Source organism: Trichosurus vulpecula (assembly GCF_011100635.1).
Source record: "Trichosurus vulpecula isolate mTriVul1 chromosome X unlocalized genomic scaffold, mTriVul1.pri SUPER_X_unloc_1, whole genome shotgun sequence".
Lineage (NCBI taxonomy): Eukaryota > Metazoa > Chordata > Mammalia > Diprotodontia > Phalangeridae > Trichosurus > Trichosurus vulpecula.
The window spans coordinates 1,584,565-1,726,811 of record NW_023494377.1 but is presented as its reverse complement, the minus strand read 5'-3'; the positions used below and the strand labels follow the sequence as shown (position 1 = coordinate 1,726,811).

General features: G+C 42.2%; 1 protein-coding gene across 4 annotated transcripts; it reads left to right on the top strand.

The window, feature by feature from the left end:
* Positions 1-41,512: 41,512 nt before the first annotated feature.
* Positions 41,513-122,879, top strand: ACSL4 (acyl-CoA synthetase long chain family member 4). Of its 4 annotated transcripts, none has more exons than XM_036740396.1 (17): positions 41,589-41,662; positions 50,109-50,191; positions 68,768-68,814; positions 84,548-85,073; positions 85,537-85,714; positions 90,516-90,625; positions 91,417-91,555; positions 97,374-97,524; positions 97,853-97,976; positions 104,157-104,228; positions 109,041-109,180; positions 110,176-110,348; positions 113,265-113,339; positions 116,006-116,197; positions 117,363-117,477; positions 118,433-118,590; positions 119,935-122,879. In XM_036740396.1, exons 4-17 carry the CDS (start codon positions 84,723-84,725, stop codon positions 120,090-120,092), a joined length of 2,136 nt encoding a protein of 711 aa, XP_036596291.1. In that variant the 5' UTR covers positions 41,589-41,662; positions 50,109-50,191; positions 68,768-68,814; positions 84,548-84,722; the 3' UTR covers positions 120,093-122,879. The 4 variants fall into 4 exon arrangements, with proteins under 4 accessions (XP_036596293.1, XP_036596291.1, XP_036596294.1 ...); XM_036740399.1 differs by having other exon boundaries at positions 84,837-85,073; positions 119,935-122,777; XM_036740397.1 differs by having other exon boundaries at positions 84,834-85,073; positions 119,935-122,777.
* Positions 122,880-142,247: the final 19,368 nt, after the last annotated feature.

Here is a 142,247-nt window from a genome sequence, read left to right as displayed (position 1 = left end):
TATATCTACCTACCTATCCATCCATCTATTTATCTATCTCTGTATCTATCTATCCATCTATTGATCCATCTACGTATCTATCTATCCATCTATCCATCCACCTATCCATCTATGTATATATGTATATATGTATCTATCTATCTATCTATCTACCTCCCTATCCATCCATCTATCTCTATATCGATCTATCTATCCATCTATTTATCTATCTATCTATCCATCTATCGATCCATCTATGTATCTATCTATCCATCTATCTAATCATTCATCTATCCATCTATGTATCTATGTATGTATGTATGTATGTATGTATCTATCTATCTATCTATCTATCTATCTATCTATCTATCTATCTACCTCCCTATCCATCCATCTATCTCTGTATCTATCTACCTATCCATCTATTTATCTATCTATCCATCCATCTATCAATCTATGTATGTATGTATACACGTATCTATCTATCTATCTATCTATCTATCTATCTATCTATCTATCTATCTATCTATCTACCTATCATCTATCATCTATGTTTTGTTGCTCTCCTGGTGGTGTTTTTCATATTGAAAGCATGCATAAAAGTACAAGCTGATTCAGCATGCCTTCACTTCACCCTTCGTGCTCGGGGTAGAGCCAAATAAAAGGTGCCAGGCCACAGGTGCTGCTGTCACTCAATTGGACAGTGTGTTTACGGTCATCTGAGGATTTAAATTGCCCCAGAAAGCCAGAAAGTGATTAGTGCAGGGTTTAGAAACAGCCGCAACTGAACCAAGAGCTGTACAACTGGACGTGTTCTGTTGATTTGCTGTGTACTGTCCTAGGAAGAAACTCTGAAATGAGGTCAAGGTTATAGGGTCTGAGGGAGGGATTTGGCAGCAGAAGGAAGGAACCACAAGGACTTTTTAGGTTCTTCTTGTTTTCTGGGCATGCCTAGAGCTTTAGCTTTCCTGTGTCCCCTCCAGGTTTTTCTCCAGCAGGGGTTTCAAAACACATGGTCTATCCCCACAGGGCCAAAAAAAATGCTGTAAATGCAGATCTGGCCATGTTACTCTCCTACTCAATAAACTTCAGTGGCTACCTATTGCTTCTAGAATCAACTATCATTTTCTCTGCTTGATTTTAAGAGCCCTTCACAACCTGGCTCCAACCTATCTTTCCAGTCTCATTGGACATTCCCCCCTCCCCCGGCCAAGCACCACTTCATGGTTATTTTTTGGGTACTCTTGGCTCAGAGTGAATGTAAATAGTAACTGTTTCTTTTTGCCAGCAACCCTGAGGGTCTTCCCATCCCAGATTGATTTTTTTTATTAAAGGGGCCATCCCTTGACTCAGTGAGGCAACACCTATTCACTGAATGGGTGTTGCCTCACTCAAAGTGAGAACCTGAAAAGACCTTAGCTTAAAAGGGCAAGGTCTCCCACTGCATCCTGGGCCATCTCCAGTCATCCTGATCAACATCTGGCCACTGGACCCAGATGGCTCTAGGGGAGAAAGTGAGGCTAGAGACATTGCACAGCCCTCCCTCACTCAAATCAAAGTCAATTGCAAGTCGTGTCATCATGTCTCTAATGTCATGGTCCTCTTCAAGAATGAAGGACAAACCACACAGGTACCAAGAAGGCTGAACTGGCCTCCTCAAACATGGCACTCTGTCTCCCATCTCTGTACCTTTCCACTAGCTATCTCCCATGCCTGGAATGTATTCTCTTCTCGCCTCCACTTCCCAGCACCCTTCTCTTTCTTTAAGATTAAGCTGAAGCCCAGCTGCATTAGTTTCAGGAAATAGTCTCAGAGAGCACTATTTCTCGCCTTCCTAGGGGAGACTAAGGGACTTAGTGTTAGATTTGGACTTCTCTTTTGAGAAAATGTACATGGGGTTACAAGGTTGGGAACTTTTGCCTTGCTGAGTCCATGTTCAGCTCTCCATCTGCTCTCCCTCTAGGCTCCACTGTCTTTCATCAATACCAAGTAAGGCATAAAATGAAGAGAAAGTCAAAAGTGTGCACCAAAGGGGCAGCTAGGTGGCGCAGTGAGTAGAGCACCAGTCCTGGAGTCAGGAGGACCTGAGTTCAAATCTGACCTCAGACACTTGCACACTTACTAGCTGTATGACCTTGGCCAAGTCACTTAACTCCAATTGCCCTGCCTTCCCTCCTCCAAAAAAAAATAAAAGAATCTAAAAAAAAGTGTTCACCATTGTCCTGGAGAATGTTCCATGTGGATTATAAATAGAAGAAAAGATTTCTCACTGATAGAGAGTATCCTGTAGATGCTCCTATTTGTATATAATATTGTGCTCATTATATGAAACTACAGAACATCACAGAACCTCTTCAATGAAATCTGTGATTACTTAAAAGAGTAAGTATGGTTTAACAATCCATAAAGGAAAAAGCAAGGGGATTAAGAATGTATGTTGTCATCTTGCTCTCATCAGATTTGACCTGAGGAGGGAATACCATACATACTCAATTCGGTATCTTACCCCACAGGAAAGAAGGAGGAAGAAGATAAAGAAGGGGGGATGATAGAAGGGAGGGCAGGTGGGGGAGGAGGTAATCAAAAACAAACACTTTTGAAAAGGGACAGGGTCAAGGGAGAAAATTCGATAAAGGGGGATACGTTAGGAAGGAGCAAAATATAGTGAGTCTTTCACAACGTGAGTATTGTGGAAGGGTTATACATGATGATACACATGTGGCCTATGTTGAATTGCTTGACTTCTTAGGGAGGGTGGGTGGGAAGGGAAGAGTGGAGAGAATTTGGAACTCAAAGTTTTAAAAACAGATGTTCAAAAACAAAAAAAAAGTTTTTGCATGCAACTAGAAAATAAGATACACAGGCAATGGGGCATAGAAATTTATCTTGCCCTACAAGAAAGGAAGGGAAAAGGGGATGGGAGGGGAGTGGGATGACAGAAGGGAGGGCTGACTGGGGAACAGGGCAACCAGAATATATGCCATCTTGGAGTGGGGAGGAGGGTAGAAATGGGGAGAAAATTTGTAATTCAAACTCTTGTGAAAATCAATGCTGAAAACTAAATATATTAAATTAAAAAGTGCTATTTAGTCTATAAAAAAAAAGAATGTGTGTTGTCAAGACTATGACATACACAGAAAAACCTGGAAAGACTTACATGAACTGATGCTGAGTGAAGTGAGCAGAACCAGGAGAACAATGTACACAGTAACAGCAGCTATGATAGACCTAGCTCTTCTCAGCATTGCAAGGATCTAAGACAACTCCATAAAACTCACAATGGGAAATGCTATCCACATCCAGAAAAAGAACTATGGAGTCTGAATGCAGATCAAAGCAGACTATCTGCTCTCTCTCTTTTTTTGTTTTGTTTTGTACCTTCTTTCTCATGGTTCCTCCCATTGGTTCTAATTCTTCTTTACCACATGACTAATGTGGAAATATGTTTAATTTGAATGTATATGTAGAGCCTGTGTCAGATTATACACCATCTTGGGGAGGGGGAGAAAATTTAGAACTCAGAATATTATGGAAGCTGTAATAGCAATTTAGATTAAGTAAATGTTGAAAACTAAAAATTAATTAATTAATTTCAAAAGGGGGAAAAAGACTGTGACATACAGTTGGATGGGGAGTCCAAGTGTATATACATACTTGGTACACACACACATATATGTGTTATGTTTTTTTTTTTACATTTTGGGGGGACAGGGAAATTGGGGTTAAGTGACTTGCCCAAGGTCACACAACTAGTACATGTGTCAAGTGTCTGAGGTCGGATTTGAACTCAGGTCCTCCTGACTCCAGGGCTGGTACTCTACTCACTGTGCCATCTAGCTGCCCCAATATGTTATGTTTTGTGTGTGTGTGTGTGTGTGTGTGTGTGTGTGTGTGTGAAGCCATTGCAAATGCATAGTGATCTGTGCTCACAATCAAAGAAGAGGAAAAGAGAAGGTTAGATTGCCTTCAGGAAATAGCCCAGTGCTCTCAATGATCCCAAATTGCTCCCTGAAAAAAAACCATCTTTAACACTCATATCGTCCTAGCTGTGCTGTTACGGTTGCAAATCTTGAAACAGTAACAGTCACATTGTATAAGGGTCGATTGTGGATGGCTTAGCTCTCCTCCGCAATGCAACGATCCAAGATAATTCCCAAAGACTCATGATGGAAAATGCTATCCACCTCCAGAGAGAGAACTGATGAAGTCTGAAAGCAGATCAAAGCAGACTATTTTCACTTTATTTTTGTGTGTGTGTTTTTTATTTTGGTCTGTTTCTTCTTTCACAACATGACTAATGTGGAAATATGTTTTACACGATTGTATATATATAACCTGCATCAAATTGCTTTACCGTCTTAGGGAGGGGGAAGTTGAGAGTGGGAAGGAGATAATTTGGAATTCAAAATTTTTAAATGAATGTTAAAATTTGTCTTTGCGTGTGATAGGAAAAAATAAAGTGCTATCTTAAAAAAAAGACTCAGCTCTAATCTCATTTTCTGCAGGAGGCCTTTCTTGGTCTCATCCTCTCTATCCTCCATTGTCCCCTCTTCCCTAGTGCCTTCCTTTCTGAGATGACCTTCCATTTCCACTGTATACATCTTGCATATACATAGTTATTTGTGTGTCTCCTCCATTAAAATACGAGTTCCTTGAAGGCAAGGACTATGTTTCAGCCTTTCTTTGTATCCCCAGCATTTAGTATAGTGAGGGCTCAAGAAATGCTAGTTGAGGGGCGGCTAGGTGGCGCAGTGAGTGGAGTACCAGCCCTGGAGTCAGGAGGACCTGAGTTCAAATATGGCCTCAGACACTTGACACACTTACTAGCTGTGTGACCTTGGCCAAGCCACTTAACCCCAATTGCCCTGCCTTCCCCCCTCCAAAAAAAAAAAAGAAAGAAATGCTAGTTGACTGACTTGTGCATGGGAAATTATATAAATATAAATCCAGAAAATATAAAATTGGAAAAAGTTGTAGGCTGGCCATATGGCAACAATACAAGAAATCAGATGGTTAGCTTGCGGATTATACTGGTGCTCACAAAATATTGAAAAGAACTGGCAAAAAAGCATCCAGTCTGTTGGAGAATTTATTGGGAGGACATGAACAAAGATCTCACCAGTTGAGAAAGCACAGTAGGGATGCATTTTGTATATGAGATGGAGTACCCACATCAGTGACGTCTCATGTATGTGGAAATATTGATGTAAAGTAATGAAATTTAAATTATGAATACTTGGATCCCAAAAAATCACTTCCTCAGTTACAGGATAGGGGAATTATGGTCAGAAAACAGTCTTGTAAAAGAGACCTGAGGAATTTAATGGACTTCAAGTCCATGGTGTTAGATGGCAGTTAAAAAAAAGTGATCCTAACCTGTATCCCTAAATGAGGGATAGCATCTGAAATGAATTCAAAGTTGGCCTCAGACACTTAATAGCTGTGTGACCCTGGGAAAGTCACTTCACCCTGTTTGCCTCAGTTTCCTCATCTGTAAAATGAGCTGGAGAAGGAAATGGCAAACCATTGCAGTATCTCAGCCAAGAAAACACCAAATGAAGTGACAGTCAGACGCGACTGAAAAAGGACTGAATGACAAATCCAAAATGAGGATGATGATGATCTTGCCGTCCTCTGTTCTGGTTTGAGCTCCTATGGCATGTTGTATTCTGTTCTAGGTGCCACATTTTGGTGGCAGGGAAGCAGATTTTGAATTTATTGGAAGGATAAACATCCTAATAATTAGAGCTGCCCAAAAGCAGAATTGGCTGCCTCAAGAGGTCAGGGGTTCATCCTACAGAAAGTCCTCAGGTGAAAGCTAGATGGTTATCTGTTGGGGCTGTTGTAAGAGGGATTTGTTCTTCAGGTGATGATTAAACTAGATGGCGCCTGCTGTCCCATCCTCGTCAGAGTCCATTTATTGGCTCCCTTGGGGATTCTACGGTTCCAAGATTCTGTATTCTCTTCTGTACATGCTGTCTTTGCCAGGGCCTGCCCTCACTTCAGATGCCTCCCTGAGGCACTTCTATGCCTTTCCTGAGTATACATAGTACTTACTCACTTCCTGGTTTTGACTTTTTTTTGCTTGCTGTCTCTAACTCCACTCTATAATGGTTCCAGGCTCTATGGTCACCAGCCCTCTCCCAGCCTTGCCTCTCAAGAATTGTTATACAAGCGGTCAGCACTACTGCTTGGGATAGCAACTCTTCTAATGAGCAAGAAGATTGGGAGGGAACCCGGAAGCCACTACAGAAGACTGCATCCCCCAGGATACTGATGAAGAAGGAAGGGCTGTTATCAGCGCTGATAGGTTTAAATATGTTGGTCTTAGGGCAGCTAGGTGGTGCAGTAAATAGAGCACAGGCCCTGAAGTCAGGAGGACCTGAGTTAAAATTTGAGCCTCAGGCACTTAATACTTACTAGCTGTGTGACCTTGGGCAAGTCACTTAACTCTGATTGCCCCTGCTCTCCCTTCCAAAAAAAAAAGTTTAAAAAAGTATGTTTGTCTTTTGTTATTTTGCACCTTCGGGGTGGTGCAGACTAAAGGAGTCTTGGAATCAGGACTACCTCAGATACTTGCTAGCTTTGAGACCCTGGGCAAGGCTTCCTGCCTCAGTTTCCTCATCTGTAAAGTGGGAACACCTCCAGGGATGTTGATAATATTTATAAAGTGTCTTTATATAGTGCTTAAGGCACTACATCGATGCTATTATTATTATTATTAGATTCAATGGTTCCAAGGCCTATCACCGTGCCTGGCATACAGTAGGCACTTAATAAATGCTGGTTGTTGATCAATGATTCATGCAGAAAAATAAAATCCAGGTCAAGCTTCTGGTGCATGGTACTCCTGCATGGCTGGGTTTCCCGCAAAGAAGTGTCCAGGAATGGGTGTGCCCTTGTGTAGAGTATACTGACCTGCAGAGAACAAGGTAAGAGGGAACTGTGCATCTGTGAGTTCCTTCTCCAGGGGTCTGGTGCGTCGTAGTAAGTAGTATTTGGTTTTGTTGTGGTTCAGTTGTTTTTCAGTTGTGTCTGACTCTCCGTGACCCTGTTTGGGGTTTTCTTGGCAAAGATACTGTAGTGCTTCGCCATTTCCTTCTCCAGCTCATTTGACCAATGAGGAAACTGAGGCAAACAGGGGTAAGTGACTTGCAGCTAGGAAGTGTCTGAGGCCAGATTTGAACTCAAGAAGATGAGTCTTCCTGACTCCAGGCCCAGGGCTCTATCCATTGCACCACCTAACTGCCTAGTAGTATTTGGTACCATCCCCAAATATTAAGGTGCCTAGTCCTGGCAAGAGCAGATTCTGTGATCATGTGGTCTGTTAGGCAGTTTCAGCTGCATTTCTGAGGAGCCGCTCCATCACCCATGGGCATGTTTAACACCCTAGAGTGATGGCATCCTGCCCTGTACTTGTGCCTCTTTCCTAACCTGATCTTCTGGAGGATTTCCTCAGTCTTCAAGCAAAGGCCAGATGATTGATTGCTCATTGTGAAAGTTTTCCAGGGTAGTCTTGGTCAGGTTCAGATTGGACTAGACATCTAAGCTGGCTTCCAGCACTTAGCACAGTGCCTGACACATAGTAGGTACTTAATAAATACTTATTGACTGGCTGACTCTGAGGTCCCTTCCAAGTCAGGAAATTCTGTGATTCTCTAATTTACTGCAGATCTTTGCCCTGACCAGTGTAACAACAACTACTACTCCTACTCCTACTCCTCTTCTTCCTACTACTACTACCACCACCACCACTACCACCACTACTATTACTATACTACTACTACTACTACCACCACCACCACTACCACCACTACTATTACTATGCTACTACTACTACCACCACCACTGCTGCTCCTACTACTGCTACCACTACTACTACTACTACTAGCATTTATATAGTGCTTTAAGGTTTGCAAAATGCTTTACATATTATCTCACCCTACCCTCACAATAACCCTGTGAGGCAGATGGTATTATTATTCTCATTTTACAGATAAGGAAACTGAGGCAGAGAGCTAAGTGACTTGCTTGGGGTCAAACAGCTAGTAAGTGTCTGACGGCTGGGTTTAAGGTCCTACAGACTCTGGGTTTAAGGTCCTGCTACCTCCAGGCCAAGTACTTTATTTACTATATTCCTGGTGTTAGCACAGGACTAGTCCCAGACAAAACTGTGAAGTAGAAAATGTTTTTGTTTGGTATCACCCCTGGGTGATGTCAGTAATTTATGCTCCAGAAATTTCCAGATTATCTTCTATTAAACTTTACTAGCCTATGATCTTATATCTCACCTAACTGAATACATAATATTATAAATAACAATAAATTTAATAATTCATGTTAATGGTATTCCCAGTTCTCTCCTTTCCCAGGTAACCAAAGGACAGTTTAACATGGGCCTTCTGGAAATAGTATCTTAACTCAGAGAAATGATCCTTATGGTGGAAATTTCCAGAACTCTGGCAGGACTTTTGAGGAGATCTCTTTGGGCAGATAAGGTTGTGATTCCCTTCAAATTTTGCTGTGTTGAGGGATGAGGTTCCTGGATCAGGTCCAGGAACCCCAGGACTAGAGTTCCCAGATGGGGTCATTGAGAGGGAGTGCCCCTCAAAGACCTGAGTACAGGAGAGGGTCAGGGACATCTGGAATGAATTCACGATCTCAAACATTCTTTAAGTCAAGGTGGCAAAGATTTATTATGCTTTACAGCAGGCAAGAGTTCTTAGGGAACCTGCAACCTTACAGAGCTACAGGAAAAGTTTAAATACGAGATTTGGGGGTGAAACCTGTCAATTAGGTGTTTTGGGGCAGGATTAGGGAGTGGTTAAGGGGTGGTCAGTTCTTAAAGGAACATGCACTTTTTGTATCTTCTGCGCAGGTATCTTACCCAGAGTTCACTGGGAAATAGCCCAAGGGGGGGGCTACCTGGGGGTGTGGTTTTGACTGTGAAATGTCACTAAGTCAGCCAAAGGTCAGGGCTGGCTGGAGATATCCAGGTTGCTTCCATCAAATGTCTTGTTAAACAAGATGAAGGTAAGGGATCGACTATGTCTAGGATACATATCAGAAAGGTCAGTATGTAGTAAATATGGTTATGTCCCAGTACGCAGCCAATTGGTAATACACAAGGAGTCCAAACTAATAAATTCTATAGGTTCAGCTTGCTGCAGTATCAGGAGGAGAGATAACTGTTCTTCTAAGGCATGTTGCCCTTGAACTAGAGAGAAACTACTAGGGCCAATGCTTTGAAGCTAGGGAGAGATGTGATTTTAGAACTGGGGTTCAGGCACAGGCACCCAAGCACAGGCTAAGGAGAAATGTTAGAATTAGGGCCCAAGCACAAGCGCGCAAGCACCCAAGCACCCCATCAGCTGCACAGTCAGCCATCTAAAAGAGGTAGCTAAGACAAAGTCCCAATCTCATGGAACTCAGAGTTCAGTAAGAATGAATGAATATATGAGGGGTGGGAATTAACTCCAAATTCCCTGTGGACTACATCCTCCACAAGGCTGTGTGTGGGTTCTGCAGAAACCAGCTAGGCTAGCCCCATGAGAATGGGGTTTTGGATATAGCCAGTGTTGTCAAAGACACAACAATACCATTGGTAAAGAAAGGGAAAGCCTGTTGGCTGAAAAGAGGTGTCACAGCTGGAGGAATCACAAAAGCTAATGCAATTGTCTATAGTGTATGCCAAGAAGCTGGACACATCCAAGAAATGCAGAGCTACTTGCCTACCATTTACCAGGAGAGATTGATGTGCATGGAAGATAGATGGGTTATGGTTAGTTGGCTCTCAGGAGACATTCTCAGATTGCAGCTTTGGGGTAATGGGTGCGGAAAATGATTACTGATTAGTTTTGGTTGTCTTATATTGATCAAATGCCACATTTTGAAGTTATATTTCATCCTAGCTTGGATGAAATTGTGAGATTTGATAGCAATGTGACCTTGTAAAGGACGGGTTTGAGTAGATGGTGCACCTAAACAACTTCGGTAAAGCTTTCAGAGGGTCACACCAAGAGCATCCCAGGTGCTACTGGTATGTGGTAGAGTTGGAGGAAATTATTCCAATTCACTTTTCCTCATCTCGAGACCTTCTCACAACAGAGAGAAACAAGACCAGATGTCTCTTCTCAATTAACCCTAGACTTGAACTTTGATGAAACAGAACTAAATGGTTTCTATGGAAGATTTCTTTCTTTTCATGACCCATAAGAACTCAAGAAGTTTATTTTGAACATAGACTATCTTGAAAGACTGGTTTCTTCCTCCCAAGCTTACTTGAAAGGGCAAGGATTTGATTATAATAATTCCCAGATAGCTAGAGTCTATGGTTTGTTCTGAGATCTAGAAGGCTGACTTGAGGCAGATTGCCTCTGTTCTAGACAATGGGCATGCCCCTTCTTCCTGCCCAGCTTCCTCTGTTTCTGCCTTCTTCTGGATATTTTTGTACTCCATGCTCATTCCCCTTATTTGGTTCAGTTTGACCCTTTGCATTAGCCAATATCTAAGCACTGAAACAGGAAACCAATGGGGTTGACCTCAGCAAGTTCCCTCCCTCTGAAAGTCATGACCTTCAGTGGCCTTTGAAAACTATCTTTGACAGGCTGATTGGAGAGCTCTGGAGAGCTAGATGTGCTGAGCCTGAGGGTGACCTCTCTCAAGGCTCTTTGCCAACCACCATCACTCCTCCTTCTTCCTCCTGCCCCTTCCTCTAGGACCAGCTCACCCAACCTGGTTGTACTTTGTTTCTTTGTGGTCCTCCTCCCTCAAGCTCCTGCCCCCTCCCCCAAGCAGGTGCTTTTCATTCCATTCAAATTCAAATGCCAAGCATCTATTAAGTGCCAGACCCTCTTACACTAAGTGTTCAGGATACACAGACAAAAAGCAGGACCTGCCCTTAAGGAGCTTACAATCTAAGGGGCAGCTAGGTGGCGCAGTGAGCACGGAATCAGGAGGACCTGAGTTCAAATCTAGCCTCAGGCACTTGACACACTTACTAGCTGTGTGACCTTGGGCAAGTCACTTAACCCCAATTGCCCTGCCTTCCCCCCTCCAAAAAAAAAAGAGCTTACAATCTATTATAATTTGTCCATATACATATGTATTATTACCTGTACATATGTAGCACCCCCTTGGGGTACCTCTATGCACTTGCCTGGAGTGTTAGCTGAGTATGCCCTAAGTGTGTATATTGGGGAGGGAGCATTTATGGTGGATTATACAAAGCCCACGCAGATATTCTCTCTACCTGTGGCCAACCCAACAAACTAGTTCTGGCCCATGGAGATTCAGAGTAAACACTATATGTTGATAGGGGAAGGCCTCTTGATCACACATACTAGGAAGCTGCCCCACTCCATGCTTCCATTTGCTTGCCTGTAATGCCCAGGGTGCAACCAAAGGGGGTGCTACACACAGACGAGTGAAGAGAAGTGGAGAGAGTGCACACCCTTGCATGTGACTGGGATCCAGGATGGGTTGATAGAAAGTGGCACCTGAGCTGAGCCCAGAAAGGTGCTAAGGATTCCAAGAGGTGGAAATGAGGTGGGAGTATGTTCCAGGTGAGTGAGCGCTTGGGCAAAAAGACTGGGAGAGACCAGTTTGGCTAGAATGTGTCTGGGAAGGCAAATGGTGAAGGCAGGATTTTACAAGGCAAGCAGAGAAGGTTGTTTCTATTTTATCCTGAGGCAATGGGGGGCTCCTGAAGATTCAGTGTCCTCCTTAGGTCCTGAGCCTTGCCTTGTGAAAAATGCTCAGTAATAAAGGCCTATTGTTTTAGGCGCTACTAGTCAAAAAAGAGAAAAATCAAATCCTGCCTCTGATGCCAACTACCTGTGTGACCTAGACAAGTCTCTTCCCCTTCCTGGCCTTAGGAACAGGAGGGAGTTATATATGTGTGTGTGTGTGTGTGTGTGTGTGTGTGTGTGTGGTTGTTGTGTTTGTCCTTCATTTTCAATGTGACATGACTTGCAGTTGACTTTGATTTGAGTGAGGGGGTGCTGTGCAAGGTCAGCAGCCTTTCTCCTCCAGAGCCATCTGGGTCCAGTGACCTGATATTCATCAGGATGACTGGAGATGACCCAGGATGCAATGGGAGACTCTGGCCCTTTCAGGCTAAGGGTTTTTCAGGTTCTCACTTTAAGTGAGGTAACCCATTCAGTGAATAGGCCTCTTTAAGAAGTTAATCAAGGGATGGTCCCTTTAATAAAAAAAAAAAAATCAAACTGGGAGGGGAAGACCCTCAGGGTTACTGGCCAAAAGAGAAACTGTTACTATTTGGTATTTACATTGACTCTGTGCTAGGAGGCCAGGGACCTATTGTTCAATCTATGAGCTCCAGAGTGAAGTGGGTTTGAGGCTTGGTTTTTGAGAGAGAAATCTAGCCAGGAAACCCAGAAGTTAAGGAGGCAGTCTTTGACTCTCTCTCTCTCTCTCTCTCTCTCTCTCTCTCTCTCTCTCTATACACACACACACACACACACACACACACACACACACACACACATATACATACATATACATGCACATACACATAAACATATAGATACATACCCATATACATATGCATACATATATACGTATGTGTGTATGGCCTATAGAGCCTGCCTCTAGGGGCCCATAACTTCTGTTAAGGCCTGGGATACTTGCTTTACGGTGTGCTTTTCATCACTGAGTTTTTAATGGACTTTTGGAGTCTTTTTTTAAAACATAGAATTAGGCCTATTTGAACACTCTAAAACAATCAGAAGTATTTTTGAATACTTTATGCTAAGCATATAAGCATAGGCTGGATCAGACCTGGAAGTCTGATTTGAAAGGCTGTGGAGGAGTGGGGGCAGGGATTGGGAAAGGAGCCAGATCGTTTGGCTTCCATGTTCTCATCCCTAAGATGAGGGGCTTAATATAGATGACTTCAAGCTTAACTAGTCTCCAGCAAAGAGTTAAATATTTCCAAATGAGTAGAGGCAAAGTACTGTAAGAACAATGGCTTACACAAAACTAGTTTCTAGGAGACAGGAAATTTTCCGGGCCCTGGAGCTGTAGACTTTGGCTTTGGAATCACAAATAGCTGAAGGTAGAACTGAGTCACAGCATCACACCCAGCCAGAGAGATAAACAGATTCCTAGAGTCAAGTCCTGTAAACTTCATGCTGCTGGTATCCTCTGTATGAGCACCAGATGCAGAAGGGAACAGCCAGCTGTCCTTGGGGATGAAATCTTTGGGACTGAAGTGAGTGATTCCTCCAAAACTCTTAGTCCTTGAGAATTACCCCGGAGAGATTAAGTGACTTGCCCAGGGTCACACAGTTAGTATGTATCTGTGGTGGGGCTCAGAGTTAGGTCTTTCTGGCTATAAGGCCAGCCATCTATTCACTCTGTCTTGTTGGAACATAGAGTGGAAGGGAATAAGAAAAAAAAGGCTTGAAAGTCAGCTTATAGAAGGCCTTAAATGCCAGTCTAAGGACTTTATCTCTTTCAATGTTGTAATAGGATATCTTCACAGGCAGGCTCCTACCCTGTGCCTGGTAACCCCACCTCTTTTCAACTTCTTTTGGGTATTGTCTTCCCACATTCGATTGTAAGCATGTCTTATTTGTACCCCCAGCTGCTTAGCACAATACACAACAGGCACCTAATAAATGCTTATTGACAATTAACTAATTACACTTCAATTTTTTAAAATAAACCGATGTGGGGCAGCTAGGTGGCACTGTGAATAGGGTCACTGGCTCTTTAGTCAGGAGGACCTGAGTTCAAATCCAGCCTCAGACACTTGACATGTACTAGCTGTGTGACCTTGGGCAAGTCACTTAACCCCAATTGCCCTGCCTTCTCCCCTCCAAAAAATAAATGAATGAATGAATAAATAAGTAGATAAATAAATAAATAGATAAATAAAGTGATGGGTCTCCCTTATCAACTGAACATCCAGTCCAACCCTTTTGTTTTACGGATGAAGTTGAGACCCAAGGAGGTGAAGTCATTTGTTCAAGGTTACACAGATGTGTCAGAAGTGAGACTTGAAAGGATGTACCAAACACTTTGCCAAGTGCTAGAGATACCAATAATAAAAAGAAAGACAGTCCCTTCCCTCAAGGAGCTTATAATCTAATGGAGGGGGGGAGACAACACACTAAAGGGGGCAGGAATGGGGAGGAGACACCAGGGGGTATCTGGTTCCATAAAGGCAGAACAACAGATGCAGAATGGAGTGAGCTGAGTCCAACTTCTGCCCTCTACAAATGATGGCTACGTGGCACCATAGTGCACAGGGTGCCTGACCTACAGTCAGGAAGACTCATCTCCATAAGTTCAAATCTAGCCTCACACACTTACTAGCTGTGCGGCCCTGCAAGGCACTTTACCCCGTTTGCCTCAGTTCCCTCATTTGTAAAATGAGCTGGAGAAGGAAATGGCAAAGCACTCTAGTATCTTGGCCAAGAAAACCCCAAATGGGGTCTCGGAGAGTCAGACTACTCAACACAAAACATTGGGAGGAGTTTGGTACTCCACCCTCCAAACAGAAGGAAGGGAAGGCTGAGAGAGGTGGGGTCAATCAAGGTTTAAATTGGTGGGGAGGGGAAGTGACGAAATTACAGATGATAAACTTAATCTGGAAGGAGCTTCTAGTTGGAAAATAGGGGTGGAGTTGAAACCAGGCAAGGCAGTAGTAGGTCCAGAGTAGCAAAAATCAAAGAAAAGCTCTTATATTAGCTTAGCTTATGGAATGGCCTAAAGTACAGTTTATCCCTTCTACATCACGGGGGTTAGGGGCACAGCACCCTCACAATCTGGAAAATCCACGTAAAATTTTTTGGTCCTTCCTTCATACCAGAGAAGAAGTCTGAATTACTATGGTATTAAAAGATAAAATATGTTGACATTATATGACACTATGCATACATTGTGTGCATTTCTGAGTTTCTAAACTTTTTCTGTGTTGTCTTGCTGGCCTTCATGTGTCATCTTTGGCTTCTGTAAAACTCCCCCAAAATTCCCATTCAATTTCTTATGCCAAGCTGCAATATATGTTGAAACCGCACGGGGAAAGTCACAATGGAAAAGAGATAACTGCATTCAATTATACAAAACAGGCCGAAAGCTGCCTCAATATGGTGATTTTCTGTACTTGCTGAATGGACGACTGTAGATTTTTTGTGTCAACAAGTCAGTCAATAAGCATTTATTAAGCATCAACTATGGTCTGTGCTAAGCACTGGTCAATAGAGAATTAATGACAATGTGGGAAAAGCCCTGAAAATAGGAGTCAGATATCCTGGGATGCCCAGTCTGGGTCGAACTCTGTCGCTTACTAGTTGTGTGTTCATAGGTAAGTCTTTTCACCCTTTCTGCCTTCCTTAGTTTCTTCCTCTGTAAAGTAAAAAGGTTGGACCAGATGCTCCCTGGGATTCCTTCCCACTCAAATGTTTTTATGATTATTTAAGCGAAACATCCATGGCAGACTTTGAGCTTTCTATTGTCCCAGTTTCTTTTCTAGTATTCACTAGATTTAAGACGTAACCAGTCACAGAGGGGGGTAGTTTTTAAGCCTTGCTCATGACATATTACTGGCTCTCTTCGCAAGTATTAGGCACCTTGTGTCCCCGGGCATGTTGTCTCTGCTGGACAGTGCTCCGTCCTGGTGGTAAATACCTGGCACATAACTCTGCTGGGCATTGCTCCCAGCTATCACCTTCAAGGCTCACCTAGAGGTAGCTAGGTGACACTCTGGATAGTGCACCGAGCCTGAAGTCAGGAAGACTCAAATTCAAATCCAGCCTCAGACACTTACTAGCTATGCGACCCTGGGCAAGTCATTTAAACGCTGTCTGCCTCAGTTTCCTCATCTGTAAAATGGAGATTATAATAGGATCTGCCTTCCAGGGTTGTTGTGAGGCTAAAATGAGACAATATAAGGTGGGTTTGGGGTGGGGGTTGTAGGGTTTTTTTGGAGAGGGGAAGGCAGGGCAATTTGGGTTAAGTGACTTGCCCAAGGTCACACAGCTAGAGATAATATAAGCAAAGTATAAACCAGTACAGAGACTAGCACATAGTTTAATAAATGCTTGGTCTTTGCTCTACCCCCACCTCATCTTTTTAGGGCTACTTTGTGCCGTTCCACTAAGGTGTAGTGCCTAGTAACTCTCACACAGGAAAGCAGGAAGACAATTTTTCAGCTCTAGTTGCTACACCCAGGCCACAGAAACCATACTGAGTGCCCCTGGCTAAGATTGAATCATCCCATAAGGTAGAAAGCAAAGCACCTTTCCCTATCCATTTTAGATATAGATAACCCTCAAGATTGGGCACCAGGCCTGGAGTCAGGAAGACTCATCTTCCTGAGTTCAAATCCAGACTCAGACACTTACTAGCTGTCTGGCCCTGGGCAAGTCACTTCACCCTGCCTGCCTCAGCTTCCCCATCTGTAAAATGAGCTGGAGAAGGAAATGGCAAACTACTTCAGTATCTTTGCCAAGAAAACCCCAAATGGGGTCATGGAGAGTCAGTCACAACTGAAAAATGACTCAAGAATAAGATTTTCCAGGGACAGCTGTGACTTTTCATTGCCTTTCTTTGTATCTCCAGTTCTTTGCACAGAGCCTGGCATGTGTTGTTGTTCAGTCATTCATTCATTTCCAACTCTTCATGACCATAACGTCTTTGAGGTTTTCTTGGCAAAGATACTGGGGTGGCTTGCCACTTCCTTCTTCAATGGATTAAGGCAAACAGAGGTTAAGTGACTTGTCCAGGATCATTAAACTACTAAGTGTCTGAGTCTGGTTTTGAACTCAGGTCTTCCTGATTCCAGGCCCAACTTCAAACTCTGCCTCAGAGAGCCCAACTCCGATGGGCTGGCCATATTGTTCAAATGCAAAATGTACGCTTGCCAAAAAGACCATTTATGGAGAACTCACACAGGGCAAGTGTTCATATGGTGGTCAGAAGAAGCCATACAAGGACACTCTCAAGACCTCTCTTAAGAACTTTGGAATTGATTGTGTGACCTGGGAGACGCTGGCACAGGACCACTCCGCACAGGGTTCCCACATCAGAGAAGGTGCTGTGCTCTATGAGCAAAGCAGAATCGAAACAGCTCAGAGGAAACGCAGGATGCGCAAATTTAGAGAATCCACCCCAAATGTTCACTCAGACTATTTGTGCCTGACCTGTGGTAGAGCATTCCAAGCTCGATTCCGACAAATTGAATCTTGACTCTAACATAGTGATGTCATTTTAACATAGCGATGTCATTTTAGTGTTCTTCGAGAATGAAGGACAACAACCAACCAACCAATTAACTGACTGGCCTCTGAGGCCCTTTCCAGCTCTAAATCTCTGATATGAGTTCCAAGTTGTTTGGGAGACTGTCAGTTCTGGGTGACTGTTTGTTACAATCCTAACAATCTGATTATCATTCAGATTAAATGTAAGAATTGGAAGAGACCTTGGAAGGAATGGGAACCAGAACAAAAAGAAAGATAAGGAAGCCTGATCTTTGTTCTGTATCATTCCCCTTCCCAGGTCCTCACCTTGGTTGTAAGTATCTGTTGGTGGAAACTGAGACCTGAAGAGAAGGGGTTTGCCCAAGATCACAGCACTAGTAAGTTGCAGAAAAGGGACAAGGCCCCAGTTCTGATTGCAAAGTTGGGTTTTGTCCACTACAGCCTCTACAACTACCTTTCCTTCCCAGTCTTCCTGCCAAAGTCAGCAGCACTAGAGAAAATTCATGGGAGCGAGGTGAGCGTGGATAATCCAACTCTTCAAACAGAAACTATGGTTGCTATGTGAGAAGGGAAAGGAGGTTTATTGCTCTTATAATAAGCAGTCTGTACACACATTTGCTGGGGAAACTGGATCCATACATTCAAGCAGATGAGCATTTGGCTCAGCTTTCAAGATAATTAAATGCTTATAGAGGGTAATCTAAGCATATAAGGGTGGCCTTATGAGTAGGAGGCAGCCACCTGTGTGGTGTTAGGGGAAGGGCACCAAAAGCCTGCCTGCACCCAAATGACTCCTTTATCAGCTGGCCACAGTGCCTAACATTCCCACTATTAAGGCTACGCCTAACACCACACAGCTGTTATCCCCAAAGCGTCTGTGAAAATGTAAATGTCAGTGAGTAAACTCATAGTAGCCAGCAACTGATACAAGGTATCCCAAAAGCCTAAGCACAGTCTTAAGTTTTAGAAGCTTAAGACTGCACTAAGATTTTAGAGACACTTTATGGAGTGCCTTAAGTCAGCTGCAGTGGATAACTGGGGTTAGATCCAGGAAGACTTATTTTCCTGAGTTCAAATCTGGCCTCAGACACTTACTAGCCGTGTGACCCTGGGCAAGTCAATTTACCCTGTTTGCCTCAGTTTCTTCATCTGTAAAATGAGCTGGAGAACAAAATGGCAAACCAGTCCAGACTCTTTGCCAAGAACACCCTAAATGGGTCAGACAGAGGGTCAGACAGGATTGAATCGACTCAACAATGCACTTTATATACATTATCTCATTAGATCTCATTAGATCCTCCCATCCTGGGAAGTAGTTGTTATTGTTATGTCCACTGTACAGAAGAGAAAACTAAGGCTTCAAGAGGTTAAGCAACATGTCCAGGGTCATAGAACTAGGAAATGTCTGAGGCAGGATTTGAACTCGGGTCTTCCAGCTTCAAGTCCTGCACTCAGTGAGCATCCTAGAGGAGGTTTGTCATTCTGAAGCTTATGAAGGATGGATAGAGTTTAAAGGGGGACAGAAAGAGGAATAGAGGCCTAGAATGTGATACAACCAGAATAGGGTACCTCACTGGGCATGGGGGTAAGTTATTGGCAACAAGGAGGTATATAGGACCTCATAGGGAGAGGAGAGCCAGGAACGGAGTGGAGTAATCTATTACTCCATTATTATATCAGTAATAGGGGCAGCTAGGTGGAGCAGTGAGTAGAGCACCGGCCCTGGAGTTAGGAGGACCTGAGTTCAAATCTGGCCTCAGACACTTGACACACTGACTAGCTGTGTGACCTTGGGCAAGTCACTTAACCCCAATTGCCCTGCCAAAAAAAGAGAAGCTCTTTCCAATGTGCCACACTGCCCCAAAGCAGTTATTCCCAAATAATCAGAGTAACAAGAAAGTGTTACACTGGCTTTCCCAGTCCCTAATAAGCTTGAAAGCTAGGACAATGGGGACGACTGGCAAATCATGTGTGGTTCCTGAGGGCCACTCTAGCTAACATCACAGGTGATGAATTTTTCAGCCACAGGAACATATAAGGACATTTACTAAATATACCACAGGAATCCTTGTTGTCTATATTGGTAGAAGAAAGTGGTGATCCCTGAAGTACAAAGTGTTCAGAGACCATTGCTCCTTAGAGCCCTGAAAGTCGCTCAACAAACGGAAACTGGACCATACCAGGGCAAGACTTGAACTGCCTCTGAGGTCTAAGGTCGGCCTTCTCTGATCAAACTAAGCAATTTTCCTAAACAGGGATTGAAGGATTTTTCTAAACAATCCAGTCAGCCCCACCCCTTTCCAAAGCAGGCTGGTCCCACTCTGAATCAAGGAAGAAGACCAATCCTGGGGTAAGAAGCTAGCTAAAAGCTCCTTCCCTTTGTTCTACTGGGATTGAGGGAATTTCTGGGATTGCAAGATGCCCCACCCTTGCCCCCATTCTGCAACAGTGAGCAGAGTCTAGTAATAATGTGTATAATATATATGTATATGTGTATATACAGTAATCATGATTTTATATATATATACATATACATATAATATATGTCAATTAGTCCTGTCCAACTCTTTGCGACTCTATTTGTGGTTTTCTTGGCAAAAATACTGGAGTGGTTTGCCATTTTCTTCTCTAGCTCATTTGACAGATGAGGAAACTGAGGCACCAGGGGGAAGTGACTTGCCCAGGATCACACAGCTAGTAAGTGTCTGAGGTCAGATTTGAACTCAGATCCTCTTGACTCAAAGCCTAGCATTCTATCCACTTCACCACCTAGCTGCCCCAATAATAATAATACTAATAATTGATAACATTCTTATCCATTATTATATTATATAATATGATATGATGGTGTGTTATGATATGTTATATTGTGTTGTGCTGTGCTATGCTATATTGTATTGTACTGCATTGTATTATATCATAGCATATCATATTATAGCATAGCATATTACAGCATAGCATATTATAGCATACTATAGCATAGCATAGCATATTATATATCATATCACATCATATCATATCATATCACATCATATCATCATATCACATCACATCGTATCGTATCATATCTTATCATATTATATTATAGCATAGTATATCACAGCATATCACATTATATCATATTATATCATATTATATTATATTACAGCTAGCATTTGTATAGTACCTTCTATGTGCCAGGCACTGTGCTAAGTGCTTTACAAATATTGTCTCATTTAATCCTCACAACAGTCCTGGCAGGTAGGTCCTGTTATCATTCCTATTTTATAGTCAAGGAAACCGAGGCAGACAGGTGAAGTGACTTATGCAGGGTCACACAGCCAATGTCCAAGGCATATTTGTACTCGGATATTCTTGACTCCAGGCCCAGCATTCTGTCCACACTACCGAGCCGCCCTATAGTTATCCAGAGGAGTCGAATCTGGCACCTGGATCTGGGATCCCGCTCAGCACGTGGCAAACACCAGAGCTGAGCTTCCTGTTGGCCTTGGGGTGAGGCCTCTGATGCTCCAGAAAGGCACATACCCTAGAGGAGGATGTCAGCTGAGTCTGCCTTGACTCATTTTGACCTGGAAGGACTTAGGTCTTTTTCATAAGAACTCTTATCCAGCCATGCCTCCCTGACCTTCTACCTTTAAAGTTTATTTTGTTAATTCAAGTTTAGGAATTTGGGGAGGGGCAGGGGAGGGAGAGGCAACCTGGCATAATGGGAAGAGTATTGGCCTTAGAATGAGCTAACTTGGGCCCAAGTCCCAAATCTGTGTGTGGCCTTGGCCAAGTCACCCAACCTATTTGGGCCTCTTACCTGTTTTCTCACCTGAAAAACTGAAGGGTTTGGATTTATATGATCTCTGAATCCCTTCTAGGTCTGTATGTTATATCTCTTTTAATCATTTTCTTGGAGCAGATAGGTGGTGAGGCCAATAGAGCACTGGACCTAAGAAGACATGAGTTCAAATCCTGCCTCAGACACTGACTAGCAAGTCACTTCATTTTTGTCTGCCTCAGTTTCTTCATCTGTAAAATGAGGACCATTAATAGCACCTACCTCTCAGGGTTGCTGTAAGGCTCAAAATCAGATAATATTTATAAAGGATTTAGCACAGTGCCTGGCGCCTTATTCAGTCATGTCCGATTCTTCGTGACCCCATGAACCATAGCATGCCAGGGTCTGTCCACCACTACCTCCCAAAGTCTGTCTAAGCTCATGCTCGTTGCTATCCATCGCATCCTCTGCCATCCCCTTCTCCCTTTGCCTTCAATCTTTCCCAACATCAGGATATTTTCCCAGGAGTCCTGTCTTCCCATGATGTGGCCAAAGTATTTAAGCTTGAGCTTCAGTGTTTGTCCTTCCAATGAATTAGTCAGAATTAATTTTTTCTAAATATTGATTGGATTTCCTTGCTGTCCAAGGAATTTTGGCACCTAAAAAGCACTATATAAATGTTAGCTATTACTAATCAAGTCATTTCATTCGTGTGGTTTTCCCGATATTTAAATAGTTCTTATGCTTATATGCATTATCATACATGTAACAGAAACAAAATTTAAAAATAGATATTCAAATGGGTTTTCAGGTCTACAATGCAGAGAAATTGCCAATCTGTGTTGGGAGAGGGGGTTTCCTTACCTGGAATTTCTCTACACCAGTCAAAGGCCACATCTAGGCTCTATCTCTGATGGTATGGAAGGAAAAGATATTTGGAGATAAAAACTGAAATTTGAATAATGAAAGAAATGTTCAAATCCCAAGCAGTTCTTGCAGGAATAAATTCTTAATATAGGGACCACATTTCTCTAGTCTTAAATTTCTACCAGTTGTCACACTTCACTTGCCACTTGCCACACACTACGGAGGCAGTTGTTGGCCTTGATCCCTATTAAATTTCATGTTCTTAGATTTAGTCTACCGTTCTAACTTGTAAGATTTTTGGATCCACACTCAATCATGTAATGTGTTATCTCGCTCTCCCGGATTAATATTATTAGCAAATGTTTTAAAAAGTCTTAGTTCTGTCTTTTTTTCATATCACAGTCATTTGTTGATATAATAATAAATTGTGTAAATAGACTTGTGATGTCATCAGTATAGCCCAATGATTCTTGAAGTACGGTCTGGGAATCCCTGGTGGTCCCTGAGACTCTTTCAAGGGGTCCAAAGGATCAAAACTATTTTCATAATAATACTAAGATGTTTTCATTTTTAAGTATGTATTAATATATTATAGATTGTAAATAATATAACTATATCTAATATTTATACATTTATATAATTATATATAATATATAATAATCTAATCTATGTAAATAATATAATTATCTAAATATAATCATAAATAAAAATTAAATAATAGAATAATTAATGTAAAACACATTAATGTTTTAATATGATAAATACTAATAAATGTAACCCACAGAAACTAAAGCTTTTTGGGGTCTGCAATAATTTCTAAATGCATAAAGGAGTCTTGAGACCAACAAGTTTGAGAACTGTTAGTATAGGGAATTCTCAGTGAGGAATCTCCCTCTAAGAGTAAAGATTGACAACCGTTGTATAAAGTACAACCTTAAGGAGGTGCCTGGGGGCACTGAGAGGTTAATCAATTAGTCAAATCAGTTAGTCAATAAACATTTATGAAGAGCCTATTGTGTACCAGGTGCGGTGCTAAGAGCTGTGGCTACAAAGAGAGGCAAAAGACCTTCTCTACCTTTGAGCAGTTCAAAGTCTAATGGTGGAGGCAACGTATAAATAACTATGTACAAACAGGCCATAACCAAGTTAAATCAGAGTGAAGCTCAAGAGGAAGGCAGGAGAACTAAGTGACTTGCCCAATTCACACCCAGTTAGGCATCAGAAGTAGGATTTGGACCTTGGTTTTCCTCTGTGACTCTGTTTCTTTCTTTTTTTTTTTTGGAGGGGGGAAGGCAGGGCAATTGGGGTTAAGTGACTTGCCCAAGGTCACACAGCTAGTAAGTGTGTCGACTGTCTGAGGCCAGATTTGAACTCGGGTCCTCTCGACTCCCGGGCTGTTACTCTACTCACTGCCCCACCTAGTTGCCCCCTCTCTGTGATTCTAAAGTCAACTCTCAATCTGCTATTCCCTCCAATAATAATTATAATAATAATAATGAATAATAGTAATAAGCTTGCATTTCCTCTACTTGCTTTATGATTTGCCATTTTCTACACATGATTTCCCTTGACCCTCACAACAGACCTGTCAGTGATGATCATCTCTTGCCTTTCTCAGTACTCCCCAAACCAGTCTTTTCGTAATGTTTAACTTCTCCTCCAAGAGGTTGTCAACATGGCCACTTGACTTCTCAGAAGTCTTTTTCAAGCTTGACAGAAACAGGAAGAATCCCAGTTTTGCTGGTCCTTTGTATGTGCCTCTAGCCTTTGGTCTTCCCACCACATGACCACTTTGTCAGTGTCTCAGTTAGGAGGGGTTACAAGCACATGGAAGAGGAAAACACATTGGGAAGATCTGTATGAAGTGACGCAGAGGTAAGAAAAGCAGAAGCCAAAGGCCAGGCCCCACTGACCACAAGTCAATAATAACAAGAATCCTTCAATACTTGAAGGAGTTAGGATTCTAGCTGCATAGGTACCGTATTTCCCCATGTATAAGACATGCCTTAATTTTGGGGCCCGAAATTTGAAAAAAAATGTATTACATAAAGTTATTGAACTCAAGTTTTATTCATCTGCTCATAGCTTTCAGGCATCTTTTGGGCAAGTCTAATGCATGTATGCAAGCTTAGTCCATTCCTTTTCGTGAACCTGAAGCACCAGTTGTGTCCTCCTTTGAAATCAGTAACTTCTTTTTCATCAGCAATTCTTCTTGCCTCATGCTGAACCATCTTTGTGGACACAGGAATTCCAATTGCCCTTTGCTCTTCAATCCGTATCTTCAATTCCCTTCCTAAATCAGGCCATTTTGCTGACTTGCCTCTCATGGCCTTCTTCTGCCGTGGCGTTTTCAGTAGGGTTTCTTCTTCCCATAGCCAGTCTTAGATTGTTTTCTCAGTTGGAGGAGGACCAAACTTATGCTCAGCAGCACGATTTCCATTCACTTTTGCAAACTGGATCACTTTTAACTTGAATTCAGCACCATACAAAAATATTTTCTGAGCCATTTCTGGGCAGAACATGGCAAAATGTAACCTAATATACTGATAACAAATGCAAAACAATGAGCGCAAAGACAACAAGCGCAAAAAAAGCAGGAAGTGCAAGTAAAAAAATCTACAAACCCTGGATAAGACACACCTAATTTTTAGACCCCAAATTTTTCAAAAAGGGGTGAGTCTTACACATGGGGAAATATGGTACTCTATCCAGGGCCCTTTTTGCAACTTGGTGGATAGTCTTTGAGGATTGGCCACAATAGTAAACAACAAAAGCCAGATAAGGGCACAAAAAAGAGCCATTCTGAAGAAGAATGTGGAAACAAAGGGTACATGTTTTCTTACTATCAGATGTCAATGAATAGAAAAAGGATGAATGAATTCGTACAACCTTCACCCAAGGAAGTTGGCTTCAGATTACTCTGAGACCCTTCCAGAGTTGATCTACACAACTAGGCAGACCACTTGCCCTGGAAGTCTTCTAGAATACCCTTTGACTGGTTTGGGTCCAGATTGGAGCCTCAGGTCAAGGGGTTCTTGATTTTTTGTGTGCCATCTGGTGAACCCTCTGGACTCCTTCTCAGGATCCTTTTATTAAATGCATAAAATAAAATATGGAAGGTTACCAAGGAACCAATTTTATTGAAATACAGTTATGGAAAGATTAAAAAAAAAAAAAACCAAGTGCATAGACACCAGGTTGAGAACACCTACCTGCCCCAGGGTAACTAAAGGTTGAAGCTGGATCTTGGATGTTCCTTTTATAATAATACTAATAGTATTCATTGAACCCTAAAAAGTTAAATACTGTTTTATTTTGCGTTTCTTTATCTTGGATATCAAGTTCCTTTTGATCATTTTTATTTTCATCATTCCAGTACAGGTATTGTTCTCCTTGGTAGAGAAAAGAGTAATAAAATGAGTTGAGCAGACCCGCCTTCTCACCATCATTCACTGTCATCATCTCATGCAGCCTTCTTTGGCCCTCCACTTTTCCCCAACATAGCTAAAAAACAAAAGAAACCAAACCAAACCAAACCCCAAACAAATCCAATAGCCTTTTTTGTTGGCCAAAGCATCCATCTCCAGCCTCAGTACATTTGGGAGTTTAGCCCTCCACACACTATTTCATATACAACCATGCTATCTTGTAGTTACCCTCAGTTAGCTGCCCTTATATCCATCTTCTAGACACGTCTTTCAAAAATCTAAGCTAATGGTGGATGAGCAACCTGTGTATGCACATTGATCTTTTTAGATAGCTCCTGCTTTCCTTCCTTGGCTTCTTTCTGAAAACATTTTTTTTCTTTCTTTTTTGGGTTAAGTGACTTGCTCAGGGTCACACAGTTAGTAAGTGACTGAGGCCGGATTTGAACTCAGTTTCTCCTGACTCCAGGGCTGGTGCTCTATCCACCTAGCTGCCTGAGAATAATTATTTTTTAAAAAGTTTTATCGATGCCTCTCCACTCCCAACCCCCACCCCTTGAACTCTCCCTTGGAGAAAAGAAAAAGCAACTGAGCCAGTAAGCTGGTACATCATTCCAAAGCATGAAACTTTCAACACCCATCTGCCTTGGAGGGTTGTGGATCTCATTATCTGAATTCGGCATGGTTCAGTGGGAAGAGGGTGGACTCTGTAGGAAAAAAATTAAAAGACCAGTTCAAATCCCAGCCCTGCTATGGAGCCTCTTTCTGGGACTGAGTTTCCTCTTCTATAAAATGAGTGTTGGACTACATGAACCTTCCAGTTCTAAATAGTAATCCTTTAACCTGAGAACAGCTGCCTTTTCAGAGTCATCATCATTGCTATTACTATGTGTGTTGCCCTTCTTTGTCTCCAGTGCATCTTCAGAATTTCATTCCCCAGGAGAATTGCTCCTCCCTCCTGGGCTGACTCCCCTGAAAATATCAGGCCATAGGATCCCTTTTCTCCTTAATAAATCCTTTGAAATCCATGTGAATTTGCATGTGAGACTCCGTAGTTTTCCTCTCCACCATCTTGAATTCTAAGATAGAGTATCATTTCCCCCCCAAGGTTCCCATTATCTCAACTTCTAGCAACCAGTTCCTCCTTCTGGTTATAACAGTCCAGAATAGCAGTTCCTCTCTCTGCTTCTTCCACATTTTAAAGGAAGACATTATTAATAATAACTTCCATTTCTATAGCTGTTCTTCTTACATTATAGCTAATCTCAATGGCAGGGGTTCTTAATCTGGGGTCTCTGGACCTTCACAAGGTCCATGGATAGATTTCAGGGCATCTATGAACTTGGAGGGGAAAAGAGCTAAATCTTCATTGTCATTAATCTTTAACTTCCTTTGGGACCCTATTTACTTTATTTTATGCATTTAAAAACATGTTTCTGAGAAGGGCACCATAGGATTTCCCAGACTGAGACAGGGGTCCAGGACACAGAAAGGCTATGAACCTCTGGATTTGATAGTTTCTGGGGTCCCTTCTGGCTTTAGCTCTATTATCCAGTATGTAACCTTCTCTCCTCCTCTCTCAAGCATGAACTTGATCAGGAATTCTTAAATTGGGATATGAAAACTATTTTTTAAAAAAGATATACTTTAGTAACTATTTGGATATAATTGGTTTCCTTTATAATCCTATGTATTTTATTTTATGCATTTAAAAGCATTATTCTGAGAAGGGCTCCATAAGCTTCACTAGACTGCCATAACCCAAGGTTCAGAAACCCTAGTTTATATTATATATATATATATATATATATATATATATATATATATATATATATATATATATATATATATAACTCAGTCAGTTAATATACATGGTCAGTTCTTCTGGCCTCCCTGCCCCCCTTCTCTGTTTCAAGCCTTATTGATTAGATTTCCAAAGATATCTTTAGCATCTCCCCTTAGGTGCACTGCCTTCCTGGCTAAGAGCCCAGCAATTTTCTTTTTGAAGCCTGGTCCAAAAATGTAAATCCCTTTCCAACATCCCATCTTCTTAAATGAACTGTTCATTTCCCAAATCTGCCTTTCTCATCTGAAGCTCTTACTTGAAATCAGAGGAGGAAACTGAGGCAACGTGCCCAAGGTCACAAATTAGATCATGGCTCTAGAGCTGGAACCTCAGAGGCCATCAGGTCCAACCCTCTAGTTTTATAGAAGATGAAATTAAGAAGGGTAGAGTGACTTTCCCTAGGTCACACATAGGATCCCAACTCTAGAGCTGGACAGGATCTCAGAGACTATTCTAAGTCTAACCCCCTCATTTTACAGAAGAGGAAACTGAGGTCCAGGGAAGAAAGGGATTTGCCTAAGATCACACATTCAATCTTAGATCTAGAGCTGGAAGGGCCCTCAGAGACTGCCTAGTCCAAGAATCATTAAGCTTTTTAGTGTTCTTTCCCATCCCTTGGGCAGTCAGGTGAAGCCTATGGACCTTTTACCAAATGATGACTTTAAATACATAAAAGAAAATATGTAGGATTACCAGGGAAACTGATCACATTGAAATATAGCAATCAAAATATATATTAAAAATCAAGTTTACATACTTCAAACAGTGATGAGCAAATTCACTGAGATTTTGTCCCAGTTAAAAACATTGACTTTTACAATAGACCTTGCAGCATTGTAGATCTTTAAAATCCCTTTAAGATGTAGTATGTCCTTGGCTAATATGGAAATGTGTTTTGCATGACTTGACATGTATAATCAATATCTTATTGTTTGCCTTATCAAAGGGTAGGGGAAGGAGGGAATTTAGAACTCAAAACTTTTAAAAATGAGTGTTAAAAAATATTTTACATATAATATATTGTTTTATACATAATTTACATATAATTACATATATTGTTTTAAATGTAATTTACATATAGTTAACAAAATAAAATATATTTCAAAAAAATTTGAAAAGATGCAACATGGCTGTCTTCCTTTTGCCACAGTCACGTGTTTTACATGGTTTGGCACTGAGTTCATGAGAATGACCTTTGAGTCATTCTTCATCATGAAAACTCACTTTTATCACCTTGAATATTAAAGGGACTTTGATGAAGGTCCATTTGTCCAAGTCTAGCCTGGATTATAGCTCAAAGGTTTTCAATGGAGTTTAAATCTGGTGGATACCTAGACTATGGAAGCATGTTTATCTCTACCTCTTAAGTAAATTTCTTATTCTATGATGGTGTCTGCAATGGCGCAAGATTGTATTACAATATTTCCATCTCCATTTGTGAACTTTTGTAATTCTTGGACAATTTTCTCATCTCCAGTATACCTGAATTTTAATATTTGGCAAATGTGCTGATAAGACTATATCCATTACCTTAAAAACCTGCCTTTTTTCTTCCTTAATTAGATTGTTCACCCTTGCTTCTTCAGAATTTCATCTAAAGCTGACTTCCCTTTTAGAAGATTTTTTGAGATCTATTCTCATAAAGACTAAAGTACATATGTGTTAGACTCTATCTTCTCCTCATCTGCTATGAGTCCTAAGAAGAGGTGATCACTCATTTTGCTTTGGCAACCTTTTTGTGGGTCAGAAACCAACCCATCATGAAATGATCAATTCAACTCACCCAGAAGAGTTCTGGATAGCAACCAATCAACCAACATAGGACAATATTTTTTCTTTCTACACTGGAGAAAGAAACAACGGTGTCAAGGGCAAGGCAGTATCCTTGTTATGAAACCACTTTCAATCTCTATTCACAATCTTAATCGCCAGAAAGGTTAAGGATAGAGCCTAGCCCTGTAGTTTCATTGGGATAACACTGTAATATTCCATTGTATCACCCATCCCCCAATTGCTAGACATCTACTTTATGACCAGTTCTTTGATACAACAACAAAGGGCTGCTATAACTATTTTGGTGTACATGGAGAGAACCCTTTTGGTGGGTGTTTTTTTTAATGTTTGATTGATATTATCTTCTTTATTTATCTTCTTTTTTTTGTTTGGGGGAGGTTTTTTTGTTTGTTTTTGGTATCACTATTACTACTGTCTCTACTTCCCTTCTCCATAACTCTCTATATGTTATATGCTCCCTAGTAGAATATGAGTGCCTGGAGGGCGGATAGTGTATTGCTTTTCATTTTTATCCTCAGCACAATGTCTAGCACATAGTAGGTGCTTATTAAATGTGTGTGCTTGTCATCAAAGGATCCACCTAGTTAAGCAGAGAGCCTCGTCATGGGAAAGCAGAACAGTAGGTGATGCTGAGCCTTGAAAGAAACTGATGGTTCTAAGATACTAAGGGGAGAAGGAAATGCATTCCAGGTATAGGCATAGAGGTAGGAGAATTCCAGGAACAGTTAATTAGCTAATTTAGCTGGAACATAGAGTATGTGAAAGGGAGTCATATAATAAATCTGGAAAAGTAAGCTGGAGCTAGTTTGTGAAGGGCTTCAGAAGCCAAACAGAAGGAGCTTGTATTTCATCCTAGATTAGGGGTCTGTGAACTTATTTTAAAAAATATTTTGATAATTGAATTTCAATATAATTGGCTTTCTTTGTAATCCTCTATTTTATGTATTTGTAAACAGGAATCTACGAAGGGGTCCATAGGCTGCCCCAGGCTGCCAAAAGGGTATAGAACACAAAAAATGGTCAAGAAACTTGTTCTGGAGGCAATGTGGAGCCTGTAGCCAGAATGGCCTTTGTTTTCTTTGAATGACTCAGCTTACTTCATTGAGCCTCTGGACACTGTGGCTTGCTCTTCCGGGGCAGGAAGCCCAAAGAGCATTCCAGGAAGCAGACAACTTCCTGTGTGATGAGTCATGGGGCTGGCTGAGGGGAGGTGTTAACGGCTACGCTAGGGGGAGGGGCCAAGTCAAGAACCAATCGGCCCTGGTCATTCAGGCGGTGCTTGATGATGTCAAAAACTCTATAAGAGGGGAGAGGACAGCTTGAAGATCCTCTTTTCCTTTTCCGGTTGGAGCCAGCGACAGTTACAGCGACAGTTACAGCGACAGTTACAGCGACAGTTACAGCGACAGTTACAGCGACAGTTACAGTTGCAGTCACAGCCACAGCCACAGACACAGCAGAAGCAGGAGCTGCCAGTAGCAGAGCTGACCTACGGGAGGAAGCTGAACAAAGACTTCAGTCCAGTGGGTAATCTTATTACCATAGAGGGGGAAACATGATTTTGCTTTACGCAATCATGCTTCTCTGTAGCCTCCTGGTTACTCTTTCAAGGCGTACTTATTGGGCCTGGAAGCTTTTGATCAATATATCAAAATGGGGTTGCTGGTTCATGGGTTGGTTACTGTGGAGCCTAAATAAATGTTTTGATTCTTCTGCCTTCTACTTTGAGAGTTTCTTATATCCGGCGGTTCCGAACGTTTCAGACATGTTTATGATCCTCTTTGAGATTATAAACTCTGCCCTCCTAATACAGGAGCCACCCAAGATTTTTAAGTAAGGAGCAACATGGTCTAACCTGGGCTTTAGGACTATCTATTTGCCATCTATTTGGAGGATAGATTAAAGGAAGGAGAAATTGGAAGTGGCAACATCAGTAGTAGTGGTGGAAGTAATGGTAGTAATGAACTACAGTTATCCCACATCTTAACTTTCCTCATTGATGTTTCAATATATCTCAGGTCAGTATAAGAACTTATAAATGGGAATTGTTTGGAAGTTTTGTGGAAGCTATAGATGGCACGTGAAGGCCAGCAGATGACACAGAAAAAGTTTAGAAACTCAGAAATGCTTAACCCAAATTTTACAATAAGGTAAATATTCCCCATAAAAGAAAAAGAAACATTTCAGACTTCTTCTCTGGTACAAAGGGAGGGCCAAAAAGTTTTATGCAAATTTTCCAGATCTCGGGAGTGCTGCACCCCTAGCCACCCAAGATATGGAAGGGAGAGTTGTGGCCGGGGCAATGGAGAGAAGATCCAAGGGATGCAGAGGCAGAATCATCAAGATTAGACAACTGATAGAAGGTGAGAGGTAAGGGTTAAGAAAGAGCCAAGGATTAATCCAAGGTTAAAAACCTGGGTGCTTAGAAAGATGACAGTGCCCTCAGCATAAATAAGTATTGACATTACCTGCACCTACAAAATCACAGATCCTTGAATTATTTAAACAGTGTGTGAAATTTACAAAGACTGAATGGACCCAAATTCAACCTCATGGCAGCTTTTCCAAAATTCCCAGAAACAAGGTCTGAGAAATCAAAGAGAACAACTAGAGAGTAGTAGGGGAGAGCAGTGTTGATATGGAACCGGGAAGGCATTTAAGTCCAGGGAATAGTATTCAACTAAATTGCTGGGGTTTTGTGCCAAACATCCAAACAACCCTCACTGCTTTGTGTCCAGTGACTTATTTGGAATGCCATTATTTTAAAAATATTTCATTGACATATTTTGGTTTTTTATAATACCTTCACTTCCTGATATAATCCTACCTACTCCTCTACACAGAGAGCTGTCCCTCATAACAAGAATAAAGAAAGAGGGAAATAGCAGTTCAGCAAATCCAACTGCTACATCAACCAAGTCTGATAGTACGTGGAGTGTTTTACATTCAGAGTCCTCCACCTCTGCAGAAAAGAGAGGGAGACACATTGTCATGTCTTTGGGACCAACCTTAACAAAATTTAATTTTTTAATTTAAAAATTTTAATTTTTTTGCCTTTGTTCTTCCCATTTACACTGCTTTAGTTAAAACTGTGTGTTGTTTTCCTGATTCTGCTAACTTCACTTTACAACAGTTTAACTTTTCCAGGCTTCTCTGTAACCTTTGCAGTCATCATTTCTTCTAGCATTATAGTAACCCATTAGGTTCATCTGCAACAATGTGTTTTGCTATTCTTCAGTCCACGGACATCTACTTTGTTTCCAATTCTTTGCTACCATAACAAGGAGATATTTTTCTATCTTCACCCTCCTTAGGGAGTATGCCTAACCAGAGGGATTTGGGGATCAGAGGGTATGAATAATTTAACTACTTTATTAGCACAATTCTAAATTGCTTTCTAGAATGGTTGAAGTGGCTGTCTTTTCATATTCCTCCTATATTGACTTTTTGATGACTTTTGTCATCTTTGCCAGTTTGTTGCTCCTGAGGCGAAGCCTCTGAGTTGCTTTGATTTGTATTTCTAGTTATTGGTGACTTGGACCGGTCTTTCATATGGTTGCTAATAGTTTGCAATTCTTTTGAAAGCTGTTCCTCTTCTTTGACCACTTTCCCACTGGGGAATGGCTTTTGATGTTTCATGTTTGTGTTACTTCCTAAATATCTTTGATATTGGGCCCTTATCAGATATGTTGGATACAGGCTTCCCCTAGCCCATTCTCTTACTCCCTCCCCCCAACACCTGCTTTTCTTCTTATCCTAATTTTATTAATTTTGTTAGTGCAAAGCCTTTTCAGTTTCCTGAAATCAAAATGATTGATTTTGTCTTGTGTGATGGTTTCTATTGCTTTTTTGATGAAGAATTCTCTTTCTAGCCAGAGCTATGAAAGGTACCTGCCTTGTTCTCTTCTCCATTTCTTGGGGCATGATTGTTAGTATTCAGCTCCTGTATCTATTCCGAGCTTATCATGGCATATGGTGTAAGATGTTGGTCTAAATTGAATTTCCGCCAAATTGCTTTCTCATTTTCCCAGCAGTTTTTATCAAATAGGGATTCCTTACCCCCAAGTAGTTTGTTTTCTGTCAAAGTACTTTCCCATTTTCCTAGTAGTTTTTGTCAAACAGGGAGTCCTTACCTTATATTCTCTGGCTTATCAAACACTGGGTTGTTGAATTTAGCTGTTCCTGAGTCATCTTTATCTATTTCCTTCCTCTGGTTCACTTTTTAATTTTTAAACCAGTATCAAATAGTTGTGATGGTAACTCCTTTATAATAGAATTTGAGGCCTGAAAGTGCTATTCCCTCTTCACTCCCACTTTATTTTCACCATTTCTCTTGAGATTCTAGACATTTTGCTCCTCCAAGTGAATTCTGTTATTATTTTGCCAAGCACTATAACGTATCTCCTTGGTGGTTTGGTAAAGCAGTAGATACCGAGTATCATCATTAATAATTTTCCATAAACCTATCCTTATGCCTCCATTATTTTAAAGAGATCAGTATATTCTTACATGTATGATGTGATTAATTTAACAAACAGGTCTTAAATTCCTTATTTTTGCCCTGTGCTTGTAAAGATCAACCTTTTCCCTGGCCCTCAATGAGCTAATGATATCTTGGGCTCAATGGTTCTTTTCTAGAAGAAAAGAATTCTACTCTAATTTTTTCTTTGAATTCCCACTGAAGGGCAATACGCAAATAAAATTCTATATGCAGAAATCTATCGACACTGGAACCTGTCCATCTGCTTCTACTATATCCACCCTTCAGAAAATGGCCTAATTTCCCCCCACGGACAACTGCAGAAGATGATAAAGCCAGAAATAGAATTTGATCTGTAACCTGATGTGCTTCTACCTCTCCTTTTGCTCAGGGGTAACAAAAGCAGTCGTATAGAACATTTAATTTGGAACAGTAGACTACATATTGAAGACCTGCCAAATTCAAAAACCACACAAAGAAATTACCTTCCAATAGATTGGGGTTAGTGGCCTTTTATAGATGTCTACCAACAGAAGGACAACAGCAGCAGATATAATTTCTTATGAAAACATTTCCTTTTTTTTTTTTTTTTGCTAAAGACCAATGTATAGTTCTAAAATGTGGCTTTGTCACAATTTCACAACAACCTGTATAATCGTAGGGTCAATGGGTGGGATTAAACTGCTTAGTAAACTGCAAATATTCCTCCAAATATGGAACTATGGGTTTGCACATTTACTTTATGATATCCTATCCATTAATTTGTGAGATCCTTGAGGGTAGGGGCTTTCTTTTGCCTCTTTTTTGTATCTCCAGTGCTTGGCCAAGTGCCTGGCATATAGTAGGTTATTAATAAATGCTCATTGACTGATTGACTGCTAGGTGCCATACATGGTATAAGGGAGAAGGCATTATCTTAGCATCTCTTAGATCAAAGAGGAAAAGGAGTGTTCTGGGTTAACGGGGGCAAAGACTAAGGAGAATGAATCCATAGGTGTGTTGGGGGAGGTGTTAATCCATGGTGGAGACCTAAAAGACATTTGTAAGAATTGTTTTAGGGTAGTATGAATGAATGAAAAAGCATTTACCATTTACTATGTGCCAGGCACTGTTCTAAGTGGTGTGGATACAATTGTTTTTTTTAGAGAAAGTCTCTGCCATCAGGGAGCTTATATTCTAATAGAGAAAGACAATATGTGAATGAAAGAATGAAAAATAATTTAATTTGTAAAATAAATTTTATTTTTTCAATTAACAAAACATTTTTTTTCTCTCTCACCTACTCCTCCACTGGAAAAAAGAAAAAGAAAAACCAAGCCCTGGTAACAAATATGCATAGTCAAATAAAACAAATTACCTCACTATCCATGTCCAAAATATTTAGGTCTCATTTTGTACCCCAAAACTATTCCCCCTCTGTCAGGAGGTGGGTAATGTGCTTCATCATTGGCCCTCTGGAATCACGATTGGTCATTGTGTTGATCAGTGTTAAATCTTTCAATGCTGTTAGTTGTTAGAATGTTGCTATCTTTGTATAGGCTTCTCCTGGTTCTGCTCATTTCATTCTGCATCAGTTCATATAAGTCTTCCCAGGTTTCACTGACACCATCCTTGAAAACACATTTATAGTTATCCCTTCCACGTTGCGACTTTCCCCATTATGGCTTGATATATCACAGGTCAGCATAAGAAATTAAATAGGAATTTCCAGGGAGTTTTGTGGAAGCCTCAGATGACACAGAAAAAGTATTTTTACTTAACATTGACGTACGTATAGCCTATGACCAAATATTTAACCCAAATTTTACAGTAAGGTACAGTAAACACCCCATAAAAGAAAAAGAAAAAATTCAAACCTTCTCCAGTATGAAGGGAGGGCCAAAAAGTTATACACAGATTTTCCAGATTGCAGGGGTGCTATGCCCCTAAACCCGAGTCGTGGAAGGGATAATTATATTAAGTACTCTGTGCAAAGGGGTTGATTTGGAAGTTTAAAGATGATGAAAGCATGAGTTTATTGAGAGAAAATGGACTCAGTCAAAGGGTGTTGACTACATTCTCACTTGGAACTCAGACCTTAGGTTTGAAAGCAGAGTAAGATAATAAAGATGAACCGAGTAAAAGAAAAATTAGTTTTTACGAATCGGAAAAACACGGATATTCTTGTCTGTGAAAGAGAAAGAAACAGTGAGAGAAACATGTCTAGCCAGAGATAGGGTAAGGGGCTTGCCGAACCCCCACCCCTGAAACAGGGCTGGACTTGAGCAAAGAACCTTAGGGGAGAATCTCGCATGGGCAATGTTCTTTCCCCAGCTTGGCTGACTTAATGGAAAGCAGAGGTTAAAGCTTCTTCCAGTGGCCTCCTGGCCTGAAGGGGGTAACAAGTACTTTCTGTCCTGTCCTTTCTTTCTGGCCTTTTCTTTTTTTGGTCTGGAAGGGGGCCCAAGGCCCCAGGCCCAAGGCCCAAGGCAAGGTAGCTTGAGAATGTGCCAGATTTAATTTGGGCATGAAACTCTGCTGTCCATTAGAAATTATATCAATCTCAGTGTTTGTTATTCCTTACTTATTTGGGTGGCGAAGTTCTAAAACAGTTGTGAAAAGACGCCATTAATTTCTAATTCTTCATTGTTTTTCCCTGTCATCCTTAAAAAAAAATCAAAGGATGGCTATTAGAAAAGAAGTAGAAATCTAATCAGGATGTCATAATAGCTGACATTTATATAGCACCTTAATATCTGATTTGATTTATTAACAACCTTGTGAGGTTAGGTACTTTGTTTCTCATTTTATATATGAAGAAACTGAGGCTAAGTTATTTGTCCATGATCATGCAGCTAGTAAGTGTCAGAGACAGGCCTTGAACTCAGGTCCCTCCCAACTCCAAATCCAGCCCTTTGTACTCTCCCAGTCATCTTTGATGTTAGGGAATGGACCAGGTATTTTACTGGAGGTAAGACCTGGTCTTTTGATGGTGGCTACACACCATAAGGGACAACTAGGTGGTGCAGTGGATAAAGTGCCAGGTCTGGAGTCAGGAAGACTCCCCTTCCTGAGTTCAAATCCAGCTTCAGACACTTACTAGCTATGTGACACTGGATAAGTCACTTCACCCTGTTTGCCTCAGTTTCCTCATCTGTAAAATGAGCTGAAGAAGGAAATAACAAATCACTCCAGTATCTCTGCCAAGAAAACCCCAAATGAGGTTACTGAGAGTTGTACGTAATTGAAAACAACTAAAACAACAACACACCATAAAGTTTAAATGATCAGAAACCCAAGGGAAAACTTGACAAAAGTAGTTTTATCCCTGATAAACTGGGAAGAGTTTGTAATATGGAAGGACGTGTCAGAGACGTGGTGCTATAGTGTGGGGTATTACTGCCTTAGTGTCAAGAAGGTACCCAGGCTACCTGTTTCAGAAAATGGACAAAAATGTAGCTAGTAGCTACTGAAAATTGATTCATTTCATATGACCTTGATCATGCCAGTATCTTTCATCTGGTCCCTCAGTACTTGTAAATGAAGTTTGTACCATGTGGTGCTTGGCAGGGACTCACTGATCGATTGGGCCTTGGTTTCTACTTAGGAAGAAAGATTTAAAGCTAGAAGGCATCTTAAGGTCATCTAGTCCAATTCCCTGATTTTGGATTGTTTGGTTTTTTTTACAGATGATGAAACTGAAGTGAATAAATAGCCCATGATCACTTATAGGATCATAGACTTGGACCTCGGAGGCCATGTAGTCTAACCTGTTCATTTTACGATAGGGAAACTGAGGCCCAGAGACGTTAAATTACTCAAGGTCACACATAATAGGTGACAGAGCTGAGATATGAACCTAGAACCAGATAAGCATTCAATCAACAAGTATTTCTAGAGTGCCTACTATGTGCCAGGCACTGTGCTCATTGCTGGGGATACAAGTACAAAGAATGAAACACTCTCTACTTGCAATCCAACATTCTTTCCACTGCTTCGTAAATGCTCTCCAGTCTGTTTTATATGATAAGATGTGCTGTTCTCACCTGATTTATGCCAAGTCAGAAGATCAAGTTTTGAGGCCCGGCTTTGCCCCTGCTAGTGTTGGTTAATGGGAGAATTGAACTCACAGAGACCCCTGAGTAGCTCATTGGTCTAATGCAGATAATTTGACCATGGGCAACTCACTTCCCCTATCTGATGCTCAGCTTTCTCATCTGTAAAATGGTGCTGATACCTGTAGAACTTACTTTGCAGGGTTATTGCAAAGATGAAATAAGATGATGCATGTAAAAATGCTTTGTAAACAGTCGAGTGTCCTATAAATGTAAGGTATTATTATTCTCATCAAATAATGAGAGTTCCAAAAATTATGTTGAATGACCTCCAAGAGCTTTCAGGACTCTGGGCAGCCAACACATGCCAGACTGGTAATCCTTCTTCATATAGATTAATGCCCTGGGCGTCTGCTCCTCTTCCTTGTTCTCACTTTTTCTCTAAAATGGTGCCAATTTAGCGTAAGGCAAATTAATTTGGGCAGTCATATAAACTCCTCCAAGTAACAATTAATTTTTAGTGGAAAAGAACAAGGTTAATGTTTTTTTTGACCTTCACTCCCATCCTTTTTCATTTAAAAAAAAAAGCGTGGTGAACAACAAGACATTCCTAGGATCTTAGAATCTGAGTCCAAAAGAACTTTAGAGACCATCTTATCCAACCTCTTCATTTTATAGGTAGAGAAACTGAGGCTCAGAGGTGTGAGGTGTTGCCCATGATCCATATATAGTAAGCGGCCCCGAGATGAGATTTGAACCTGGGTCCTCTGATTCCAAATCCCTTTCCTTCTCTCCATGCCCCTCTCCCCCGTATTTATGGTTAGACACTGAGAGCAACTTCCTAATTTTAATGGGGCCAAGATCAACATCCTTAAATTTTTACCAATAACGAATGATCGATTTCAATAGGTCAACAAGATTTTATTAAGCACCCACTGTATTCTAAGCACTGTGCTAGGCAATGGAGACATAGAGAAAAGTCCTTAAGAAGAAAAAGTCCTTAAGGAGCTTATAAGGTATTTGATAAATGAGCAGTTTCCCATGGAAAAAACAAGGGCTCTTGGGGATGCTGCAGTTCATTTCTTTTTCCCCAAATCTCTTGTATCAGAACAACACTAGGTTGGCAGTTGCCTAGGAAACAAGACTGGGGGGGGGGGTCTAGGGTGGGAGAGATGGGAACACAGCAAGGAAGGTATTTTTAATTTCAAACTTCTTCAAACAAATCTTTTTTATTGCCAGAAAAACACCATTCTTCCTGGCATGGAGATGTTTCTTTTGTGATCTGTGTAGTTGTATGTGTCACAGTGCCATCCCAAGAGTCCCCCCCTAGACAAAAGGCAGCAATTTTCAGACCTGGCCTAGGGCATACAAGTGCCCCCATCCACTTTGCTAATCTTTTTGGTACTCTTTTCTCATCCAGGTCATTTAGAGCTGGGGTTTTTTTGGGGGAGTGACTTCTCTGCAGCAATCAAGCAATATTTGGAACAGACCGATTTTGTAATTTTTTCAGTTGAACAGGTGGGCATTTGTATGCCTGTGTTTGATATTCTCACCATGAGCTCTTGGAAATTGGGGTGGGGGATGACAGGGAGGCTGTGCCTTCCTTTTCTTTTTCATTAGAATGATAGTGCCCATGACACTGCTTTCAACATTCTAGACACTCTTAACAATGCTTGTTGAGAAATGATTACCTGTTTCCAACATTACAAGGAGATCTCGTAAAAAAAATACAGGACAATTAAGTTTGTTGTTTGAAGTCCCCAAGTTTCTGGGAGAAGCCTGGAAAAGAAAGATAGTTGCACGACTTCCTTAACCATACTTACAAACATAGCCTGTATAACCTCTTTTTTGTCTTTCTTTTCTTTTTCTTTTTGGTCTTTGAATGTACAACAGGAGGCCCTCAGAGCCACAGACTTCTGGGGAGGAGTCGATATCCCAACACATCAGGGCCTGAACCTCCAGAGAAGAAGAATAGACTTCTTTCCTTGGTTGAATTAAGATTCCATCTCCTTCCCAGTTTGCAAAGCCTTTCTTTACTCCTGTGCACACTGTCATCGGAACTGATCCATACTGTGTAGCTGTAATGATCAGTTTTACCTCTGAGCCTTGACAGATGGGACTGTTTGCCATCTGTGATTGTCTTCTGCCTAAGAAGAGTTTGGTGTGAATAGAGTAGGATAATGAGTATGGATGAGAATCACTCCTTCATTCTCTTTGTAGGAACTCTTTAGAAAATGAATGAATGACCCAACCTCAGATTAGGAACTAACAAAAGTCATTGATATCTCTATGTGTGTGGTGTAGGTATATATGCATATATATGTATGTATACGCATATATACACACACACAAGGTGTCCTAAAACGTTAATAACGTACACTATATACAGAGATATAAATATGTAGACATGGATATATGTGTGTGTGGTATGTGTGCATTCACCCCCCCCCCCCAGATCTAGATATATGCGTAACTCCACGGTAACCCCCTCCCTGCCAATTCTGTTTTTCCCAAGTTTAATTCTGGAAATTTTTTATCTTCCAAACTCAAAAAGTGGTGGTGTTATTCTTACCCCCTCATTATGTAAATGCCTTGAAGTTATGGGCAGTTTTCGTTTTTTTGGCTGTAACCAGTGATGTGCCATTTCCTGGCATACAGTGAGAGCTCAAACAATGTTTTGTTGCTTGATTGATGCTAATACAGTAATTAAGGCAGTTTCAGCAGGACAGAAGGGAGGAAATTTTCCCCTTTTTTGTCCGTTACTAGAGAAAGGCAAATTGACAACTTTATAAAGGAGAAGACTAGAGAGAAAGGCAGTGTTTTGTTTTGGGTTTTTTTTTGAGCTTTTTAGACCATTTTGGTTTTGCTCTCTCCTTTGCAACTGATCCTTGAAGGATGCGGTTGCTCGCATCTAGAATTTACTACATCCTTGCTCCTTTGGGCATCCCTGGCCCTGGGTGCTGTGCATCAAGTCCCCTCAGGTCCTGCAGATACTGTTAAAGGTAAACATAGGCCCAAGGTGCTTCCAAAGGGCTGACCAGAGACTTGTCAATGCTATTTTAAAAGCTCCAAACAAATGCAGCTGACCACCTTCTCGATTTTACCCCAGAGAGCTTCTGCACAGCCTTTACATTTCCGGCAGAACTTTTATTGGTTCCCGAGCAAAGTCCGGTGCTAGGGAAATGTGCCTGAGTTATCAGCCGGCTTTCCCTTCTTGTCAACAACCCCTGGAGATGACGATGACAAACAAGGTGGGACATTCACGGCAGTCTCGGCCTTGGTTTCCTTCCTCCCTTCCTCCGTCCTGCGCCGCCTCCCCCCCATCCCCACCCCCCCACCCCCGCCACCTCCTTCACCCAGCTTCTTCTAACTGACATGGGATGAAACCGAAGGAGGCGTGATCGATACTTCCTGAGGATGAGGCAGATGCGGCTGAGGGGATGGGGAAGAGGATGGGGATGGGGATGGGGATGGGGATGGGGATGGGGATGGCGATGGGGATGGGGATGGGCATGAAAAGGATGCGGCCGGAGCTGGGGCTGAGGACCACGAAGTACAGGGGCAGTAATGGACACGATGTGTTGCGGCCGAGCTCGGGAGAGGGCAGCGCGTGCTTTTTCACTAGTCATGCAAATGGCCTAGGCTGAGGCATGGCTAGTCCGAGCTCGGGGACGGGAACAGTGAGACGCGATGAAATCACTCCCAGGAGCCGTTAACTCACTTACTCCCCCCAACCACCCCCACCACCCCCCCGCCAGAACCCAGCTGGGCCCCGCCCCTTCGCGTGAATTTTCCAGCGGGCGGGGGGAGGGAGAAGGGGCGGGCCCACGAGCCAGTGGCGGTGGTAGCCGCGCGCGCCGCCGGCTGGGTTCCCCCCCTCCCTTCCCTCCCCTCCGCATCCCAGCCTGGGCGGCCGCGCGCTCGCGCGCTCGCCGGCTGGCTGCCTGGCAGGCTGGCTCTCTCCGTTCCCTGCCCCGCCCCGCCCCGCCCCGCCCCGCCCGGCGGGCCGGCCCGGCCCTCCAGGCCAGTGTTTCTGGAGGCCGCCCGGCCCCACCCCCAACCCCCCCTCCTCCCCCTCCCCAGCAGGGTGGCGGGTCGCAGCGGGAGCGCGCGCCTCGGCGGCTTTCTTCTGGCCCCCCTCTGCGGCCCCCTCCTCCCCTTTCCGGTGGCGGGCACGCGGCTCCCTGTTAAAGCTTCGCGAGAGCGGCTGGCCGGCTAGGAGAACGCTGCGGGAGCGCCTTGGGTGAGTAGTGATCGCCGATGCGGCTCCGGCTCCGGCTTGGCATCCTCAGCCGGCCCACCTCATCCCCGAGCGAGCTGCGCGGCCAGGAGCCAGGGCAGCGGGAGGCCGGGCGCCGGGCGCCGGGCACTGGGCACCGGCCACGAGGCTGCTGACTGGCCCTCGCCCTCCCTCTCCGTCTGGCTCTTCCTCGGCCTCCCCCTCCCCCTCCGCCTCGGCCGCCGCAGCATCATCCCCTCCTTAGCCGCGCCTCGGCTGCCGGGGGAGGGACCGACCCGGGGCCCCCGCTGCCACCGCCGCCCAGCCCTGCCCTGGCCAGACTAGGGCGGTGGCGGCGGTGCCCGGGACCCCCGGCCCTGGTGGGTGCGGGTCATCGCCGCGGGGCTGGCACCTGCCCAACCTCACCCTGGCCTCCACAGGCTTCAAAGGGCCGCCGCGTGGGCTCCGGGGCTGGGGAGGTTGGTTCCGAGGCTGACTGGTCCTTTTACCGGGGAGGAAACTGAGGCCCCCAGGACGGGCAAGTGATTAGCCCAAGGTCACCCTTAGGAGCCGAGCTCTAGAGCTGAGATTAAAATGATGCCATCTAGTACAGCTCTCATGGTGGTGGTTGGGGTGGGGAGAGAGACTGAAGCCTAGGGAGATGAGAAGGTGGAAGTGACTTGCCCGAGGTTACACATTATGTCATAAATCCATAGCTGGAAGGTACCACCGAGGTGATCTTATTTTACAGAGGAGGAAACAGGCTGGGGGAGGTAAATTGACTTGCCCAACGTCACTTAGGTAGTAAGTGGCCAAGTCAGTATTAAATCAAACCTGAGTTCCATTTTGGATTCGTTTTCTGAGCAAATCTCTTCCCTTCCCTGGGCCTCAGTTTCCTCTTCTGTAAAATCAGGAGGTTGGACTAGATGACCTCAGGTGGTTTTCTGCTCCAAATCTATGAACTCAGGTCTTCTAGAGCTGAAAGGGACTTCAGAAGCCATCTAGTCAAACTCTTTCCTATAATAGGAGAGGAAACAGACTCATGGAAAAGAGGCCTCCCCAAGGTCACAAAGACAGTAAATAATCAATCTGTCAGAAGTAGAATTTGAATCCAGGTCTTCTGACTCCAAAACCATTGCCACAGCTCACCTTAACCAAGGGCTGGACCAAGTCAAAGCATAATTTGAATATTCTCTTTGATAAAATGCTCTCCTCGTTCTGCTCTATATACTTCCTCTTTCCACACATTTTTTTAAAGCCACCGTAGGAAAACCATGACTATTTGCCTAACTCCAAGGAAATGTTAATATCCTTGATCTAGATCTGACTTTTTATGACAAATAGTGTGCTGCCTATGCAAAGAGCTCTGTATTTAAAGTCAGAGGGTCTGGGTTCAAAGCCTCTTTCTGCTCTTAACTATCTCTGTGATGTTGGGCACATCACCTAACTTCTTGGCCTCGGTTTCCTCATCTGCAAAACGAAGCAGATTGGACTGTATGACATCTAAGGTCTTCTTGAGCTCTTACATCTTATGATCCTATAAATCTCTGAGGTTCCTTCTGTGTCTAAACCTGCAATTCATTCCTGCAGCTTGAGGTAGCAAATAGAGGGCATGCTTTGGGATTCAAAATAACTGACTAGCTTACTAGCAGTGTGGTCATGGCATGTAAACTACTTTCAATCCTTTAGACTCGGTTTTCCTCACAGTAAGATGGGACTGATAAATGTGCATTACTCCTTAGAGGATGGTTATGAGGAAAAGTTACAGATCTTAGAGTCATAGAAATGTGATTGTTAACATCACCTTCAGAGGCAATTTATATTCTTGGAATTAATTTGTTTTTAATATCCTAGTTTAAAAAGATCTAATTTTATTCAATAAATATTAAGTGACTCCCATGTGCATGGCAGAATGCTAGGTGCTAAGATGACAAAAAAATGAAAAACTAAACAACCTTTTCCCTCAAAGATCCTACTTTCTAATAGATACAGAAGGTAGATACAGTAATCTAATAGATATAGAAGGTAGATACAGTATTATAATAGAAAGATACAGTATGTATCATATAAAGTACAGAGTGATGGAGGCAAAGAAGGAATCCCAATCAAATATGGGGAAATTTGAGGCAGTTGAAAGCTTAGTTTATGTGTATATGAGGGGATAGGAGAGGGGGTGTTAAAAAAAAAACTCTTTCAAAGTAGTATCTGGGTTGAATCTGAAAAGATGGAGAGAGGCTTCTGAGAGGTAGAGATGAAGTAGCGTTCTCCAGGGCCTGGGAGAAGGCACCGGATGGGAGAGAACATATCAAGTCATTGTTTTCTTAAGGTGACAAGAAAAACAAGAAAGCTTAAGGTTTGGGGGGGGGGGGGGACGCGGATGGGGTTGAGGACCAGGATTATAAGTAAATTTACTAGTACTTTATCATGAGAGACTTTAAATAAAAGAAACTGTGAGACTTTTTTTGGTGGAGGTGCCAAGGAAGCTTATATTTTAGACTGAAGCTACCAAATTTTAAGAGACAGACCCCTGCTATAGTTAACATAGCCTGTGCCAGTTGATGTGATGGAACCGATAATGTTATTAAAGCATCATTTGTATGTATTCAGACATACAAATAGGCTATTATTTGTCCTGATTAGAGAAATAATTTGAAACCTAAGAACCTCGTAGATGTTGTGACATAATATAAACCTTGAATAAATCCTGTTGATCTGAACTCTCCGTTAATATGTAATAAAACTTAATTGATTATGAACGAGGGGTGGTTTTGTGGGGAGGGGAGGTTCTCAGGGCAGTGTTGGAAAGAATTTAAGAGGAAATGGAAAAACTCATAGAAAATCGAATATTGACCAGCAAATTTGGAGACCCAAGTTCTAGTCTTGGTTCTACTAACAACTAGCTAGTGACCTCATGTAAAATGGGACTTCATGGGGGGAGGAAGAAGAGATTGGTCCACAAGTCAGCTGAGGTCCTGGTGATACATCCATCACCTGAGGACCAGCCTAGCAAAATTTGGAAAAGCTTACTTTCACCAGGTTGGGTGATGGCTTTTTTTTTTGGTTAGTACTGATTCTCAAAGACCCCACTACTAAGGCATAGAAGGGTTGCAGTCTTCATTGGGGAGGATCAATTAAAATTGCAATTCCTTGAAGAATTTTACACCTTGATTTTAGTTGGTTGGATTATAGCACCTGGCTTTGTTTGAGCTCCAGGTAATGTTGGTTTTTTAAGCTCTGTTAATGCCTAGATTAATTGATTTGGAATCTAAAGACCTGGATTCAAATTCTACCTTTCCTACTTAGTACCTGTGACCTCCAGCTAACTGAATCATTTTCCTCCTGTCAGATAAGAGAATTGGATTAAATGATCTCTAAGACACTTTGACCTCTAAATCTGTGTTCATTATCTGAAAGGGTTTGCCTTGGAACAATATTATTCACATGTTCTGTGGTCTTTAATATCAATAGTAATTTAATAATATCTCAAATAAGCATTCTTTATTTTAGCAAGCTCAAACCTCAGAGTGTTTTCATAGCTATCTATGTATACTCTTCTGTACTAAAAGAGTATGCCTGTTATACTTTTAAAATATAGTATTGATTAGGCTATCACAATAAATAGAGGCAGAAATGTGCTGGATAGTGGGGATTTTTGTTTGTTTTGGTTTCATTTTCTGAATTTAAATTATTTCAGCAAAAACTAGAGCTCTGGTTAACAAGGTTTTTTCATCAGCCATTTGAAGTATAACAATATATTCTCACTTATAAATGGGCTAAAAAGTCTGTTTCTGTATTGTCAGTAATTAAAGTAGTAAATTATGACAGGGTATGCGATGGACTTTTTTCAAGGAATGTTGAACCAAGAACCAATTAGAGCCAAACTACCTTTTTTTTCCATTAATGCAGCAATGAAAAATAGTTTTTCTTCATACATTTCACACAAAGGTGGATAATTATTGTTCACCTTACCTGACTTTTAAAAAGAAATCTCTTTAAGGTGGCTCTTGAAATTTCTTATTTTGAAAAGTTAATGTGCAGGTGCTATGAGAAAAACATGAAATGAAGATGTTCTATTTTCTGAGTTTTAATTAGATTAAAAGGCATTTTTTATTCTAGAAGTATTAGTGATATCTTCATATAATTAAGTTTATTTTAAAATGCTCTTATTATAGTTAAAGTAAAGCATGAATTTTTAATATTCCACTGGATATTAGTAGGTAGGCTATAAAAAAAAATAATGGCTCATAGAATCTCAGCTCCGGAAAAGACATAATGAGCTATTTATTCCAACCCATATCTGATCAAAAAAAATCCCTCTAAGGCATAGGCAAAAAAATGCCATCTTAGGAGATCTTAGCTTAGGACTAGCCCTAAGGGATGTTAGAGGTCATCGAGTCCATTTCACAGAGGAGGAAACTAGCCCCCAAGAGTGGTTAAATGTCTTGTCCAAGTTAGTAGTGGAGTGGAACAGGGATTCAGACCAAGAACACAGAATCCCAGAATTTCTGTTAGGAAAACATCAGTGGCCTAGTCTAATCCATACCACAACTGGGGTCAAATTCAAATAGAAATGGGGGCTCTGCAGGCCACAGATTGACTTCAAAAGCCACACATTATCTATGTTCTATTGTATTTTTTTTTAAATACATCTACTTGACAACTTGGGTCCTTAATCTGGGGCCCATGAATTTTGATTGGGAAGGCAATCACATCTTTATTTCAATATAATTGGTTTCCTCTGTAATCCTGTCTTTTTATTTTATGCATTTGAAAACAATTCTGAGAAGGGTTCCATATGTTTAAGCAGCCTGCCAAAAGGGTCCATGCACAAAAACGGATAAGAACCCCAGCTCTTGCAACATTCCCCTGACAGGTGGTCAATCCAGCCTTGGCCTGAATACGTCCAATGAGAGGAAACCTACAATCTGACAAGGCAGTACATTTCATTTTGGCATAGCTTTTAAAGCTTAGGAAGTTTTTTCCTTGGATCTAGTCTCTTTTGCAACTCTCTCCTGCCCCCCACTCCCTTCACTGTTCCTAGTTCTGCCCCGCTGAAGCCAGAAACAAGGGTAGTCCCTCTTCCAGGTGACAGTTTCTCAAATCCTTGAAGATAGCTGTCATTGTCTCTTCTTCTCCATGATAAACATCCCCAGTTCCTTCAGCCAATCCTCATTAGACTCATTGCCCTCCTCAGGACACTATCCAGCTTATCTATGCCCTTCTTAACAGCAGCACCCAGAACTGAACCCCAAATACTCCAGATGTGGGCTGGTCTTGGCTGCCGTATTACACTGTTGAGTCATTGAGTATACAGTCCACTTAAACCCCCTAGAGATTTTTTTTCTTTTCTTTCAGACAAACTGCTATCCGGTTAAGCCTTCCCCATCTTGTATTTGTGAAGTTAATTGTTTTTTTGCCTAAGCATTTAGCACTATCAAATTTCATCTTAGTCAGTTTCACCCATTGCTCTCAAGGTCTTTTGCAGTCTGTTATGTGGGTTAGCTATCCCTCCAGCTTTGGGGCATCTGCAAATTTGATAAGGATGCTGTGGATGCCAGTATAAACAGCTCAGGGCCAAGCACAGATTCCCAGGGCACCCTACTATAGACCTGTTTCCAAGTGAGCACTGAACCAATCCTCACTACTGTTGGAGTCTGACCACGCACCAAGTTCTGACTCTATCTGATTGTTTTTTATAATCTAGCTCCTTTTCCAAATAATAAAATCCAGGTACACACCTATCAATTGCATTCTTGGACCAGTTTTGTAGTGATGTCCAAAATGGAAATAAAGTTAGTCTGGTGGGACTCATCCTTTACTAAGGCAAATGGACTTTTCTGAGAGGTCAGTAGCCTCCTGTTTCTTTAAAGATGAGTTGTAGGGTTTTGCCAAGAACTCCAGGTAGCCTCACAGCGGACCTTGGTCCTCTGACTCCATATCTGGCCCTCTTTCCACTGTACCACGCTGCCTCCCACGGGGAGTTGACCCATTGAGTGGCAGATTTTGTAGGGAGCTGTTCCTACCAGGATCAGGGAACTCCAGGAACTAGTGAGGAAAGGAAATCATAGTAAAACAACATAGTTAAAAAGCAAAACCACTCCAACCAGTTGAGACACTCAAACCAGTTCTTTCATTTCATTTCTTTTTGCATTATCAAGTGACAATGTATACATCAGTCACTAAATGTGTGCTTGTTTCTTTTCTCTTTATTGTTTTAAAGCTGCTTTTGATCCAACCTTTAGTGAGAAAAGAAATCATCTTAAGACACTAGTCAAAACCAGGTTGCTCTGTATCTGTGAACTTTGGATATAGTCAATAAATCTAGCTGGAGAAAAGCACTGAGCTTTCCTAGATTGCATAAAGTGTATTAAATGCTGAGAATTAGATTCTAAACTCAAAAAAAAAAAAAACAAAAACCAAAAACAACCAACCCTCATTTCCTACAGGGCTTCGGCTCTCCATACTACAGGGGTTCTTAAACCTGGGGTCCGGAAAACTTTTTTGAATATATTTGAAGAATTTTGATAACAGTATAGCAACCCTGTCCATTCTATTTTACACATTTAAAAAGATTCTGAGAAGAGGTCTCTAAGCCTCACCCTCAGGCATAAAAAAGGTTAAGAACTCCTACTAGACTGGGATACTTAGGGGTTAAGTGAGTTGGCAGAACGATATTAGGAGAACCAATCAGTCAATCAACATATGTTTACAGCCTATTAAGTGCCAGATAAAGCTTAAAAAGGAGGAAAAAGTCAGTCCCTGCCCTCAAGGAGATTACAATCTAATGGAGATAACAGAAACAAATACAAACAAAGCAAGCTATATACAGGATAAATAGAAAATAGTTAAAAGTAAAAGGGAGAAAGCGCTGGAATTGAGAGGATTTAGGAAAGGCTTCCGGTAGTGTCCAGGCCAGGGTGCTGATCTCCTGCCCCCCCACCCCCCATAGCAGGGTGGGAAATGTCCCTTTTCTAAGGCTAAAGCACTATTCTGAGGATGGTAGGTCTGGTCCAGTGATTTTTATCTTGTGACAGTTACTTAGTTTCATTCTTTTTTGTAATTTTAGAGAGTGATACTTTTTTTAGTTCCCTTTTAATTGTCAAAAGTATATATTTTTCAGGTGGAAACCGACAGTTTTGATAGGGAGTTAGCAAATGGATCAGCGAAAGCACCAATATGCTGGAGGAAAGGACATAGTAAAATATGTGGAGTCTGGTTGACTGGTTGAAAAGACAGAATGTTATAATCTATTTAAAATAAATGATTTCAAGGAAGTCTGGTATCTTGTTTTTCTTGAAGTTGCAGGGACAGAAAAAAAAAACCAAAGGGAATTTGAAAAAAGTTCTCATGAGGTTAAACCAGTTTAGTTTCAGATATAGCCATGACTGGTTTCTTGATTATACCAACCAATATAAGTTATCATCGAATCTCTGTGGGTGCTGTTTAGCCGGAGCTCAGCAGAGCCTCTAAAACTGAGCTTAAATTCCTTTTGGTACATAGTCCTACTTTGTCTCTATTGAAAGCCCCCAAAATAAAAGCTCTTTAGGCATCTCTGACAATATAAAGCTTTTTCTTTTTCCCAGTGTTCAGGTATAATTGTTGGCTACTATGAGAGTTATGTTGGAAGGTTATGTTTATTATTTCATTTGGGCAAGCGTATATTTTGCTTTCTCATATCATATAGAATCAACTCTGCTATAGTCTCACCTATAACTCTGCCCTAGAGTTCTATGTTATGGGACTGCCTTTCCTGTGTAAGTAATTAAAACCCACTTGGATGGGATCCAATCTCAAACCAAGTTTCACTTTGTAGTGAATAATGACTGTACCCGGTACTGTTATAGGGATTTGGACAAAGCCCCTGGCCTTAAAGGCGATGATTTTTCAGTCTTTTTTGAATGGATACTTAAAATTTTTTTATTGATCCTTCATATTTTTGCATCAGCTTCATTTCAAAATATATCCCTGCCCCTCCCCTGCACAGTCATTTTTTGTGACAAAGAATAAAAAAGAAAGTTGGGGTGGGGCATGAATATGGGGTATGCTTATAGTTGTGGGGTTTTTTAATTTTCTTTTTTTTTTTTTTTTGAGGCAATTGGGGTTAAGTGACTTGCCAAGGGTCACACAGCTAGTGCAGTCTGAGGCCAGGTTCGAACTCAGGTCCTCCTGACTCCAGGGCCGGGGCTCTGTCCACTTCACCACCCAGCTGCCCCTTTGCTTGTGGTTTTTAATAGCATCACATTTTCCCAAAAGTGTTGGTGAGGTAGAAGAGTTTGTGAGTGGTCCCACAAATTTCCTATTTCTCACTTGACTGATAAGTGGGATAAGTGATCTCAGGGTGCTAGAAAGGGAGTTTTGAAGGCTTTAATATATGTGAGGTATCTGTGATTATCTGCATTGCCTCCATTGGTGTGAACTGCAACCCATCAACACCTTATTCTGTCTGCTTCTTCTCCATGTTCTCCCATAGCTCTCCATAGAAGATCTACCCAGCAAGTCGAAGATCTGCCTCTTTTTATATTTTGTGTGTACCAGTGCAGGACCTGGCACAAAGTAAGTGTTTTTTCATTCATTCATTATCTGTCTGTCTCAAACCATGACGAAACCACCTCTTTTCCCAATCATACGTTTCTTAGAAGCTCACACATTTTGTGCATAGGTTATCCTTAGAAATATGCTGCTATTCATATATATCCATTAAGAATCTCCCCACTGAAATAAGATATATAGGCAATGGGGTATAGAAATGTATCTTGCCCTACAAGAAAGTAAGGGGAAAGGGGATGGGGGTGGGGAGTAGGGTGATAGAAGGGAGGGCAGACTGGAGAAAAGAGCAGTCAGAATACATGCCATCTTAGGGTGGGGGAGGATAGAAATGGGAAGAAAATTTGTAACTCAAAATTTTGTGGAAATCAATGTTGAAAACTAAAAATATTAAATTTTTTAAAAAGTAAAGAAAATGAAAATGGCCCTTTGGGTCACAGATTACATTTAAAAAAAAAGAATCTCCCCATTGCCTTTCTGGTTAGTTGCAACTTTCCTAGGAAATTCCAGTAATGGCTATTCAGCATGTGGCGAAATGCTGCCCCCCCCCGCCTTTTCCTTTTGAAATTGGCTTCTACCAGTAATGAGCCATTATCATATGGTATACCATAAAATTGTAATAGGATTCCCAGACTGTTCCTCGAGGGGTGGAGAGGAGGGAGGGAACCTGAGTCTTCCTCCTGCTTGGCTGGCTACTCATTCTCAGTCTCCTTCACTTGCTCATTCTCCTTTTCTCACCCCTTATGCATGGGTATATGTATCCTAGAGCTCTCTCAGGGGCCCTTTTCTGCTCCCATTGACCTCATTGATTCCCTCTGATTTAACTGTCACTTCTATTCAGACAACACCTAGATATTTATATCCAGTTCCAGTCTCTCCTGAACTCCATTTCCCACTTTTCCCCAAATCGCCTATTTCTGTTATCCTTCTAGTCACTCATGTTCAAAACCTCAGAGATAAGCTTCTGCTTTTTCCTATAACCCCACACATCTAATCAGTTGCCAAGTCTTCTTATTTCAGCATGACATATCTCACATCTGTCCCCTTCTCTCCACTTACATAGCCATCACCCTGATTAAAGCCCTCATTGCCTTTATAAGTCTCCTGATTTGTTTTCCAGCTTCCCATCTCCCCTCTCCAGTCAATCATCACATATCTGCTAAAAATTAATAGCTAGCACGTATATAATGCTTTAAAGGTTGCAAAGTGCTTTATAAATATTACCTCATTTTACCCCTGAGAGGTTGGTGTTATTATTATCCCCATTTTACAGATGGGGAATCTGAGGCTAAGAGGGATTATGACTTGCCCAAGGTCACACAGCTAGTAATGTCTTCAGTGACATTAGGTTTTCCTGCTTCCAGGTTTGGTACTGTTACTCACCTAGCTGCCTCTGAAATGTTTGTTTCTTTTTTTTGTTTTGTTTTGGTTTTTTTTGGAGGGGGGAAGGCAGGGCAATTGGGGTTAAGTAACTTGCCCAAGGTCGTCACACAGCTAGTAAGTATGTCAAGTGTCTGAGGCCAAATTTGAACTCAGGTCCTCCTGACTCCAGGGCCAGTGCTCTACTCACTGCGCCACCTAGCTGCCCCTGAAATGTTTGTTTCTTATGCATAGGCCTGGCCATGTCACTCCCGGAGCTCCCTCTTGACAAAATGCGATCATCTCTTTGTGGTTTCTAAAGCCCTTCACTGTCTGGTTCCAGCTATGTCTCTTAATATGACCCAAGATTCATTTTTGGGCCTATCTCATTGCACTAAACTCATAATGAACTTGTAGTCCATGAAGAACGGCTACCCTCCCCCTATCCTTTTTCAGACAAACTTGTATCTGTGCTTTCCCTCTCCTGTACTTGGGCTTTTTATAACCCTTGTAAAATTTTACACTTATCTCTGATAGATTTAATTTGCAATCAACAAGCATGTCTCGAACATTTGCAATGTGGGTGGCTCTGTATTAGGCACAAGGATCTTTTTAGCATTGATCCCTGGGGTACTCTACTGGAAACTTCTTTCCAAGTGGACATTGAACCATGAATTACTCTTGAGTCCAGCCATTCAACCAATTCGGAATCCATTTAATTATATTCTCTAGGCCACATCTTTGCATTTTTCCACAATAATAGTATGATTTACATTACCTAGATTTTAGCCAACTATTTGATAAATATCATTCCCCTGACCTACCAGTTTAGTGACTGTCCAAAACAAAGCTATTTGGTCTGGCATGACTGGTTCTTAATGAAGCCATGCTGACTCTGTTATCACCACTTCATTTTCCAGCTACTCCTTGAGTTCGTAACATAGGCTATCCCGAGTCCATGGATAAACTGAGAGCTAGAAATATTCCTCAAAGAAGAAGTGGATACTTTTATTGGTCAGGCCTAAAAGTGAGTCTCCTTTAGACAGATAATGGAGACTGTGTGGTGTTATAATAATAATAATGATAATAACTAACATCACACTTTAATGACCTTGTGAGGCTAAGTGCTATTATCCCATTTTACAGATAAAGAAACTAAAGCTGAGAAGTTAAGTCACTTGCCTGAGGTTACACAGCTAGTAAGTATCTAAAGCAGGATTTGAACTCAAGTTTCCGTAATTTCAGTTCCAGTGCTCTGTCTACAACATGATGCTCCCTCCCTGTTCTATGTGTAAATGAAAGGGGTGGGCATCTAAGGTTCCTCCCAGATCCAAATATGTGCTTTTATGATTCTATATGGAAAGACTCCTGGTAAAAATGAGTTTGAGGCCATAGAGTTCCTAGAAAGATATTCTCATATAAGAGATAGTGTGGTAATAATTGGAGATATTATAGATACTTTCTCAACAACCTTATCGAACACATTGGTTATCTACTGTCTAAAAAGGCAGTGTCTACAACCAGGGGTGGGTCACGTGTAGGTGCAGCCTTTTGACTAAGGCCAAGTTTTACAGAACAGATCCTTTTCTTAAGGGGATTTGTTCTGTGACATTTGGATTCAGTCAAAGGGCTGCACTTGAGGACCTAGAGATCTACATGTGACCTCCAGGCCACAGGTTTCCCACCCCGGTCTACATGGTTCACAAAATGTTAAGTGGAATCTAAGTTGATACCAACTGGAAAATGTTCCAAAAACTTGGAGGATTTTCATTTTTAATTGAACGCATATGCTTACAAAATCGGAATTACTGTCAACTTTAATATTACATAATAAAAGAAAACATTTAAGCATTTTGTCATCATCAAAGTCATTTTAAAGAGAAACAAGCTGTCCAGGAGTCCTTGAGTGGTAGGTAAGGAAGTAGGCAGCCCCCTAGGGTGCACTGTGTTTGTGAGGGAAGGGGGGCAGGAAAGACACAGGACAGGACAGACTCTGTTTAATATAGGGAATCTCTTTCCGGATGACTCTTTCTAAAGTACAACTCTGAACATATAATCCTTCTTACTTTATTCTCCTAAAAAAAATCAGTGGTTCAAATAAAATCAAAATTTCTTAGGTTGGTATTCAAAGTCCCAGCCTCTTATTCAGTATTCTTATCCTAATCTCCCATCATTCTCCTTCATTCAAACAGTTTGGACCACTTGCCATCCCTTCTGCTTGAAATATCCTCGCCATCTAGCTCTTCCTTCCTAGACACAGCTCAAATGCAACCCCTCTTTAAAGAGACTCTCTCTTGCCCTCCCTGCCTAGATTGAAAGGTCCCTTGGGTAAGGACTGTGTCTTTTCCTTGTTTGTAGCTACAAAATGCTTTGGGGCACACTGCTTAGTAAATGTTTAATGAGTGAATTCAGGGAGTGAATTCAGTGAGCTTCAATTCCTCCAGTTGCAAGTGAGTGTTCGATTACACATATCATGCTCCTTGCTTTATGAATTCTCTAAATTTCTTATTCCTCCTATTGAGTTGCTGGTCTATAATGGTGCTCCAGTTCAGTAGCCTCTCCAGTGTGGCTCACCAGAGTGCCCTTATTTTCACCTTATCTAACATTCCCTCTGCTAGGCGCAGACTGCTGATACAAGGCATGGATGCCATTAAAATGATGGATGCCACCATTGTCTCTCTTTTTGAAAACCTTAATGTTTTACTGGCAGAGAAAAAAAATGAGCTCTTCGGCATAGTATTATGCTCCTGCCAATATAATTGAGTATGTTTCTGGATTCTTTTGTTATTGCCCACTTCTATGCTTAGCTTCTGCTCTAGAAAAGACAGTATAGAACAGGGATTCTTAAACTTTTTCCACTCGTGATCCCATACGGGGTCTCGACCCACAGTTTAAGAAGCACTAGATAGAATACCATCCTTCGGCAATAAGTTAGAGGGATACCCAGATAAGAAATGTGAGGAATGTTCAAGTAGACGGATAAGAAATAGAAACATTTATGCCCAAAGGGGGATTTCCATACCCTCCCCCACATAGCTCCAGTTTTAAAAAGCAACATTTTTTGCTGTATTCTTTTACAGTTATCCCTTCCACATTGTGGGGGTTAGGGGCACTGACACTCCCAAGATCTGGAAAATCTGCGTAAAAATTTTTGGTCCTCCCTTCATACCAGAGAAGAAGTCTGAATTTTTTCTTTTTCTTTTAGGGGAGTGTTTACACTATATATGATAAAACATGTTTATATATAATAATATGGTATAAATATGTTTAAATAAGATGTTTATGTTATACACATATTTTATGCATTTCTGAGTTTATAAATTTTTTCTGTGTCATCTGCTGGCCTTCCAAGTGTCATCTGCAGTTTCTGCAAAACTTCCTCCAAATTCCCATTTACAGTAATTTCTTATGCTGACCCTTGATATATCAAAACCACAAGGGGGAAAGTCATGATGTGGAAGGGATAATTGTACTCTGATTTCAAAGAGGGAGAACTTTTAGTAGATGCTAATTTCCATTTAATCCTTCTCTGCAATACCTGTAGTTTCTGATATTTTCCCCCATGCGAAGAAAAGCTGCTAATTCACTATTTTGGGCAGAAACATTGTTTGAGTCACCCATGTTCACCAACCTTGAGGAAATCCTGTATTCATCACTCTCACACACTACACATATCTGCTCAGGTGCCAAATCTGATTGATTCCATTTCCATAGTATCTCTAGAATTAGCCCCTTGTCTCCACTCATACAGTAGGGCTTTATCAACTTGAACCTGGACTAGATCCATATGGGGTCACAACCCATTGTTTAAGAAGCTCTGACGGGGTCACAAGTGGAAAAAGTTTAAGAAGCCCTGGACTAGTGCAGTAGCCTCATTGGCCCCCCTGATTGAATTTCCTCCTTCTCCAATCCATTCTCCACATAGCTACCAAAGCAGTTTTCCTAAAGCAGGTCTAACATTGTCTCTCCCTTGCTCAGTAATCTCCAGTGGCTCCCGATTACTTTTAGGAGCAACTACTGAGTCTTTTACTAGCATTGGAAGCCCTCTGTAGCCTGGCTTTGGCTTTCTTTTTCAGGTTTATTATATATTACTGCCCTTCTGTGATTCATTCCTCAGTGCAGCCAAACTGATCCTCTTTTCCTTCTTGCACATGACCTTCCATTTCCAATGTCCATATATTTGTGCACATTCTCCCCAGTGCCTGGAATGCACTCGCTCCTCGTGCACTGCCCCTTGGAATTCCCAGCCACCTTCAGAACTCAGCTCAAGCGCTACCTCTTAAATGAAACCTTTCCTGATTGCCCTCCTCCCCAACTGCTAGAGCAAAGCCCTCCTGAAATTACCTTGTGTTTATTTTGTACATATGAATTCAAAATGAAGTGCTCTCTGCCCTCAAGGCATTCATATATGTATATATATGTTCTATGTGACCTCCCCACCTCCCCCATACTGTAAGCTCCTTGAGGACAAGGACTGTTATTTTGTAGTTTATCCCTTTCCCCTAGCACAGTCTGGCAATGTAGTAGTCTCTTAATAGGTGCTTGCTGATACAGCAATCTTCCTTTTATCAAGGAGAAGCAGACTGCTACTGCTTCAAGCCCGGAGAAGATAAACCTTGGAAGGAACTTGAAATTATGTTCAAGTGTTTGAATGGCTATCATTTGGAAGAGGGAATAGACTTGAGCTACTTGGCCCCAGAGGGCGAAGGCAGGCGCGAGAGCTGTGAAAGCTGTAAAGAGACAAATTGAAGGTTTGGTTTTGTTTCGGGTTTTTTGGAGGCAATCGAGGTTAAGTGACTTGCCCAGGGTCACACACCTAGTGCGTGTCTGTGGCTGGATTTGAACTCAGGTCTTTCTGACTCCAGGGCCAGTGCTGTATCCCCTGAAATGCCACCTAGCTGCCCCAAATTGAAGCTTTTGGTCAGGAAAGATGTCCTAACAGTTTGAGCTGTCCAAAAGAAGATTGGGCTGCCCCAGGACAGAGGGCATTCCACCTTACTGGAGAGCTTAAGCAAAGGTGGTGTGAATTCTTTTGGGGGTTATGGGTCTCTAAGGCCCCTTACAACACTTGCGGTGTAATGTGTACTTGTTCTTCCTGGCCTCAAAGGCTACGGCTAGCTGGACCAGGTGTAAATGGCCAAAAGGAAGATTGTGGGTTGGGATATAAGAAAGAACTTAAAGATTAGCACTCCAGAAGTGGGATGGGCTCTCAGGGAGACAGATCTTCAAATCCGAATTGGACTAGGTACCCCCTGAGGCCCCTTACAATGCTGAGATTCTGGTATATCTGCCAGCAAAGTGAGTGTCTGATCCCAATAATGTAAATGCTGTTGAACACCTTTTTTTTTTTTTGGAGGGGGGAAGGCAGGGCAATTGGGGTTGAGTGACTTGCCCAAGGTCACACAGCTAGTAAGTATGTCAAGTGTCTGAGGCCGGATTTGAACTCAGGTCCTCCTGACTCCAGGGCCGGCGCTCTACTCACTGCACCACCTAGCTGCCCCTGAACATCTTTTTTATGGTTCCCTTTGTGATGACCAGTGGCAACAGGGAAGCAGCCTGGTACTGGGGAAAGAAGCCTGACTAGGTTCAGATCCCACTTCTGACATATGACCTGCATGCCTTTGCACCAGTCCCTTCTCCTCTCTGGGCCTCAGTTTCCTCCACCGTAAAATGAGGCAGTTGGACTACCTGACTGAAGTCCCTTCCAGCTTGAGACTCAGATCTTCTGTGTGACTTTGTGAAATAGCTCACAGTGTCTGAGAGGTACAAGAGACCTCAAAGATCCTTTAGGACCTAATCAAGTGTTAGTCTGTTTGTAGATCTCGTAGGAGAAATTCTCTTCTCCCAAGGCAGCCCCATTGCACTGTTTAACTCTCATTGTTACAAGGTTTTCTTTACTTCAAGACAAAATCTGCCACCTTTTTGTAACAGACCCATTTGTTCCTCATTTCTGCCCTTTTGTGCCAAACAGAACAAGCCTAATCCTGAACTAAGACTTGCAGGCTTCTTCCGGCCATCTTTCTATGAAGATCCTAAATCATCCAAGAAAACAGCACCCAGGCCCCTCTTTCAGCATCTCTGCCCTTTGCTGCTAGTCATTGGACACAGAAGGGGAAGGCTTTAGCTCAGCCACCTAGCAAGGCCTAGATTTGGATGCCTCTAGATCACATGATTGAGAGTCAGAATCCTAGCCCTACTACTTACTACCTTTCTGACCCTGGGCAAATTTCACTTTCCTCATCTGTAAAAGGATTGGGTTGGATTTCACTCCATGATGTCTGAGGTCTCTTCCAGCTCTACACTTGTTCAGGAGAGCAGTCTCTACCCCTGTAACCAGCTGGTATGTACAGGGATCAAACCTGTAATCTTGGCCCCATTGACACCATGCGCTAAGTAGCAGATATCATATCTCCCAGATTTTTGTTAATTGAAATTTGTTAATTGAAAAAAAATGTGTAAGACTATCTAGCAGGTCACTTATTTTATTATTATTTATTACCTAGAGTAATAATGGAGTTCATTAACAACTCAGCAATTCTCAGTTACTTTTTGTCCTTGTCAATCAATACGCACTTTGCAGGTGATAAAATGATATGTAAAGATCACCCAGTTGAATCCTGTCAGAGGAGACCAAAGTCCAGAAAGTCACTTAGAAAGTGGCCATCAGGATTTGGACCAAGGCCCTTCTCAGACATAGAATTGACTTCTCCCTCCCCCTCAGCCCACAGCCATTAGACAGGACTCTTTCAGATGCTCCTCACCTTAAAGAGTAAGTAATATTCGAACATAAGTGCCAGAAACAAACACAACCAACTTCTTCCTGGAGAAGTGAATGACTCAGAGGTGAAAAAATCGTCCACCGGCAGAGTTAGTATTTATTTGCCTATTGCAGAGAGAATGTGAAGTAAGACCGGGGGAGGGGGTGGTATAATTGATTTCCAGTCTTAAAGTTTACTATTAGGTGTCTTAATTCTGATTAAGTGGCCGGGAACCACTTCCTGGTTCTGAGAAGGGGAATAATGTGGTTAGGAGGAAGAGGAATCTTCCTGCCACATAGATCTAGAGAAACCAAGGGGCTGTTCCAGTTTGGCCATCTAAGTAGGATGGAATTAGGGCTAGGACTTATTATCCAGGTGAAAAGTAGATCTGAAAAATTGTCCAGGTGAAGGGCAGATCTGAAAAATACGTGAGGAGGGGATTCAGTAGGACGTGGTGATAGATCAGATAATATGGGGCAGGAACAGGAGGAATGAAAGATTTTGAAGCCCAGGAATGGAGAGAGAATTGTGCTCCTGAGGATTCAGAAATTGAAAATGTAGGCTTTGGGGACATAAAAGAGGATGAATTTCAATGAGCCAAGTTACCTTGGTCTTTTTTTCCTCTTGAGGAAAAAATGAGGCTAGAATATGAACTGTATGATCATATTGTGGGCATTTAGTTAAGCCATGATGTGGCTTAACATCTTTTTAAAAAGAGACTCCCACATCCATAGCTTCCATTGTTAGAATTTGGAAACTAAAGACTTCTGCAAACTATTCTCCTGAATTTTATATAATACCTTCATATTTGATTTCACATTCTCAATTTATTATTACTTTTTGCTGTCACATGTCATTGGCCCTTAGGTCGATATCATTTTGTGTTTCCCTCATGCCACTTAACAGCTCAGGCTATATGTTACAACGAATGCTTAACAGTGGGCTAATGTCCAGGAGGTTTACAATGCAAACTGAGGAATTAGAAAGTCTACTGAGGTGTTAATATGCCCTCAGTAGTGCCATTCCCCTCTCTCACCTCCCCCTTCCTCTGATTGACAGGGTAAATTTACACCTCAGAAACTGGATTTCTTTTTTGGTTTTTTGTAGTAGTATGTTTACCTGGAATCTTTGAGAAATGGCCCTGGATGTCTTGTTTTCCAGCTAAGAAATTCTGGCAGTGCCTTAAAAAGAATCATGACAAAGACTCTCTTATTTCCTCCAAGGCACTGAGCAGTGTCCCACAGTTAGGGAGTGTCAGGAGGAGGATTTGGACCCAGCTCTTTCTGAAAGGCCTAGCACTCTACTGTGCATGACTTTATCTATAACATAAAAAATATGTGTCTAATATATGTGGAGGTGTTTTCTTTTTTCTTTCCTCAATACTAGCACTCCTCAATTTCCAATTCTTTCCTGCTCCTTTGTCCTTTATTAGCATCTGTCACTAAATACTGTTGATTCTTTTTAGACAATGTCCACTCTTTGGATAACTACAGGCTGTGGCCCTAAATTCACCTCCTACCTAGACTGTAACAGCCCCTCTGGCTTTTTCTAGGCTGTACAAAACAGGAATACTTTTCTTCAGGTGCACTTAGAAATTATTTTTATATTCTTTTGAAACAATTTTGAGTTCCAAATTCTCCCCATTCAGCCCCTCCCCCGCCCGTTTGAGAAAGCAAGCAATATGAAACCCATCATACATGTGAAGTCATGCAGAACATTTCCATGTTATCCATGTTGCCAAAAAAAGGCAATAAATATAAAGTGAAAAACAATTTGCACTCAGTTCATCAGTTCTCTTTCTGGAGGTGAGTAGCATTTCTCATCGTGGTCCTTTGGAACTATCTTGGATCGTTGTATTGATCAGAGTAGCTAGCTACGTCTTTCGTAGTTATTGCTGTTACTGCGTAACAATGTTCTCCTGGTTCTCTTCACTTCACTTTGTAGCAGATTTTTCTGAAACCATCCTCATTTCTTTTTTTTTTAAATTATTCAATATTTTATTTTCCCCCAGTTATATGTAAAAACAATTTTTAACATTTGTCCCCAAAACTTTGAGTTCCAAATTCTCTCCCTTCCCCTCCTGCCTCCATTGAGATGGGAATCAATTTGATACAGGTTATACATGTGTAGTCATGCAAAACATATCCATATTGATCATGTTATGAAAGGAAATATAGACAAAAAATCCTCAAGAAAAATAAAATTTAAAAAGTTTGCTTCGATCCATATTCAGATCCCATCAGTTGTTTCTCTGGAGATTTCACTTTTCATCATAAGTCCTTCAGAGTTATCTTGGATCAGTCTTTTTTTTAACATTCTTTTTTTTTCTTTTTTTATTGCCCTTTTTTCGTATTTTTTATTTAATATTTTAGTTTTCAACATTGATTTCCACAAGATTTTGAGTTACAGATTTTCTCCCCATTTCTACCCTCCTTCCCACTCCAATATGGCATATATTCTGATTGCTCTGTACCCCGGTCAGCCCTCCCTTCTGTCACCCCACTCCCCCCACCCAACCCCCTTTCCCCTTACTTTCTTGTAGGGCAAGGGATTTCTATACCCCATTGCCTGTATATCTTATTTCCCAGTTGCATGCAAAAACAACTTTTTTTGAGCACCCGCTTTTAGAACTTTGAATTGCAAATTCTCTCCCCTCTTCCCTCCCCACCCGCCCCTTCCTAAGAAGGCAAGCAATTCAAAATAGGCCACACATGTTATCAATATGCAAAACACTTCCACAATAATCACATTCTGAAAGACTAACTATATTTCCCTCCCTTCTATCTTGTCCCCCTTTATTCAGTTTTTTCCCTTGACCCTCTCCCTTTTCAAAAGTGTTTGCTTTTGATTGCCTCCTCCCCCAATCTGCCCTCCTTTCTATCATCCCCCCTTTTTATCCCCTTTCCCCTACTTTCCTGTGGGGTAAGATACCCAAATGAGTGTGTATGTTGTTCCATCCTCAAGTCAAATCCTATGAGAGCAAGATTCACTTGTTCCCCCTCACCTGCCCCCTCTTCCCTTCCAACAGAACTGCTTTTTCTTGCCACTTTTATGTGAGATAATTTACTCCATTCTATCTCTCCCCTTCTTCCTCTCTCAGTATATTCCTCTCACCCCTTAATTTTATTGATATCATCCCTTCATATTCAACTCACCCTCTGCCCTCTGGCCATACACACACACACACACACATTCCCTTCAACTACCCTAATACTGAAAAAAGTCTCATGAATTACAAACATCATCTTTCCTTGTAGGAGTGTAAACAAAACAGTTCAACTTTATTAAGTCCCTTATGATTTCTCTTGATTCTTGTATTTGAAAATCAAATTTTCTATTCAGCTCTGGTCTTTTCATCGAGAATGAAAGTCCTCTATTTTATTGAAAATCCATATTTTGCCTTGGAGCATTATATTCAGTTTTACTGGGTAGGTGATTCTTGGTTTTAATCCTAGCTCCTTTGACCTCCAGAATATCATATTCCAAGCCCTTCGATCCCTTAATGTAGAAGCTGCTAGATCTTGTATTATCCTGATTATGTTTCCACAATACTCAAATTGTTTCTTTCTGGCTGCTTGCAGTATTTTCTCCTTGACCTGGGAACTCTGGAATTTGGCGACAATATTCCTACGAGTTCTCTTTTTGGGATCTTTTTCAAGAGGCAATCAGTGGATTCTTTCAATTTCTATTTTACCCTCTAGTTCTAGAATATCAGGGCAATTTTCCTTGATAATTTCTTGAAAGATGTTGTCTAGGCCCTTTTTTTGATCACGGCTATCAAGTAGTCCAATAATTTTAACATTATCTCTCCTGGATCTATTCTCCAGGTCAGTGGTTTTTCCAGTGAGATATTTCACATTGTCTTCCATTTTTTCATTCTTTTGGTTCTGTTTTATAATATCTTGATTTCTCATAAAGTCACTAGCCTCCACTTGCTCCAATTTAATTTTTAAGGTGGTATTTTCTTCAGTGGTCTCTTGGACTTCCTTTTCCATTTGGCTTCCATTTTTCCATTTTTTAAGGCATTCTTCTTCTCATTGGCTTTTTGGAGCTCTTTTGCCATTTGGGTTAGTCTATTTTTTAAGGTGTTATTTTCTTCAGTATTTTTCGGGTCTCCTTTAGTAAGTCATTGACTTGTTTTTTATGATTTTCTTGCATCACTCTCATTTCTCTTCCCAATTTTTCCTCTACTTCTCTTACTTGCTTTTCCAAATCCTTTTTGAGCTCTTCCGTGTCCTGATACCAATTCATATTTTTCTTGGAGGCTTTTGATGTAGGTTCTATGACTTTGTTGACTTCTTCTGGCTGTATGTTTTGTTCTTCTTTGTCACCAAAAAAAGATTCTTGAGTCTGAGTCTGAAGAGTCTGAGTCTGCATCCTTTTTCACTGCCTGCTCATGTTCCCAGTCAGGTAATTGACCTTTGAGCTTTTTGTCAGGGTATGACTGCTTGTAGAGTAGAGAGTACTTTGTCCCAAGCTTTAGGGGCTGCACTGCTGTTTTTAGAGCTACTTCTACACAGCAGACTCTGCCACAGCACTGCTCCTCCTCACCCAAGAACCGCCAACCAGGATTGTGACCCAGATCCAAGCAGGGTAAAGCTGCCTCTGTGCCAGCAAAGTGCTCCTTGCACTCCCACTCTGATCTGTTGTTTGATTCCTCCCACCGTGTGAGTCAGGGACTCTGAAAGTAGCTGATGCTGGAGCTCTGGAAGCAGCCGCTGGAGCTTCCTGCTGCTGCTGTCCCCACCACCGCTCCACCTCCACCACCCCTAGGGCTGGGGCCAGACTGCTCTCACCTCGATTCAGCAGTTTTCCCACTAACCTGCTCCGTGGTGTTTGGCGTTTGTGGGTTGAGAAGTCTGGTAGCTGCCACAGCTCAGTGTTTCATGGCCCTAAGGCCTGCCCAACTCTGGGTCTGGTCTGTCCTGGCATGGCCCATGCTGGGCTGCACTCGGCTCCCAGCACGGTGCAATAGACCCTTCCCAGCGACCATCCAGGCTGTCCTGGTCTGGAGACCTGCTTCCCTCTGCTATTTTGTGGGTTCCGCAGCTCTAGAATTTGTTCAGAGCCATTTTTTACAGGTGTTTGGAGGGATTTGGGAGAGACCTTAAGCAAGTCCCTCTTTTCCAGCCGCCATCTTGACTCTGCCCCCTCCCATCCTCCTCATTTCTTACAGTACAAATAGTAATCCATCACAATTGTATACTATAACTTGTTCAGCCATTCCCAATTGATGGGTATTCCCTCGATTTCCAATTCTTTGCCATCACAAAAAAAGATGTACTAGAAATATTTTTGTATAAATTGATCCTTTTCCTTTTTCTTTGATCTCTTTGGGATACAGACCTAGTAGTGGTAATGCTGGGTCAAAGGATATGCACATTTTTGTAGCCCTTTGGGCATAGTTCCAAACTGCTCTACAGAGTGAGTGGATCACAACTCCACAACTCCATCAACAATGTATTAGTCTACCTGTATTCCCACATCCCCTTCAGCATTTGTTATTTTCCTTTTCTGTTATCTTGGCCAATATAATAGGTATGAGGTGGTACCTCAGAGTTAATTTAATTAGCAATGTTTTTCATGTGACTGTAGATCGCTCTGATTTCTTCTGAAAACTGCTTGTTCGTATCACTTGACCATTTATCAACTAGGAATGGTTCTTATTTTTTTTATAAATTTGACTCAGTTCCCTATATATTTGAGAAATGAGGAATTTATCAGAGAAACTTGCCATGAAAATCCCTCCCTGCCCCCAGTTTCCTGCTTTCCTTCTAATTTTGGCTGCATTGGTTTGTTTGTTCAGACGCTTTTTAATTTCAAGTAATCACAATTATCCATTTTATCTCCCATGATCCTGTCTATCTCCTATTTGGTCATAAATTCTTCCCTTATCTTTAGCTCTGACAGGTAATGTTTTCCCTGCTCCTTTGTTTGTTTATGACAGTAACCTTTATGTCTAAATCATGTGCCTGTCTTGACCTTATCTTGGTATGAGATGTTGTTCTATGCCTAGTTTCTGCCATACTACTTTCCAGTGTTCCCAGCAGTTTTTGTCAAATAGAGTTCTTCCTCCAAAAGCTTGGATGTGTTTATCAAACACTAGATTATTTCAACTGAATTTTATAACACCATACTCCCTTCTCAGAATTGGGAGGTTGCTACTAATTACCACTCATCTTAATCATGACTAAGACCAATCTCATTAAAACTTTTTTCCCCCAAGTAACAAGTTTTTTTTGTAAATGAATCTGCCCCTCCCACTACTTCTGCCCCTGCATTGAGCTAATTTTTTTAAAAGCCCAACCCAGAAAAGAAATTCCTCAATACATCTCCACATAGTCCAGCAAAACATTTCTTTCTTTTGGACTTGGGGCTTATCATTGCATTGATTAGAGTTCTAAAGTCTTTGAATGTTTTCTTTCATTTCAAATTTTCTTTTCCTCTATAATATTATTGTCATCGTATAAATTGTTCTCCTGGTTCTGGTCAATTTACTCTGTATCAGTTCATAAAAGTCTTACCAGTTTCCTCTGAATTGTTCCTTTCATTACTTCTTTTGTTGTTGTTCAGATGTGTCCAACTCTTTGTGACCCCATTTGGGGTTTTCTTGGCAAAGATAGTAGAATGGTTTACCATTTCCTTCTCCAGCTCATTTTACAGATGAGGAAACTGGGGCAAACAGGGTTAAGTGACTTGCCCAGGGTCACACAACTAGTAAGTATCTGAGGCCTAATTTGAACTCAGGTCTTCCTGATTCCAGGCCCAGCATTCTATCTACTGTGCCACCTAGCTGCCTGGAAATTTTGTTGTTGTTCAGTCATTCCTCTCTTGTCTGACTCTTCATGACTTCAGGACTCTGGGAAAACAAGCACACTGTCGAGAGAGTTATGAATTGGTCCAGCCACTCTGGAAAGCAATTTGGATTTATGCTCAGAAAGTTATTAAACTGGACATATCTTCTGATCCAGCAATACTACTATTAAGCCTAGGAACCAAATAAATAAAAGAAGAAAAGGCCTAATATGTACAAAAATATTTATAGCATCTCTTTTTGCTTCCCCAAATTGGAAATAGGAATAGGGCATTCCTGTTGGGGAATGGCTAAAGAAATGGTGGTATATGAATCTAATGGAATGTTACTGTGCTATAAGAAATAATTATGTAGTAGGAAATGGTAAACCTACTCCGGTATCTTTGCCAAGAAAACCCCAGATGGAGTCATGACCCTTTTTAATTTCATGTAATCACAGTTTTTATCCATTTTATCTCCCATGATCCTATTTCCTTTTGGTCATAAATTCTTCCCTTATCCATAGCTCCAACAGGCACAGAGAAGTTAACTGATGGTCATATTCTTAGGATGTGTCAGAGGCAGTATTTGAACCCAGGTCTTTACTTCAATTACAGGTGAAGATACTGAGGCAGAGGCTAAGTGACTTATCCAGAGGCACACCATCCACTACCCCTACATTCATTCATTCCTTTCATCAGTTACACTATGCCAGAGCTGACATTTTTCAAAGAGCCAAAAACGTTTTCACTATCAACTCTTAAGAGGGCTAAGTTACATTATAAAGTAGAACAATTTACCTGCCTCACAGTACCCCCTTGAGATACTTTGGGTACCTCATTGACTTTGTGATCTCCCTAATGCGGGTCTTCTGGCAGTCTAGATTGGATCCTATCCATGCCTTCCTATCATGTATATCCTCTCATGAATCTTCCATAAAGACTAGATCGAACATTCATTCACAGATCCAACTTCATTCTCATAACAGTTACATATAGAGATGATTCACATGCCATCCAGCTGGGTCATCTTGCCATCTGCCCCAGCAAGCCAGCTTCTCCTGACCTGTAGTAGCATCCTATACACAGGATCTCTAGAATCTATGCCCCAAATCCCCTCTTATTGGGAAGTGATTCTATTTAGCTTTAGAACTCCCACCTGGGGCTGAGCCATGTTGAATGAGTATAAACTTTCTTAGCCCACTATAACCTCAAACAAAACCATCTCAGACCAGTTGGGATGATTCACATTCCATCCCATCCCCCCACCCACACAGGTCATCTTGCCATGTGCTCTGCTAACTACATGCATGTCCTATTCCCCACCCCACCCCCCACCCCTTCTATCTCTTTGTCTTTTTGGACACAGTAATCAAATCAACCCTACCATTTCTTTTAGAAAGGGTGTGTCAGCTGACTGCCCTATAAATCAATTCAACATCTCTGTGACTGCCTTAGTCCCGAATTCCTGTCCCTGGCCACCATTCTTCTGTATCTGTTGTCTCCTTTATTAGAACTTAAGTCAGGGACTGTCTCATTTCTTGTATTTTCAGAGCTTAGCATAGTGCCTGCTACTTAGTAAGTGCTTAATAAATGCTTTTTCATTTATTCATGGGAGAGTATATAGATTGGTTGGTAGTCGTCATTCTCCTCTTGCTTACCTTATTTTTTACGAATACTGTCATTGATTTTCTAGCCCCAAGTATTAGCCTGTCAAGATCTTTCTGGATCCTGTCACCCTGTATATTAGCCATCTCTCCTAGCTTTATGTCAACTGCAAATTCAATAAGGATGTCATCAGTACCTTCATCCAGATAGCACAGGACCAGACGCAAGTCCCTGGGACATCCACTGGAGACCTCATTCCAAGTTGATAATCAGTCTCTTTGATGACTACTCTTTGGGTTAAGACATTCAACCAGGACGTTCAGATCATCTAAATGTATTCTCTTCTAGGTGACATCTGAATTTCCATTGCCTTTCTACTATCATCTGGAAGAAATTCTTCTATGATGATGTGCATGATACACAAGTAGATAAGGCTTCTGTGTAATTTGTAAGCTTTTGGCCTCTTACTTCTTAATCCTGAGCCATATTTTGCACCATATCTTTTCAATCCCTTCCCGTGTCTTCCTGTTTTGATTTGGTTTGGAGGAGCTCATCAGTTTTCTGACGAAATCCTCTATAATGTCTCTATTGCTTCTGTTTTGAAGGAAATTACAAAATTTAATAGGAATAAATGCAAAGTATTATACTTAGTTCACAAGTATGAGATGAAGCATGGCCAGGTAACGCTGTAACCTCCAGTTTCCTCATCCCTAAAATGAGAAGGGTTAGACTAGGTAATGCCGAGGTCCTTTCTAGACCCGTATTCTATGATTCTGTGATCTGGATGTCACAACATAACATAGCAACCAGAAAAGCTATGGGCTGTGGGCTGCATGAATTTCCTTGAGCTCCTTTATTCATGTGGAAAATGAGGCAGATTTGGTGACATGGCCTCTGAGATCACTTCCAGCTCTAAGTCTGTGATCCTGTGATTGTTCTGAACAGAAGGTTCCTTTAAAAAACAAGGGTGGTGATAATTCCACCATGCTCCCTGGTTTAGACAGTATCACATTTTACACCAAGTCGGAGAGTATCCAGATGAGTACAATAGGACAGACAAAGGCCTGGGGATGATACTATAAGAGAATTTATTGAAGGGATGGGAGGGGGGGCGGGATTTAATGTGGAGAACAGAAGAATTGAGAGACATAATTACTATCTTCAACTATATAGAATGTTAGATGGAAGGACTAAATTCATTTTGCTTGACCCCAAAGGCCAGAACTAAGGTAACAACTGGGAGAAGTTGGTGAGTGGCAGATTTTGGCTTGATGTAAGGAAAAACTTGGCAGAATGGGTTTTCTCAGGAAGTAATGAATTCTCTAAGGCAGCTAGGTGGCGCTGCTGTGGATAGAGCGCTGGGTCTGGAGTCAGGAAGACCTGAATTCAAATGTGACCTCAGACACTCACTAGCTATGTGACCCTGGGTAAGTCACTTCACCTCTGTTTGCCTCAATCCAATGGAAAAGGAAATGACAAACCACTCTAGTATCTTTGCCTAGAAAACCCCATGCAGGATCACAAAGAGTCAATTGTACAATAATCACAATGAATTCTCCAGTGCTAGTGGTATTCAGTGGAGGCTGGATTACCAGTTCTTCAGGGTGATTATTGAAGGCTATTCCTATTCAGGTATAGGTTGGACTAGATGACCTCTCAAGATACTCTGATAGTCTCATTTCTGCCTTTTTATAGTCTGTTACTACCCCGCTCTCCTGGAGTAGGTGTGGGGGTGTAAGGGAGAAATAGACCCACTAGAGCTACTTTCCATCTGTTCCGAGTTTGACCTTCCACTTACAGAATGCCTTCATTTGACATTTTTTGGAGTCCTTATAGCATGTGTGTGTGTGTGTACATACACACACCCCTAATACTAATATTTACTATTTATAATGCTGATACTATATACTAAATACTAATAGATGTCTCTAGTCATTTCTTCTTTGTCCCTCCTTTGCTGTCTTCTCACCACTTGAGGTATTCATGTAGTCCAATTTATATTTGGGTTTTTCCAAAAGCAGTTATTTTCCTCACTTTGTAAGTTGACTCATGTTGTCTTCTGTTGCAGATTTTAATCACAGAAGAAATAAATATTCATCTTAAAATAGTAGGCCTGTAAGTATTGGAATCATTTAAATGTTCTGTTTGCCTTAAAAATTAAGAATCTCATAACTTTTTTATTTAAAAATATACTTATTTCTTTTCCAATTACATGTAAGAACAATTTTTAACTTTCATTTTAAAAAATTTTGAGTTCCAAATACCCTCCCTTCCTTCTTCTACTCCCCCCTCATTGAGAAGCCAAGCAATGTGATATGGGTCATATGTTTAGTCATGTAAACATTTCCTTATTAGTCATGTTGTGAAAGAAAACAGACCCCCCCTCCCCAAAAAAGAACCAAGAAAAAAAAAGTGAAAGAAAGTATGCTTCAGTATGCATTCAGATTTCATCAGTTTCTTCTCGAGGTAAACAGTATTTTTCATTATAAGTCCTTTGGAATTGTCTTGTATCATTGTATTGCTGAAAATAGCTAACTCACTCACAGCTGATCATTTTATAATACTGCTTGTTACTGTGTCCAGCGTTCCCCTGGATCTGCTCACTTCACTTTACATCAGTTCATCTAAGTCTTTCCAGGTTTTTCTAAAAGCATCCTGCTTATCATTTCTTTTTTTTGTATTTAATATATTTTATTTTTCCCCGATTACATGTCAAGACAATTCTGAACATTTTTACAAGATTTTGAGTTCCAAATTTTTATCCCTCCTTCCCTTCCCCTTTGCTGAAAACGGTAGGCAATTTGATGTAGGTTATGCATGTGCTATCATGTAAAACGTTTCAATATTAGTCACCGTTGTGAAAGAAGAAACAGATGAAAAGGAAAAAAAAACACGAAAAAGAATAAAGTGAATAAAATATGCTTCAATCTGCAATCAGAATCTTTATCTGGATGTGGAGAGCATTTTCCTTCATGAGTCCTTTGCACTTGTGTTGGATCATTGTGTTGCTGAGAAGAGCTGAGTCATTCATAGTTGATCATCACACAATGTTGCTGATACTGTGTACAATGTTTTGCTGCTTCTCCTCATTTTGCATTAGTTCATACAAGTCTTTCCAGGTTTTTCTGAAATTTGTCCATTTATGCTTCTCTTGGATCTTGATATTGGAAATCAGTTTTTTGGCTTAATTCTGGTCTTCTCCTTATGAAAGCTTGAAATCCTATTTCATTGAATGACCATTTTTTTGCCTTGACATGTATTATGCTTTTGGTTGTAGTCCTAGCTCCTTTGCCTTCCAGAATATCATGTTCCATGACCTCCGATCTTTTAATGTTGCAGCTGTTGAGTGCTGTGTAATCCTGACTGTTGCTCCCCAATATTTGAATTGTGTTTTTCTGGCCATTTGCAGTATCTTTTCCTTGACCTGATAGTTCTAAAATTTGGCTATAATGTTCCTTGGAGTTTTTATTTTGGGATCTCTTTTCTGAGGTAGTCGGTGGATTCTTCTACCTCTTTTGCCTATTCTGCCCTCTGGTTCCAGCACATCAGGGCAGTTTTCCTTGACAATTTCTCAAAAGAGGCTGTCCAGGTCCTCCTTTTGGTCATGTCTTTCAGGTAGTCCAGTGATTCTGACATTGTCTCTCCTGGACCTATTTTCCAGGTCAGTTGTATTTTACATTTTCTTCTATTTTTTCATTCTTTTGAATTTGTTTGATTGATACTTGCTTGATGTCTCATGGAGTCATTAGCTTCCACTTGCCCAATTCCAACTTTTAAGGAGTTGTTTTCCTTGATTAGCTTTTGTACTTTCTTTTCTATACATACAATTGTATTTAAGAAATTGTTTTCTTCGGTGGATTTTTCTATCCTTTTCCATCTGTCGAGTTCTACTTTTTAAGCAGTTGTTTTCTTTTTCCAAGCTGCTGACTCTTTTTTCATAATTCTCTTGCATCACTCTCATTTCTTTTCCCAGTTTTTTCTTCTGCCTTTCTTATAGGATTTTCAAGCTCGTTTTTGAGCTCTTCTATGAGTTCTTTCTGGGCTTGAGACCACATCCCATTTTTCTTTGGGGTTTTGCCCATAGGTGTTTTGACGTTGTTGTCCTCTTTCTGAGTTTGTGTCTTGATGTTCCCTGCCACCATAATCACTTTCTGTGGGCAGACTGGTTTTGTGCTCAATTTTTTTGGCCTTTTTTCCTTTCTTTTAAATTTGAGCTCTGCTCCCAGGGTGGAAAGGGAACTGTCTCAGGCTTCTTGTGCCAGGGGCTGCAGGTCCTGGCTGTTTACCTGGTGCTACACGTATGTTACCCTGAGGCCCACAGGGGACCCTCCTGTCTGGTGCTTCGCTGAGGGGGTACGGGGTGGCTGGTGCTGCTGGAGGCAATAGGGGTCTGGCAGCTCACATGGGGCTGAGCTGGGGTCCTAATGCTGGTGTCTGATGTGTGCTGAGGATGATGGGGTATTTCAGAGGTTTACCAGGGCTACAGTGAAATATATGGTGGTCTGGCCACTGGAGGTTGCCTGTTTGGCCAGAGTTATGCTAAAGCACATGGTTTGTCTCAGGCTTATATACCTGTTTAGAAATGTAGTCATGTTTGCAGATGTTCTGATGATTTTTTTCACATCTAAAGTACATCCAGATATTTATGGTAGCTTGTCCGATTGACAACATTTCCAAGAGTGAAAATGTCTCTTTATTTTAACCTGTTTAAAAGTTGTACATGAATGTTTTAGAGCAAAAAGCTTGGCCAAGTACATATAAAAACCAGACTTATGCTGGTAGTAAGATGAAACTGGTGATTAGTTTCTGTTTGCTGGAGGTACAGAGATGACTGGCTGATTCTCAGATTGGTTTAAACTTCTTCGTGACCTTTAGAAATTCAAACATGAGCCTGCTTAGTTCTTGGTGCTTTCGTTCACAGTGTAGAATTACAGACATGATCTTTTCAGCAGAGCCAGTAGAGAAGAGTTCCAAGATGCAATACTGAGATTGCTATACATGAATCATTAAATTCAGATGTGTTTAAAACCTCGGCAGGCTGGAGTTCTGGTAACCAGGAATAGTTGCTAAAGATGTTAGAGCTCTTCCATGATGCATGGCTGGTCACATTCCCCATCACCAGCAGAATGATATAGTCTTGTAATCTCACCTCTTCTGTTGACTTACCCAGATTATAAGCACATATAAGATGTGCTTATAAAGAGCTGAAAACGAACTTGGGATATCCAAAGAAGGCAAGTGACAGTAATCTCCATAGACATATGTCCCATATGGTTTCTGGGAAGATTGGAGCCAGTTTGATTAAGCTGCTGCCATATATAGGACTTCATGGTGCAAACTGTGGTATAAAGGAGAGTATTAAGCCTCTGCTGCTTAACACTTGCTCAGTCTTGGGTACGGTTCTTCAGTTCTCTAGATCTCAGGCTGCTCAACCCTAAGGGGACTGGGTTCCTCATCTCTAAGGTCCCTTCCATTCTGGGATTTTAAGTCTGCTCTTGAACTGCAATGGTGGCCTTCATCTTCCTCTTTGTCTCAGCCAGCCCAACCCCCACCCCCAAAACCCTTTTAAACAAAACCACACAAGGCCCAAGGCCTCTTTCTCCAGTCAGGGAAGGCCTGAGCCAGATAGGCAATAAACTTAGAGAGAAAACATCTCTCTTCAGGCCTTAGGTTATCGACAGTCTCAAAAGTGATAAAAGTTTTCAGTTGCAGTATAGAGTAAATAGCATGAAGGCATTGAGTGAGGAGGCAGGAGAGGATCTGGGTAACTGAATTTTCTTCCAAATTTGGTCTTAATTTGCGCTTTATTAGTGAACTTTCTTTCTTTTTTTTGTGGCAGGGGTGGCCCACTTTTGTGGTGATAGGAAGTCTGAGGGAGGAAAATCCCTCTACCAGTGCAGACCCACAACTGTTCTGCACTTTAGACTGTTAGAGAGTTGTTGGGTTACTCTGATGTGAGTGAGTGATTTCCTAAGCACCACACAGACACTATGTGTCAAAGGCTGGATTTGAACCCACGTCTACCTGACTCTAAGACCAGCTCATTGCCTAGCATTTCATTAAGAATTACTCATTCTTAGAATGCTGGACATTCTTTATATTGATATTTTAAGTACAAAAATTAATTTTCATTGCTCTTTTGAGAATATTTGTACCATTGTTCCTTTCTCCCTTAGTATTGAGAGTTGGCTAAATATAGGTGTGAGATTTGCCTCTTCACAGATAAAAGATTTTTCTGGATTACTTTATCTACTTCACTTCTTAGGCATATTTTTTTTTTCATTTTTATCCCCTTGTGTGCTTTTAAAAATCTTATTTTTCAACTAGAAATTTTTTATCCCTTCCCCCCAGCTAAAAAAAAAGGAAAAACCCCAAACCTTGTAACATGTAAAGTCAAGCCAAATAAATTCACATATTTGCCATGGCCATAAAATATATACCTTCTTCTGCGCTCCAAGGCCATCCCCTTTCTGGTAGGGAATGGGTAACTTGCTTCCTCATCTGGTCCTCTAGACTTGTGTTTTGTCATGTTCATCAGAGTACTTAAGTATTTCAAAGTTGTTTATCTATGCAGTGAGAACCTGTTCCTATACTTCAACCATTTATTAATTGGGGAATGGCTCTTACTCCTAGACATATTTTTACATCAGATAACAGTGCAAAATCACCAGAAATACTTCTCATAACATAATTCTATAGGACTGAGCTTACAATGACAACAATAATGATATCATTAAAGGTGATGATCATAATAGCTGCTATTCATATAGTTGCTAAGAGCTTTAAAATTGTTATCTCATTTGATTCTCAACAAACCTTGGAAGTATTTGCTGTTATTATCCTCATTTTACAGATGAGGAAATGAAGCAAATCTTTGGTAAGTGCCCAAGGTCACATAGCTAGTGTCAGAGGTTGGTCTTCTGACCCGGGTCTGGCACTCTGTATGTTGTAGCGCCATCTAGCTGGGAGTAGGTGACAACAGGATGCCCAGATGAGCCAAAGTGGGCAATTTGCAAGGAATAGTTGAAATCATTAGCAGTAGCAGAGAACCACCCTCTTATGTAATGACCAGAAATTAAATGTCTCTGCTCAGAGAAAGTACGTACAGTTACCTATAAAGTTAATTTCCATTGCCCTGGTTTTCCTGTCTTTAATGATAAAATCTGACTTGCTCCTATGGCAGTAAAGAGATAAAGATCTTACCCTGCCCCCTCCCCCCAATAGCATGCTGGATATTGTAGCTTAGTAGCAGAAGTGTGTGTGTTTGTATGTGTGTGTTCACATATCAGTTCATTTTCCTTTTTAGCATTTTCGCAGTTCTTGTATCTCCTTTCCACCATCAACTGTCTCCCTTCTCTTCCAAACCATGCCTATTTCTTCAATGCATATGCATTTCCAGATTCCATACTTTTAAAATCAGGACTTTTTCCCCCTCCTTTTTCTCTTTTAATTTTAAAATTGGTTTAATAGAGTTGGGCTGTAATGTCTCAAATCTCCTGTAGGTGTCACCAATTGACATTTATCTTGTAGTTTAACTCAAACTACAAACTACATTAAGCATCTACCATATATGTAAGAGGTCATGCTTGGTGCTAGAGATCCAAAAGGAAAAAAAGAAAAGAATTCCTATTGTCAAGAATCTTATATTCTACCAGAGTATACAACATGTACACAGGTTAAAACAAGATATTTTGAGAAGGGAAAGAACACAAAGAAACAACTGGAGAAGTTTAGGAAAGTGGTACCTCTGCTGAGTTTGGCAGGAAGTTAAAGTTTCTAGTAGGCAGGGGGTAAGGAAGGAGTGCATTCTGGGTATGAGGGACAGCCTTTGCTAAGGCAGGGAGACAAGAGATGGAATACCAAGCTGCAGGTCCATTTGGGCTGGAATGTAGAGTATATAAAGAGGCATTATCTGAAATAATTCTGGAAAGGTAGGTTGGAATCATTGTGAAGAACTTTTCATGCCCTCCTGAAGGGCTTATTATGTTTTATCATAGAAGTAAGAGGCAGCCACTGAAGATTATTGGGTAGGGTGAGATTTATTTTGGCCTCCATGAGGAAGGTGAAATGTAGAGGTAAGAGACAGGAAACAAGATAGAAACAAGGCTTTTGTAATAGTTCAAGGGGCAGCTAGGTGGCACCACAGTGCATAGAGCACCCAAAGTCAGGAAGACTCATCTTCCTGAGTTCAAATTTGGCCTCAGACACTTAGTAGTGGCTGTCTGACCCTGGGCAAATGACCGCTGCTCACCGAGAAGGTCAGCCCCAAGAGCCAGCAGCAAGGACAGAGGCCCTTGTTTCCAGTACGTCTGGAAGGCAAGGAGAGCCTGGCAGTCATCCTCATCAGAGAATGAGAAGAGGCAATGCTGAGTGAATGGAGAGCTGACCTTGGAGCCAACAAGACCTGAGTTCAAGTCTCGCCTCTGATCCGGCCTGGCTGTGAAACCCTAGGCCAGTCAAGGGTGCTCTAGATGGCTCTGTGAGGCTGTAGAGGCCAGAGAAAGTGCGGACCTGCTTTGGGAGAAGGAGCTTCTTCTCCAGGAGTTCTCCGTATCAATGAAATCACAGGTTCAGGCCCTCTCCCCAGCAGAATGCCCTGGGTTTGTGTCTCTACCAGTACTGAGTTATGGCTAGAGAGGTCCCAAGTGCAGGATGGTTTCCCTTCTAGAGAAGAAGGTGCAGGGCCTTGAGAAACCTCCCCCTATCCCAGGTTACTAAGGAGAATTAAGTATTCTTCCTCTGTAAAGGGAGGATCTGACCTTTGTGGGTTGCCCAAGTAGCTTACAATGGGTAGCTTGTGGTAGTGTTGGAACTGGTCAGGGCCAACTGAACTGCATCTCATCTGCAAGGTGAGCAGCTAGGTGGCTCAGTGGATAGAATGCCAGGCCTGGAGTCAGGAAGACTCATCTTTGTGAATTCTAATATGGCCTCAGATACTCACTAGCTGTGTGACCCTGGGCAAGTCATTTCACCCTGTCTGCCTCAGTTTCCTTATGTATAAAATGAGCTGGAGAAGGAAATGGCAAACCACTCCAGTATCTTTGCCAAGAAGACCCCAAATGGGGTCACAGAGAGTCAGACATGACTGAAATGACTGAACAACAACAAATAGTTCAGGCAAGAAGTGATGAGGGCCAGAACTAGGATGGTGTCCATGTGAGTGGAGAAGAGAGATGTAAGAGATGTCTTGGCACAATAAAACTGGGCTACCGATTAGCTCTAGGGAATGGGGGAGGCAGGGTGGTTCAGTGAGAAGAGCACTGCCTCAGGAATTCCAACACCAGCCTCTGCCACTTATCACCAGTGTGACCAAGACCAATCATTTAGCTTCTCAGAGACTGTTTCTTCATTTAAAATGAAAGAGTTGAGCTAAGTGGCTTCTGAGGTCCCTTCTAGTCTTAGATCAATGATCATAGGAAGGTAATGAGTAGAGCATGAGTCTGAGGTTGTGAATTTGAATGACTAGAAGATGGTGGTACTCAACAAAAATATGCAGATTTGGTGTGAGAACAAGTTGAGGGGAAAGATAACTTCTGTTTTGAACATGTTGAGTTTGAGATATTAATGAGATCTTCAAGTGGAAACAACCAGCAGGCATTCAGCACTGTTAGAATGGACTAAAGGAAAGAGGTTTGGGTAGAATCTACATATGTGGGAGTCGTCAATGTAGAGGTGTTCATTGAACCTGTAGGGCAGATGATCTCAGAAGAGAGAGATGAACACAGGAGAAATCCTTGGGGAATACTCCCCAGGGTGTTAGTGGGTGGCGGGTGGCAGATGGTTACCCAGCATAGGAGTCTGAAAAGACCAGTACAACTGGCGTCCTGGAAGCCAAGAAAAGAGAGCTGGGAGGTGACCTACAAGAGCTCGAGCAGGATGACCAATGAGAAAAGGCCATTGGATCTAGCAGTTAGGAGATATTTGTATCTCTTGGTGCCTAGCATGGCACTGTATGTGTGTGTGTGTGTGTGTATGTGTATGTGTATATGTCTATGTGTATGTATACATGTATATGTGTGTATATATATACATACACACGTGTGTATATATATTACATACCTAATAAATGTTTAATGAATAACATAACAAATGCTTGCTGAATGAATGTTTACATTTTACATTTTCTCAGAAGCAATGAAATGTGTTATTACATAAATTTGGAAGTTTGACATTCTGTACGTTGACTTTACCTAAAAGAGTACTTGTATGTACTTGTACACAATACAGGTGGAACGTGTAGGCACCATTATTACTTTACATATCCACATATTTCAACATTATAGAGATAGGCTCCTTGTTATACCACTCTGACCTAGAAAACACACACACACACACAGAGACACACATACACACAGCATTATCTGATGAGTCCTGAGGACATTCTTAAGGCATTCTGGGAAAGGATTCATACAACAGCATGAAAGACCATCTTCGACATGGCTGCTGAAGTGCTTTCATTGCTGGGAAAGGCTGGAAAAAAACTAGCAGGATGGCGACTTCAGGAATTAACATCTCTCAAGGTGATGAAGCAGACGGGCTAGGTGGTGATGAAGCAAGACGGGCTAGATTAATCTTGTGGGAGACCCACCCAAAAGTTGTAAGAAGCTTTTAGTCTGAACTAGCTAGGCACAAGTGGTATGGTGGTGTATTGATTCCAGTCCCACTATGGGAATCCATGTATTCCTCCTAGGCATTTTCTTTCTAACTTAAAAAAATGATAGTCTTTATTGGAGAGAATGTTGGATGGTTTAAGGTATTTTTATATAGGTTATAGTCTAATCTTGCCTTAGAGTCGAATAATCCCTTGAGTTACCTGTAACAGGAACATAGAGTGACTGGCGAGATCCAACGGGTTCAGTTAGACCCATTGCCTAATGGCCGTAGATCTGTTAGTGTTAATACTTTCATTACTTTGTCATGGTCACAATTGATTTTCTGGAGAGAAGTCTGGTCATTTGGAAACATCATGTGTGTTTGAATATATGTGTAAAGTTCAAACCTTCTCTTGAATGTAGCAGTTGAGTTTTCTCTTGAATATTTTGGGTTCCATTGAAAATCTTTATTGTGCTTTGTAAAAGAAAATGTGATTTTTTTTTTACTAAGCACTCCACCCCCTTACAAAATTCTTGGTGATGCAACATCTGCTTATTGTTTAAGTAAATGGATATCATCGTCTTTCATCCCTTAGAACTTCTTATGATGTTTTGTTTCAAATTTAGTGCATACCAATTAAATGCTTTAGGTCATGTGATATAGAAAGTTGGTTTTTCTAAGTGTGGCGTTTTTGTACTCAGCTCTTAGTTTTAAAATTATTTACATGCTTGCAAAATGTCATATGCAGGGCAAATGAACTAACGTTAGATTGCAACCAACATTACCATGTGTCAGGTTTAACAGCATAACATCTTCTTGGCTTTGAGGATACAATGTCTTTGTTAACCCAGTTGAATTTCTTCAATTTCTTATTCATCTTTAATTGGTGGTGTGTTGCATGCTTGTGGGGAGATGATTTCCTGTTTGAAATCCAAGCTTTGATCAGTCAATCAGTGTTGTCTGTTAACCACAGCTTAATGTAGTAAGTACTAATGCTTGTTTTCTTTGTGGCCTAATAAACTCTGTCAGAGGCAATATTGGAAGTAACTGGAATGAATTAGCTATCAGACTTACATTTTAAGACAGAAAAAAATGGAGATTAAATAAACATTTAGCAATTCCTTTCCTAGGAAAATAAAAGATTTGTTCTGGGGTAGACACTATAGTATGTAGGACAAAGACCAATATTCAAAATTGATGCCAAAGTGGCTTCAGTCAACATCTCCTCCACTCCTGGGGGTGTCAGTATGGCTACATTCACAGGCTCTCACATACATACAGAGTCAGCTTCACAGACATGGACACCTAGCCATCTAGGTTACAAAATGAGAATAAGAAGGACTAAGTGTGACAGACCCTGTGTCACTATCAAGACCCTTGTTTTGCTAAAGGGAGGTTCTTAGTATCACCATCAATATAAAGGGTGACTGCTTTTAACTTCTAAGGTGAGGGAAGGGATTAGAAGTCTCACATAGTATATGACTTAGGCAATCCTCCTGCTTTTATAACTTCTTTCTCTGCACAACAGAGACTTTTCTAGCTTTATGTAACAATGTAATGTGTTCATGGGCATAACTAGAGATGTTAAATGGATTCTATGTAACTTTGGCATGAAGAAAAGATTTTTAAAGTATCTAAAGTTTGATAGATACCCCCACTCCATAGGGTTTTAATGCACAATGGCACCATGCCCTGGAATCAATTATCTACATTTTCAGTTCATTTGAAAACAAACACACACACACACACACACACACACACACACACACACACACACACACACACACCTTGTTTGTTCTTTTCAACAACCTTATGAATTATATTGATGTATTAGTATCATCTTCCCTAATTCTTAGAAGAGGAAACAGACAGAGGAATTGAACAATTTGCCTGACCTATCATAGATAAATTAGTGGAATTGGAATTAGAGAGTAGATCATGTGATTCCTGGTTTTATATTCATTCGTAGGATAGCTTTTATTTTATTTCCTTCTGTCTATTCTAGCAATAGGATTTTTTGAGTTCTCATTGGATTGCAAAATTTTCATGTGCAGGGTACTCTTCACTTTATGGAATAGATTTTGTAAAATAAATCCTGTCTCTTCATTGATTTCACCCTCCCGCCCCCCACCCCCAACCCCCATTATATCAGAGATATATTACCATGGACAAAATCTCCCAGTAGATTGACTCGGAACAACCTTGGACAAGGAAGGGGTTAAAATAGGAGGCAGTCCCCTGCAGTGCCTGGTCTTGTAACACACGCCCCTAGCACTTTTCCCTCCCTGCCTGTTATTGCCTTTTCATTGCTCTTCCCACATAGGGATTAATTTTATTCCTAGGGTGCCTTCTAACACTTCATTTCAGGGTGCCAGAACTGACTACTTCTAGCAAAGGCCTTCCCTCTTTGGATCCACTTCTTTGTCCTGGGAAGGGGGACAACTTTGTAATTTAAAACACTCAAGTCAAGTTGTGGTGGTTAGCACTAAAACACAAAAGAAGACATTGATGCCAGTCTTCAAGGAACTTAAAATGTACTTTGCAAAAGCCCATCTGAGTCCAGAAACTACCTGAGGTAGTCTGTGGGCCCAGCCAAGTGGTAAACCCTTAAGGGCCAGGAGCCATTCACCGCATCATACCTTTGTGTTCTCAGCACCTAGCACTCCATGACAACAAGCAGGCCAGTGCTAGGTGATGGCATAATCACATTCTAGAATGTTCAGCAGAGACTAAGGACTGTAAGAATTTCAGAAAGGGAAAGACTGTTGAAGAGGCATCATGAAGAGGTGGGCCTTTGAAGGAAAAGGGGGAAGGGAGGGGAATAAGTGTTTAGATAGTGCCTACTATGTGCCAGGCACAGTGCCAAGTACTTTACAGACATTAGCCCATTTGATCCTCACAACAACCATGGCAGGTAGGTGTTTGATTATTCTAATTTACGGTTAAGGAAACTGAAGTAGATAGAGTTTAAAGTGACTTGCCCAGTGTCCCACAGCTAGGAAGTTTCTGAGGCTGGATTTGAACTCAGGTCTTCCTGACTCCCCGCCTAGTTCTCTGTCCGCCCAGCTGCCCTGAAGTCAAGGCTTTAGATAGAGAAATTTAATCTGACATTTGGGGCTGGGGGTGGGGGTAGGGGTAGGGACTGTGAGACAGAGACCAGTATTTATGTGAGAAGACTGGCTTGAGCAGAACTGAAGATTCATGGAGGAAAGGAGTAAGAAAGTAGGTTGACTGGAGGCTACCAGCCGGCCCAGGACTCTGTGTTTGTATCTGGACCCGTAATTGACTAGTAGTTCATGATACCGAGATAGCCTGGACCGCTCTTAAAGCCATAGCAGCAGTTGGTTTTCCTTCCTTGGCTGGGGGGGGGGGGGGGGGGGGGGCTCATTTACACTGCTCATTCCGCTCCTCCCCTGAGCCTCAGTGGCTTCAGGTTTATTATCATATATCATATCATATTATCTGCCTAGCTTGAGGCCCCATACTGCCTCACCAGTCTTCTAGCTACTCCCCCCCCCCCCCCCGTTCTGCTCAGGCCAGTCCCCTCTCGTCCCTCCCCACACACCCCCATCTCCCCACCCCCTCCCCCCCACACCCATATCCCACACACCCTCCACCACAACCACTCCTGCCCCACCCTACCCTCCCCACCACAGATCCCTGCCACCCCCACCTGACCTCCCCCTCCCTCCCCACCTCCCCTGCCCCCCACCCCACATACCCTCCATCCAATCACCTCCACGCCATACATCCCCTGCCCCCCCACCCTACACACCCCTGCCCCCTCACACCCCACCCCACAGACCCAGCCATACCTCCCCTGCTCCCCACTCCACACCCACCCCCTATCACTCCCAGCCCCCACCCCCACCCCTCATATCCCCCCACCCCACATACCCCCCACCCCTACCCCATACTTCCCCTGACCTCCCCCTCCATCCCCACCTCCCCTGCCCCCCTGCCCCCTCACACCCCTCCCCACCCCACAGATACCCCCAACACCCCACACCTCCCCTGCCCCCCGCCCCACAAAACCTTGCTCCTCCACACCTCTCCCCACCCCCACACACCCCTGCCACCCCAATCACCCCTGCCCCCTACCCCATACACACCCCCTACCACCCCCACCCCCCACCTCCCCTGCCCCCCACCCCACACACCCTCCATCCAACCACCCCCACCCCATACATCCCCTGCCCCCCACCCCACACACCCCTGCCCCCTCACACCCCACCCCACAGACCCACCACCACCCCCACCTCCCCTGCTCCCCACTCCATACCCACCCCCTACCACTCCCACCCCACACACCCTCTGCCACAACCATCCCCACCCCACGCCTCCCCTGCTCCCCCATGCCCCTCCATATCCCACAAACCCCCCCATCAACCCCACCTCCCCTACTCCCCACCCCACAGACCTCCTACCACCCCACCTCCCCTGCTCCCCAAACCACACATACCCCCTACCACTCCCACACCCACATCCCACACACCCTCCACCACAACCACCCCTGTCCCACCCCTCCCTCTCCCCCACAGACCCCTGTCACCCCCAGCCCACACACCCCTGCCCCCCCATACCCCTGCCCCCACCCCATACACACCCCTACCATCCCCACCTCCCCTGCCCCCCACCCCACAAACCCTTGCCCCTCCACACCCCTCCCCACCCCCACACACCCCTGCCATCCCCACACACCCCTGCCATCCCCACCTCCCCTGCCCCCTACACCATACACACCCCCTACCACCCCTGCCCCCCACCCCACACACCCTCCATCTAACCACCCCCACCCCATACATCCCCTGCCCCCCCCACCCCACACACTCCTGCTCCCCCCATACCCCTCCCCACCCCACAGACGCCCCACCTCCCCTGATCCCCACGCCACACACACCCCCTACCACTCCCACCCCTCACCCCATACCTCCCCTGTCCCCCCACCCCACACACCCCTCCCCATACCATAGACCCCCCCACCTCCCCTGCCCCCCACCCTACACACCGCTCCCCACCTCACAGACCCCCCCCCACCTCCGCTGCCCCCCACCCCATACATACCCCCTACCACTCCCACCTCCCCCACCCCTCATATCCCCCACCCCACATACCCCCCACCCCTACCCCATACTTCCCCTGACCTCCCCCTCCCTCCCCACCTCTCCTGCCCCCCTCAGCCCACATACCCCTGCCCCCTCACACGCCTCCCCACCCCACAGATACCCCCAACACCCCACACCTCCCCTGCCCCCACCCCACACACCCTCCATCCAATCACCTCCACCCCATACATCCCCTGCCCCCCCCACCCCACATACCTGCCCCCTCACACCCCACCCCACAGACCCCCACTACCCCCACCTCCCCTGCTCCCCATTCCACACACACCCCCTACTGCTCCCACCCCCCACCCCACACACTCTCTGCCACAACCATCCCCAACCCATACCTCCCCTGCCCCCCCACCCCACACACCCCTGCTCCCCCATACCCCTCCCCACCCCACAGACCCTACCCCCCACCCCACAGACCTCCTACCACCCCACCTCCCCTGCTCCCCACCCCACACATACCCCCTACCACTCCCACACCCACACCCCACACACCCTCCACCACAACCACCCCTGCCCCACCCCTCCCTCTCCCCCACAGACCCCTGCCACCCCCAGCCCACACACCCCTGCCCCCCCATACCCTGCCCCCACCACCTCCCCGGCCCTCCACCCCACAAAACCTTGCCCCTCCACACCCCTCCACACCCCCACACACCCCTGCCACCCCCACCTCCCCTGCCCCCTACCCCATACACACCCCCTACCACCCCCACCTCCCCTGCCCCCCACCCCACACACCCTCCATCCAACCACCCCCACCCCATACATCCCCTGCCCCCCCCACCCCACACACTCCTGCTCCCTCATACCCCTCCCCACCCCATGGACCTCCCCACCCCACACACACCCCCTACCACTCCCACCCCCCACCCCACACGCCCTCTGCCACAACCATCCCCACCCCATACCTCCTCTGTCCCCCCAGCCCACACACCCCTCCCCATGCCATAGACCCCCCCACCTCCCCTGCCCCCACCCTACACACCGCTTCCCATCTCACAGACCCCCCAACCACCCCTGCCCCCCACCCCACATACCCCCTCTACTCCCCCCCAACACCACCCCCCACTACTCCCCTACCCACCCCACCCCTGCTTCTCCCCCCTCCCCCTCTCCCTCCCCATTATTCACCTTGGCCCGTTTGCTCATGTGTTCAAGCTGGGTCTCCACCTGTAATGATGCCTTCCCTCCATCTTAATCCCTAGTCAAAGTCCTAACCTAGTTTTCAGAGCCCATCTCTACCTTGAAGCTTCCCCTAGTCCAGTCCTTAGTGATCCTCCTCCTCCCCAACATTAAGTCTGTACCACCCCGTCTAACGCTTGGATATTATGTAATTTGTCTGTCTGTTTGTTTCATGTGTTTCAGACTTGCCTCCCCAACTAGGTTGTTGTGAGCAAGCACCTAGAGGGTTCAGATCATGGATCGTACAACTTCCATATTCGTATTCCCGTATTTGCCCTCTCTCTCAGGACAGTGCTGAAAAGATAGGTCCTCAAAAAGTTACTTGGGATTTGTATTGTTCCTTCGGCGCAGAGGGTAGCAAGTAGAGTCGGTTTCAGAGGACTGAATTCTATTTTCATTGTGTGTGTGTGTGTGTGTGTGTGTGTGTGTGTGTGTGTGTGTTCTGAGCAATTCTGGTAGCTTGGGGCTATCAGCTGGGCACAAATAAGGAAAAAAACACCTCCAAGAACAGTCCATAAAAGTAGCCCTAGTTCTTGAATAGAAACTTTCTGTTCGGGTACATCCATGACTGTTTTAAGAGTTCTGGTTGTAGTACAATTATTTAAGAGTCAAATCATTGACCTTTGGCCATGGTTAGCCATATTAACCGTCATGCAAATCTTTGTTTAGGATTATTCAGCTGCCTTGCAAAATGGAAACTTTTTTTTAAAAAAAAGTTGGTGTATCCTAAAAACCTAGGGAAAAAAGTGAAAAGCAAGTGTTGAAATGAGTAAAAAAAAATCTTTTTTACCATACAGCCAAACATGGAATGCTTTTTTTCATGCCAGTTATTTCAGCTTTCTGTGTTGAGTTTCATAAGATGGGGTCGGTGAAATTCATGGTGCTGTTACCTTGTTAACTCTCTTTTATTTTTGTTTTCCCTGCTCTCTGCCTTGGTCCTTCATCTTCGCCCACAGGTGTATTTTATTGTCGGCTTCCAAAGGTTACTAACTTCTATCTATAACTTTCAAATTGAACTGCCTTGGCTATCCTGCTGTTCCTATTGCTGCTTCCGTTATTGCCTTCTTCAAAGAACACTCAAAACCCAAAGAATAACAAAAGACAAACACCATTTCTAGAAGTCTTTCCACAATGAAACTTAAGCTAAATCTGCTTGCCGTTATTTTGCTCCCTATCCACTTGTTAATATACATATACAGTACCCTTATATTTATTCCATGGTATTTCTTTACCAATGCCAAGAAGAAAAGCACTATGGCAAAGCGAATAAAAGCTAAACCCACCTCAAACAAGCCCGGAAGCCCATATCGCTCCGTCACCCACTTCGACTCACTAGCTGTGATTGACATCCCCGGAGCGGACACCTTGGACAAACTGTTCGATCATGCGGTAGCTAAGTTTGGGAAGAAGGATTGCCTTGGGACCAGGGAGCTGCTGAGTGAAGAAAATGAGATGCAACCAAATGGAAAAGTGTTTAAGAAGGTAAACTCACATTTTGTGCTTATAAAAGCTAGGTGGTGATTGTGTTTAAGCAGGTAAGAGCTTTCCATTTTTATTGGTATCCTTTGTTTTGATATCACTTCCATTTGTGAATATGTCCTACCCTGGGAGCCATCCACTGAAACAAAGAATTTGAAGGGGGTGGGTGGTGGGGAGAAGCAATTCAGAAAAAACCGAATCCACACATCGACCACTGGTTTTGCATTGTCTCCCCACCCTTGCAGGAGAATGCTTTTCCTTACCTTTAAGCATGCTGGTATTTTGTTACAGAACTTTGTTCCTTCTTTGGGTTAAGAAAGTAGCTTGCATGATCTTTTAGAAGTGTTCGTAGTAGTGTTTATATTTTAACTCGATGGTGGTTTTTTTGAATACGCCTCACTTTGAATTGTTTTGTATTTTGCTTGCCTGAATGACCATACTGATGGAGTTGGTTTTGCTTCAACAGTTAATCCTAGGAAACTATAAATGGATGAACTATGTCGAAGTGAACCAGAGAGTGACTCATTTTGGCATCGGACTTACTGCATTAGGCCTGAAACCAAAGAGCACAATTGCCATCTTCTGTGAGACCAGGGCAGAATGGATGATTGCAGCACAGACCTGTTTTAAGTATAACTTTCCTCGTGAGTGTTTTAGCCTCCTTCTGTAAAGACATAATTATATCAGTCTTCCTTACTTATCTTTCAATTTATGTTTGATGTATCCCTCTCTTTCTCCAAAATCATATTGGTTTAACAACATTAAATTGTTGACTAAAGAATCCATGAATTCCCTAAGAAGCTAGTACTCTTCTCATGACTGAAGTCATGATTTATAGCTGTATTTTCAGTTGGCTCGAACCTTTTCCTGAATTCCTTTTACCAAGCTGTAATCAGAACAGGTTTTTTGTTTCATTAACTACCTTGGATAGTTTTATACAGTGCTTGGCACAGGGGTGGGGAAACTGCAAAGGACTGCACTTGACCACCTAGAGGGTCACATGTGGCCTCAAGGCCAAAGGTTCCCCACCCCTGTCCTGTCACATAGGAGACACTAATAAATGCTTGTTGATTTTATTTGAATCTTTCGGAAGACTTCAATTCACTCAACTGTTCATCATACATGTAACTTACACATGTAATAAAACTTGAGTTGACATGAAATATATTAGGTAGAAAATGAAAAAAAAGTTTTGTGATCCTTAAATATCTTTCTACAATTCACGTAAGAAATAAAATGATTCTCTGGTGATAGCTAGTTTATATTAGAGAAAAGTAATAACCCCCCTACTTGTGTTAGGTATTTCTAATACCTGCCATGGAGTTGACTCCTGAACCAGATAGCCCCACTAAGTTCCCAAAAGGAATGGATCCATGAACCAGGACTGACCTGGAATCTTCATGGATTTGCCAGTACCCATACGGCTAATAGTACAATGGGCTGCTCTGGGGAGACCACATCTGGGCCAAACCCACTGGTTTCAGCTAGAATGAAAATCACTGAGAATGTGGACTGGCAGGACTTAGTCATCTCTGACACTGGCAAGAACTGGATTTCTTAGCTGTAAAACAGGTTGTGATTTTTGTCCGTTTTGGAAGAGGACCATGGTATAGAGGGGAAGAGAGGTGGGGGTGGGGAGAATGGGGGGAGGGAGAGGGAAGAGAAGGTAAGGAAGAAAAGAGGAGGGAGTGAGAAGGAGAAGAGTAGGGAGTTAGAAGGGGAAGGAGGGAGTTAGGGGAAGGAGGGAAAGAAGAAGGAGTTAGAAGGGGAAGGAGGGAAAGAGGAGGGAGAGAGAACAGGAAGGAGGGAGTGAGAAGAGGAAGGAAGGAAAGAGGAGGGAGTTAGAAGGGGAAGGAGGGAAAGAGGAGGGATTGAGAAGGGGAAGGAGGGAAAGAGGAGGGAGTGAGAAGGGGAAGGAGGGAGTGAGAAGGGGAAGGAGGGAGTGAGAAGGGGAAGGAGGGAAAGAGGAGGGAGTGAGAACAGGAAGGAGGGAAAGAGGAAGGAGTGAGAGAGGAAAGAGAGAGAATGAGATAAAGATAGAGCAAGAGGAGACAGACAGAGGGGGAGGGGTAGGTAGAGAGGCAGATGAGGGAACGTGTCATATGAGGACTGCAGGGAGAAGTTGAAGGGTAAGGCTAGCATTTCTAAGGCTTTGAATGCAGAATAAATGAATGGAAGGCAGTAACTGTGAATAATCTGCTCTTGAAAGCTACAAGGCCAACCCAAACCTTATTAACTGGTTATGTGTGGTCCCCACAGCAGCTGTTCCCAAACTTTCTCTCTCCACTTAGAGCATGAGAACTAGTCAATAAATACGTAAATAAGCTTACAAGGCTTTAATCATTCTCTGAAACATTCAAAGCTCCTCCCGTTTGTACAGTGGCCCCTCAGTTTCCTTCATGAGTAGAATTGAGGGCTGATAAATTAATCATAAATTACTTCAGTACCTCCAGAAGACCTGTGGTTTTGGTGGCGGGGCAACTTATTTCATGGTTGCCAATCATCCCCCACTCCATGCCTTACTAAATGTTCTTCAGGAGTTGTGATCCAAAAACTTGAACATTTTTGTGGCCAACTTGTGGTACAGTGGCTGCTGCTGCAGTCTTTTGATCTTAGTGAGATTGGGCCCCAGACAAGAGGCCCCCAGAGCTCATCTCTGTTGTAGCCGAGCTTGTAGTTCCATGGCATGGCATTGGAGAACCCAGGGGCACCTCTGTCCTCTGATGAATCATTGCAATACAACTTGACCATGGAGAGAAATGAGTTCTTTTCAAATAACCAGGGATATGTGCTTTCTAAGCTCCCTTCTTCCATCTCCTAGCCTCCTGCACAGACCCCGCTCTGGGCTGGAAATGCACTCCTTTCTGACTCTACCTTTTAGAGTCCCTTGCTCTTCTCAAAGCTCAGTTCAGTTGGCATCTCCTGCAGAAGGCCTCTTCCTGCCCTCCCCACTGCCAGGGCCTTCTCCCACAAAGTCCTTAGAACAGAATTTTCTGTGTACATGCTGCTTCCCCCTACCCATACCACCAAATAGATCTCTAAGCACTTAAAGAGCTGGGAATGTTTAGTTTTTGTCTTTATATCCCCAGTGCCTTGCACATAGTAGGCACTTACTAAACGCTTGGTGAAGAATGAAAAGGGTACCACTGAAGGACGATATTTGAGCAGGGGAATGGCCTATGCATTAAGAAGCTTCTTTTGGGTAGTTATTTGAAGGATGAATTGGAGAGGGGAAAGATTGGAGGAAGGGATACCAGTTAGGGGCCTACTATAAGATAAGTAGGGCCTGAATGGTAGAGGTGAGTCTGTGATTGGATAGAAAGAAAAGAATGCAAGAGATAGCATGGAGTTCAGATCGACAATATTTGGCAATTGGCTGGATATGGGAAGATGAATGAAAAGGAAGAATCACAGAATGAGGAGGGAGGGCAGGACCAAGAGAGAGAAGGAAGGGGATGGGACGGGGGGTGGGGGGGTGGGGGGAGAGATCTCAGAGCCCATCTTATCTCACTCCTACGTGAATGAGAATCCCATACAGAATGTTACTGACAAGGGATCATTCAGTCTTTGCTGAAAGACTTCTGTAGAAAACCCACTGCCTCTTGACAACCTTGTCCACTTTTTTTGTTTGTTTTCTTAGCCATTTTTCAGTCACCGTGACCCCTTTTTTGGGAGGTTTTCTTGGTAAAGATAGTGGAGTGGTTTTGCCATTTTTTTCCTCCAGCTCACTTTACAGGTGAGGAAACTGAGGCAAACAGGGTTAAGTGACTTGTCCAGAGTCATACAGCTAGTGTCTGATGCTGGATTTGAACTAGGGTCTTCCTGATTCCAGGCCCAGCACTGTGCCACCTAGCTCTAATTATTAGGAAGTTTTCTAAATCTCTACGGTATCTACCCATTCCTCTTTTTCTTTTTTTTTGGGGGGGGGTGGGCAGGGCAATTGGGGTTAAGTGACTTGCCCAAGGTCACACAGCTAGTACATGTGTCAAGTGTCTGAGGTCGGATTTGAACTCAGGTCCTCCTGACTCCAGGGCCTGTGCTCTACTCACTGCACCACCTAGCTGCCCCCATTCCTCTATTTCTTGAACCAGTCCTTATCCCATTCCTGTTTCTTGAACCAGTCCTTAGATAGCTTGAACATGAGGCCTTTCACTGTCCTCAACACCCTTTTCTGGTTGTTCTTGCATTGCAGCCCTCTGAACTGAACACCACTTTCCAAATGCCCTCGGCCAAAGGCCGAGGACAGGGGTGGGAGCTAGAGAATTAGCTTTCGTAACTTTCCTAGAAAACACACCATCTCTCTGAATAGAAGGCTGCCATATCACACTCATTATCAAGCTTGCAATCCACAAAAATGCTAGGCCTACTGCCTAGCCACAAGGCCTACAGTTTGTTCTTGTAGATGTGGTTTTGAGCCTAAGTGTAAAACTTTACATTTTCCCTATTCAGTTTCATCTTTGCTAAGTCAGCCTTTCAGTTGGGTCCTTTGGGATCCCAACTGTGTCTCTCAGAATGCACATTCTTCTCCCTTGGCACTCACGTGCCATTCACACATTTGAGGAGCATGTTGTCAGCACCTTTTTCCAGGTCCAGCAACAGGCCTAAGGGAAAAAATAAATCAAAGTTTAGGTTTCTACTCTGATTCAGCACCATGGCCAGTTTCAAATGCCCTGAACTCTTAACTCTAGCCAATATTTCCCCTTGTCCACAAGAATAACACGAGAATCTTTGTCACATACATTGTTAAAAGTCTGGCTAAACTAAAACCATCCTGCATTCTAAAAGTCTAGCATCTCTGTCAACAAAGGAAGGGAGGTTATTCTGCCCTGACCTGTACTTGATTCAATCATGCTCGTTCTTTCCTGGGTGTTCACTGACCTTCCCTTTAATAAGATGTTCCAGAATTTTGTCAGGAATCAGTCACTCACTGACCCATACATAGACTCCATTTTTTCACCATTTTTGAAAATCCAGACAATATATGCCCTTAATTCATCGTCCCCCATGGTCTGGCCCCACCTTACCTTTTTAAGCTTTGTTTCTGTGTCTACACTTTCCATAAAGTGGATTCACACACACATCCAACAGTGTCCTGTGTCTTTGTACCTCCATGTCTTTTCTCATGTTATTCCAAGTCTTTACTTGGAATGCCCTCCTTTTCCCTCTGACCTGTTGAATTCCTGTTCTTCCTCAATACACATGGCCACCTTCTTCAAGAAACTTGACATACCCCCACCCCATGTATAGTAAGATTCCCGCACAACTGTTAGAGAACATTTTGGTTTATATTGGACAATATTGCCAAAGCCACAGGGTGGGAGGTCTTGTCTAATTTTAATATCTCCCTCTCCTTGATCAGTATTTTATAAAAGTTTGTTGGTGATTAAGATCCTTCTTTACAACATTCTGATTGTCCATTATTTTTCCCCTATGTTTATCGGTCAGTTGTAACTCTATATGCAACTCTTGGCAAAGAGGCTGTAATCCACGGGCTGAATGAATCTGAAGCATCCTATCTGATTACTAGTGTTGAACTTCTAGAAAGCAAACTTAAGGTAAGTGGGAAATCTTATTCTTTCCCAGTTTTTATTCTGTGTAGTATTATCTACCTCTACAGAAGCCTGACTCCAGTGCCTTCTGAACTAAAGGTGATCCTGTATTCTCAAAGGCTGCACCCATGAGCCCAGATCCGGTAGCACCTACTACCCATGTGAAAGGCTTTAGCTTGGGCTCCACTCTGGCTGGTGCTAAAGGACTAGCCTGGCTAGTGTGGCCACACTGAAGTGTTTGATCCCAGCAGTTCTTGAAGCTCCTCAATTGTATGTCATAGGGGCTGTGGTTTGTGGCATTGAAGGCACATGAAGGCCACCTCATGACAATCACAGTATAAGAATTATCCAATGATAATATTGAGTGATTTAGTTTTTAATGTACAATTCATAGGCTCATATATGGATTTAGCGCTAGGAAGGACCCCAGAGACCGTCTAGTCCAACTCCCTCATTTGACAGGTAAGAAAGGCCGAAAAGTGAAATAACGCGTGTGAGGTCAGAAAAGTCATGACTAATGGCTTTTATACATGTAATGTGTCTTATATAACTTCTCTCTTTATTATCATCCTCATTTTTCAAATGGGGAAACTGAGTCTCATAGATAGTAAGTTAAGAGACTTTAATGTTTGCAAAATACTTTATATACTTTCTCATTATTATCCCCATTTTGCAGATGGGGAAGCTGAGGTTCATTGAGGGTAAGTGACTTGCCTAGGGTCACAGAGTTAGTAAGTGTCTGAGACAGGATTTTGACTTGTATTTAGTAATGGCCAAGGTTCCTTTCCATTTCATAGACCGCACTGGTCGACATCAACTGTGTTCAGCATATCATCTATGTGGGCAATAAAATTGTTGATAAATCAGAATACCCCAAAGGATTTGAGATTCACAGCATGCATTCTGTGGAAGAGCTGGGATCCAAGCCAGAAAATGGTAAGTAATAGTTTTTAAAATCTAGTTAATAGTGCTTTTCACAGCCTATGATTTGTACAAAATGCACAGAAATTGGTCCGACGTTAAACTGGTGATTGGATTTTTTTCCCCTTTTATTATTTAACATTTTTTCTAAATTTTGAGTTCCAAAATCTTTCCCTCTCTCCCTTCCTTTCCCCTATCCCCTGAGAAGGCAAGCAATATGATACGTGTGAAATCATGTAAAACATTTCCATATTAGCCATATTACAGAAACAGAAAAAGAAAGAGCATTATGCTTCTGTCTGTACTCATAATCCAATTCTCTCTCTGGAGGTGGATAGCATTTTTCGTTATGAGACCTTTGGAGTGGTCTTGGATCATTGTATTGATCAGTTCCTCCCCTTTTAAATTTAAAAACTTAAAATTTAAAGTTTAAATTTTTAAATTTAAATTTTAAATTTTTTATTTAAATTTTAAAATTTAATTTTTTTAATTTAGAGATTTAAAATTGTTAGAGATTTTTAATTTAAATTTTTAAATTAGTATAATGCAAATCAGACTGTAGGAATTCTTATTTTTCTTCTTTTAAAAAGATAACTGCCCTTTCCTTAAAGGAGGAAGAGGGGAAAAAACAGTTTCTGACTTTGGAATTGTTGCTCATGTGCTTTCGTTTCCTCCAGGCCCTTTACCCGTTTGGCAAACTCCCTAAGCACCCCACCCCCACCCCTGCCCATATTTGATAAGTCATATTTTTTAAATGATTTTTATTAACTAACCTCAAGTAACAATGTTGATTTTTTTCCTTTTTTTAAACTCCATGTCTTTTGGTTTTATGTTACCTCTTTCCTGGTGTATCCTTCTCCCTACCCTCCCAGGGGGCCATCTTTTCAATAAAGAGAAAAAGAGAGAAGAACAGTCCCAGGAAACTGGATGCTCCAACAGCGAGGAGTTTTCCGAAGGCCTCACAATAATCGTCAGATTTCATGCTGGGACTTGTCTGCCACTAATTAGAAACAAGTTCACAGAACTGAACTACTCTTGCCTTCTTATCTCTGACTATAAGATTAGAGGCTTTTCAGGGTTTTTTCTCCTCTTTGGTAGAAAACACAAGACTTCAAAGTAAAAGTTTGGTTAATATAGGTTATGTATTACTTGCATGGGCAAAAACTGAAGGGCCAGGGTTCCTTGGAGCAGCAGATAATTGAAGTAATGCTCTCAGCCGGGGTGGGGGCGGGGAATCCAGCACAATCTCAATAGGACCCCAGTAAAGTAACCAGAAAGTTCAAGTAGCTGGTGATTTCATCAAAGAAGCACAGAAATATTAATTGGAAGGAACTCAGAAGTCACCTAGCCCAGCCAATATCAGAACAGACCTCAAAGAAGGCCTGGATCCAGCAAGGGCTGTCCCAATACCTCCTGAGGCTGCCCATTCCTCTTTGTGGACAGCTCCAGTTGCTAGAAAATGGTTTCTTCTGTTGAGCTGAAATCTAGCTTTCTGCAACATCAACGCATTGGTCTTGTATCATTCAGGATCAAGCAGGTCAAGTCTAATGTCTCCCCACCATGAGTCCTTTCTGTACTTAAAAGGCAGTTATCACAACTACCCTTTGGGCCTGATCGTTCAGCCAGGTCTAAAGCCACCTAACTGCTCTCACAGAGGACACATCTCTTCATCTTCTGGTTGAAATCTAGATATACTGTGTACATAGCATTCCTTTAATCTACAAGTCAAATAACCCTGACCAAAAAAAAAAGGAAATTGTTAATAATCTAGTCTCAGTGAAGCCTTGCTGGCTTCCTTTTCTAAGTGGTCGTTATCCCTTTAGAATCCATTCTAGAATTTTGCCAAGTATAGAAGCCAAGCTCACTGGCTACTAGTGTGCAGAAGGAGAAATCCTTCCCTTTTTTAGGAAACTGGGGCATTTTCTCTTCCCCATTCGTGTGGTACCTCTGTTGCCCCTTTGATCTTTCCAAAAAATAAATCACAAAGAATAGCTCAGCACTCCCATCTCAGTACCGAGGATGTAGGTTGTCTTAGGCCTGGTAAGCTGAAGTCATTGAGGGCAGCTAGGGTCTTTCATCTTCTTACATCTACGGGTTTAAATCCCTGGTAACTATTTTTGTTCTGTCCTTTTTAACCCAAAGACCTTTCTCCCTGGTAGGGAAAATACAAGTAAAATAGTTTGGCATTCTTTTGTTATCATTGACCCATTCACCCCAACGAGCAGCACTCTTCCTTCTTTGAGTTCACTCTTTCTCACCCACCCTGGCTTTTTACCAGCCTTTTTGTGCTCCTTGGATGCTTTAGTGGTCCCAATGCTATTCTTACTGGACCACATGCCACGCTTTGGCAGTCATCTCTACTTAGCTGCCTCTCTCTCTCTCTCTCTCTCTCTCTCTCTCTCTCTCTCTCTCTTTCTCTGTCCCTCCCTCTCTCTCTCTGTTTCTGTGTGTGTATCTCTCTGTGTCTGTATGTGTGTCGTGTGTGTCTCTGTGTCTTTGTCTCTCTGTGTTTCTCTGTGTCTCTGTGTGTGTATGTGTGTCTCTCTGTGTGTCTCTGTGTGTGTCTGTGTGAGTCTCTGTCTCTCTGTATGTATCTGTCTCTGGGTGTGTGTGTGTGTCTTTCTGTGTGTGTCTCTGTCTCTCTTTCTCTGTGTGTGTCTCTCTGTCTCTGTGTGCATATGTGTCTCTGTGTCTCTGTGTCTGTGTGTGTGTCTCTGTCTCTGTGTATGTGTCTCTGTGTGTGCGTCTGTATATTTGTGTGTGTCTCTGTGTGTATGTGTCTCTCTGTGTCTGTGTGTGTCTGTGTGTCTTTCTCTCTCTGTGTGCCTGTCTCCCCCCCTCCATCTCCCCTTCTCATACCTTTTTCAAATCCAAGCTAAACATGAAGTTCTCTGGGTAGCCACATCAGTTTCTTCTCTTAATCAGAATTGTTTCTGCTGCTGTTTTCAGGATTCCATGAGTCCCTCAACCTCTTGGGCTGACATCCTCTGCAGAAGTTTAGGCCTCAGAATCCTACAAATCCTTTCTTCTAATCATTTTGAAATATACTTTCCCCAAATCTAGGGTACAGAGTTCTATCCCAGCTCCTCCCTCCACAGGGGAGTCTAGAAGAATAGATCCTTTTTTCTCACTTCTTCACCTTTTTGAATAATGAAATGGTTCCCACAAAGCCCAAAATGAGCAGTCAGAGTGGTTTTGGACAAAGCAGAGAAAGCTCTAGGAGGTGCCTGGACAGTTCAAGTTCCTTCTCAGGCCTAGAGCACAGCTGCAGATCAGCCTTGGTAGGCTTCTGCTTTTCTATTTTCTCTCCTCAGTGGCCTGGTCCAGGATGGTGGCATCACCTGCTTCTCCCTTTGTTGGGCCTTATTTGAATGTGCTCTCCTGTATTGGTCTCCTAGATTTCTCCACATCTTTTTAATATTTGGGGCTCTCCCACCATCCCTTTTATCTAGTCTATCTCTTTTGAATAAGATTATATCCTCACAGGAATCTAAATTCAGGCACTTCCTAGCAGTGTGACCCTGGACAAGTCACTTTACCCTGTTTGCATCAGTTTCCTCATCTTTAAAATGAGCTGGAGAAGGAAATGGCAAACACTTCAGTAGCCTTGCCAAGAAAACCTTAAAGGGGATCACAGACTCAGACACAACTGAAACAACTGTATCCTCACAGGAGAGTGAACAGGATAGAGTGGCTAAGAAGCCGTCTGTGTAGTGTTAGCCTGAGCTCAGCTCAGGTACTGACTCTGGGCTTAGGGTTCTAGGCAACCCTCCAGGACAGGCCTTAGCAAAACTGTGGCCCCTCTGGCCACATGTAGCTGAGCACCTGGTTACGTGTGGCCTGTGAGCATCTCAAAGTGTACAGGCAGTACAGAAGCAGGCATTGGGCTGGATGTGGCCCGAGGGCTCGTTGTTTGCCCACCTAGCTCTAGGCCGAGAACTTGTAGATGGGCCAGCCTGCCTTGGTAGAAGATATTTCCTCACCAAGACCTGTGAAATCACAGCACAAGTCTAAAAGAAAACAAAAGTAGAGAAGCCCTTCTTAAAAAAATTATTCAGGCCTTGTCTTTTTAAACAGGTTTTGTGGAAAACATGGTTTATCTGTAACCTTCATTTCTAATCTGCTGTTTCCTTGCACATTTAGCTCTCAAGGATTCACCCCACCCCACCCCGCCAAGCCACCCCAGTGCATTTATCCACCATGTTATCAGCCAGCTGTTCCTGAGCCCAAACCCACCTGTACCTTCTGAAGCCATAACCAAGGACACTAACTGTGACTTGGCAACACTTTCTAGTTTTGTGTCGATGATAAAATGGCCCCCAAGTTCCCCAGCAGACATGGTCCTAAATGGTGGAGTCTCAGCTCAGTCACACCCCAGATCTAGACTCAGCTCGGGCAACAAAAAGACCTTTCTCCAGCTCCTTCAGCAGGGAGGCCCCAGCCACCCATGCTTGGGTTTTGATTTATTAAATGCCCTCTAGCCTGAGGGCCCCAGTGAAGCCATATCCTTAGGCCCCAGGGAAATGGGATGCAGCTGCTTCTTTCCGCAATGAGGCCAAGCTCCTCCTCCCACAGCCAGAGCCTTGAACTTGCACTCTTACCTTCAGGTGGTCAGTGGGCCTTCTTTTCTTCTGGGTCACATTGTCCTTCCACTTCCATCTGATAAAAGGTACAGTCTCTAGCTGCTTAAGGTTCCTTTTCTTTCCCTTTTGAAAGAATGGAAGGGCACTTGTTCAGTTGTGTGTGACTCTTTTGGGGGTTTTCTTGGCAGAGATACTGGAGTGATTTGCCATTTCCTTCTCCAACTCATTTTACAGATGAGTAAACTGAGGCAAACCGGGTAAAGTGACTTGCCCAGGGTCACACAGCTAGGAAGTGTCTGAGGCCAGATTTGAACTCATGAAGATGAGTCTTCCTCACTCCAGGCCTGGTACTCTATCCACTGAGCCACCTAGCTGCCCACTGAGCCACCTAGCTGCCCAATTTCACCTTTTGTTGTTTTTCAGTTTTCTCAGTTGTGTCCAATTCTTTGTGACCCCATTGGGGTTTTTTTTTGGCAGAGATACTGGAGTGGTTTGCCATTGCCTTCTCCAGCTCATTTTACAGATGAGGAAACTGAGGCAAACAGGGTGAAGTGACTTGCCCAGGGTCATTCAGCTAGTAAGTGTCTGAGGCCAGATTTGAACTCAGGAAGAGAAGTCTTTCTGACTCCAGGCCTGGCACTCTATCCACTGAACCACTTAGCTGCCCACCTTGCAGATGAGATACAGTTGAATTGGCCCTGACCAGGTCCAACACTAGTATAAGATAAATGGGATTGGTTAGGCCTAGATAGGCAGCTGGGCTAACTTGATGAGGGAGGCCTCAGGTATTTTATTGAGCAGTCGCAGGGGCCTGCCTTGTAGCAGTTTTTGGCCAACATGCCACTGAGAATGGACTCCAATGGCCTGTCATCTTCCATGAGTTAGTTGTGGGGTCTGGTTCTAGGGTTGTTGTTGTTCTTGTTTGCAGTATCCAAAAACAGAAGGTGAAAATGATTGTTGGGAAAATGGGGAAGAGGGGAGGGGAGAACAGAAGAAAGAAAGAAGCCAATTGTCCCCAATTATAAGGCCAGCCAGAACAAAGGTTCACAGAAAGGGCCTTTCTCAGCCCTCAAAGGATCTGACCTTTGAGTACCTTACAATGGGCATCTTGTGGTGGTGTTGGGACTGGGCTGGGCCGGTTGGACTGCATGTCATCTGCAGGGTGCCGTTTAGAACTTGTTCCTCCTGTTGTCATTAGCATGATAATCTGTTTCAGCTGAAGAAAGTATGACTCTTTTTCTGTCTTCTAGCAAACATTCTTCCAAATAGACCATCTCCCTCTGACCTAGCAATCGTTATGTATACCAGCGGCTCCACAGGCAGGCCTAAAGGAGTGATGATGCATCACAGCAACTTGATAGCTGGAATGACTGGCCAGTGTGAGAGAATTCCTGGGCTCGGGTGAGGACTCTTTAGCCCCCTGTGTGTGACCAAGGGCTCTGCGATTGGCACTTATGTTTGTCATTTACTAGACCTGCTACTTTGTAGTTTCAAAATAATTTTATTATTCATGATAATTTTTATTTAATTTTATATAATTATTCATAATAAAAAATTTTATAATATTATAAGTATTGTTAATTTTATTTAATATTATTTATTTATTAACCATTGTTTATCATTAATAATTGATATGTTATTACAATATTATAATGACATTTATTTTCAGGGTTTTCCTAATCTGAAATATCTTGAAAGGATTTTAATCCAAGTCTTCTTTCCCTTTCAGACCAAAGGACACCTACATTGGCTACTTGCCTTTGGCTCACGTGTTAGAATTGACAGCAGAAATATCGTGCTTTACCTATGGCTGCAGAATTGGATACTCTTCTCCTCTTACCCTGTCGGATCAGGTGACAAACCTTTCAGTTCATTGACTAAATTGTCTTGAGCTGGTTTAACTAATAACGCATTATTGGAAAGCAATAGACACTTTAGTTCAACACCAACTTTCTCTTGTGACTTGAATAGTTCTCATGACTTTTGTGGTCTGTGGTATGATGGACGAATGACTTATGAAAGCATGGTTTTGCCTATGAATGTTATTGCAAAACTAATCATTTAATTTTCTCAACCAAGACTGTAGAAACAAGAGCGGTCAGACTTTTTTAGGTATTTCTCTCATGTGCACATTTTGGGGGGGACACATCTTTGTGTCAGTTCAAGACACCTAAAGGGCCTCAGAAGATACTTTCACCTGTGGCATAGAGGTGGAGCAGCTCATCCCTATCTATGCCCCCCATAGGCTACTGGTAGCACTAGAACTAAAACATCCGTCCACGTGGGCAGCTCCTAACTTGGAATTGCAATTGGGAACTTGCGATGTTCCCAAACTTAACAGTTGACCCCAACTACCTGAGGGATTCAGTTCATCAGTTGGAAGCACCTCTCAAACCACTTTTAGTGGCTTGTTCTTTTCAGTCAGGTCTAACTCTCCGTGACCCCATTTGAGGCTTTCTTGGCAAAGATACTGCAGTGGTTTGCCATTTCCCTCAACAGCTCATTTGACAGATGAGGAAACTGAGGCAAACAGGGTTTAATTGGCCTACCCAAGGTTGAATAGCTAGTAAGTGTCTAAAGCTGGATTTGAACACAGGAAGATGATGAGTCTTCCTTACTCCAGACCCACCACTCTATCCATTGCACCACATAGGCACTCTTATAGCTTCTTGTACATATAATCTGATCTTTCTCTCTTTTTTCCCACTAGAGTAAACATTACTATAAAAAAGCATTAATCAGAAATCCAGAAAGAGCTAAGGGGCAGGCAACTAGAAAACTCATCACAGACAATGTGGCTTGCAAAGCACACTGCTCCTCCCAACTATTTTCCACTACATTTTCAGCCTTCGAGGTCCAAAAGTTGTGCTACTGCACAAGGGGAAGGACTCCCCCTTCTCTAGCTGCCAGAACTTCTCTCCTCCTCCCACTTTGAAACCAAGCTGGGTGGCAGGATGTGACCCCAGTGAGATAGATACAAGATAATTCCTAGCATCATGAGTTGGAAGTCAGAAACGTCTTGCCATCGAACCTATCTACCTTTTATAGTATTTCTATACTTCAGTGATCTCATCAATGTGGTTATTCTTTCCACTGGTGCTAATTGCAACCCATCCATGCCATTTCATCTTCCATAACTCTCTTCCACGTGTGGATCCCTAGAAGATCCACTGAACATGTGGAGGAGGCCTTTAGACATCACCATTATTTCTATGGTTCTGTTCTATTCCTCACATACTGTCTCTGCCTGGTTCTACCAAATGAGAAAGGCCTAGAGTGTAGGCCAGGTAATGAACAGTCTGTTGTTCAAGGGCCCAGCCTAGCTAGTTTCAAAGAGGCTGATCATAGAACTTTAGAGTTAAAATAGACCCCAGAGGCCAGCTATTCCAAACCCATCCTCAAACATAGATCCCCCACTCTCCAGCATCACCTGACACCATTGGTAGAAGACTTCCAGTCAGGGGAAACCCACCACCTCTTGAGAACGTCTTTCCCACTTTTGGAGAGCTTTGGTCGTTAGGTCATTTTTCCTTCTGGGGAGCCAAAGTCTGCCACCTTGCAACTTCGATATGTTATCTCTTAGTTCTTCCCTCTAGGGCCAAACCGAACAAGTCACATGCTTCTTCCATGTGACTGTCCTTCAAATACTTGAAGACAACTGTCACATTATCTTCTCTATGCTAAACATCTCCAGCCCCATCACCATACTGATTGCCATCCTCTGAACTCTCTCCCACTGATCAGTGACCTTTCTACAATGTGGCATCCCAAACTGGACACAGTGCCCTAAGTTTGGTCTGACCAAGACAGTGTGTTGTGAAGCTATCAGCTCTATAGTCTTAGCCATTATGCTTAATGGCATAATGAAGCCTAAGATTCTACTGGCTTTGGGGGTTGCCATTGCACACTGCTGACTCATGGTGAACTAACAGTCCGCTAAGTGCCTCAGATCTTTTTCAGATGAACTGCCATCATCACCAATTTGGCCATAGGGTAACACATTTTTGGACAGACAACTCTTGAAGACCATCCTCTTATAGGATGGTTACGGAAGGGTTAAAGTCTGTGGTTGTATGGAAAAAGGTACCCATACTGACAAAAATATAGGCCCTTGAAGAATTGGGGTACAGGCTACATTATGGGTTCTATAGACTCCTGTGGGCTAGCCAATGTGTCTAACCTGCCTTTCTAATGGCATTTCTATATGGAGATGGCTTCTGACTTTGAATTAACCTACTTACAAGTGAACTTTTGGAATACAACCTGTGTATAAGTTAGGGACTACCCATGTGGGCACATATTGTTATAGTTAGATGCATTATTAAGTTAAAAGATCAAATTTAAAACCTGGTCCAATATTAATGAAGAACAAGACAGATTAGTTTCATTATGTAAATGATCAAACAAAACTTAACTTCATCTGGTGAAACTTTAGTAGTAGTGGCTTAGTCTGGGAGCCAAGTTGATGACTAGATGTTTTCCTTGGAGTTTTTGTTATTAAAATTCTTCCCAGCTTTAATCTTAAATTATAACTGCATGTAAAGGGAAGATGCCTATAATATTCTACAGTTATTGAAAGGGAAAAAAAGTTTGCAGTAAGCTAAGAATATTGTAGGGTTTTCCCTGATAGGAAGTTTGGAAACCAGCCACAAGCAGCCCATTTCTTCTGTTCCTTCCTGGAAACAATTGCTCCAGTCTGGGGAACGCAAAGAAATTTGAGATTGTTGATGGCCTGGCTTTTTCCATTCAGTAATTTAAGTATGATAGTGGAAGCCTTTTATAAAGAAGGCTTTAAGGGATGTATACTTGTCTCATTGGTTAACTGTACTATGATGAATCCTTAATCCTTCTAGAAACCCCAAGTTCTAAAACTCCCCAGGAAACAAAACTGTGGAGGCAGATCTCCCTCCCATTCTCCCCCTCCCCCCCTTTAAGAAGTGAGTTACTAGAGCTGACCTTTTTTCTTGGTCAATATGTGCTGCTCTGCTGGCAGACCGAATAGTACTTTAAAAGCCGAAAAAGTAAATAAGATGAAAAACTAGTGATAGTACTTGGAAAAAACAACAGAAGGGGAGGAGGGTGTGCCCAACAGAAGCTGGAGCTCCCCAGGTCACTGTCTGTAGCAGGTGCTTATCCACAGCTGTCCCCAAGCACATCCTTTTCTCTCCGGTGCAGATTTCTCATAACCCAAGTCTTCACATTTTCCTAGTACATTCATCTCTTCTTCTCCCTCCAGGGGACTTTTTTCCCCTTATCTCACCATTCTTATGAAGCTAGACAGAATCAGAGTAGCCCAAGAGCCGCAACATCTTCCATGAGCAAAGCTTCTAGAAACATCAGGCCTTGAAAGGAGCCTGCCTTGGATTTCCTGTTTCCCTTATTAGATATGGTTTAAGCTGGGAAATGTCCAAATTTAGAGAATAACAAACTTCTTTGTGACAGGCAAACTTGAAAGCCAGCTAAGCCAGATCTGCCTGAGATTATTCGTAGATGTTTGTTACAAACATATCTACTCATGTTTCTATTAGCAACAGTGGTAGAAGCACCAAATTCGGACTTGGCTCCCACCACACAATAGTTGTTGTGCTATATGATGAAGTAAAGGTAATGGTACTCAAGGTGGAGTCAGGAAAGAGTAGTAGACAGAATTTCTGCAGGATCGACTTGGATAGGTTTTTAGGCTATTTCAAAGAGGGGAGATCTCAGAAGAAGAGAAAGATCATAGATGAGCCTTCCACCCAAAAAGACAGCTGATAAGAGATTCCCAACTACCAGTCCATGGGCCTTTTTCCCCTAAACTATACAAAATTATTCTGCATGTAATATCTCAAAAAATTGATGTTTTTTATCTCATTTTTAATTAAGTTCATATTTCTAAAGTTTAATTGTTAATTTAAAAAGTTAATTTTTAGGCTCGATGAATGAAAAGTAATTCCTTATGATTAAATTTTAAATATTTGCCTTTTAAAAATTTCCCAGGATGCTCACCCTAATAAAATATGCTCAGCATCCCAATGGGATAATCTGTATATGTGTTGAGGGGGTGTTCTTCATGAAAACATTAGAAGGGATAGATGTACTTTTGTTTCTGATTCCCTACAATTGGGTGCACTTTAAAACCAGTGGTCTTTCAGTGATACTAGATGGCTTTAAATCGGGGAATGCCATGATCTCAGAAAAGTATAAAATACAAATAATGAGAAGGACAGTGACAAGATGCATGGTGAGCAAATATATTATCAGTAATGACTTGTGCCTGAGAAGATGCTGAAATCACCGTCATTATCAGGCATTTAGTTCACCAGAATCAGAGGTGGGCCAATAACATAAGGACAAATGGATAGCCTGGATTGCCTGAGCATTTGTGAGATATTCAGAGAATGGACTAGCACTTATTATGTGTCTCGCATTGTGCCCCAGGGATAGAAAACCAACGATAAAACATTCCCTGCCCTCAAGGAGCTTATATTCTATTGGACAAAGAGCACTAGCTATTGGGAGGTTGAGGATGGAAGTGCCATATGAGATGTATTTGAAAGGAAGCCCAGGATTCTGAGACTAGGAAGACAGAAGGGAATACATTCCTCAGGCCTGTGCAAAGACACAGGAATGGGGGATGGAATGTTGTGTGTGAGGAAGAGCAAGAACGCCACATTGGCTGCACCACCGAGAGAGAGAGAGAGAGAGAGAGAGAGAGAGAGAGAGAGAGAGAGTGTCTTGAGTGGAGAGAGGAGTAATATATAGACTTAGAAAGGTAGGTTGGGATCCAAAACAACCCTGAAGGCCTTATGGTGAAAAATGCTCTCTATCCCCAGAGAAAGCACTGATGGTGTCTGAATACAGATTGAAGCAGACTTTTTAAACTTTCTTTTCTTGACATTTTTTTTATCCATGTTTTCTTTCACAACATGACTATTATGGAAGTGTTTTTTTTGCATGGCTGCACATTTATAACCTATATCAAAATACTTGCCTTTTCAATGGTGAGGCAGGGGATGGGGGAGGAAGGGAGAGAATTTGGCACTCAAAGTTTTAAAAATGAATGTTAAAAATTGTTTTTACATGTAACTGGGGGGAAATATAATTAGATAATTTAAAAAATTAGATAATTAGAAATTAGATAAATTAAAAAAAAACTAGGCTGGAACTGTTCAAAAGGGGCTTTAAATGCCAAACAGAAGAGTTTGTATTTGATCCTTAGAGGTAAAAGGGAGCCATTGAAGTTTATTGATTAGGGGAGTCACATGGTCACATCTGTGCTTTGGCAGCTGCATGGAAAGAGATCGAGATGCTCCAGGCAGGCAGACCAAATTGCAGCCTGTTCTAATAGTCCACTCGAGGCAATCAAGACCAGAACTAGAGTGTGAATGGAGCAAAGGAGCCACATCCAAGACATGATGTGGAGGTAGAATCAACAAGTCTTAGAAACTGATTGGATGTGAGATGCAGGAGTTGAGGATGACTCCAAGGTTATAAAGCTAGGTTACCGGGAGTGTGATGGTACCCTCAGCAAAAAGAAGGAATTTAGGAAGTAGTTGTAGATTTTGAGGAGAAAATCATTTGGGGCATGTGAAGTTTGAGATGCCTACCAGAAATCCAGTTTGAAATGTCTACTAGGTAGTCGGTGATATGGGACTGATGCTCAGGAGAGCCAGGGCTTAATGTAGAGATGTGGGGGTCATGTGTATGGAGAGGAGAATTGAGCCCATGGGAACTGATTCGATCATAGAGGGAAAGAGAAGAAGGCCTGGGACAGAACCTTGGGGACCAGCTGATCCATGGTTAGGCCTGAAGATTTATGGAAAGATATAGATAAAAATCCACTAGAACAAGAAGGCACGTTGGGGTTGGGAAATCCCAGATCCATCAACATCAAACTAGTATGGTAGCAGTTTTCATCTGTAGCTCTTGTTGGATAGGCTCAGGTAATACTCGTACCACACTTGAATACTTTTGCACTAAGAAAGCATCTGAGTTATTTTAAACTTTTTTGTGATTTGTTTAGTTAACATGTTGAACTTTTTCTGTTGCAGTCCAGCAAAATTAAAAAAGGAAGCAAAGGCGACTGCAGTGTTCTGAAGCCTACCCTCATGGCAGCTGTTCCGGTAAGTAGAGGCTAACGTCAGCAGTGAATAATAATGGTTCACATTTCTTTATCATTTAAGGTTCACAGAGCACTTTTCTCACAAGGGCCCTATTCAGCACAGCAGACAGAAAAGTAAAATTCCAAAGGATTATTTGACTTTTCCAAGACCATCCAGCTAGTCCAGGTGTCAGAAGCTGGACTTAAACCCAGGCCTTCTGACTACAAATCGAATTTCCAATACATAAGTCTTGATCATGAATTTGTTTATGATGTAGGCACCACATGCCTTTTTTTTTAATAGCATTATGGGTGGCCATTTTCATAACTTGGCTTTTTATTCAATGCCTAAGAAAAGTAAGTTTCTTAGTTGGGTGGTTAAAAGTCATTCAAACATTTGAGAAAAAGAAATGAAAACTTCCTAAATATGTACTTGAAAACAAGATAAAAAAAAGGTAATACTGTTTTCAAGTAAGTCAGTGAGGGGACTTTGCTATAGTAACAGCCAGTATTCGAACAGATTCCTTGGAGACCGAGCTTTTTCAGGCAGAAGTTGGACCTTGGAGGCCCCTCCCAGCTCAAGCATTCTATGATTCTCCAGCTGGAAATGGATCATCTAGCCAGGCCTTCTTAAACTTATTCCATGTGTTTTGGCATTGCATGGCCTGAGGGCTAAGTGACTTGCCCAAGATGACACAGCTAGTAAGTGTGTTAAGTGTCTGAGGCTGGATTTGAACTCAGGTCCTCCTGACTCCAGGGCCGGTGCTCTGCTCACTGCCCCACCTTGCTGCCCTGGATGTTGACTTTTATAGCCTTTCTGAGATGAGAGTTTGGAAATGATTTTGAACAGAGCTGAAACCACTAGCTAATAAGATTTTGGCCAATTTGACTTTTCTAAAACTAAAATAGGACCAAGTCTGTTATGCCTGTAGTGGAATATATTTGCATATATGTTTCTTGGATAGATGAACTATCATTCTTATGACCCCAACTTCACCTCTATACATGTCTCTTGCAATGTTAGTTTTTTTCATGTGGCAAACCTAAGAAAATTAAAATCCTCATCTTCTATTCTAAGAAATCCATGATTTGTGGTCTTCTTAATTTTAGACTACAAAATTACTTCAGTCAAGCAGATAATAAAGTTGTTTCACATGACGGAACCTTTCTTTCTATGTAATGATAAAAATTCACATTTCCATAGTGCTTTCTAAGCTTTACAAAGCACTTCTCTCCCCAGCAACATTGTATGGTAGGTAGTGCAAATTATCCCCATTTTGCAGCTGAAAAAACAGGTTTGGAAAGGACACACAGCTTATAATTAGCATCAGAGTACCAGGGCCCTGAGCCTCCTGCCTCTGAGTTCTTGGTTCTTTCTTATGTGCCTTTTTTTACCTCTCTGATAATAACTTGCATTTATATAATGTCTTAGAAGATCTATTTCGAGGTGTTTAGAATTCAAGTCCTTTGCCAACGGAATTGAAGTGTGAAAGTCTTCAGCCTACAAAAATAAATATGGTTATCTCAGTTACAATGTGCATCAGACATAATTTTATTTTCTCAATTGCTTTTCTCTCCTAGGGCAGAAAACACATACAATCTTATTCCCACTAAATGAGGATTCGGACTAAAGCCAGTGAATATTAACCATAGCTCACAGTAGTAGTAGCTTAGTGGTACATCATCTTTAAGGCCAGAAAGGACATTAATCTTATCTACTATCTCCGCCCCTTCCCCCTGATTTTGCAGAGTAAGTAACTAAGGCTCAGGAGTGGAATGAAAGTGACTTGCCAAAAGTCAGACACCTAGCTAGTGGCAAAGCCTGGTAGATTCAAACCCAAAGCCTTGTACAGAGGGCATTGATTTTAGAAGCCCCAGTCCCAGACCTATGTGAAGGCATTGCAAGTGTGCTGGTCATTCCTTTGAATTACTGGAATCTAACAGGGTTTGTATCTGTTTGGATGACAAGAAGGCAGCCCCCCAAAAGGTTTGTTTCCTCTTCATCTCGGAACTTGTGTGTGGTTCCATGGGGGCTTCAGTGGAAGGCTTAGTCCGCTATTATTCATGGTAATACTTGCTGCTTTTTGGAACTTGTGTTCAGTAATATTAGATATGATTGTTCTCTTTATAATTATTCCAAAAAGTTTGGAGATTTTCTTGTTTAATAGTTTTCCCTTATTCGTCAATGGCTTTCTCCTCTTTTTTAGTAGAGCATTGATTGGGCTGGGTATCAGAGAAAGTTAATCCCGATTCTGCCACCGATGATCTAAAAGGCACCACATGTAAAAGTTCACGTTTCTGGGCCTCTGTTTTTCCTCTATTGAATTGGAGTAAGACTACTTAAATCTTCTGGGACATAGGACTATCTATAGAGATCAGCAGTTCGAGTCCATTAAAAGTTTTTGGGGGTTGTTGGGATTCTTTTTTTTTAATTCAGTGGAAGAGTTGGTTTTTGAGATGGGCCTTAAAGGATTTTAGCAGGTGGATTTCGGGACCGGGCAATCCAAGAGTAGAGACCAAGGGGAACAAAGACATAGGAATGACACAGTTTAGTTGGAGCATAACACACATGGAGGTTATTAAGTGTGAGGTGACTAGGAAAGGGGGATGGGACCAGATGGAGATTGGCTAGGGAGTATCAGCATTAGGGAAAATAAGAAATAGAAAAATAAATGGGAAGTATTAGAGATGACCAGGGAAGAGAGTGGAGATGGGAAGAGCAGGAAGAGATGATGGAGGCCATCCTAGGAGGGTGGTGGAAGGAGCAGAGAAGAGGGGCATCCAAGAGAGTTACTGCAGAGAGAGAAACTAACTGAGGGGACACGATAATCAGTCGATCAAAAAGCATTTACTGGGGGCAGCTAGGTGGCACAGTAAATAGAGCACTGGCCCTGGAGTCAGGAAGACCTGAGTTCCAAGGCAGCCTCAGACACTTGACACACTTGCTAGCTGTGTGACCTTGGGAAAGTCACTTAACCCCAATTGCCCTGCCTTCCTCCCTCCAAAAACCAAAAAAAAAAAGCATTTACTAAATGCTTACAATGTACCAGGCACTGAGGATACAAATAAAGGTCAAAACAATCTGCCTACAAGGAGCTCACATTCAGTAGCAGTAGACGGCACATAGAGTTAGTTAGTGTCAGGTGAAGGCACTAGCAGCTGGGAGGAGGAGTTGTGGGGGTAGCGAGTAGATGGAAGGAGAATAGAAGAAGATGGGAGAGGTAAGAAGAGGCCAAGTTATAGAGAGCTTTCAGTGTCAAATAGAAGAGTTTCCATTTGATCCTGGAGGTAATAGAGACAGCCACTGGGGTCCACTGAGCATGGCCTCAAGTCTTCTGACTCCCAAGAAGGGAGGGTGAATGGTCAGAACTTCACTTCAGAGTATCACCTTGGCAACTAATTGGAGGATAGAGTGGAGTGGGGAGAAACTTGAGGTAGGGAGACCAGTTAGAAGGCTGTCATAGTAGTCCAGACTAGAGGTAACGAGGACCTAAGTTAGGGTGGTGGAAAGAAAGGGGATATAGGTGGAAGATTTGTTGCTAAGGCAGAAATGACAAGGTTGGTCAATGGATTAGATATGGGGGTGGGAGCCAAGGATGGCACCTGGGTGACTGGGAAGCATGGTGGTGGCTCTCAGCTTTTCTAAGCTTTACAAAGCACTTCTCTCCCCAACAACATTGTGTGGTAGGTAGTGCAAATTATCCCCATTTTGCAGCTGAGAAAACAGGTTTGGAAAGGACACACAGCTTATAATTAGCATCAGAGTACTTAAGAAGTTTAAAAAAGGGGCAGCTAGGTGGTGCAGTGAGTAGAGCATGGGCCCTGGAGTCAGGAGGACCTGAGTTCAAATGTGGCCTCAGACACTTGGCACAGTTAACTAGCTGTGTGACCTTGGGCAAGTCACTTAACCCAATTGCCTTGCCTTCCCCCCTCCAAAAAAAAGGTTTGAAAAGGATAATGAACTCGATTTTGAATATGTTGAATTTGAGGTGCTTTTATATGGGATGTTCAGTTCAAGATATACAAAAGGCATTTGGTGATACAAGACCATAGCTCAAGAGAGGTACTAGGGCTAGATAGATAGATCTAGGAGTCATCTGTATAGATAGCATAATCAAAACCATGGAAGCTGATAATATTAAGTGAGATAGTATAGTTGGAAAGAAGATCAGGCCCAGGGCCTTGGTAGACAGCCCAGGATGAAGGAGATGAAGAACCATCAAATAAGACTGAGAATGAGCAGCCAGAGAGGTGAATGAAGAGAGAGCTGAATCATGAAAACAGAGAGGAAAGAGTTTTAAATTCTGCAAAGAGAGAAGTCAAGGAAGAGGAGAGATGAAAAAAGGCCATTAGATTTGGCAGCCTCCTTGGATATGAAAAATGAGGAAGAAAGAACAGTCTTAGATATCCCCAACCTTTCAAACATGGGTAACCAATGTTGCCATTAATATAAAGGTTTGAAACTTGGGGAATGTTTAAAACTGTTTAGCCTGAGAATATATTTAAATTCAGATGAGGGAAATGAAAGATTTCTTTCTGTGGGAACTGTATGGGTTGTTGTTGACACACTTATTTAATAATATTTCTTATTTAAGCATAAATATGCAAGAAGGGCAACTCCTATCATACCATTTTTAAACAGTTAATTATTACCTGTATTTGAACAAAGTCAGTAAAATTAATTACATACTAAAGAAAATAAGTACGTATGATAAGCCAAAAATTTTTACCAAGTGTTGTCAACAAAGTGTCTTCAGTGAAGTGAATGTGTGTGTGTGTGTGTGTGTGTGTGTGTGTTGCATAGAAGTCATTTTAATCTTCTCTTCACTCTTAGGAAATCATGGACAGAATTTATAAAAATGTTATGAGTAAAGTTCAAGAGATGAACTACTTTCAGAAAACTCTCTTCAAGATAGGCTATGACTATAAACTGGAACAGATCAAAAGAGGATATGATGCCCCTCTGTGCAATTTGTAAGTACATTTCTTGGTTCCTACTATTGTAGGTTATCTTGAAACCTTATATTTCCACAGGTGTAGTGTAGTGGAAGGAGCCCTTGGATTTGGACATATGTTGGGTAACTGACCTCTCTTTTGAGGACTTTATTTTCTTCATCTATAAAATGAGGAAGCTACACCTGGTGACCGCCAAGTTCTCTTCTAGAACTACATCCTATCATCCAGAGTATTCAGGTGGAAGGAGCAAACCGACTTTATTTTGGGATTATTATCATGGTGGCCCTTTTAGCCATTTCTTCCTAGTGTGAAATTATTAAAATTCTTTGACGGATCACATAAGAAACATGGCCGATACTTGGGAAATGAACAAGATCTTTACCAACAGTTTGGGCTCAAACTTTTGCGATTTTCTTACAACAATTGATGAATTTCAAGCCAGTGCAGTATGCTTTGCTTATCAGAAATGTCATCATTTGCCTATATAAGTTAAGAACAGAACTCTTGAACTCTTCGTTTTAATAATTAGGTGAATACTTTTGAATTGGGAATCAGAAAATGGCTTAGTGTATGGACCACTGTATACTAGACTTGAGTTAGGGGATTTCTGTTGTCTTAGACTCATTCTCATGGAAGTTTCTGATTTATTTGTAAAAACAAGAGTATGTAACTTTAATGGCCTTACCAGAAATTTCATGCCACACAAAAAGATAAATGCTCAAAGATAATTACTTTAAGCTTGGTCGGCATTTCCAGACATACATTTCTCCAGGCTTCTGTTCTTTGGTTTGTGCTAAGATCATAAAATCTAACCTTGCTTCTTTGTCAAAGGAAGAGTGTCTTTGGACAGTTATTGCTTTTTAACTCTCATAATACTGAGGTTTTAGTGCTTAAGCAAAGCTGAGAAATCCTTACTAAAGCAGTTCTCACTAATTTGCTCTTTAGATAACTCGGTGTCAGCAGAAATGTTCAAATATTTTTCCTTCCCTTCCCCACCCTTCCCTTTTATCAAGTCTGCTGTTTAAAAAAGTAAAAGCCCTATTAGGTGGGAATGTCCGGATGATGCTTTCTGGAGGAGCACCACTTTCACCACAGACACACCGATTTATGAACGTCTGTTTCTGCTGCCCCATTGGCCAGGGTTATGGATTAACAGAATCTTGCGGGGCTGGAACAGTTACTGAAGGTCAGTGTTGTTTTTGTATGATTAATGATGCTAAATATGTACTCTCCCCCTCCAGATATTTTCATTGGTACATAAACATGAATATAAACTTGGAAAGCTTGGGGGGGGGCGGGAAATCATACTTATTGTTACTTCCTGTGTGATAGGAATCAGATCTTAAAGCTTGAGCTAGAGATGGAAGATACCCCCTCCCTTCACCCATTTTAAAGTCTCTGAATTGGGGCTCCGTGTTTCTAGCTAGGTTCTGTGAGAGATAATGAAGGCTCTGCTTCCTACATGTGCAATACTGGGTGGGTCATTTGATTGCTGTGGGCCTTAATTTCCCTATCTGTAGAATGAGAAGGTTGAACAGAAGTTCCTTTTGAGCTGTAAATTTCTGCTATCCTAAGTCTGAGGCCCATATCGCAGTCTCCTGTCTCCAACTGCCAGCAACCCATCCTCAACCTGGTTATACCACTATCACAACAAACAACACGTCAAAAACCAAGTTTATGATCTATCAGCAAAAACTCACTTCCTTTCCCTACATCTCTCCTCTGTCAGCAGTACTACCATTCTTCAAGCTTCCCAGGCTAGAAACTTTCAAATACCCTTTGAGTGCTCATTTTCCATTGTCCTCCTTATCCTATCTAACCTGGCACCAGGCCCTGTTATTTCTTCCTTAGGAATTATCTCTGTATTTCCTCATTTTCTACTGCAACTACCATAGGCTGAATTACTAGACCACTATTATGGTCTCCTGACTGTCTCCCTGCCTACAGTCTCTCTGCTCTTGAGTCCACCCTCTACCCTGCTGCCAAAAGCATCTTCCTGAGATACCGGTCTGACTGAAGGGACCCTATACTCAGAGTTGTTCCATTCTTTTTGACCTATATTTGCTTCAATTCTTCTATATGCATATAAAATGTCATGACTTGCATTTGACTTTGATTTGAGTGAGGGAGGGCTGTGCATTTCCCTGATGTCATGGTCCTCTTCGAGAATGAAGGACAAACACAGGCTGTGAGTAGCCTCTGCCTCTGCCTTTGTCTTTGCCTCTGCCTCCTCTCTGTGCTCCATCTTGATGGCCAAAGGCTGCCTCCTTAACTTCCCATTTACTGGCTAGACTTCTTTTTCAAAAACCAAGCCTTAAACCCAATTCACCCTGGAGCTCCTAGATTGGACAATAAGTCCCTGCCCTCCTAGCACAGAGTGAATGTAAATACCAAATAGTAACTGTTTCTCTTTTGGCCAGAACCCTGAGAGTCTTCCCCTCCCAGTTTGAATTTTTTTTTGAGTTTTTGATTAAAGGGGCCATCCCTTGATTAACTTTTTAAAGAGGCTTATTCACTGAATGGACCGTTACCTCACTCAAAGTGAGAACCTGAAAAGACCTTACAGGGTCTCCCAATGCATCCTGGGCCATCTCCAGTCATCCTGATGAATATCTGGTCACTGGACCCAGATGGCTCTGGAGGAGAAAGTGAGGCTGCTGACCTTGCACAGCCCTCCCTCACTCAAATCAAAATCAACTGCAAGTCATGTCATCATTTCCCTGATGTCATGGTCCTCTTCAAAAACTAAGGACAAACACAACAGTGCATATAAAATGTACCATTTGTATATTTGCTTTTGCTGTTTAACATTTTAATTTAGAAATTTAGTATTTCTTTTTTCAATTCAGTCATTAAATTCCCAGGTGTGTTGACTGTTTTTACAATGTAAAGTGATCTTGTAACTGCCTGATGTATTGGTCTTTTCTTAGTCCTCCTCCTACTTGACGTCTCCAGGAGCTTATGATAGTCGGTTCCTGTGACACTCATCATTCTCCTTCCCGTCTTACCACTCCTCAGGCTCCTTTGCTAGAACACGATCCTGCTCCTGCCCTGATGACTAAATATGGGCATTCCCCTGGGCCTCCAGGCAGGTGGCAGCTCAGTCATCATCTCCATGGGATGACTCCCACATCACAGTCCTCTTATCACCACCTGCCCATTGGCCATCTTTATCTGGATACCTCATAGGGATCTCAAACTCTATTAATATAGCCAAAATGAAACTTGCTATGTTACCCACCCTTCCTGCCAATTTCACTATTGCTGTTGTGGGCACTGCCATCCTTCTTTGTTGTTTGTGGCTCACAAACTTGGAAGTTTTCCTTTACACTTTCCTCTTCTCTCCACCTTTCATTTGCTAAGTTTCATTGTTTTTAGACCAACAGCTTCTCTTTCATCTACCTCTTCTCTCCATTCACATAACCTCTGCCCTTTCTTAATCACCTCCCAACTGGACCAGTATAATAGCCTAATTGGTCTCTCTGCTTTCTGGCTTTCCCCTTTAATCTGCTCTCCACACAGCCACCAAATTGATATTCCTCAAAATCAGCTCAGTTACTTTTCAGCTCCGATATCTTCGCTAGCTCCCATAGGATTCTAGGGTAAAACAATCTTCCTGAGCCTGGCACTTGCAGATTTCCACAGCCTGGCTCTTGTCTCCGTTGCCAGGTTTATTTCAGATTGCTCCCCTTCCTTGCATTCTCTTCCAATCCAATGTTCCATCTTGTACCTCTGTGCTCAGACCTCTCTCCATTTTAGAATCAGGAGCTTCCTGCACAGCTCAGCTCAGCTGGTGCCTCCTGTATGATGCCCCCTGTCATCAGTTTGTACAACCTGATGTATGCTCCTCTGCATATATATTATACCCCTAAAAGAAGGTGCAATCCTTGACCACGGGACTGTTTCACTTTTATCTTTGCCTCTGCAGTACTTGGCACACTGCCTGGCACAGAGCAGACACCAGATAGATGCTTGGTGAGGTGACTTCTCCTTTTCTGCCAATTCCCTCTCCTTTGTTTTCTGGCCTCATGCCATTCCTCCTATATTATACAGTCTAGAATGTCATAGCCAATGCTGTTCTCTTTTTCCCCCTCTCTCACAGTTACTGACTATAGCACTGGTCGAGTAGGAGCCCCTCTTATTTGCTGTGAAATTAAGCTCAAGGATTGGCAAGAAGGTAAGAATTTTATGCTGTTCTCATACCCATTGGACAGTGCCCACTGAAGACCACTCATAGAGGGCGTGGAGTGTCTCTGGCTATGCTCCTCCACCCAGAGCCCAACCCAGATGCTGTCAGGCAGTTGCAGATGGCTCTGCCCCAACCTGCCTGGGAGATTCTGGGATCTGCCTGGTCTTTTAGCTATTGCCTATAAATGACATTCTCTCCTACCTTGGTGCCTCTGTATAGGCTGTCCCCCGGGGTCTAGAAGGCACTTCTTCCTTGCCCCTTAAACCTGCCTTCAAGGCAAGGCTCAGGCCTCACTTGGGATGTGGGTCCTTTGCTGTGCCCCATTACTACTCCACTTACATACAAAGCCCCGCTCCACCAATAGAATGTAAGCTGTTTGAGGGCAAGGCTTCTTTGTCTCCCCAGGATCTAGCACAATGCAGAGCATGTAATTCTTAATAAACATTATTGGCTGTTGAATTCAAGCTGTCTGAGGAGCAGCCTGGTCAAGTGTGGATGGGCATGGCCACTAGGTGCCCATGAGACAAGCCAAACATCAAAAGGGCCCTCAGTCCCATGTTGTGCCTTTATGGTTCCACGGCGATGGTGGCAGAGTAATAGAAAAGGGGCCAGAGGCGTACAAACACTCATTTAATGGTCGGTGTGCTAAACGTGCAATTAGGTTAAACCAACAGTCATTGAGTTGGCGGTGGCAATACTCCAGAATATTCATAGTGCCAGGTTATCTAAGGTGGCGCACTTTGCTTTATGCTGACAATTTCCTTAAGCTTCGTCTTCAGGGTTGAGGCACTCCTTTGGGGGTCCCCAGAAGAAAAGCTTCATGCAGTCAGGCATATACTCACTCTGGGCTTGGAAATATTTGGCAGATAAATAAATAAGAAGATTCCTTTGGTAATTTGTGATTCACCTGTACTGTCTGGGTGGTTAAATTCTGTTCATCTGCTTTTAAAATCCCCACTTTTCTCATGTTCCTTTTACTGATGATTTTTTGCTTTGCCCCTGAAGAGAAAGGTAAGGTAGGCCTCACCATAAAAAAAAGATAATAAACATTAATATACATAAACAAACGATCGATGACAGTTCCCTTGCCTCCAGGGGCTGTTTTCTTTATCTTTTCTACCTCTCCTGGCAGTCAGTACTAGACCAACCCAGACCTAGGAGGCAAGAAAATGGAATTCTTTCCAGTCTTCCTGCCTAAGTCCTTGAGTTTCAAATCCCACCACTCCACGTCACCAAGCTGCCATGAAATAATTTCATTTTAAATATTGGATCTCAAAAAAGCTATTATGTTCGTTCCTCAGGGAATCTCTTATTTAATCAATATAAGGTATTCCCTAGTGCATTGCTCAAACCTTGCCACGTCTTAGGACATAGTAACTATTAGTTGGTGGGGTGGGGGGATACATCACCTGGTGCTTATTTCCAGAAGAGTAGCCCAGATATATGCCAGTCCTTGAATGGCAGACACAAAGTCCTTTGCCAGGCCTTTCTAGATTCAGGCAGTGCCTTCAAGCATCCGGATCACCGTGAAAAAGCATCACAAGTGGCATTTTAAAGGGGGCTTTGATTCTAAAAGATTGCTATTTCATCCAAAGGCCACATAGCTTTTCTAAGGGAACAATTTTCTAATAGAAGCCTATAATGAAAATGGATGAGCTTTTGCTAAATATGTGAGAGACAATATGAAGTAGTAAAAAAAAGTACTGAGCAGACCCCACCTCAGGCATTGACTGCGTGACCCTGGGCAAGTCACGTTACTTGTCAGTTTCCATATCTGCAAAATGGCCATGACAGTATGTGTACTCTTTGCCTCACAGGGCTATTGTGAGAAAAAGCCATTCCCAAGGCCTCTAGTGCTTTCTGAAGGTGAGCTGGTAGAAGGAAGCTCGCTTCCTCGCTCCCCAATAAGGGGAAGGAGCTCCCCAACTTGTCATTTCATCAGTTTGGGGAATTCCCAGTGTGGAAACTCTCTACAAATGTGAGGGAGTAATTTGCTCATAACACATACGTCTTGCTATGTCTTGGAGCACAGAGAGGCGCAGTGACAAACCAGGCCTTCCCAATACCAAGACCGGCCCTCTTTTTATGCACTGGGCCATGTTCCCCCTCTTAGTTTTTTTTCTCCTTGTTTTTACTGTACTGCTAAACCTAGGACCTGTCCATTTTCATACCTTCTCTTCCCGCCCTACGTTCTGTAACTAAATCAGGTTTCCAGTTCCCATTGAAAATACTCTTTACCCACTCTATGTACAAGGACATCTTTGCGTATGTCAGACTTCAAGTAAAGTCTTTTAACTCCAAACTCATTCCTCCTCTATCTGTCCTTTGGGGCTGACTAGAACATGGCTAATTCTTCTCTTCCATATGACAGACATTTGGGTATTTGAAGACAGCCTTCCTTCCCTGCTCAGGTCTTATTCAGGGTAAACATCCATAGCTTCTTCTCCTGCTCCTTGAATGGAATGATCTCAAGACCCACTACCATTCAGGATGTGCTCTAGTTTACACATAAGGCTGACCCTATGGCCAATTATATTTTAGCATAATACATACTATGTTTGATTACCTGCTAATTATAGAAAAACCATTTTAATGATTAGCAAAGTGCATTGTCATTTTTAGAGGGTAGGCCAGTTTGCTTTTATGATTTCCAGGAGGCTATACCATCCATGACAAGCCAAACCCCAGGGGCGAAATCGTAATCGGTGGGCAGAATATTTCCATGGGCTATTTTAAAAATGAAGAAAAAACGGCCGAAGATTACTCTGTGGATGAAAATGGACAAAGATGGTTCTGTACTGGAGACATTGGAGAATTTCACCCTGATGGATGTTTACAGATCATAGGTCAGTATTTTTTTTTTTTTACTTTCTGCAGGTTTAATTTGCTTTTGATAACTTAAGTATCCATAAAGGTAATAATGGGAAAATCCTTAGTGACTGGATTCAGTTAACTTTTAAGAAGTCCCTACCTGTCTGAAGAGTGCTGTGCTAGATATAGGGCTCGTGCTGTCGTTGGGTAAAAGTAGCAGAGGTGTGTGTGTGTGTGTGTGCGCACGCGTGTGTGCGCATGCGCGCGCGCGCCCACCCATGAAGGAATGGAGTTGTGGAGGGCAGGGGGCACAGAATTAGGCCTCCACCAACAGCATCCACACTCCTTTCCTCAGCTTACTCAGCTCACCACACCGCTCCTCTCCCTTGTCTGGTATTACCCCCATTATCCCCATCAAATTGCCAAGGGGCAGCACAGACACATTTTAGTATGGGATTACAGCTTCTGTAGCTCTAGCCAGGTTTAATCATTGGGAAGTGTCAGTATCAATAGCAGACATTATGTTCTTCCAACTTTGACTCCAGTTGAGAAAATTCCTGGGAAGCTGAATTCGGATCCTTCCACAAGTTCTGAGTTGCTTGGAAGAGTATTTCACAGGAACATAAATGAATCCCAAACTTCTAGGACCTTTTTCAAATCCCCTTTGGAACTGGCTGGGTGTGGGGAAGGTGGAGGGGGACCTGGAGGCTGCTTGACCTTGGAGTACAGCTCTCAGGTGGTTGCTTAGGCCATGTCTGGGCCTTTGGGCGTGGGTGCACTGGTTGTAAAGCCTCTACTGGTCCCTCTCATATGCCAGTGTACTCCAACACTGTGCTATCTGTAGCTCCAACACAATGCTAAATACTTAAAGCCACAGGCTCCCTGGAGCCATTCAGATTTTCTTTCTTAGGCATTTGCCATTTGTCAAATAGGAAGAAATTTCATCACAGTATTTTTCAGGGGTCTGAGATTCAAATATGGCCATATAGAATGAAATGTTCATGTTCCTAGCAGGTCTTAAAATAAAGGTCAAGTAAAATGATGTGTGGCAAAGTATTAAATGTAGAAAAGCAATCAGATTTTGAAGCATTGTGTCTATCTTTAAGATTAAGGGAGAGAAATTGAAATAAAATCCAGATTTTAGCTAAACAAGTGAGTCCAATTCTAGGTAAGTCAGAGTTCTTCTCCTTGACTTTCTAGATCGCAAGAAAGATCTGGTGAAGCTCCAAGCTGGGGAGTATGTGTCCCTGGGCAAAGTGGAGGCTGCCTTGAAAAACTGCCCACTCATAGACAATATCTGCGCCTACGCCAAAAGGTCAGTGTCCCACGGAGCATGCTGAACTTTCTGAGAGGAGCAGAGGTAATTAGGCAAGGGATGTGTGTGCGTGTGTGTGTGTGTGTGTGTGTGTGTGTGTGTGTGTGTGTGTGCATGTGTGTGCATTCCAGAATGCTATAGAACAGAAGGTACCTCAGAGCTGTCCAGCCGTTGTATTTTATTTATTTTATTTTTCTTGCTATATTTGTTTTGACACAAGCACTCCCCACCCCGCCCCAGGACCCTCTCATTAGGAAAAAAAAAAAAAAAGCAAAATTCTAAATGATAGGGATTGCAACTGACAACATGTGTATTTTTCCCCTCTTAGGGTTCTGTCTTTTCTTAAGAAAGTGTGTTTCTTATGGTGTAATAGTCCAATACATTAATATACTCTAGCTTTTTCAGCCATTACCCACTTGTTGGGCACATAATTTGTTTCTAATTTTTTCCTACTCTGAAATAATTCTTCACTGAATGCTTAAATACCTATGAGACCTCCTGAGGGTATAATAACCCAGTTGTACAACCCTTTAAGAAGGGGAGAGTGAATCCCAGAGAGGGAAAGTTCACACAGCTGGTTCATGGCAGACCAGAACTGAGCTGTCTGAGCACTTCTGTTCCAGGATTTTTTTTTCTGCTGTTCCTGAAATACAATCTTTATTCAACATCAGAATTTCATACAAAATTTTATTTAAAATTGAGGCATCAGGAGCATCCTGAATCTGAATAATGTATAGCCTAAAACATTTTTGTCTTGAGAAGTAGAAAATTGAGCTTTGTAACTTATTTACATACGTCAGTATATTTTATTTTTGTGAGGCTTATAACTTTAACAAGTTACATCTTATTAAAGTTAGAAAAGTTCAGCTCTGGAAATGTTTTGACCACTGTTTGATTTGTCATCATTTACGATCAACTGCCTTTTGATATGACATGTACTTTTCCAATCTTTTAGTGACCAGTCATATGTGATCAGTTTTGTGGTTCCTAATCAGAAAAGGCTGATGGCCCTGGCCCAGCAGAAGGGGGTAGAGGGATCTTGGGTAGACATCTGTAACAACCCTAGCATGGAAGCGGAGATACTTAAGGAGATTAAAGAGGCTGCAAATACCAGTAAGTAGATGACATTGACACCATCAGAAGCCGCTCAGAACTTGAGCTTATAAAAAACCCCATCATTCTGTTGGGGTTTAAGAACATCTGTTCTTAAATTTTACTGTCTCTGGAGAAGAAAATAGTAGGTGTTTTCCTCCTAAATCTTTCCAGGTTCATCCTCCACGTCCCCTTCCTTCTGTGTTGGTGTCCTCCAGGGCTCTATCCTGGTCCCTCTTCTCTTTGCATATTCTCTGTGTTCCCAGCAATTCCCACAGGGTGAGGGAGACACTGTTGTAGTCCCCAAGTATTTGAATTGCTGTTTTGGCCTGACAGGGAACCCCCGGATAGAAGGTAGAGAGAGCCCCACTTGGCTCATTGGGAGGGAATATTTTCCACCTGCCTAGAAAGTAGAATGGACTGCCTTAGAAGATAGGTCATCCCTGATCACCATAGATCTTTAAGGAAAAGCTTTGGTAATATATAAAATAGGAGTCACCTACAGATTAATAAGAATAAACCTTTAGAGCTTTAGTCATTAATTTTTATTAATAATAAACATGACAAAGCAGTTTTTCAGAATTAGCATCATAAAGTGCTTTGGTGTTTGTCTAAGTGTAAATAGCAATTGTTTCTTTTCTGGCCAGAAACCCTGAGGGTCTTCCCCTCCCAGATTGTTTTGTTTTGGTTTTTGGGTAGGAAAAGGGGCCATTTTTTAGCCTCATTCTTTACCGAAACAAACTGAGACCTGGGAAAGACCTTAGTTTAAAAACGCCAAGATGTCTCACGACATCGGGGCCATCTCCAGTCATCTTGATCTATATTTGGCCACTGGATGTCTCCAGAGGAGAAAGCAAGGCTGGTGACTTTGCACAGCCCTCCCTCACTTAAATCCAATTCACTTGCAAGTCAAGACATTACCTTCTTGACGTCGTTGGTCCTCTTCAAGAGCAAAGGACAAAAACACCAACTTCCTAATTTAATTTTTCTAGCCTTTTCTACTTGGACGAAATCCACGATATCAAGGGTCAATTTTTCCCTCTCCTTCTTTGCAATTCCAAGAAGTCTGTCTAGGAAGACTTGGGATTCATCTCCTGTTTAGTACTTGAGCTACCATAATGCCCAGAAAGAGTGTGTTTGAAGGTACAATGGTACATAACTATAAGCCTATCCACACAAAGGAACAGATATGAAACCACCTTGTAAACTAGTGTCAGTAGAATTATTATTAGGCTGTTTAACATTCCCGTCGGGTTAATTTCTCCTGAATCACCTGTGTTGAAAGCATCAACACAAAGTACATCATTCTGCCTGTTTTTTTTTTTTCTTAGAAACACCTAATTGACTCTATTCTTTTTCTTTTAGTGAAATTGGAGCGTTTTGAAATTCCAATCAAAGTCTGCTTAAGCCCAGAACCTTGGACTCCTGAAACTGGCTTGGTAACTGATGCCTTCAAGTTAAAAAGGAAAGAGCTGAGGAACCATTACCTCAACGACATCGAGAGAATGTATGGAGGCAAATAAATGGTCGGGCCTTTTCTCCAAAGTAGTTGGGCCATGCCCGCTACAATTCAAAATTTTCGTGTTTTCCTTTCGCCTCTGGCTGTTAGACTATACATAGCTATTACAATCTCAATTTAATCAAATCAAAACACAAAGAAAAACCAATTCAAATGGCTGTTGAGTCTCCTTTAGCTTTTCTTCATATTGTTCTAATGAAACCTAGATGGAAGTCATTTGCCTCTAGCTACTTTATTGAATTTTGATTCTTGACCCCATCCAAGTTACAAAGCAAAAATGTAACTCCCAGGATCTGCCTAAGGTTCATTTCTGGTTCCTTAAACCCAACTAAAGTAGAAGCAAAATAAATAGGGTCGGAGTAGAGGATCAAATTTGTACTTTCTAGGTTCAGCTGTCTTCCTTACTTGTCAGGCTTGACAGATCTATGATTTCACTACTTAGTGCAGCACCATCTGGGGGCTTTGACTTCCTTTTCCAACTGTGTATATATGTTATGTAGTTATCAAAAAAACAACTCACGGCTATAGCATCGTAGACATAACAAAAAAAATACCGTATTCTTGGAAAGAGTCCATAAGATAAAGAATTAAGGTTACAGACATGCATCAGAGATGGTATCATCTATACATCATTATAATATTGGGAATATTTACAGTGCCTGAAATTGAAATTAAGACAAAAAATAATGCTACTGAGTAATATATTTTAAGGGAAACTGGATTGCTTCTTATCACTGTTTGAAATCTGAATTCAATAACCACATTCCTTTGACACTTACAAGTGGCAAGTACATTTTTTTTAAGGTTTCTGGCAAAATGGCTGCCACCGTATATTTAAGTTGAAAACACAGGATCAAAAACAAAATGGCGGAAGGTTACATCTCATGTGAAAGACAACGGCATCAACAAATCCTAAGAGTTGTGACTGACACACAACACTCAAGAAGAACTCATGTTTGCAATTTGTTTTGACGACTCCAAAAAATTGATTTCCAAACATTTCCATTAAAACAAATATATATTTTTAGGGTTTTCTTAAAAAGGTTTTTCTGTTGCTGGTTTGGATTCGTAGTATTTTCCATTTCGGAAAGTCTTACAGTTCACCCTAATTCAGGTAGATTACAAACAAATACAATATTTCCTTAGCGATCTTGTCTCTGTCCTCTGGGTGAATAACTTGGTTCCATTTTTGGCAGTTGGTTTAAAAGGGAAGAAAGCATTGTCATCTTATTTTCCTCGTTGTAGAAGAAGTTAGAAACTGGAAATTCGAGGTGTGAGCGTGGGACCATTCAATAAGGGTTCATCTGTTGTTTGTGCTGTAACTTATTGTGTGTGTGCTTTTGATTTTTAAGCCCTTTAAGATTGTTTGCTCCCTTTTCCCCCACTGGCTATTCACACTTGAACTATAGTTACTGTTCAAAAAAAAGTGAACTGTTCTTAATACTGTTATACTTTGCACTTTTTTTCTTGATCATTTTATGTTGTGTGCATGCGTGTGTGTTGCTTACATTTCTTTTAAAAAAAATGTTGGCCACCACTACAAGATAGTTTTCCTTGCTCTAAAATATTTATATTATAAAGAAAAGAGATTCTTCTATTCATAAATATTTAAATGTTATGTATATGATGGTAAAAAGGAAAATAATCTGGAATGAAGGTTTTTGTAAAGATTTTATCTGTTTAGTGTTCAGGGATGTAAAATGCTGGGCAAATTGTTTGTGCAATGAAATGTGTATGTGGATATTCTCCCGATCCCCAGCTCTTCTTTGATCTGTAAAAATCAATGAGCGTTAGTTACTAAGTGGACAACTCAGCAACCTTGACTGTTCATGGCCCACTGTTTAGGGACTGGCCTTTAGGGACTCTTTTCTTGGACTTTTTAACTTAATGATTTTTCTTTCCATTTTAACTACCTTTGGGAAGGTGATTTTGGCTAAATGTGTGTGATGTTTTCTCTCAGATTTTCATTTCCCTGATTCTCATCTCCCAAAAGCTAGAACACTGCCAACTAATCTATTGTGTAGACCCTTTAGATTGAGTAAATTAACACTTTAGGTGCTGCTAATTCTTTATGAAAATCCAAATATCGTTTAAGGGACCAGGGAGATGCCACTACGCCCCACTTTTTTTTTAATCTAAATGCATATATGTTTACATTCACAGAAAAGTCTTTTCCACATGAATAGTGGCTTTTCAGAGATTTGATCTTAGAGATTGACCCCACGTATTTTCTTATACATGTTTAAATTGCTCACCGTTGATTTTTATGTCAGCCATTTTGCAAAAGCTGTAATTAAAAAAAAAAAATAAACCCCAATCCCATAGGCATGATTCTAAACTGAACCTTTGTGATTTTTGCTTTCTACACCTGAAATAATCTTGTCTTGCCTCAGTTTCTACTGTTTATCATCATGACTTTCATTATATGGAAGTATAATTGCATATTTTCCAGAGACTAAATATAGTTAAATGGTTCACAAGGTCAGAGTGTTCATTCCTTTGATCACAGAGATGGGTTAGAATACTTAGCTGATATTGTCTCCGTAGAATATGTATGTAATATGTTTCTGAATTAGAAAAATAGGAACAGAGAGAGGATTGTGTTGTTTTCTTGGTCTAAGGGGAAATGTTTAATTTTCAAATATGCGCCTATTTGTACTTTCTGTTAAAATGCATGATTGCAAAATCATTACTGGGTGTGGTGTGTTGATTCCTAATGGAAAATTTTGTTGTATTTTTAAAGTTTGCACTCAGATCTTAAGAAATAAATCCATCCATAGTACCAAGCCCATTTGTGTGGAGTTTTGTAACAAAAATGAGCTTACATGGATGAGAGGGTGCCAGGAAACATTTTTAAGGGTCTTTTAAAGCTTATTTAGAGTTTACCATTTTGTCCAGTTGTCCCTCGTGAGACCAAGGTTCATTTGAATTGAGACTATTGCTTTGTTAATGGTTAATGGGTGGAACCCCTTTCTGATGTGGGAGCAAACTGACTCCATATTATCTAAGCCTAATGTTGTTAGATCAGTCTATGCCTGGAAGTTTGGTGTTTTTTTTTTTTTTGTCTGCACTGTATCTGACTCATGCATTCAGTAGTAAATTTTTGAAAATTCCAGAGGATCCAATGCACTGAGAGAGGCGTGGCTCCTGAAGTTTAAGGGGAAAGGTCACTGGTCTAGGAAGAAGGGTGATGGCTTCTCCTCCCTGCTCTGCCACTAACTGGCACGTCCTCCCCTCTGAGCTTGATGAAGATGGATTAAATGCAACACAAAAGCTCTCCATGCTTCTCTTTCCAAGGCTTTCTTTATTAAATGAGGAACATGTACAAATTTCCTGTGTTTAAAAGATCTCACTCCCAAACTGGAACGAAATTGCCCATGAACTTGAGCTGCTAAGAGGTGTTTTCCACTTTCTGAGACCACACCAAAGTTCTTAGGATGGAATATATAGGCACAGAAAAAGCGATGGAGGCTTGAGCCTAGTAGATCTTGTCTAGATCTCCCTTTTGAGTAGTTTTGTTGTGCCTCATTGTTTGTGTGGTAGAGATAGGTAGAGATCCCTTCCTGATCCAGGAAGACTTGGTGGGTTCCAGACCTGCCTCTGACTCTACGTGGGAGAGAGGAAGCTAATTTCCGTTGATAGACAAGTGAACTCTTCCAAGTGTTGCCAAGCCCTTGACGACCCACTACAACAGATCCAGTCCCTCTTTCCCCTATTAGACTATAAGGACCTTGAGGACAGGGACGATCTTATTTCACTTTGTAGCCTTGGTGGGTAGGGCCTTCCTTGCACGTAGTAATCACAGAATTTCAGAGTTGGGAGGGGGCCATCCAGCCCAACTCATACCCCTGAAAGAACATCCACTACATCATCTTTCCTCCCCCATCTCTATTCCCAGGTCTTTTCTCCAAGTGCAATATAAATCCCTAGTTCCTTTACCTGATCCTCAGGTGACATGGACTCTTCACCCTCCTTATTCTAATGGGGGAAACACCATGCAAACAACTGTGTACATACAAGATACAGGCAGTGGAAATGGAAGGTAACCTCAGACTGGACACATCGGCAGCTGGGAGACCCAGAAAAGGCTTCTTGCATAAGGTGGGATTTGAACTGAGTTCTGAAGGAAGCCAAGGAAGCTGGGAGTTAGAGGTGGAGATGAGGAGGGAGAACATTCCATGCATAGGGCACAGTTAGTACAAAGTCTCAGAGGTGAGCAATGGGGTATTGTGGGTAAGTGTGGCTGGATGGCGGGGTTCATAGAGGGGAAGGAAAGTAGTAGACTAGAAAGGTAGGAGGGGAGCCAAGGCTGTGAAATACATAAGAAACTGATCCCCAAAAGAGCATGTGAAGGTCTTGAAATGATTTTCCCAGGGTCCCACAGCCAGGCTGGGTCAGAGGTAGACTTGAACTCAGGTCTTTCTGATTCTGAGACTAGCTTTTTAATCCTCTCTGGCAGGCAGCCTCCTGGGAATTTACATGTGTTCTATTTAACATCATCTCATTCAATCTGTCCCAATGTTCCACCTATTAAGACCTTTCAGATGCAGACCATACCCACTCCCCCCAGCTTGATGCCATTTGCAAATCCAATGAATGTGACATCTGGGACTTTGTATCCAAGTCACTGATGAGAATGGGGTTTTTTTCTCTTAAAATTTTATTTTATTAACTTATTAATTTATTAGCTTATTAACACAAGCATTTCCATAACATAGGAGGTGCTTGGATGCTTGTGCTTGGACCCCAATTCCAAGATCGCATTTTTCCCTAGCCTCAAAACACTATCCCGGACAGTTTTCTCCCCAGCCCAAGGACACTACGCCTAGCTAATAACTCATGAGTGGGCCCCAGTAACACAAACTACCTTTCCCCACAATTACTCATGAGTGGGCCCCAGTAACACAAACTACTTTTCCCCATAATTATGCATGAGTGGCCCACACTAAGACAAACTATCTTTCCTCATCACAAGAACAAGCTGACCTCTGAAGAAATTCTCTTGTAAAAACAGAACTATCTTGTAACCACAGAATTATCATCTATTGATTCTCAAAGTTATCATATTCAACCCAGAGGTCAAGCTATAGACATCATCTCTCAAAGCTATCTTGCTACTGATGTAACAGACCAAAAATACACTCCTGAGAAACCCTTTTCCCTGGTTTCCAGTAGTGAATGATGCAGTTATCACCTAATTAGCATATCTCCCAGATAATCCATTACTTTTCCCATATAAGCTTTAGCATCATTCCTGCTAAGTGGCAGGCTTCTTAGGGAGCTCTGCCCCCCATATTGGCGTTACAATAAACCTTGACATAAGTATGCTTGAGTCCGTAAATTCATTCCGGATGACCCTGTCTAGTACTGTGGTCTTTGGGCGGTCCCTGAACCCCTTAAACCACATCAGTACAATAAAAAAGATGACTGCACATGAAGCTACAAATCTACTATGCATAATTTGCTGTTCCTTTGAAATATACAATAAAACTATCATGTAAATTTCTTTTTTTCTCCCCGCCCCCAACAATGGCTACCATTAGACACAAATAAGTATTTATCTGTAAAATTATTCTATACTTCTCTCAGTTCTTCCTCTGGATGTAAAGTGTCTGTCTTCATATGTCCTTCATAGTTAATTTGGGTATTTATAATAGTCAAAATAACTTATTTGTTCAAGGTTGTTCTTAAAACAGGCACTGATGACTGAGACTGAGTCACCAAAAGCCCTCTACCTACCTGGGACAAATGAACTGGTGTGCAGCGGAAGGGAGAGATCTGAACCGGAAATCGACTTCTGACATTCAAATGGAATCCCAGCCTTCCTTCGGCCCTTAAGATCCCAGGACTCCCAGACTAGTGCAGAGCTTTTTCCTAAGGAAGGCTTTTTTTTTTTTCTAGCCAGATTAGAGATCACCTGCAGGGCCTGCCTCTACTTGTCTGAACTTACTTTCTCGCTCCCCCAAACCTGCTCCTCCTTACTCCACCTCTATCTCAGAGAAACTGCCATTCCCCATGCTTGAAACGTCAGCCTCCTGCCTCCACAGTCTGGCACAACCCTGCCCTCTCCACTGACTCCCCAACACATGGTGGATGTCCAGTTCTTTCCCAGCCTTTTGCTCAAGCTCTACTTTCTCCCAGCCTGCCCTGGGCCCAATCTCTGCTCCTAGAAATCCTGCCCCTCTGTCAATACTCAGATCAAACGCTAGCTCTTCCACCTGCCTTTCCTGGCCTCCATCTCCTCACTATAAACTCATGGATCTCAAGCTAGCCATCTAGTATGACCCTCTCATTCTACAGAGGGGAAAACAGGCCAGGAAGAAGTGACATGCCCAAGGTCACACACAGGATAACAGATTAGGAGCAGGAATACTTTCTCCTTTGGAAAGGTTCCAGGGTGGCGATTTGGTGGGCTGGGGAGCAAAGCATTATCTTATTCCTAGGCTGAGGGAATCTTCGAGTACTCTAACTGGGTGAAGCTCTATAAGTAGGGAAGGAGAGGCTTCTGGGCTAGTTTCAGGGGTGACAGCAAAAGAATGCAAAAAGTAATGAAAATTACGCTGCTATACAGGATAGCAGCCAATTATTACGGGCCTAAATCTTCCCAGGCAATGCCAGGAGGTTGGCCTTGGGTTGTTCTCTCAAATGAGGATCAAAGGTCCTCTATGTTTCTAGTTTTCTCCCTTGGGATTATTCTACACGTAAATGCTCATTGGAATTAAGTAGGGGGCACTAAGATCCTAACAGGAAGAAAAGGCCCCGTTTATGAGTTCTAACAACAATCTGCTAGCAGCTGCTGTAGGGGTGTGTAAGACCAATAATACCAGTGTACAGGAGGGCTGCTAGCACAGGTTCTTTGATCTGCTTTTCTAAGGAAAGCAACTTTAAGGGGTTAACAATCTCACTTTAATCAAACATACATATACCTATATCATTCACTTAGTTCAGGGGGAAAAGATCAGCCCCCTGAACTTCAAGGCAATTACAAACCTCAACAGACAGACCTTGTGTGATTCAACTCACAATTCATAGTTACCAGAGAAGCACCAATCATCTGTCTGGTTACAAAGCCGGGGGCGGGGGCAGGTCAACGACTTGCCCAGAGTCTGTCACCCACATTATTTCAGTGAGTGTACCCCCCCAAAATCAAACACCAACCTCTATCTTATATACCTGTCTCAAGGCCCTGGGGCACTTGAGGCTCACCATTTAGAGTGTGAGAAATCAGTGTGGGAAAGCAACCACCAGCACCACATCATATATAATTCAATGACTCCTGAAAGCCTCAGTGCTGAGAAATACTCCAAAACAAAGACAGCAAAAGGTTTCCCACCAATTCAAACAAAAGGGACACTTGATAGTCTTAGCATCCCAAAAGGGAAGAACAGGGAAAAGTCTGATTGCCACAACAGGAGTATAGCTATGCATGAATGTGTGTGTGTGCACATTATATATAATCTGTAGCAAGCATTCTTAATTGATCTGCATTTCCACAAAGACTTATAAGAACTTGCAGTTATAAGATTCCAAGAAGCAAACATCCTTATTCATTTCTTAAGAAAGGTCATAGACACTACCAACCAGACACTCTGTAATGAACTGGTGCAGTCAGAGTTTAAGGAATCTCACAACACCCTCTGCCCCACCCCCACCCCCACCCCCACCTCTAAAGCAAAAGTAACTCAAAGGGCAATGGAGAAACCTATGGTGGGTGTAAGCAAGGCCACATCAAGTTCTTAATGATAATCTGTAGGCAAAAGGTGGTACAAATGACTCCCTCAAACATACACCTGATAGGAGAAGTAGGCTGGCAATGTAGCAAGAGGGAGGGGTAACAGGTGCACTGTTACCTGGGAAATGAAAAGATAACTTAGAAGGGAGCAGCCTTCTAATCTAGTAGATGGACTGGATGTTCCATAAAGGAAGGACTTGAATAAGAACTGCACAGAACTGATGTGGATGAACAAAGGTACCCTAAGGGATGAGTTTCTCTCCTAAAAGTCTCCCTAAAGGCGACCCAAAGTCTCCTCCCCTTTATCTTGTGTCCGGTCTGGACTCCCTTATCTTGTGTCTGGGTCCAGACTCCCTTATCATGTACCTGGTCTCCCTTACCCTGTAAGGCTTATCCTATCCCTAAATCTCCAACCCCCATAAGAAGCCCTAAAATCATCCTACCGACTGTATAGCTCTTTGTCTATATGTCTGGCCCCTTCCCTACATCAGTGCCTTTGTTTAGCTCCTTGCTAAATCTCAGGCCCTCTGCTTTTGTGTCAATAAAGCTCCCAATTGCTACAGAGAAGGTCTAAGTGAATTCTTTCACATTTGATGAACCAGCTCTCCCAACTCTGACCTCATCAGAACAAGGTGGATTGCAATGTCCTTGGTTGGGTGTAGCCACACCTATGAGCTAACACAGCTGGAAAGGCCCTCCAAAGCCAACTAGTCCAACCTCCTCATTTTACAGAGGAAACTGAGGCCCGGGGAAGGAACATGCCCAGAGTTGTATAGGTGATAAGTAGGAGAGAGCATAGATTTGACCCCATGACCCCAAGTTCAGAACTCCTAAGTTATGAGTGATTTCTTTGGCCACTGTTGATCACCTTCTTCCCTTTGGTACTCTCTTCTCTTTCTTCTCTCTAGATTTTTAAGATACCACTGTGTCCTGGTTCTCCTCCTCCCCATCTGACTACTCCTCCTCAGTCTCCTTTAAGGGGTCCTCCTCTAGATCATACCCACTACCATGAATGTTCTCCAAGGCTCTGGCCTGGGCCCTCTTCTCCCTTTCTGCCACTTCACAGACATACTTGGCCAGCCCTAACCTCTCTGTTGACCCCTTGTCTTGTATCTCCACTGCCTTTCAGACATCTCAAACTGGATCTTGAACTCCACATATCTAAAACGGAACTCCTTTCTTCATACCATCCCCTTTTCTGAACTTCCCTATTGTTGTCTGAGGGCACCGCCTTCCTCCCAGCCCCTCTGGCTCCTCCCTGAGACATCACCCTGGACTCTTCACTCTCTCACCCTCTAGATCTAATTTGGTGCCAAGGCCTGTCAATTTCACCTTTGCCACATCTCCCAAATATACCTCCTTCTCTCCTCTGACATAGCCACCCCTCTGCTTTCATCACCTCATGTCTGAATTCTTACAGTAACTGCTGATGGGTCTGCCTGCCTCAAGTTTCTCCCCACTCCAGTCCATCCTCTATTCAGCCCCTCCTCAATAAACTCCAGTGGCTCCCTATGGCTTCCAGGAACAAATACAAAATGTTCTGTTTGGCATTCAAAGCCCTTCGTAGTCCAGTCCCTTTTGACCTTTCCAGTCTTCTTGCATCTTACACCCTACCCCATACTCTTCGGCCCAGTGACTCCAGCCTCCCAGCTGTCCCACCAACAAGCCCCTCCATCTCTCAGCTCCAGGCATTGTCTCTGCTCTCCTTTATCTGCTCTGCCTCCTAGCTTCCTTCAAGTGCCAGCTAAAGTCCACCTTCTACAGGAAGTCTTGTATTGCTGAGAAGAGCCAAGTCTATCAGGGTTAGTCATCACAGAATTCATATACCTGTGGTTGTGTAAAATGTTCTCCTGGTTCTGCTCCACTCACTCAGCATCAGATCACATAGGTCTTTCCAGGTTATTATGAAGTCCATATCTCCCCATTTCTTATAGCACAATAGTATTCCATTACATTCATATAACACAACTTGTTCAGCCATTCCCCAATTGATGGGCATCCCCTTGATTTCCAATTCTTTGCTACTACAAAAAGAGCCTCTATGAATATTTTTGTACATATGGGTCCTTTTCCCACTTGTGTGATCTCTTTGGGATAGAGCCCTAGAAATGGTATTGCTGGGTCAAAGGGTATGAACATTTTTATAGCCCTTTGGGCATAGTTCCAAATTGCTCTCCAGAATGGCTGGATCAGTTCGCAACTCCTCCAGCAATGTTCCAATTTTCCCACATCCTCTCCAGCATTTATCATTTTCCTGTTTTGTCATTTTAGCCAATCTGACAGGAGAGATGTGGTACCTAAGAGTTGGTTTGATTTGCATTTCTCTAATCAGTAGTGATTTAGAGTATTTTTTCATATGCCTATAGATATCTTTAATTTCTTCCTCTGAAAGCTGCCTGTTCATATCCTTTGACCATTTCTCAATTGGGGAATCACTTGTATTCCTATAAATTTGGCTCAGTTCCCTGTATATTTTAGAGATGAAGCCTTTATCAGAGATACTAGTTGTAAAGATTTTCTCCCAATTTTGTGCTTCCCTCCTAATCTTTGTTGCATTGGCTTTTTTTATACAAAAGCTTTTCAATTTAACATAATCAGAATTATCCATTTTGCATTTTGCAATGCTCTCTATCTCTTGTTGTGTCATGAATTCTTTGCTTTCCCATAAATCTGATAGGTAAACTATTCCTTGCTCTCCCAAATTGCTTATAGTATCAGCCTTTATTCCTAAATCATGAACCCATTTTGATTTTATTTTGGTATATGGTATAAGATATTGCTCTATGCCCAGTTTCTGCCCTGCCATTTTCCAATTTTCCCAGCAGTTTTTGTGAAATAGTGAATTCTTAGCCCAGAAGCTGGCCTCTTTGGGTTTATCAAAGAGTAGATTGCTATGGTTGTTGACTTCTCCATCGTGTTCCTATCCTATTCCACTGATCCACGGCTCTGTTTCTTAGCCAGTACCAAGTAGTTTTGATGACTGCTGCTTTATAGTACAGTCTAATATCTGGTATAGCTAGGCCACCTTCCCTAGCATTTCTTTTCATTAATTCCCTAGATATTCTAGACCTCTTGTTCTTCCAGATGAATTTTGTTATTTTATCCAGCTCTGTAAAATAATTTTTTGGTAGTTCGATTGGTATGGCACTGAATAAGTAAATTAATTTAGGTAAAATTTTCATTTTTATTATATTAGCTCGGCCTAACCATGAGATATTTTTCCATTTATTTAGATCTGACTTTATTTGTGTGAAAAGTGTTTTGTAATTATGTTCATATAGGCCCTGGGTTTGTCTTGGCAGATAGACTCCCAAATATTTTATAGTGTCTACGGTAACTTTAAATGGAATTTCTCTTTCTGTCTCTTGCTGTTGGGCTTTGTTAGTAATGTATAGGAATGCTGAGGATTTATGTGGGTTTATTTTATATCCTGCCACTTTGCTAAAGTTGTTTATTATTTCAAATAGTTTTTTACTTGATTCTCTAGGATTCATATCATCATATCATCTGCAAAAAGTGATAATTTAGTTTCTTCTTTGCCTATTCTAATTCCTTCAATTTTTTTTCTTTTCTTATTGCTACAGCTAACATTTCTAATACCAAATTGAATAATAGGGTTGATAATGGACAACCTTGTTTCACCCCTGATCTTATTGGGAATGCATCTAGCTTATCCCCATTATAAATAATGCTTGTTGATGGTTTTAGGTAGATGCTATTTATAATTTTAAGGAAGGCTCTGTTTATTCCTATGCTTCCTAGTGTTTTTAATAGGAATGGGTGTTGTATTTTGTCGAAGGCTTTTTCTGCATCTATTGAGATGATCATATGGTCTCTGCTAGTTTTCTTGTTGATATGATCGATAATGCTGATAGTTTTCCTAATATTGAACCAGCCTTGCATTCCTGGAATAAATCCTATATGGTCATTCCCCTGATAAGTTTCTGCAATCTTTTTGCTAATGTTTTATTTAAAATTTTTGCATCAATATTCGTTAGGGAAATTGGTCTATAATGTTCTTTCTCTGTTTCGACTCTTCCTGATTTTGGTATTAGTACCATATTTGTGTCATAAAAAGAATTTGGTAAGACTCCTTCTTCACCTATTTTCCCATATAGTCTATAAAGTATGGGAATTAACTGTTCTTTAAATTTCTGATAGAATTCACATGTAAAACTATCTGGCCCTGGAGATTTTTTCCTAGGGAGTTCATTGATGCCTTGCTCAATTTCTTTTTCTGAGATGGGGTTATTTAGGTATTTTACTTCCTCTTCTGTTAACCTGGGCAATTTATATTTTTGTAAATATTCATCCATATCCCATGAATGCTTTCTAATGATAGAAAGAAAGGTGAGTACAAGTCACTTTATCCCTCTGGGCTTCACTTGCTTCATCTGTGAAATAAAAATACTAATCCTTGTATTCTCTACCTTACAAGGCTAATGTGAAGAAAGTACATTGCAAAACTTGAAAACTATGGAAATGTGAATTGCTAATATTGTTTGTCATTATAATTAAATTCCATAGCTCAGTATTGGGGCAAATTGTTTGTACATGCCTTTACTTCCTAGAGATGCTGTTGGAATGGGAAGGGGGGTGATATGGGGCATCTCTGTCCCAGATGGGAGGTCACTCTGGGCTGTCTTTCTCAAATGAGCTTGGTTTACAAATAGCAGCTTCCTGCCTAGGGTCTAAGCAAACAGCAGTTAACCTTAACCTTAGTCATCTGAGAGGAGGAAGAAGAAGAAGAGGAGGAGGAGGAGGGGATCCAACTTCCACCCACTTCTAGCTTTCTTGCTTTCTCTTTTTCTTTTCTTGCTGCTGGGCAAAGACAGCATGTCAATTGACATCTTCCTTTACCTCTCATGCAGGTCAGCATGCTTGCTAAAATGTAGGACCCAGGACAGAATAAGCTAGTCACAGGAAATGACTTTGGTAGGGACACAGTCATTACTCATGTTTGTGGGGCAAAATCCTCCGTATCAAAGTCTAGTCTGCTCATAGCCCAATCGGTGCAAGGGAAGGCATTTAAGGGAAAAAAATAGACATGTAATCCTCCCCCGCGACAAGCTCGTGCACCTCCCATACCCCTCCCCCATACATACACCACTTCATTGCGAAGATTTCTCATCTGTCTTCCCCCCTGCACCCCCCCCGACACTTTATTTATTTATTTATTTATTTATTTATTTATTGGGTAGGCAATCAGGATTAAGTGACTTGCCCAGGATCACATAGCTAGTAAATATCTGAGGTTGAATTTGAACTCAGGTCCTTGTGACTCCAGGGTGGGTGCTCTATCCACTGCAGCACCACCTAGCTGCCCCTTTCCCCCCTGCTTTAAGGCAAATCCACCTTGGCACCTGGCTAGTGTTGCCAACATCTTTCTTATAAGGGGCTAGCACTCCCCATCATTCCTGTAAGAGTACATAACTTTTCTATCCTCATCAGCAGTTACCTGCCCTGACTTCTATCCTTGTTTGTGGCCTTTTAAAATCTGAGTTTAACTCTCAAGTAGTCAGAGTCTCTTTAGCTCTCCCTTTCTTTCTCATCAGAAATTGTGTTTCAACATACAAAAATATTTATAGCAGCTCTTTTTATTGTGGCCAAGAACTGGAAATTGAGGGGGTCTCCATCAATTGGGGAAAGTCTGAACAGGTTGTAGTATGTGAATGTAATGGAATACTGTTGTTCTATAAGAAATGAGGAGCAGGAAGATTTTGGAAAAACCTGGAAAGGCTTATATGAACTGATGCAGAGTGAAGTGAGCAGAACCAGAAGAACACTGTACACAGGAACAGCCATAGTGTGCAATGACTGACTTTGACAGACTCAGCCCTTCTCAGCAATGCAAGGACCTAAAACTTTTCCAAAGGACTCATGATGGAAAATGCCATCCACATCCAGAAAAAGAAATATGGAGTCAGAATGCAGAGTGAAGCAGACTCTTTTCTCTTTTGTTTTGTTCTGTTTTCTTTCTCATGGCTTCTCCCATTCATTATAATTCTTCTATGCAACATGACTAATGTGAAAATGTGTTTAATAGGAATGTATGTGTAGAGCGCATATCAGATTGCAAGACATCTTGAGGAGGGAGGGGGAAGGGAAGGGGAGAAAATGTAAAACTTATGGAAATGAATGTTGAAAACTGAAAATAAATAAATTAAACATTTTTCAAAAAGCAAATCCAAAAAGAATGTGTTTCCTCCATGAGGATTTTGTTCTTGAAAGCCCTACCATTCTTTCTCTTAAGGAATATTTAGCCATAATGGGGATTCTTTTTCAGGTATGGGTTGGATGAGGTAGCCTTTAAGGTCCTTCCCAGCTGAAATTCTGGGATCTGAGGAACCTATATGGGCCTCCTAGACTACTGTGCTATGGTGGATGGGCCCCTCTTGAAAGAGGAAACAACTTGGGCTCATTTAAGAGTCAACTTCCTTGGACAGCTAGGTGGCACACTGAGTAGAACACCAGCCATGGAGTCAGGAGGACCTGAGTTCAAATCTGACCTCAGATACTTGACAGACTTATTAGCTGTGTGACCTTGGGCAAGTCATTTAACCCCAATTGCCCTGCCTTCCCCCCCCTCCAAAAAAAAGAGTCACCCTCCTTCCTCAGACTTCACTACACATAACTGGAGGGAGGATAAGGTCTAGGCCTATTCTTTCACTTCATGCATCCCATCCTTTGTGGCTTCTCAAGTTTGAGTCCCACTTTGTCCAGATTCCTCTGCTTTTGTTCCGGGAACTTGTAATGGTCCAAGAACTGGTCCTTTGTTGCATCTCCCACTGCACATTGCTACGGTTTCTAGTCTGGTCCAACATTTCTTTGCCACTTTCTCACTGGTTCCCTTTGCTGCCATCTCTAGGGCCATATGGTTTTCTAGTAGGCCCTCATGCTGCCAGCTTCCCTCCATTCTAATGGGGGAGAGGTGAGGCATATTACGCAAAAAGTTGTACAGATAATGCATATGCAGTGTAAATGGAAGAACATTTCAGAAGGAGTAGTAGCTGCAGTTGGGGGGCAGGGCACAGGGTGGGACAGAAGAGACCTTTGAAAAGGTGCCTACAAAAGAGGTAATTTGAGCTGAGTCTTCAAGGAAATCATGGAAGCCAAGAGAGGGAGGTAAGGAAGGAGAGCTAGCCAAGAGGGACAGAGATGGGAAATTGGAGGGCCCCGTGTGAAGTGCTTTTACGATTGCTATCTCATTTGATCCTCACAACAACCCTAGGAGGCAGATGGTGTTATTAGCTCCATTTTACAGCTGGGGAAACTGAGGCAAACAGAGGTCAAGTGACTTGTCCAAGGTCACCCAGATAGGAAGAGTCTGAGGCCATATTTGAACTCAGGTCTTCTTGACTCTAGACCCAGCCAGTGCTCTTTTCACTTCACCACCACTGCCTCACTATATGAATTGGGGAAACACGCTAGGTATTTTAGCACCAGGGTAAATCCAGTTGGTTATCAAGTGCTACAACAAACTAGATCTGGGCCTTGGTGAAGTGAGGCACTTGCCCTCTCCCTCTCCCTCTGGACACAAGCATATAGACCAGGTTCAGTCCTGGGCGGGGGGGTGGGGATGGGGTGTGTGAAAATTCTTCTGGATTCCTGTATGACATACGGTATGTGGAATTTGTCTGAGGCTTCCAACCCAATGCTCTAGAACATAGGTTCCTAAAGTGGGTGATACCACCCTCTGGAGGGTGCTGGAATGATCCAGGGGGGCAGTAGTAGCCTCAGGTGCAATTTGGGGCTGTTGAATAAAAATAATGGATCAGTGGAAGCATAAGGAAAGAAGAGAAGAAAATTTTGAAAAACTGCTTGTACGTGTTTCATCTGTTGTATAACAGAGTTAAAGTCATAGTGATTACATTATTTTCCAAATAAACAAACAAAATGCAAGTTATAACTGATCAGTGGTCAAGTCTGTTGACAGGTCTTAACAAGCAAGTGTTGGGAGGTGCACTGTCGGGAAGTACAGCATGCATTGGCAAGAATATGTGCCTGTAATTACTTGTTTACAATATGATACTATACAGTTATATGATGCAATATTGCATTATCAAAATTTCAATGCAGGAAAAAGCCCCACAAATTTACAATGTTATTAAAGATATGTCATTTTTTCTTTAAAGAATGTTATATTTTTTGAAATGACTCAAATTAAAAAAAAAGTTAAAGGGTTAAAGAAAGTAGATTTCCAGGAGTTGGTGAGCAATTTTTTTAAAAGGGGGCAGTAGGCCAAATAAGTTTGGGAACCTCTGCTTTAGACCCAGGGTTTTCAACCTGGGGTCCATGGAGAGATTTCAGGGGAGTCTACAAACTTGGATGAGAACGAGTTGTACCTTCATTTTCACTAACCTCTCGTTGAAATTTAGCATTTCCTTCCATTATGCCTTTTTTTAAAAAAATCTGTCATTTTGAGAAAGGGTCTATAGGCTTCCCCAGATTGCAAGGGTGGGGCAGGGCATGATTTCCAAAGGGTTAAGCTTTTTTGAAAATTGAGACATTTGGGGAAGGGAGGAAGGGACCAAGAATGTATTGTGCCTACTATGTGCCGGGTACTGTGCTTAGCACTTTACACATACTATTTCATTTGATCCTCACAATCACCCTGGGAGGTAGGTATTATTATCATTCTCATTTTATAGTTGAGGAAACCAAGGTAGACAGAAGTTAGGTCAATTGCTCAGTCACATGGTTAGTAACTATCTGAGGCCAGATTTGAACTCAGGTCTTCCTGTCTCCAGGTCTAGTGCTCTCTCCATAGTCTCATTTGACCTTCTCCAATTCTATGTTGTTAAGTCATTTTTCAGTTGTGCTGACTCTTTGGGACCTGATTTGGGATTTTCTTGGCAAAGATAATGGAGTGGTTTGCCATTTATTTTACAGATGAGGAAACTAAGGCAAACAGGGTTAAGTGACTTGCCTGAGGTCCCACAGCTAGTAAGTATCTGAGGCTGAATTTGAACTCAGGTCTTCCTGACCCCAGGCCCAGCACTCTATCCACTGCAGTGCCACCTATGTGGGACCCTCAGCCCACTTAACCTCTCAGTGCCCTTATCAACTCTCTTAAGTTGAAGAGGAGGTGCAATTGAAGAGAAGGTGCTGACCTGCATTGGTAGATGGAGTTTCCTCATCAGGGAGTATCCTTTTCCAATGATATCATAGGTCTAGCCTCTATCATTCCCTCATCACACTATTGCTTGCATTACCAGTTACAGAATCACAGAATTTGAGGGCTGGAAGGGAACCCAGTGGTAGTCTAGTCCAACCAGTACTTGCAGAGAATCCTCACCCAAATGTACCTGTGGTCATTGAGCCTCTGCTTGGAGACACAGGGGGAGCAACTCCTTTCCAAGGCAATCCATTCCATTTGGGGAAGTTTTCCTTAACATTGAACCCAAATTGGCCTCCCTGTGACTTTTTTCCCCCAGGTCCCCTGCCTCCATTGCTCTTGGGTCTACCCTCTGGAGCCAAGCAGAACAAGTCTATTCCCTCTTGTACAAGGCAGCCCTTCAGATACATGTACAGAATTATCATATTCCCCCCTCAGCCTTGTCTTCTCTGGTCCAAACATCCCCAGTTCCTTCTTCCTGTGTTCTTATGACATATACTCAAGACCCTTCATCACCTTGGCTGGCCTCCTCTGGACCTTTCTCCAGCTCATCAATGTTCTCATTAAACTGTGGTCCCAGAATTGAACACAATATTCCAGATGTGGTCTAACCTGAGCACAGCCAACGGGCCATCACTTCTTTGTTCCAAAAAGCTCCCCCTCTTATGGCTGCCACATGACACTTCTGATTCATATTGAGCTTGTGGTCCATTATAACTCCAGATCTTCTTTCAGTGAAACTTGTTTTTTTCAATGAAACATAGCTCCCCTACCCTATTCTGTACTTATTGACTTTTTGCACCCAAATGTAAGACTTCACATTTATCCCTATTGAATTTCATCTAGATTGGGCTCCCGTCTCCTTTTTGGATGCTGACTCTGGCACCTAGTATATTAGCTCTCCCTCCCAGCACTGTGTCATCTGCAAAGATGATGGGGTGGCTTCATCCCAGTCATCAGTAAAAATATTCATTAGTGCAAAGCCAAGTAAAAATCCCTGGAGCACTCTCCTAGAGACCTCCTTCCAAGTTTAAACAATACTCTTTGAGTGTTACTCAACCACTTCTAAATCCATTTCTATTATCTTAGCCCACATCTCCCCTTCTTTCCCATCAAAATAATGCAAGATACATTATCAAAAGCTTTGTTAAGATCTAGGTTAATTGCATTTACAACACTTCCCTGATCAACCAGTTTAATCACCTGATCAAAAAATAAAAAAGTAAATAAGCTTAGTCTGGTACGACTTTTTTTTAGTCTTTTTTTTTTAGTTCTTTTTGTTCTTTTTTTTAGTCTTGATTTTTCTTTATTTAAAAGTTTACTCCAAATTCGTGGTTAATGTTAAGAATCTGCCAAAGAAACAAAACAATAACTGATATTAACTTTTTTTTAAGTTTATAAAGTATATTTCTCACAACAACCCTGAGGAATATGTAGTGTTCTGTTGTTCTGTTTTGTTCTTTAACATACCAAGTTGCCTTGCCAAAGTTGTTCTTTTTTTTAAATAAGTTAGTTTATTTATTTTTAGTTTTTGACATTCACTTCCATAAGTTTTAAATTTTCTCCCCCTCCCTCTCCTCCCCCTCCCCAAGATGGCATGCAATCTGATATAGGCTCTACACATACATTCCTATTAAACATATTTTCACATTAGTCATGTTGTATAGAAGAATTAGAATGAATGGGAGGAAACATGAGAAAGGAAAACATAAAACAAAACAAAAAAAGAAAATAGTCTGCTTCGATCCGCATTCAGACTCCATATTTCTTTTCCTGGATGTGGATGGCATTCTCCGTCATGAATCTTTTGGAATCGTTTTAGGTCCTTGCTTTGCTGAGAAGAGCTAAATCTATTATAATCAGCCATCACATACTGTGGTTGTTACTGTATACAATGTTCTCCTGGTTCTGCTCACTTTACTCAGCATCAGTTCATGTAAGTATTTCCAGGTTTTTCTCAAGTCTGCCTGCTCATCATTTCTTATAGCACAATATTATTCCATTATATTCATATACCACAACTTGTTCAGCCATTCCCCAATTGATAGGCATCCCCTCAATTTCTAGTTCTTGGCCACCACAAAAAGAGCTGCTATAAATATTTTTGTACATGTGGGTCCTTTTCCCTTTTTAATGATATCTTTGGGATACAGCCCTAGAAGTGGTAGTTCTGGGTCAAAGGGTATGCACAGTTTTATAGCCCTTTGGGCATAGTTCCAAATTGTTCTCCAGAATAGTTGGATCAGTTCACAACTCCACCAATGATGCATTAGTGTCCGAATTTTCCCACATCTTCTCCAACATTTATCATTTTCCTGTTTTGTCATGTTAGCCAATCTGAGAGGTATGATGTGGTACCTCAGATTTGTTTAGATTTGCCCCTCATTGGCTGATGATCTAGAAGAGCTGATGACTCAGTGGACCTTTTAAAGGAGAAGATTCTTGCTTGACCCTCTGTGCTCTGGCTGCCTGGACAGCAAGGTCTACAGTGAGGGATAGGGAAGAACAAGGTCATTCTCCATCTCAGTGTCATGGCAATCCTACCCACGTAGTGCCTAATGCTGGAGGTAGTAACCAGGTGGATCTGTGCTAGAGACCTCAGGCTGCCTTTGCCTCTCTTTTGTGTTTCCTTTTCTTTAGATGATGTAGTTTCCTGGCAACCTGAATATAAAACCAGCCAGGACAGCGAGGGGTTGGGGCTCTTGTCTCAGACCGTGGACCACAAATTAGCAACATGACCCACAGCAGTGCAGGAATGCTGTGCTCAAATGAGTCAACTGTATCTCCATTGAATATCCTTTCCCTGCTCTGAATGACCTTCACCTGCTATGGCCAATTCGACATCTTTTTGTTAGCGGTCCAAGTATTTCATTTCATTCCAATTCTGAGGAGGGTTTTGAACTCAGGACTTGCTGACTCTAAGTCCTGCACTCCATTAACTATGCTACCTAGCATAGTGACTGGTCTAATGAGCCCCGATCTATGACAAGGTCAAGTGACAACCATCATCCCACCCCAAGTGCCTAAAAGTTTGATGGACCTATCACTCAGGGCTGGAAGGGGTTATTTACGAGTCTAGAAGAGAGGAGCAGCAATGTGACCTTTGTAGGGGCAGCTGGACATCAGCATGACCTTTGTAGGGGGAACTGGACATCAGCGTGACCTTTGTAGGGGCAGCTGGGCATCAGTGTGACCTTAGTAGGGGCAGCTGGGCATCAGCATGACCTTTGTAGGGACAGCTAGGCTGAAAGAATGCAGGACTTAAAGTCAGGAAGACCAGGGATCAAATCTGGTCTTATGATAGCACCTGCCTTCCATGATTGTTGTGAGAATAAAATAAGAAAAGATTAATATACAAAGAGCTCTGTGAACCTCAAAGCACTACTTATAGGGTCATTACTGTCGCCATAATGTCTCCCCCCAGTCTACCTTCCATTTCCAAGACTTTGCCACTTAATCCATTAGCGGCTGGCCAAGCATCAGTGTTAGACGCATGCTTCGGTCATGTGCTTTTCCCCTACCTGTCCCATGACAGTTGTCCCAGTCCACAGTTCAGCCCATTGGTGTCATCTCCTTGGGCCCTGGTCACGAAGTTCCATTCCAGTTGCTATATTAAGTGCCACAGAACACTAGGTTTATTCCCCCCATACATAGAGTCAAACCATCAGTAAACCTAATGTAGGCTTGTGGATCTGGGGATAGTGAGGCCTGTTGGGCTAAACAGGATGACCAACCTTGGGGTCCATTCCAGGACTGTTTTTTAAGATTGGTAGAGGAGAGAAGCAACATGGTATAGTGTTGGGTTCAAGAAGATCTGGGTTCAAATCTTGCCTCAGACTAGCTGTGTGACTCAGGTATGTCATTTAACCTTGTGCTTCAATTTCCTCAGTGGACTCAATGGTACCTAAGGTCCATTCAAACTGTGTTCCTAATTAGCTCATGGAAGGTCCCTTGGGACCAGATTTTACTAATAACCACTTAATAGTGATAGAGCCAAAGCCACACCCAACCCATTGAATGAGGAATCATTTAATATCTATGACATTTTGGGGATTGAGAGCTGAAATTAAGCTGTTGCCTTGCATGTGGCAGTCTGTCTCAACTAAAGCCCAGTTGTAGGCCAACAAGTGCTTTTCAAGCTAGGTATATATACCAGGGCTATCCAAAATGCAGCCCGCAGGCTGCACGTGGCCAGCAGTGTGATTTATGTGGCCTGCCTACAAGCATAGAAATTTACATAAATGCTTTAGTAAACTACATGGAGCTACCACAGAGCTCTCACTAAAATGGCAAATCAAAATATATTGTCTATTGTTTCAATAAAAACCTGAGGTTGGACAGCCTTGCACTATACCATTCAGCTACAGATAGCTAACGGTGTGCCCCAAATCCCAAAGGTCTCTTAACAGGGTTCCCCTCTGGTGTTTGCCACAGACGCCATAGAGTTAGCGTGGCCTACACGGATATTCTAGAATCCTGAGGTCATGCTAGGTAGCTAGCTTAGTGGACAAAGCACCACACTTGGAGTCAGGAAGATGTGAGTTCAAAATCCTCCTCAGACACTTATTAGTTGTGTGACTAAGCAAATCACTTTCCTTTTTGTACCTCAACTTCTCCATCTGTAAAATGGGGATAATAGCACCTAGCTCATAAGGCTGTTGTGAGATCAAATGAGTTAACATATGTAAAACATTTTGCAGACTCTAAAGCAGTCTAGAAATGCCATGATAATGTGAACAAGGGACTTTTTCTCAAAGTCTAAAGCACCTGATTGTCTAGGTCTCCTGTGAAATTAGACCTTTCACTGATTGACTCTGGCCATATACCTTTTGAGAGTTAGTTCCACCCCCTCCCTCCTCATTACTATGCATATAAGTCGCCAATCTGTCAAAACAACTTCTCATTTTTTGGCCTAGAAAAGATACTGTTTTTCTGACACCTGCTGGAGATTTGGGGTAGTGCAGTTGAGAGTCTGCCCAAGGGGTTTCAGGGTTTAGTTGTTCGGAGTTTCTTTGGGGAGAGGGGAGGGTTATTTGTTTCATCAGTATGGATGACCTCTGGTATGGAAACTCCTTCCCCAAGTCCAAGAGAGTTTCAGGGAGGCCACAAGTGATTCTGGAGCCCACAGCTACAGAGATAGTGATATCAGAGGCTGTCCTCTCCATTAAGCCACTTTGTCTCTGCTAGACCATCTTATGCCAGATACGCAAAGAAATTGGAGAGTCTCAAAGGAAATACACGATCGTTCCTGGTGCCCTTGGCAGTACCAGATGTCCAATGGGAAACTCTGTAATCCATAGTTGCATGCC

What these genes read in the sequence shown, in the direction of transcription:
- ACSL4 (XM_036740396.1), top strand. Translation starts at nt 84,723, where the DNA reads ATGAAACTTAAGCTAAATCTGCTTGCCGTTATTTTGCTCCCTATCCAC. An exon ending in GCTCAAGGATTGGCAAGAAG is followed by an intron (nt 113,340 to 116,005) that starts GTAAGAATTTTA and finishes TATGATTTCCAG; the next exon opens with GAGGCTATACCATCCATGAC. An exon ending in ATCTGCGCCTACGCCAAAAG is followed by an intron (nt 117,478 to 118,432) that starts GTCAGTGTCCCA and finishes CCAATCTTTTAG; the next exon opens with TGACCAGTCATATGTGATCA.